The following is a 144179-nucleotide window of genomic DNA, read 5'->3' on the forward strand; positions in this document are numbered from 1 at the left end:
CATCCAGGCGCTCCTACATTTGAGTACTTCTTAAATATGCGTTTAAAAGTCTGGCTAACAGGGGTGCCTGCCTGGCTCAGTCAGAGATGCCTGTGACTCTTGATCTTGGGGTTGTGAGTTTGAGCCCCATGTTGGGTGTAGAGATTACATAAATAAATACATACATACATACATACATACATAAACAAACAAACTTTAAAGAAGAAAGGAAGGAAGAATAGGAGGAAGGGAGGGGGAAGCAAGAGAGAAGGGAGGGGAGGGAAGGAGGGAGGAAGGAAGGAAGTCTGGCTAATATTCTGGATTTTTATCTGCAGATTTTTATCTTGGCACTTCATTAGGCACAAACTGGCTTGATATGGATGGTTTTATTTCTTAAGATTCGAGTGCAAACTTAAAAACAAGAACAAACCAAGTTTTTCATTAGGAATAAACACAAAAATCAAAGTAACAATCCTGCGATCGTGCATTTTTAACAGAAAGTACAAAATATGAATACATTATCATTTGTAACTACATTTGAAAATTAAAATATTTCTCTCCAAGTTCCAAATACCACACAATCATTAACCTGTCTTCTTCTTGTCACCTCAGAGACATTTGTCATGTGCTATCAGGAAAACATAGGCAAGGATTATTATGAATCAGTCTTTATGCCCCAAAGAAACATTATTCTCCTTAACTTCTGACTCTTTGAATCATTCACCTGTATCTCGGTTTTGAAAAGCCATACAATTATATCCTTCCACTCTAGGAAGAAAAACAAGAAAGAAGCAATACAAGTATCAAGGAGGCAAGATATTTTCATGTAATTAAAGCAAAAGTCACAAGTGTTCGATTTAGAAATATACAGAACTGTAGTAAAATCTTTAAGTACAACTTCATTTGATGGCTGACATGTCAGAATAACAGTGAACAATTTAAATAGGTATAAAAATGTAGGATTAAAATCTTTAGCCTCAAATACTCGAAAAGTCACTATGAACATGGAAAGACCGGTTTACATAAACATGTATATATATATATATTTTTGGGGGGGGGATGAAAAATCAGGGGGTAGTGGCATCTCCCTGGTCCCTTAACAATATTTGGATTTTCCCAAAGAATTAGCAGCACCCAACTTGAAGTGTTAATTCCATGTTTCTAAAGGACCTATACAACAGATTAGTTGGCAGTGTTCTAGCTTTCTGGAGATGGGAATGGGTCGGGGTGAAGACACTGGGGTATGCATGCATTCACATATTTAAAATCACCATTCCAAATGGGGGGGGGCGGAATTCACATATTGAATAAAAGATCTAAGGAAATCATCCTTAAAGGATCAACAGTGGGCCAGAACAGCAGAAGCTGACCAGTAGTCTACTTGATGATGATGGTTATTCACTCTTCAAAGGCAAGTCGGGAAGAATGACAATACTCACATACACATAACTTCAGAGAGTGCTTGCCTTGAATTTGACATTGCAGAACACTGAACAGAAATCTCAACAAAAACCTTCATTCTTGCTTATAACAACACCAGACTATTTTTTCCTTTTCACCACCATATACAGAACATTTAAATATTTTCATTATAAATATCTTAGAGCAAAAAGAATGTATTTTGTTGCAGTGGTGGCCCATGTCTGTACAAAGCAATGTCAGCAACATATATGTGTGTGTATGTATATATATATATATATATATAATGATTAAGAAAAAAGTGCAAAGAATAACAGTATTAAGAAGTTTTGCTTTTTACAGTAATTATGGTTCAAGTGTGAAAATCTGTCAGATGTAGAATCCCAGATCTTAATGAAAGATTCAAAAAGAAGCCCGCATTGCCAAGTTACTGTACAAGTTATCAGTCCCTTATTGAGTATCTTCCCTTTTCCCTGATCTAGCATTTCCAGTTTCTCAACTCTTCCCACAAACAGGAAAATAGGGGTAACAGTGTATCCTTCCCTTTAACTTCCCCAAACTCCTCCGAGCAATTCATTCAGAGATTCAAACAAAATACTGGGGAGGTCATTCATCATCACCCGCTTTGCTCAAATTAAAGCTAAATGAATCAAATCAGCAACAGCAAGCAGACCTTAAATTACAAGGCTAATTTAATATGAGTACACTTTCAAATCAATCCCTGTTATCAAAGATAAATCCAGAACTGAAATCCTTTCCCAGGTGGTAATTCTAATGGATTTCATCACCTTTTTCAACACAGAAAATAAAAATACTTCCTGTTAAAATGTGATTTCACTTTTTACCATTTTACCCATGGTCTCAGTCCTTTCTTTTGAACAAACCTAGAAAGACAGCTCTCGACATTCTTCAAAATGTACTTTACTCTTAAGTCGTTCCAATAATTACAGTTACTGATTTCAGACCTCTGAGTTTCCAAAAAAAGAAAAAAAAACAATTTCCCTTTAAATATATCACTAAGTAATTTTTGGTGCATTTAATGTTGTTGTATTCAGACTTCAGGCACTGTAATTATTCACAACATTACAATGATTCTATCTCTAACCTACACCAACAATTATGAATCCTAAAATGGTTTCCAAGGTACTGTTTGATTCTGTAGATTATATTATGATTGAATTTTGCCTTCAAGATAAATTGTTGGAAGAGAATTTTAAAGCCCTGCAACACTTCTGCTTTGAAGTAGTGTTAGTACATATTTCTTTTGTCATACTTAATATTTAAGCTTCTTCTGAACTAGGAAGACAGTAGACATTGGAAGATGCAAATTACCTCAAACTACATTCTACACCAACTCCAGTTTATTTTGTTCAACATTCAATATTTTCCTTTAAGAGAGCAAGCAGATGGTAGGCTAATTTTTAAAAACAGAATTTTTGCTCTAAAATTAATGACACAGCTAACGGGAAACAACTTTTCGATTTCAGCTTCATGAGAACTAGGCAAAAACTAAGTTAAAGTAGACTCCATGACTATTTTAATCACTTTGGGTTTCTTTCTTTCTTTCTTTTTTTTTTTTTTTTTTTACCACCATGTCTTTAGAATGATACGCCCCTTACATTCTAACAGACAGCTCAATAAGGCTTAAAACTCTAGAACTGAAAAACCACCAGACAACCTCCCGCACACCTGTAAATGACAGAGCAGCATTTTATTTGCCCCCATACATTCGCTCAATGTCTTTGAGGTAATGGTTCTTCAGTTCCTTTCTCTTCAGTTTGAAAGCATCAGTGACCAAACCAGTTTCAGGGGTCCATGGCTCTGGACTCAAGCGGACCTTGATAGGAATTTCAAATCGCTCCAGATTCACTGAAATGAGAAAGGTAGGGGGGAAGGTGGGAGAGAGGGAAAGAAAGGGGAGATGGGAGGGAATAGTTAATTAATGATTTCGGTGCCTTCCAATTTCATCGTAGAGTTCTCAAACTATACCTGAATTGTTTCAGTTGAATACAGTTTTAGCCTACAGAGATTTTATTCTACCATATTCCTACCATATGCAGGAAAAGCCTTCAGAGTCTTCCTATTCGTTGTTTCTTCTGCCTGCGATGGTCTTCCCTTTTGGTAGCTGCATGGCTCATTTCCTTACTTCATCCATGTGTCTACTCAAATGCTACTCCTCGGGAAGGCTTCCCTGACCCTTCAGAACAGATGTCCCCGTACCCTCTTTGTCCATCCCTTGGCACGAGATTTTCTTCAAAATACTTATCGCCACCCCACACATCATGTATATTTGTCTCACCTGCTAGAACATAAGCTCCATGAAAGCAGAGTTTTTGTTTCGTTCACTGCCATCCACGGGGCCACATTAAGAGCCCTCAGGAAATACATACGTATGTATTTATTCATTCTGCAGGGACCTAAACCGCTAGCCAGCCGTTCTTCTTGAGCTTTACTATGCATTCAAATTAGAATCAAAAGGGGGATTGTGAATTTCACACTTAAATGGTCTCAAGAATTGAGGTGGCACATACTGCACCTGAGTTAAACAACTCAGCACATGCTGAGATGTCAGAGCACATAAGAAAATAAGGACACAGAATCAATCAATAGAGTACTCAGTAATTTTAAATTCAATTACACTCCATCAGGTTATTATTAGTACAAGCTCATTCCTAAAATCCTGAAGGCCCATTAACAGCAATGTTAATCTACAGATGAGCTTTATTTTTTTTTTACTTAGAGAGACAGAACGCGTGTAGGAGGTGCAGAGAGAGAGAGAGACAGAATCCCAAGCAGGGTCCTTGTTGACAGCGAGGGAGCTCCCAGATGAGGTTTATTTTATATGCAATTATTTAAAACAGCAATTTTGGGGCACCTGGGTGGCTTAACTGGTTAGGCCTCCAACTCCTGGCTTGGGCTCAGGTCATGATCTAAGGGTTGTGAGACTGAGCCCCGTCAGGCTCCATGCTGGGTGTGGAGCCTGCTTAAGATTCTCTCTCTCCCCCTCTCTCTGCCCCTCTACCCCTTGCTCATGCTCTCTCTCTCAAAAAAAATATTAAAACAGCAATTCTGAAGGAGCACACATCTGCATGTTTAAAAACTACTGCTAAACAGCCTAGGTGACTTTAGAAACAACTTGGTTTCAGTGACAAGCACAAAAAGAAATCAAACTCAGGGATGTTTTTGACCTACTACCAGTCCTGAGTTTTTCAAAAGCTGGATTAAATTACTGAATTTCTCATTAAAATCAGAGAAAAATATAAACTGGAGTGTGGAAAAATAATCTTTCCCATTACACAGAACCAAATCCTTAAAAGTAATACCTGAACAGGAACATGAAACTTGCCCAAATTAACCAGGTCTGCTCTGTTGATACATTACAGCTCAGATATGGGGGAGGTGCCAGAAATAAGCCCATCTGTTCCCAAGGTCACATCTGGATGTTAAGGATACAGTTACATCCTCAGCTATAGATTTGGCTCCCAAACCTTTTATTTCATAATACAGTAAAACCTTGGTTTGCGAGCATAATTTGTTCCGGAAACATGTTTGTAATCCAAAGCACTTGTATATCAAAGCAAACTTCAAGATCCATTGGCCCAGTTGTGATCATGTGACGTTCAGCATCACGGACTATTTGCATTGCAAGACATCGCTTGTTTATCAGGTTAAAACTTATTGGAAATGTTTGCTCATCTTGTGGAATGGTCACAGAACAAATTACTGGCAATCCAAAGTTTTACTATACTTCCCTTATTTACATAAGTCCTATTCCGGAAACACTGATAAAATCAGGACAAGGTAGGCATATTGTCTCAGTTGCACACAAGCAAATTTAGGTATATTTATAAAAGTGACTCTATTTAATCTTCATGAACTAAATTCCTGTTCAAAGGGGGAAAAGGCTACATTCTGGGAAATGTACATTTTGGGAAATTTCATTTTGGGAACTCCTAAATATTATCTAGTAACACAAGCTTCAGAGAACAATGGGTAATACCCCAGTTTCTTATAAACAGGATACACTGCCAACAAGTGAGAGCAGGGGGAAGAAAAAACAAACAGGATTTTTACACGTGGCATTTTATATGAATTACCTGCAACATTATGAAATACAGCCTGCAGGTGGCAGCAAATATTGTTGGGTTTTTTGTTTGTTTCCCTAGCCATTGGTAGTTGTCAAATCACTACAAAACTTTTCAGTTTGTATTCTTATGATAGGTAACCTGAAAGCAAGCCCCACTGGGGTTAATGAGGTTGAAACTAACAATTAATTTAAAGCTTGTTCTTCAGAGACGTGTTTCTCCTTAATCAGCTATGGTTTCTTGCCAGACCCCACTAGCAAACCTGCTAGATGTCTCTGCAGAGGCATAAACTGAAGGTCATGGACATGGCTCCAGCCTGTAAACAAGCATTCCTTCCCCGAGATAATGAGCTTGACACCGATCCAGTTTATACTGACTCACAGAGCATGCACCTAGCCCCTCACCTTGTCCTAAGAGGACCTCCTGAAGGCTGGGGCCAAATTTTGTCTCCTTCTAATGGTAAGTCTGCACCGCAAAGTGAACATGGGATGTATGTTACTTATATGTGCAAGCTCCATCTTTCTTCATTCAGTTAAAAGTTTCCCAGCCCTTTTCATCAAGGTGCGTGTAATCCCAACCCGTATGATTATTTTTTAATAATTTTGTTTGAGAGAGCGAGTGAGCACAAATGGGGGAGCGGCAGAGAGGGAGACACAGAATCTGAAGCAGACTCCATGCTCTGAGCTGTCAGCACAGAGCCCGACATGAGGATTGAACTCGTGAACTGTGATATTATGACCTCGGCTGAAGCTGGACGCTCACCTGACTGAGCCACCCAAGGTGCCCCCCAACCTCTATGATTAATAAAGAAAAGTAGAGAAAAGAAAAGAAAAGAAAAGAAAAGAAAAGAAAAGAAAAGAAAAGAAAAGAAAAGAAAAGAAAAGAAAAGAAAAGAAAAAACCTTGTCCTGTCCCCCTTCAGGAAGGCAGATTTGAGGCTTGCCCTTCTGTCTCTTTGTTTGGCTGCCTCTTAAACCCTTTCCTTGCTGCACATTCAATGTCTCAGTGATTGGCTCTGCTGAATGTCAGGCACGTGAACTCAAGTTTGGTTACAAATGTGGTGAGCCAGCCAGGAGCTCATTGCACATGGTTTGTCGGCTCCCAGCAGGGAACAGGAGTCTGATGATGAGTCCAAGCAGCTGCCTAGCCTCCTTGTTGCAGGGACAGTTCCTGGGGCCCCAGCTGGACTGGGCACCGGACCTTTGCTGCTTAACTTTTGCAGCAATAGTTTTGGGGTTTGGTTTGGACAGACCTCTCTTGATGAGTACTTCACGTGGGATGGCACGTGAGCTTATTTCTTCCTCCCGTTCAGTTGCCTTCAAATAGGGGGTTTTGGTTTGGCTCTCTTAGCTTGAGTAGGAAGCCATGTGGTTGAGTCAGTAAACCTCTGACTTTTAAGAAGAACTAGCAAGTAGGAAGCTGTTTCGTTCAGTTGGCGAAGTCCCGACTTTTGATGAGGAACCAACACTCTTCTGGGCTTTATTTATTGTGTTTCTTGCTGCAGTGTTTGGTATCTTTCGATCAAATGGGCCACATGCTAATTGGAAAATTGGAAATGCCTATTCAGTTCCCAAATGCAACCCTATGAGCTGTATTTCCCCAAACTTGACAATGTTTCATTATGAACCCATGAAAAGGGGGAAAAAATGGAGGCACGTGGGTGGCTCAGTCGGTTGAGCATCCAACTTCGGCTCAAGTCATAATCTCACAGTTCCTGAGTTGGGAGCCCGGTGTTGGGCTCTGTGCTAACAGCTCAGAGCCTGAAGCATGCTTCAGACTGTGTCTCTTGCTCTGTCTTGGCCTCTCCTCTGCTGGCGCGCTCTCTCTCAAAGATAAATAAACATTTTTTTTTAATTAAAAAAATGATCTTCTTTTTGCAACATGCAACACTGCTTGGCCACAATGTTCATTAGACTCTGGAGAAAAATAATGAACTAACAGACCCAGAAATTATAATGTTATCTTGCAATTAGCTTTGTTCTGTAAAAGGGAAGAAATGGGATGAAATACCCTATGTTCAGTTTTTTTGGATGCTGTATTAGAATAAGCCCATGCAGAAGAAATGTAATATTTTATTTCAACACACAAAGACAGACTTGGAAATTGGGCTTTTAATGTCCTCTCCACAAATATTAGTAAAACAAAGGCTGTAAGACTTTGTTTGTATCTTGTGTATTTGTAGGTGTGTCCATAGATGTTGTAAATATATATTCTCTACCTCTGGGTGGTACTGTTAAGATTAATTTATAAAAGAGCTCTATTTAGTTGGTTTATAGGCAAGAGCTTGCTAAGAATTGGGCATTCTTGGGGCTCCTGGGTGGCTCAGTCGGTTGAGCTTCCGACCTTGGCTCAGGTCATGATCTCACAGTCCATAGGTTGGAGCCCCATGACAGGCTCTGTGCTGACAGCTCAGCCTGGAACCTGGAGCCTGCTTTGGATTCTGTGTCTCCTCTCTCTCTGCACCTCCCCCACTCACACTCTCTCTCAATAAATAATTAAATTTTTTTTAAAAAATAACTGGGCATTCTTAAAACTCAGAAAGATAGGAACCAACCCAAATGGTTTTCAAGTTCACATGATCTGCAAAAACAGTCAGTATTAAAGCTAACTTAAGGTTGTTTGTTTAATTAAAATGGACATGTCTTTCAAGTTGCCAGCATTAGATGTAAAACTTTTATTCTGCCTGCATTTACTTAAGTCAAATAAGTTGATAGGATCTGTTACAATTTTTTTTAAATATGCCTTGGGAGAATGACTGTGATATAAAGTTTTTATGGGTGATCAAAATATAATTGTTGAGAGCAAGTAAATTAAGATAAAAAGGTTTCTAGGTAAACTTTTAAATAGCTTCCAAAATCTTTGGTAACCTGAAACCTTAAAGTTAAATTCATTAAATATCCAGATCATTTCCAAATAAGAGAAAATAATAAAACATTCCTTACCGACCATAGGTTTATGCACTTTTGGTTTCTTTATTACAGAGAATCTAAAGATCAAGTGGGGTCTCTGGGCACCTGGGGGGCTCAGTTGGTTAAGCATCTGACTCTTGACTTCAGCTCAGGTCATGATCTCATAGTTTGTGAGACTGAGCCCCGCATCAGGCTCTGCGTTGACTGTGCAGAGCCTGCTTGGGATTCTCTCTCTCTCTCTCTCTCTCTCTCTCTCTCTCTCTCTCTGCCCCTCCCCCAGTCATATGTGCTCTCTCTCAAAAATAAATAAACTTAAAATAAAATAAGACAAAACTAACAAGATAAATTGGGGTCTCTTAGTAAACATGTTTTGTGCTTTATTAAGAGATTATACTATGAAAAGTCATAGGTTTCTAAAAATTATTAAATAAACTCATAAATGTGCCAAGCTAAAAAATTCTGGTGTAAGAGTCAGTTCACAATTGGTTACTATTAGTTTTCACTAGAAATTGAAGTTTATAATAGTTAAGAATTCTAATAAATGTAATTAAGACTACCGGAAAAGGGGAACAAGTCTGTATGCAAAGAAAATGGTGTACAAAAGTGTTGAATCACTGTATCGTACCCCTGAAACTAATATTAACAGTGTATGTTTACTATACTGGGATTAAAATAAAAGAATAAAAATAAACCAAAAAAAAAAAAAAAAACCAAAGGAAATGGGATATGTAATTTTGGTTAAAAAAAAAAAAAGGTATGAATAATGTGAATACATTTTTGTTGAGGGAAAAGGATTTTGTCCTAAAATAATGAGACTAGTTATTTAAAAAAAACTGAGGAAAAAAAAATCTTTTTTTTTTTTTAAGAGATCGGGGGTTGTGGACAGAGAGAGAAAGAGAATCTCAAGCAGGCTCCATACTCAGCATGGAGCCTGATGCAGGGCTTGATCCCACGACCCTGGGACCCTGACCTGAGCTAAATCAAAGGTTGGATGCTCATTGAGTGTTGTATGTAAGCCAATTTGACAATAAATTATATTAAAAAAAAGAGTGGGACACTCAATGGACTGAGCCACCTAGGCGCCTTGGAAAAAATCTTAATGTAAAAAAAAAAATTATGGAGGGTTTACAAAGGGAAATTTTTGAAACAGAATTTTATGTGTGGTCAGGACTAAACTTGTAATAAATGAGTTTTAATATTAATAGTACACTAGTATAAGACTGGAATTTGTTCTTTCTCTGTGTTAAGATAACAAAGTTTTCTTAGATTGTTGGTATGCTCTTGATAGAAAATTACAAACAAAGGTTTTCTTCATCTGCCTGGGAAAACAATTTCTATGTTTTGTCTTTATCAGGCCATTGAAAATACTTAAGAAAGCTGAATCTTCTCCATATTGAAAAAGCTAAGTTTTGCTAATGCCTATGCAACCTTCTGTGTTTACCTTTAAAATCTTGTATTGTCATCTTGGTTAAACAGATAACTATTAAGTTTTGTAACGATCTGTAATCGTATTTTGGTATGTATTTTAAAACGTTCTGATATTTTTGACAAACTTCTCCAAATTCAAATTCTAAATGAAATCTTTTCAACCAATTAGGCTTATTTATTTGGTTTGTCAAATTACACAAGAAGCATTGCCAAATAAGTGCTGATAAACTTTCTTTTAAAAAAAATTTTTTTAACACTTATTTATTTTTGAGACAGAGAGAGAGAGAGAGAGAGAGAATGAACAGGGGAGGGTCAGAGAAAGAGGGAGACACAGAATCTGAAACAGGCTCCAGGCTCTGAGCCATCAGCCCAGAGCCTGACGCGGGGCTGGAACTCCTGGACCGCGAGATCGTGACCTGGCTGAAGTCGGACGCTTAACCAACTGAGCCACCCAGGCACCCCAGTGCTGATAAACTTTCTTAGGCTATACTGTGTAGATAAATGTTATGACTGTTCCAGATTACATAAAATTCCTAAGGTCTTGATATGTCCTGGTATAATGTCATCACTTGTAATTCTGATTACTGAAATGTTATGTGTTACAGAAGTAACCAAATTTGCCTGTCAATTGCATTATAATAAACTCTTATCAGATTTTTAACCATGGCCAATTTTTACGTCTTTTATCATTTACAGACATTTATACTTTTGCTCAGATGCTTTTACAAAAGCATCCTGCAAATGTGTTTCATCATGAGAGATTCATAAAAAAGACTTTCAACAATTACAGGTTTCTGATAACCTTAAGATCATAAAACTAACACTGGTTAAGAATCCAGAAAAACTGGATTCAAACAGAACAAAAACAACATGGGCCTGAAAGAACTGACAAAGAGGATTATATTTTTTATGACTCTTGTTTGAAACATGCTGGCTCTCTAATGTTGGCTCTTCCAAATTAAAAAAAAAAAAAAGCTTTTTTTTTTCTCTTAAGCTAACTGGTCTATAGCAATTTGATGAATTATACCTTTCTAAGCATAATCGAAACATTTATCTTTTCCTCCCCACTTGGTCCCCCCAAAATTCAAAACTCCCAGTGATTATTCTTATTTTCATGGCAGTTACAATTGTTTGCTGAAGTTCAATAAGAATCTGTTCTCCTTGTAATAAGACACTATTGGAAACACTGGTTATATTACCAAAGCTTTGACTGGAAAGTCATATTTGAGGGCAACATGCACGGACCCGAACAGGACCAGACAGCTTAAAGAACTAAGGTTCAGGGGCACCTGAGTGGCTCAGTCAGTTAAGCATCTGACTTCAGCTCAGGTCATGATCTCCTGGTTTGTGAGTTCGAGCCCCACGTTGGGCTCTGTGGTGACAGCTCAGAGCCTGGAGCCTCTTTCCAATTTGGTGTCTCCCTTTCTCTCTGCCCCTCCTGCACTTACTTTCTCTCTCTTTCTCTTTCTTTCTCAAAAATAAATAAACATAAAAAATAAAACAATTAAAGAGCTAAGGTTGAATTTATGGATCCAATAGCACCCCTGGGAAATATCACCCTGATACCTTGCTCACAGAGTTCCCTGCAGCCATTCCAGGTGAGTAAAGAAGTCACTTCCTGGCAGGTGCAGGAACCTCAGGATATCTTGGTGGGGCCAGGGGGAAACCTCAAGAAGGGAGGAATTCACCCAAATCTATAGGTGTTGCAGGCAAGTCTGAGGGCAATTATTTGGCTTGGCTTCTTAGCCTCAAGAGGCTCTTCAAAGTTCAACTCTGGGGCACCTAGGTGGCCCGGTCAGTTGAGCATCCCTTGATTTCAGCTCAGATCATGACCTTGATCGTGGGATCAAGCCCCTCATTGGGATCCTCGCTGAACCTGCTTGGGATTCCTTTTCTCTCTCCCTCTGCCCCTCCCCCACTCGAATGTGGGTACATGTTCTCTCTCTCTAAAATAAAAATAAAATTAAAAGTTCAATTTGAAACTTCCTTATGAAAAGTTCCAGCAAAGCAGATTCAAAAAGAACATATATGGCCAATCACTATTCTTGCTGCACTTATGTAAATAATTAGGCCAAGTTAAAACTGGATTTATTTTACAAATAAATTTGTCTAAATGTGGCAGATCTTTGATGGAAATGAGGGTGATTTAGACAGAAAAATTATGTTTCAGTAATACAGCTTTGTGGATGTTACATGCTAGTTCTAATTACCTGTTTTTTTTGAGTGTTTGTTGTTTCCCCATAAAACTGGGCTGGATAGTCAATTCTTCTGGTTTCCTCGGATATCTAGCCATGACTGTTCAAACTAAGGTTTCCAATTTTCTCCCACTCCCTTGACTTGAAATCATTTAAAACTAAAACTGGGGGTACCTGGGTGACTCAGTGGAGCATCCAACTCTTGATTTCTGCTCAGGTCATGATCCCAGGGTCGTGGAATTGAGCCCTGTGTCAGGCTCTGCACAGAGCATGGAGTGTGCTTGAGGTTCTCTTTCTCTCTCTCTCTCTCTCTCTCTGCCTCTCGCCCAAGTTTTCTCTCTCTCTCTCTCTCTTAAAAAAAAAAACCAAATAACTAAAACTGCCCTTTTCCTCAAGCGCTCTGAACTGAAGCTAGACTGCTCAAAGTAAACTTCAGAGAAATTGCCACAATAGCTCATGTTTGGAAAATCTTCTTGCCTATTGCTGTATCAAGGCCACCCAGAAAGGTCGCCAAAGACATCTGAACTACAAACCAGGAAAATCTGTCAGACTGCCACTGCCTGCCCTCACTCCATCTAAAGATGCTTCAAGCCTGGGGACGCCTGGGTGGCTCAGTTGTTAAGCATCCAACTCTTGATTTTTGCTCAGGGCATGATCTCACGTTTCATGAGTTCGAACCCTACATAGGGCCCTGTGGTGACAGCGTGGAGCCTCCTTGGGATTCTCTTTCCCTCTCCCTCTCTCTTTCTGCTCCTCACCACCACCACCCACATACACACACTCTGTCTCTCGAAATAAATAAAAACTTTAAAAAAAATGATGCTTCAAGACTGACATCTAGAAACCTTCTCACTGGCAGCACTGGGTTTGTAATTTGCTACAACCACCAACAAGGGGTTTTCTTTTGTTTCCATAGAAATTCCACTTAAAATTAATTACTTGCTTGCTTGCACAATATAGCCCTAAGTTTGAGATCCTGCTGGCATGACTGCCTCCTGAAATGGGACAAGTGTTCTAACTGAGCTGACCTTTTCTCAAGAAAGACTGGTTCATGCGATATGGAGCAAACTTCTTACCTAACATCCAGAACAGAACAGTTGAACCCCGGCTACTAGTGAACCATGTTGATCTGTGTGATGTTTTTCTAAGAAAAATCTTGGTCAAAGGGGGTATCTTCCCATTACTTCTAACCAGCCCTGGGTTAGCCATGCCTTGGCAGTTGGAAAATAAGAGAAATCTACTTATTTAAAAATTAGGTTTCCCTTTCTCTATTCGCAATCTCAATGAAACCAGTTATTGTACCAACCCTCTTAAACCTTTTTATCAAACAAAAAGGGAATGAACACCAGATGGGAGTTACCTGCCTGGTTACCAAGAGGACAGATTTTGACATCTGTCTGGGAAAACATTTTTACCCTGGAGGGGAATCAGAGCTCATGATCAAGAATCTTTTCTATCACCTTAGGCATGCTCACCAACAAAACTGCTGTTGTTGTTGTTGCCCAACAAAAAAGAAAAGAAACGTGTTAGCCAAGGTAGTGTTTGATAAGCACGCTGCTTTGGACTATGCTTGCAAAACAGGGTAGGATATGTGCCAGTGCTAACACAACTTGCAGTGTTTATATAATGCTTCAGATTAAGAACAAACTCATTCAGATAAAAGCAGAGAGTAAGCCTCTTGGCTACAGTACATTTCCCCAGAGGGGTCTAGAGAAATTGATTTGGTTAGTGGACTCTTTTCCCAGATTCCTCAAAGGATTAGGTCAGTGTCACAGGGAATACTACGATTTGGGTTATCTATACTTTACATTAATTAGATAATGTAATAATCAAATATGCTTTCCAATGTTGTTTCAAAACAATCAAAAAAGGAACTGATATTTTGGTCATGCCAAATGTACATGTTAAGTCAAGTACCAGGGAATATTTCCAAAGGGGTACAAAGTTGCTTCATTCCTCAAATCCAGAAGCTGTGCCCTTTTGCTGCAGGAAGCAGCCAGAGTGGCCACTGTCCCAACTCCTTCAAGACACAAGAGAAAGCGAAACCATGCCCATAAGGTTAATGAGGTTGAAACTAAAAGGAAATTTGAAGCTTGTTTTTCAGAGATGTGTTTCTCCCTAATCAGCTATGGTTTCTTTCCAGACCCCACTAGCAAACCCGCTAGATGTCTCTGCAGAGGCATAAGCTGAAGGTCACAGATACGGCTCCAGCCTGTGAACAAGCATTCCTTCCCCGAGATAATGAGCTCGACACCCAATCCAGTTTATACTGGCTCACAGAACATGCACCTAGCCCCTCACCTTGTCTTAAGAGGACCTCCCGAAGGCAGGGGCCAAATTTTGTCTTTTAATAGTAAGTCTATACCCCAAAGTGAACATGGGATGTATATTACATGCATGTTTGCCAAATGTGCAAGCTCCAACTTTCCTCCTTAAAAGTCATAAGTTTCCCCACCCTTTTGATCAACATGTATGTATTCCCTGGCACTATGATAATTTAAACAAAAACGAAAGCAACAACAACAACAACAACAACAACAAAACAACAACCACCAAAAAACCTTGTCCTGTCCCCCTTCAGGAAGGTGGATTTGAGGCTTGCCCTTCTGTCTCCCATTTTGGCTGCCTCTTGAACAAACCCTTTCCTTGCTGCATACTCGATGTCTCAGTGATTGGCTTGGCTGCATTACAAGGCACACAAACTTGGGTTTGGTTGCAGACCTCACACTTCTATTTAAAACATGAAGAGGCCCGCTATAAAAGTTGTGTGCTTTCAGGCAGTTTTAGCTGAACACAGTCAAGACTATTTTATACTTTTTTGCCTTAAGTCTCTGAAATTATAACTGGAAGCAAAAGGTTGGCAAGATAAATATTTCGTGGCACAGAAAAACTAGGACTTATACATTTAAGCTCATGATTACTGTATATTTTCAAATCACTGATTGTTCAATTTCATGCCTCAATCTAGGAAAGTTATGGGGGTCCTGCAGATCCTAGAACCTTATTCCATTTTTCACCTGATTCCAGGTTGACTTTCCCCATTATTGCTTTTACACAGTGAAATACACAATGACAAATTATTCAAGTCGCATTTTACCCATTAGTACATTCAGCGGGTGACTAAAAATAACAGCCTATTTGCTGAAATACTTTTTGAAATACTACATGAAAAAAAATTCTGGTAGCCTGGTGATAACAACATAAAAAGTGTGATATGTCAATAATACTATAACTGACAAAGCCATCTTTGAGAAAAAAAAAACCAAAACATTAAGCCCCTGTCTTTATGGTCATAAAGCAACTTACCTTTCAATCTGATTATGTTAACAGGCATCTGTTATGTAAAACTTTATAGTGTCCACAGTTAACTACAAGCATGTTCTTCTTGGGGAAAAATAGTTTTTCAACTTCCACCCAGTAGCTACTATTACAAACCATATTTTTAAGCCAAAATGGAACCTAAGTAGTTAATTAAAAAAAATAAATTATATGTAGCCTAGTTAGGGAAATAGGAGTGCTTGTGTACCTCTGATAAAGGTATAAACTAGTCTACAGTTTTTCTGGGAGAAGAGGGAGTTATGTGACAACGGAGAGGAAAAAGCCTTTTAAAAATAGATATTTTGACTCTGAAATTCCATTTCTAGGGATTCATAGTAAAAAAATAATTAAAAAAATAATTTGAGTATGTAAGATATGTGTTATATTTGTTTACAGTGCAGGACAGAGGAACTCACTTAAAAAGTCCAACAAAGACTTAAGTGTATACCCTGATACTGGAATACTATTTAGCTGTTAAAAATGAAATGCAATTCTGTATCTACTGACTTAGAAACAGGTCAATGATGCTGATGGGTTGGGTATGTTTACCAGAATGTAAGGTCACCACCCAAAATAACTACTGTAATCACGTGATTTTTACTTCCTCTTTTATAATTTTCTGTACTGTCCAGCATTTTACAATGAATATACATAACCTAATCAGAAAATGATATTTTCACTTTTTAGGAGGGGAAGCAATAAGGTTAAAAAGTGGATTAATTTAAAAAAAAAGAAAATTTATTGGGGCACCTGGGTGGCTCGGTCGGTTAAGCATCTGACTCTTGGTTTCAGCTCAGGTTATGATCTCACGGTTCGTGAGTTTGAGCCCCGCTTTGGGTGACCTCGAACCCTGCTTCGGGTGAGTCCCAATTCTCTCTCTCTCTCTCTCTGCCCCTTGCTCACTTGGGTCCTCTCTCTCTCGAAAAAAAAAAAAAATTAGGTTAACAGCCTCCAATTAAGCATGAGGAGTTCACAGTTTCTCTACGTTCCCCTTGGAAAATCATGTAAACAGTTTAAAATAATTTTTAAAGTGAAAAAGTTATTAACCACAAGGAAACACCTGAAAGGAGAGAAAGAGGACACTGGATGAGAGTTCAACAAAATTTTGGAAGACCTAAAGCAAGCAAACTAGCAGTAACTGACGGGGAGCCGAGAGAGCTAAAAGCTAACGGCCAACAGAGGACACTGACGAGAGGCAAATGGACCCCCTGAGCCCATGCCTCTGAAGACAGAGATGAGGGATACGCTGAAGAAAGAGGGTTGGCCCTCAGCTTGCACAGAGGACAGTTCTTCTCCCTGATCCTGCTCTTCCCCAGCTGGGCTGGAGACAGGTTTTCTTTTCGGAAAAGCGAACGAGAGAAACTCTGGACTCCAGGACACTAAGTACAACAGAAGGAGGGAGTAAAGCTGAGACGAAAAGGATGCTGTGGGGGTAAGAACCACCCACCCTGCCCCCAGCCCCATTCCAATTTCCTCTTTTTGGCTACCAGAATAGGCAGTGAGGCTAATATCCTCCAGGCAAGGGACTGAAGAAGTCTGCTTTGTAGAAATGGAATGACTCAAGACACCAACATCTGAATAGCCTGTTGGTAAAGCCCAGTGAGCTTTCCAAACAGTATTTTAGTGCCTCGTTCTCAAATATGAATGGACAGACAAGGATCTGCAGATATAGGAGAGGCTGTGACCAAAACAAGCAGGAAGTGGAACTTGGAGGAGATAGGCAATAACAGGAGAAGAATCCTTCATAAAAGGAGTCCTTTGAATATCCTCGAAGGAATAAGAGACAAACACACTGACTGCATTCATGAAAGAGCAACAGGGTGCTACAAAAAGAACATGGAGGAAATGGGAACGAGCTCTTGAACATTAAAATTCTGATACTGGAAATGGAAACTCCAATAGCTAGAAGAAGTGATAAAGTAGAGAGGCTCTGGGGGCGCCTGGGTGGCTCAGTCATTTAAGCATCTGACTTCAGCTCAGTACAACAGAAGGAGGGAGTAAAGTCGAGTAAAGGAGGGAATAAAATTCATGGTTTGTGAGTTCAAGCCCCACATCAGGCTCTGTGCTGACAATTCAGAGCCTGGAGCCGGCTTTAGATTCTGTGTCTCCCTCTCTCTCTGCCCCTCCCCCACTTATACTCTGGCTCTCAAAAATAAACAAACATTAAAAATGTTTTTTAAAAAAAGTAGAGGGACTACGCCAGAATGTAAAACAAAAAGGATGAGATGGAAAACAAAAGATAATAAAACCAGAGGATGAAAGCAGGTGGTCCAACAGTCACAGAAACGTAGTCCCAGATAAAGACACAAAGAATCTGGATGGGGAAAAACTATAAAAATAAGAAGGAGCAAACAGACAAAAAAGATAAATGGGTATTTCCCAGAACTGAAGGGCAGAGATCTCTAGATTGAAGGGGCCCACACCAAGTTAGTATCCACAACAATAAATGGTAAGAGATCCACACCAGGGCACCTCATCATGAACTATCAGAACAAAGATGGACCATTCCGAGCACAGGCTGGGTGACCAGTCAGCAAGGATGGTTGTAACATGCGATAAGGAACTAGATAGGTTATTCTACTCTACGACATTTAAGGATCTTTCCGACATACAAATACATTTATATATGTTTCTATATATTTATTATAGTATAATACATAATGTATATATAATGTATGTGTATATATTTTTTTTCAAGAGGCAGGTTTTTAAAGCCCTGTATTTTATCATTAAAACAAAGAAATAGACGTCTCAAGGAGACTAATGCACAAGACATCATTAAATGACATCCAGGGACTTCAACAGACAAGTGATTTCTTACTTACTGGCATTGGCAGCTTCTCTAATTTCTTTCAGTATTTCAGCTTCCATGGCAGGGTTATTGCAGATATCGACCCAAGTTCCTTCCACTCCTTTCTGTTGTGCCAAAAGTGTCAACCTTTTCTGATTAGGAACCACAAAACTAATCACATACGACTGATCACTAAAAAATTAGAAAATAACACAAAATAGAAATTAAAACACTGAGAAAAATTGTAAGTTATTGAATGGAACAGTATACATAATTCCAAATACATATTTCTCTTATGTGTTACAGCTTCATTAAGAAGTAATAAAACCCATAGTCCTGGCATAAAGACAGACATTTACCCAATGGAACAGAACAGAGAGCCCAGGAATAAATCCTTGCATATATGTTAAATGATCTTCAAGAAGGGTGCCATCACCACTCAGTGGGGAAATGACAGTCTCTTCAACAAACGATGTTGAGAGAATTGGATACCCATATGCAAAGGAATAAAGTGGGGCCCTTAGCCCATACCACACACGAAAATAAACTCAAAATGGATCAAGGACCTAAACACATAAGAGCTAAAATTATAAAACATCTAGAAGAAAGCACAGGGAAGAAGATTCATAACACTGGATTTGACAATGCTTTTTTAGATATGACACCAAATGCATAGGCAACAAAAAATTGATAAATGGGACTACAACAAAAATTTTAAATTTCTATGTTACCAAAGGACACAGTCAACAGTGTGAAAAGTCAATTTATGGAATTGGAGAAGATACTGGTGAGTCATATATCTGAGAAGAGGTTAATATCTAGAATATAGAAAGAACTCCTATAACTCAATAACAACAACAAACCCCCCAAAATAACCCAATTAAAAAGTGGGCAAAGACTTGAAACTATAAAACTCCTAAAGGAACACACAGGGGGTAAGCTCCCTTGACATCAGTCTCAACAATGTGTATTGTTGGTTTTGACACCAAAAACAAAGGCAACAAAAGCAAACATGAACAAGCGGGACTATATCAAACTAAAAAGCTCTGCACAGCAAAGGAAACCATCAACAAAATGAAAAGGCAACCTACAGAATGGGAGAAAATATTTGAAAACATATATCTGATAAAGGGTTAATATCCAAAATATGTGAAGAAGTCCTACAACTCACGAGCAAAAAAAAAAAAAAAAAAAAAAATCAAAAAATGGTCAGAGAAACCAAATAGACATTTTTCCAAAGACATAAAAATGGCCAAAAGGCATACAAAAAGACACTCAACATCACTCCTCATCAGGGAAATAAACGCAAATCAAAACCACAATGAGTTATCACCTCACAACCGTGAGGTTGGCTATCATCAAAAAGACAAGAGATGACAAGTGTCGGTGAAGATGTGGAGAATAGGGACCCCGTGTGCACTGCTGGTGGGAAGGTAAATTGGTGCAGCCACTGTGGAAAACAGTATGGACATTCCTCAGAAAATTAAAAAGAGAATTACTATACGATCCAGCAATCTAATTGCCTGGACAAAGAAATAAAAATCCAAAGGAAATGAAAACAAGATATTGAAGAGAGACGTGCATTCCCATGTTCACTGCAGCATTAGTCACAATAGGCAAGGTATGGAAACAACCTGTGCTCATCAGATGTGGGATATATATACGAGGAAATATCATTCAGTCATGGGAAAGAAGAAACTTCTGCCATTTGTGACGACATGGATGAACTCAGAGGGCATTATACTAAGCGAGATAAACCAGACAGAGAAAGACAAATACCGCATGGTATCACTTATATGTGGAATCTTAAAAACAGGAAAAGAAGTCAAACTCCTGAAAACCAAGTAGAAAAGTGGTTTCCAGGGGTTAGGGGAAAGAGGGACAGGTTGATAAAAGGGTACGAACTCTCAGCTATAAGGTAAACAGGGCCTGAGGATCTAACGTAAAAACATGGTGACTACAGTGGAGAACACTGTATTGTATAACTGAAAGTGAGAGAAAAAATGTTTAATGAGCAAAGGACTTGACATTTCTCCAGAGGTGACATACAAATAAATGGCCATCAAGCGTATGAAAAGATGCTCCATGTCACTAATCAACAGCAGGGAGAGATCCCCTCGCACCTGTTATGATGACTATCAAAAAACTAGAAACAAGTGTTGGTGAGGAGGCGGGGAAATTAGAACACTTGTGCATTGCTGGTGAGAAGGTAAAGATGGTGCTGCTGCTCTGGAAGACAGTACGGCGGGACCTCAAAACATAAAAATAGAGCTACCCTATGATCCAGCAATCCCACATCTGGGTAGATACCCAAAAGAATGGGAAGTAGGATCTTGAAGAGATATTTGTGTACCATGTTCATAGCAATATTATTCACAATAGTCAAGGGGTGGAAGCAACTGAAGTTGTCCATCAGTGGATGAATGGATACACAAAATATGGTCTATCTGCATAATAGAACATTATTCAGCCTTAAAAAGGAAGGAGATTCTGACACATGCTACAATATACAACCCTGAGGACATTATGCTAAGTGAAATAAGCCAGTCACAGAAAGACAAATACTGTACAATTCTATTTATATGAGGTATCCAGAGTAGTCAAATTCACAGAAACAGAAAGGAGAATGGTGGGGAGCCAGGGACCACAGCCAGGAAAAATGGGGAGTTGTTTAATGGACAGAGAGTTTCAGTTCTGCAAGGTAGAAAGCTCTAGAGATTGACTGCACAACAATGTGAATATACTTAACACTAGTCACCTATACACTTAGAAATGGTTAAGATGATAACCATTATATTTTGTGTTTTTTACAGTTACGTTTCTTAAAGGGTGTAATAAAGCCCATAAAAATAAACCATATTAACGTATAAAGAAAAGGATCTAACCTCTTAGGTTTTTGATTTAGAAAACTTTGACTAGGGGTGTTAACTTCTTAGGAAATTTACTTATGCTATGTCTCAGCTGTTAAGGATGTTGAATGAAGTAAGTGCTGTGGCATAGCTAAGTACTTAGCAAGACACAGAAGGTGTCCAATAATTAGTTAAAACGTCTCAATCATCTCAAACGATCTTCAAGCTGTTGAACTTTCAGAAATGCCTAACATTCCCCACTGCTGATGAAAATTTGATGTTTCCCTTATGATTATACGTAATCACAATTTTTTTCCCAATCATCCTTTTTCTGGAAGTATAGGAGACACAAATGCAGCCTTTAAAATTACCTTTTGGCAAAAGCACAGATGTTGTCTATTAGTGGACAGTTCTTCAATGCAGCTTCAACTTTCCCAAGGGATACATATTCTCCTGCTTGTAACTTCACCAGATCTTTCTTCCGATCTAGAAGTCATGAAGAACGAATGGTAAGTTATCCGGTCCATTTTATTAAGATCCGCACAATTCCGATTTTCCCTCAATCTCATTGCCTTAATCTTTATTTACACAGATACTTCTTCTAAAATTCTGTTATAGAATAATGCTTGTTCATGCACATCCATTACAAGGAAAACACCTAGCTGAAGAAGTACTAGCTAAAATGCTCAGTATTTTATTATAATCTTAAATACTATGATAAAGTTAATGGAAGGGACAGGGTCTTACAGCATTAGATTTGAATGACAGCTCTGCCCATTACAAGCTACATGATCCTGGGCAGGTCAATTGACCCCACCAACCCTCAATTTTATCAGAGATACTGACACCTACCTCATATAAGCATATAGGACAATGTCTGGCATACAGAACATGTTTAATAAATGTTAATTCCCCATTTTCCTTATTTGACATTACCTTATTAAAATGACAGTGCTCTAAGAAAGAATGTGCTGGCACAGGATGGCACAGCTTGAATAATCATCAGTGGCCTTACAACTCCATATGAATTCTGACTTGCCTACCCATAGCCTGGGAACCCACTCTACATGCTGACAGAAACCCACCTTTGATTCCAGTGCAATTAAGGATCAAGAAAAAAAAAAGTAGAGGGGATTGGTTCTAGATTAAATCATGTTTACCGGGGATTTACCCAGTAGATCAAACTTCAGGATGAAGAACCAATTTTCCCAAGAAATCTTTAACTACATTCAGGTCAGGTACAGGTCCAGAGAGATTTAAATGGACCGCTAGAGATATGACTGAGGAAATTTTATAGCTTAAAAAGGACCTGAATGGGACTCTACAGAGTGGTCCTTCCCAGCTGGCTAGTCAAATTTTTATTTTAGCTTTTGCCTGATTAAAGGGAATAACAGAAGGGCTATTTTGGAGCTAAAAGTCTATTTCACTAGTGAGGGCAGTGCCAAACCAACTGACATTCTCAGAAGAACAGATCACTGTTGAGGATTTATGATTTTCTAAGGTTCCAGGATAGCTGGAGCCATATGTATAGATAGCCACTAGGGAAAATAATGTGTCCACACTGCCTCTTGGATAGGAAGGAAAATGGTGAGAATATACTGACCTATAATCTGTAAACATCCATCAGGGTGAAATTCTCCAATATCTCCAGTGCAAAACCACCTTTGGCCATTTTCATCCACAGAGTAATCCTCTGCTGTTTTCTCTTCATTTTTAAAATACCCCATGGAGATATTCTGTCCACCAATTACAATTTCTCCTCTGGGGTTTGGCTTGTCATGAATTGTGTAGCCGCCTGGAAGCCATTAAATTAGTTATTGTTCTAAAACAAAATGCACTTGCATTCATTCTTAACACTCCTGTGTTAATATTTTTCTGTAGATCAAATTTTGTTACTCCTTGGGAGAACATTAGTTTCCATGTATTCACATTGACCTGAGGATAATGGGTAACTGTAATTTGGGGGGTACTGAGGAAGGCGCAATGATAATAACCAACCACCACCCATCCCAAACCTTCCCAATGACAAAATTTCACACTTAGAACGCCACTGAAGCTTGGGGTTCATAGAGCTTTGTTAAGAAAAAATTACCCCCAAGAAGGGTAACGCTTGAAGCTGTTTTAAGTAAATTAGTAATATGCTGGTATCAATGCATTTCAGATTTTTTTCTAAGGAGGTTTTAATACAGGGGCGCCTGGGTGGCTCAGTTGGTTAAGCATCCGATTTTGGCTTAGGTCATGATCTCACAGTTTGTGAGTTTGAGCCCTGCATTGGGATCTCTGCTGTCAGCACTGAATCCGTTTTGGATCCCGTCTCCCTCTCTGCCCTTCCCTCTCTTGTGTTCTCTTTCTGTGAAAAAAAAAAAAAAAAAACATTAAGGAGGTTTTAATACAAGAGAGCAGGTAGGGAGTGTCTACCAAAGGCAACACCATGAAGTGAGAGGGAAAGAGAAGCTGTGGGAAACAGGCAGGAAACTATATTTTCTTAACTTTGGCCTATGGCCAGTCACGACTTTAGACTTTTTAAAAAATTTTTTAATTTATTTTTGAGTGAGAGACCGAGCATGAGCAGGGGAGGGGCACAGAGAGAGGGAGTCACAGAATCTGAAGCAGGCCCCAGGCTCCAAGCTGTCAGCAGAGAGCCCAGTGCAGGGCTTGAACCCACGAACTGCAAGATCATGACCTGAGCCAAAGTCAGATGCTTAACTGATTGAGCTACCCAGGCACCCCACCCAGTCACAACTTTAAAACACTGAAATGACTGACAAGAGCTCTAAAATATTTTACCACTACTCATTACCTATTTATTATTGAATAAAGCTTAATTTAAGGGAAAAATACAAAAATCTGAATTCATAAACTGAGATGTTGATTAGGTTTTATGTTTAATTTTGTAATGTTTATTTTTGAGAGAGAGAGAGAGAGAGAGCACAAAAGGGGGAGGGGCAGAGAGAGAGGAAGACAGAATCCAAAGCAGGCTCCAGGCTCTGAGCTGTCAGCACAGCACCCAACGCAGGGCTCGAACTCACGAACTGCAAGATCATGACCTGAGCAGAAGTCGGATGCTTAACTGGCTGAGCCACCCAGGCGCCCCTAGGTTTTAAGTTTTAAAAGGATTCAAGCAGAGTCCTTTCAGCTGTTAGCTGCTCTTAAAAATTTTAAGCTATTCAATATTTAAATATGAAATCCATTGCATATAAAATATTAAGATCATTCCTATTATATAAAACAAAGTTTCCCTCATGGCAAGGAAAACTCCAGAGACATATGCAAAAATGGCCCCACTCCCCAAAACTGATGGATGCTGAAGTACAATAACAGAAACTCAGAAAATAAAAATTAGGGGCAAAATTCGCCTTACCAAGTTGTACGATATACCTGCTTTCTCTAATTTCACTGCCTAATAAATAACCCATCTAATGAAACAGTTGTGCTGCTGAGGCTCAACACACCCAGACACATATTGTCTATGATGTCTTCAGATTTTCATCCTAAAATCGGAACAGCATTGCCATGGGAGACAGAAGGAGGACTTAGTCCCAGGATGTAAAGATCTTGGGAATGCAACTGGATTTTAAATGTGGTTTTTAAAAAGAAGTAGTTGTAGGGCACCTGGGTGGCTAGTCAGTTAAGTGTCTGACTTCAGCTCAGGTTATGATCTCATAGTTTGTGGGTTCTAGCCCCACATCAGGCTGTCTGCTCTCAGCACAGAGCTCACTTTGGATCCTGTCCCCCACTCTCTGCCTCTCCCACGCTCACATTCTCTCTCTCTCTCTCAAAAGTAAAATAAACATTTAAAAATAAAATAAAATAAAGGGGCGCCCATGTAGCTCAGTCGGTTAAGCGTCCAACTTCGGCTCAGGTCATGATCTCACGGTCCGTGAGTTCGAGCCCCGCGTCAGGCTCTGTGCTGACCGCTCAGAGCCTGGAGCCTGTTTCAGATTCTGTGTCTCCCTCTCTCTCTGCCCCTGCCCTGTTCATGCTCTGTCTCTCTCTGTCTCAAAAATAAATAAATGTTAAAAAAATTTTTTTTAAAAAAAAAGAAAAAGAAAATAAATATAAAATAAAATAAAATAAAATAAAATAAAATAAAATAAAATAAAATAAAATAAAAAGAAATAGTCATTTGCTCTTTGAGCACTGACAATAATGCACATAGGCAGAAAGTCATAGAAGAAGAAACACTTAGGAACTCCAAGTTTATGTCAGATACAGCCGATTCATGGTCTTGGGTTTGAACAACCTAAGAGAATTGTCCTAGAAGGTAACTAACTGGTCCTTTAAATTTTCAGCCTATGGCTCCATTCAACAATGAATATTCCCTTTTAAGATCTTAAGTTTTTAAAAAAATAATTTTTTAAGTTTATTTATTTATTTTGAGAGACAGAGAGAGAGAGAGAGAAAGAGCACAAGTGGGGGAGGGGCAGAGACAGAGGGAGAGAGAATTCCAAGCAGGCTCCACACTGTCAGCACAGAGCCCCACGTGGGGCTCAAACTCATGAACCGTGAGATCATTACCTGACCTGAGATCAAGAGTTGGACACTTAACCAACTGAGCCACCCAGGCACCCCTAAATTCTTAAGCTTTTTAATTACTTTTCCTTTATCTGGCAAGGCCAGGCTGTTCATTATTTTGCAGTTAATGCAACACATTTAGTAGTTTTCAGTTTTACCAGGAAGACTGGTTTACTTCTGCCTCCAGCTGCTTTATAGAAAGGATTATCACCAATGTCTATAAAGTGCAGCCCTCCCTTTACAATTAAATATAAAGATAAAATCATACAAATGGCCTGAGAACTGAGTCTCATCTGTGAAAATGTTTGCGGGGGTCAAGAGCTAAGAGGTTGGAGCATGCATGTGTCATCAGTCAGTCCCTCAATCCCCTAAAAATCTGGGGTTTCATTTCCTGGCCCAAATGTCCTCGCTAGCAAAGTCAAGCTTCCAAAGATCGGATATACATCCTTCTCCAGACCTAGGGAATGCCCCACTAAGAATGTTCTTCCTCTTTACCATCAAGTATTCTCAAGTTCAGAATCATCATGCCTAAATTCCAGAGGTTTTTCTTTTCCTCTTGGGACCCTCTTTACTGAGGAAAAGAAAGCACTGGGAACTAGCAACAGCAAAGAGACCCTTGCTATCACAGAAGACCTAACACTTTAAAGACTGGGTGTCTTGGGGCTCATGGTGGTTTTCAGCGTATCTAGAACCAGTAGAGCTGGTCATAAAACTCTTACCTTCCTGCCAGTCTTTTAGCTTAATTTCACAGCAAATAAGAGGGGCTCCAACTCTGCCCGTAGTATAGTCAGTAACTAGGAGGAAAATGCAACAAATATATTAGCATACCACATTTCAGACTTGTGCCCATGGGAGACCTGGGATATTGGAGTTAGAACCAGAGTCTCACAGATGATAAAAGAGAGGCCACTGTGAGTGCAGTGCAACGTGTGACCATGCTTCAGTATTTCAACTCTATTTCAACAGTGCAATCAGTACCAATGTTGTTACATCACTTTCGCTTCTCACGGGCTCTATTTCAGATAATAAGTACAAAAATCTCTGTGAAAGGAGGAGAGCTGCCCCTACCATTATCTACCTAGGATTCCAGGAGGACAGATTTGGATTGGAATTCCTTTTCTGCCACTCACTGATTGACTGTGTAACTTGGACAAATTACTTAACCCCACTGGGCCTCCATCTCCCCATCTATTACAGGGGGAGAGTAAGAAAACCTACTTCTTATAGAGATATGCTGTAGGGATTCAATGAGATGATGCGTGGATGGTGCTTAACACTTCTTGGCACAAACTCAGTTTTCAATAAATGTTAACTGCTATTACCAAACAGGATGATGACGATATTCTCCTTTTGTAATTTGTAAGTACTGCTATCAATAATCAAGTATTTATAGATACCCTATAATGTACCTAGCATTATATTAAACACTGAAAGGAGGAAACACGTAAAAGATAAGGAGACTATGCCCTCAATGAGCTTACAAACAAACTACCTGGGACAAAATGCGCATGAAGCAACTCAGAGCACATTTAAATACTCAATTTCATGGTACTGGAAGTGCACACAATGGTACCTCAGGGACTTGAAAGATCAATGTGAAATGAAATCACTGGCAAAGACTTAATTGAAGAGTTGGGCATTAAAAGGTGGCTGTGTCCAGTTAGCAAAAAGGGCATTCCAAGACAAGGGAACAGAAAATACAGAGACGTGAGAGCAAGAATGCCCGTAAGAGAAAGAGAGGAGAGCAGAGCCAAGGTGTGTGTGTGTGTGTGTGTGTGTGTGTGTGTGTGTGTGTATGTGTGTGTGTGTGTGTGTGTGTAAAATAATGGAAAATAATGATGGATGGGGACAACGGCAACAGATTAAAGATGTCTGGAAGCTAGGTCCACCAGGGCTGAAGCAGTGTTTGAGGTGGAGATGCCCAACAGAAATATACAGGATCAATCACAAGTGATACAATAGAGGCAGGAATGGCCGCCAAAAGGCTGTTACTTCAGAGGAGTGTGAGGCAATAAGAGGCCAGGTACAAAAGGTGGCATGCAGGGGAGGGAACAGTCCAATGAACAAATGGGAAGATCCAATTGAAGTTAAAGTTTTAAAAAATAAACAATTAGAAGACTTCAAAGCTAATGCTGTGAATGGTTTTAAGAATGGTAATACCACAGTCACCAACCATCTGCCAGGTGGACAGAGGTCTGGGATGATGGCGTTGATTTTGGACACATGAATATAAAGTGAAAGTGGGATGATCCAAAAAGTATTACCTACCCCAGTGTTTCCCAACCCAAGATGATTTCACCCCTCAGGGGGTATTTGGTAATGTTTTGATTTATGTTCCATTGCCACAGCTGGGAGGAGTGAGTTACTCCTGATACCTACCTGGCTGATAAACATCCTATAATGCACAAGAGAGCCCCACCAATAAAGAATTATCTGGTTTGAAATTTCCATAGTGCCAAAGTTGACACGGCTATTGGGTTTTGAAAAGAACAGAAAACAAACAAGAAGTCAGGGCAGGAATATACATTCAAGAGGGAGCATAAAAATGATACTTTCTTCCAAGAGTGGAGTTCTCCGAGGAAACAAGCATTTAGACAGAAGAGACTAAAGGACCAGGATGACAGAATTTTGAGGACTGACAAGATGGCATAAATACAGACAAGGCTTAAACATAAAGGGCACACGTGATAGTTCAACTGGAAGTTTCTAGAACTAAACCTGTTCAGGATTACACTGAATCTGTTATTACTTAAGGGGTATAAACATTAGTGACAACAAACAGAATTATTTGTCATGTTACCAGTACTTACCTTCAGTAACTGTGCCGGCACCACATGATTCTGTCAGTCCGTAACCCTGACCCACAGGGCAGCAGAAGCAGACATTCATGAATCGGTGTGTCTGAGGAGACAGCGGGGCTCCACCAGACAGCATCATGCGGACATTCCCTCCCAGCAAAGCCTTCACCTTTTTAAACAGTAACCTTGAGAAAAGCACGAGGGGCAATAATTTGAATACATGCATACCTTATGCTTGGTCACATCCTAATGTATAAGCTCTGGGAACTATTTCTTGACTTTGGTTGGACACCTACATTTCAGAACCATGGTGGTAATTAATGAGAGGTTCACAAAGCAACGACTAATAACACCTTGAAAAAAAAATGCCAGAAAATGACAGATGGTAGCTATACTTGTGGCGAGCACAGCATAATGTACAGAGTGGTCAGATCACTATGTTGTCCACCTGAAACTAAGGGAACACTGTACGTCAGCTATACTTCCATTTTTAAAATGCCAGAAAGACTCTTAAAAATTAAAAAAAAAAAAAAGAGGCAGTGTTGGGAAACTGCTCTCACATACAGCAAATGAAAGAAAATGATGATGTCAAAGGAAACAAAAATTACAATTGTCTTTAGAACATTTAGTTATTGACCTTATCTCCCTTTTAATGAAAAATGTTTCCCTATCTCCACCCTCCAGCATAACATTTAAAATAGCTGTTATGCTCAGGGTGCCTGGATGGCTCGGTCGGTTGAGTGTCCAAGTTCTGCTCAGGTCATGATCTCATGGTTTGTGGGTTTGAGCCCCGCATTGGGCTCTGTGCTGACAGCTCGGAGCCTAGAGCCTGCTTTGGATTCTGTGTCTCTCTCGCTCTCTGACCCTCCCCCACTCGTGCTATGTCTCTCTCTCTCAAAAATAAAATAAACATTTAAAAAAATTAAAAATAAGGGGCACCTGGGTGGCTCAGTCAGTTAAGTGTCGGACTCTCAATTTTGGCTCAGGTCATGATCTCACAGTGTGTGTGGGTTCAAGCCTCTCACTGGGCTGTGTGCTGAGAGCTCAGAGCCTGAAGCCTGCTGCGGATCCTGTCTCCCTCTCTATGCCCCTCCCCTGCTCTCTCTCTTTCTCTCTCTCTCAAAAACAAACACTAACCAAAATAGCTGTTATGTTCATATATTTATTACACTGTTTTATGAATACAATAAATCAGAAACCTTCCTGCAGATTAAAATCTTGAGTATCACCTTTTGTCAGAACTGACCCTTTGTAAACTCACACATTTTGATTCCAAAGTCTAATCTAGTTTTTCTTCATAAGACCAAATTCTGCAATAAAGTCTTAAACATTTACTCAATTATTAAAATCTGTTCAACTGCCAAGATCAGAGCTCAGAGTCCTCTGTCTATGTTTGCTATGGAAGCAATGAGGGTTAGAAGTGAATAAAAGGGAAATGCAACCTTATGATGATGGTGGTGATGCCCAAAGTAAATTAGCTTGCCATTTACTTCTTCATCTTCCAGATGTAAACACACGATATCTCCAGGCTCACACTACAGAGTCTATGAAATGTACTTACATATTGCAAAGTGGTGCATCGTATCCCTTTTTGATCTGTTCCAACTTGTAATCATACCCTATCTTGAACAGTGTTTTCTGAATATAATTCATCTCTTGGACTTTGCTCATAACATTCTTATAAATTCTGTCCATGATTTCCTAAAAGGCAAGCAAAATATTCAATAATCTGAAAAGAATTACACCAACACGGAGATGGTCTTTAGTTGAAGATACCTTGTTTCTGACCTCTTAGGTCAAAGTTTTTAGTATAATGGATATATTTACTTTATTATATAATTAATTTCACTGACTTTACTTGTTCACGATTTCAAAAAGACTAGGGACACGTATAGGGATTTTCTGGTTCTATACACTAAGTTTATCTAAAAATTTTAAAAAATGTCTACTAGAGTGTAAATAATTCATTCACCTCCCACATAAGTATCATTCTTAATTCTTTTTTTCAAATATATTCACTTATTTTCCAATAGCACCGAAAAACACCCAACTATGTTGAATCTAATTCTGATGTTTTTCTCACTACTACCTTGTGACTCTTATAGCATGGCAGAGAGATTTACAGAGTTTCTTAAGAGTTGTCTTACAGAATTTTCTAGAGTTCCTTAAAATTCTTATGTCCCTGTAATTTAGGCATTTCTACTCCCTTTCAGTAGAAGCTAAGATTACAAAAACGAACAGGATTCTTGCTCATGGCTCCTTGGAAAATTCAAGGAGGACTAGGTTCGAGATACAGTGACTCCCAAGGTAATACACAAAACAACAGCAAAGAACCCCGAAACAAACCAGCAAAAAAGCCCAGACTATCACTAAATGATGTTTTCTTGAAATGAGTAAGCACAAATTAATAAGAATTATTGCATAAAGCACATCTATTTATAAACACCTAGTTTTAAATAGTTAAAGTGGCAATTAGTGGAAATTCAGTTGTGCTACCATGAATAGTTTTATGAATGGCTCTTTCGATATCATAACAGAGCCATTCACAAATAAGGACAGCAAAAACATCTCTTGCCTTATGCTATGGGAAAGTAGTCAGAAAGAAAAAGACAAATACTATATGGTCTCACTTCTATGTGGACTCTAAACCGGCCAACCTCAGCAACCGAGAGTAGACTGGTGGCTGCCAGAAGCTAGTGGGTGGGGCAAATAGGGAGATGTTGGTCCAAGGATACAAACTTACAGGCAGAAGATGAGCAAGTCCTGGGGATGTAATGTACAGCACAGCACAGGGAGTATAGTTAACAAGACCGTATTATATGCTCGAAAGTTGCTAAAAGAGTAGATCTTAAATGTTCTCATCACACACATACACATGGTAACTTTGTGAGACGATGGGTGCGTTAACATTATTATAGTAATCTTTTCACAATACATACATATGTCAAATCACTGTACACTGTATACCTTAATTGACATGATGGTATGTGTCAATTATATCCCAATAAAGCTCATGGGGGTGGAGGGAGGCTGCAACAGCATTCAAGGATGGCACAATGTTGTCCTGTCCATTTCCACAGATGGAATCATTGTGTTAACTGACATATTTGTCTAGATCTGTGATTGAGAAATTCCAAAAGTTCCCTACAGGACTTTAATATCCTGTAACTATCCCACTTAAGAAAGTGAATAGGATGTCAGGTGGAGGAAAAAAGCCTACAGGAGTGAGGCAGATGTGACAGAACTACCTCCACTGCTCTTTCCAGTAGATAAGAGTCATGGGCACTGGAAGGCCTCTATGAGTAAGGAACACAAATGATAGTCGTAACAAATTGGCAGGATTTATTATTAGCACAATAAGTCACCCTTCACTTCAACCTAATGTTACATGATGTTCAACTGAGTCAGTGCTTACAAGAAGCAGTGATGTATTCTAAATTCTCAGCCTGTGAATACGTGACTGTACAATACTAAATGGATCTTTCATTCTGATCCAGGAAAGAAACAAACTCAGATAATAGAATCTATCGATTTTCAGTAAAAAAGATTTTTTTAAGGCCTGTTTATACAGGAGGGGGAGGAGTTAAGGGAACCAACAAAGTTCAGTGAAACACCCATGGACCAGCAACATGAGAGTCTGTTTACTATCCTCAGGCCTAAAGAACCAAGAGGAGAGATGTATTATTGGAACCCGGTGAAGACTATAGCCACGGGCAAGACCTGGTTACAGCCAATAGGAAAGAGATTGTTCCATGGACGCTTGACAACTGCCCCAAATCGCAGCCCAACAGGGAAGGAGCAAAGGCAGTAAATATGCAGAACCCCTCCTCTCTCCCTGCCCTGTGATCTCTCCTGAGCGCCAGTAATTGGCTGAACCCAACAAAAGACAAGCAAGCCCTGGTGATTCATCCACAGAAGTTAGCCTTCCAAGGCACAAAGTAAAGAAGAACGGACCATGGGCAATTAGAACATACACAGCATATCCACAAACTCCTGCTTATCCTTCAGGCCTAAATTCAGACATTGCTTCCTACAGTCCTTGGTCTTTTTCCTTCCCTATGTTCTCTGATAGGGTTTGCTAGGGACTCCTGTACTTTGAGTAATAAACCCAAAATATTTCCCAAAACACCAAACACAATCACAATCCTAAACAGACAGGCATAGTAGCTAAGAAAAGTCTGGTATCAGACTGGTAGAGTTCGGGCTCTGTGACTTCGGGAAAACTTTTTTTTTCTTTATAAAACCAGAAAAATAGGATCCACCTAGGAGAGTCTTAGGGAGGATTAAGTGAGATAATCCATCTAAAGCCCTTAGGGACAGGTCCTGAAAACAGCAAGTACTGTAGTACCTATCATTAGCATCACTTTATTATGTTTTAATCAGAAGCTTCTTTCAGTTTCCAAACTTGCCGAATTCTTCAGCACCTCTAAATAAAAAGGCAAAGGCTACTCTGCCCTCTTTTAATTCTTTCGTTATTTAATAATTTTGTAATAAGAAGCTTAAAAAACAAAGTGGCTGAACACTTCATTATCTCATCTCCAATTTTCCATGTACAAAAATAATTCTGAGAGAGATACTGGGATGAGACTTAAAATCTGATCGCAATACAAGCAGTCACGGTATACAGTCCCGCTGGAGTTTCCAAGCCTAAAAGTGCTAGAACATATCTGATTATGCACATTTGAAACACTGTGTGAAATGTTTATCATTACAAGGCCAAAAACGCTGTAACATCTTATTTTGATGAAAGGCAGTATTTCACATAAGGATTTTAAACGTCTGGAACTAAGCTTTTTTCTTTGGAAAATCTCTCAAGTGCCAGTTTTCCTAGTCACGATTAGGGTCAGGAGGCTTGGATTTGAGACTCAGTTCCATAACTTTGGATATGCTGCTTCAGTTCTCTGGGACGACCTACGCTTCCTCATTTGTTTGAAATTTGTGATTAGGGGCGCCTACATGGCTCAGTCAGTTAAGCATCCAACTTAGGCCCAGATCATGATCTCGCAGTCCATGAGTTCAAGCCCTGCATCAGGGTCCACGCTGTCAGTGTGGAGCCTGCTTGCGAGTCTCTCTCTCCCCCCTCTGCCCTTCCTCCGCTCATGTGCGCATCGCGTGTGCACACTCTGTCTGTCTCTCTCAAAATAAACTTTTAAAAAGTCCAAAATAAAAATAAAATACAATTTGTGACTAAACAAAAATGAGATCTAGAATATCTTCTACCCTTGAAATATTATGGCCACTTCTCACGCTAGGTAATCTGAACTAGGTCATGTTCATCACTAGTTTTCCAGGATCAGCAACACTAACAGGCATACATGTCAGAAGTTTGCCAATGCTGATCTCCGATTTAAATGAACACACTTGCCACGATCTCAATTGAGTGAAGTTGTTTAAAACTGTATGCAAAACCCTGAGAGCATCACCTTTTAAAAAGTCCAAGTGCAAACAATAAAGGACAATTTATATTCTGTACTCACCGGAACGGCTGCCATGAGTGTCGGCTTCAGCACAGTACAGTCTCCTTTGCTTCCCTTTTTAATTTTGCTGGACTACATGAAAGAAAAAGCAAATAGGATCAGGAGAGCCAGCCTCAGCAAAAAAGTGTGATAATTCAAGTACTGACAGTGACAGAAATTTACACAATGGAATCTGATCTTCTATGGCCCCGTTGAGTTATTGGTTACAACTCTCATAACTTGCAAACGTCTAAAGTGGAAGTGGCTTTGGTGCTTTAGCCTGGAGATGATTTCTTCTAGTACATTTCGGCTTTCCTTAGAGGAGAAGCTCTGACTCATAATAAAGGAGAGTGGGATATTTGGGTAAAGTGCGCATTCTTGTCTCTCACGTATCAAGCACAGCACAGATCATCCATTAAAAAAAGAGAGAGAGGGGCGCCTGGGTGGCGCAGTCGGTTAAGCGTCCGACTTCAGCCAGGTCACGATCTCGCGGTCCGTGAGTTCGAGCCCCGCGTCGGGCTCTGGGCTGATGGCTCAGAGCCTGGAGCCTGTTTCCGATTCCGTGTCTCCCTCTCTCTCTGCCCTTCCCCCGTTCATGCTCTGTCTCTCTCTGTCCCAGAAATTAAAAAAAAAAAAAAAAAAAAAAATTTAAAAAAAAAAAAAAGAGAGAGAATAGAAAACCTCAGCTAAGGTACAGTGAACACTAAAAGAAAATGGAAAATATTTTAACTTTCTTTGATTAGCCAAATGGCAAAGCCACCTCTTGAAGTCACTGCCGTTGATGAACATGATGGAAAAACACTAATTTGGTAACATTGTGGTTGACAGAATACTGAAGACCCTGCCAGTGACCATGTGGGGATATGCACATATATATCTAAGTATGTATATATTTCTCCTTTCTTTTGTTTTCTTTCATTGCTTACACACATAAATACTATTTGGGATTTCAAATATCAGAGCAACAGGTAGAAAAACTGATAAAGCAGCCCACTGAAAAAGGGAGATGAAAGGAAGAACCAGCTATAATGCAGTTCATTAGTCTGTAAGTTTAGATGTATGATGTGTCTATTAGTCACGCTGACACAGGCGGGAAGTAAACCAGCTCTTAAGGGACAGTGTGATATGCCAGGACCACCGGCTTCATCATAGAGAACTTTCTGCCAATAGAACCAAATTGCTTTTATCCTGCTTTTAAGATGGATAAAGGAAATAAAATAACTGCTTGTTGTTTCATGTATGTGCGAGTGTGTGCACATTTGCAAGTGGAAACCGATGCCCGCACGTGCATATGACACATGGGAGGGCAGCTCTGTAGAGAGAAAGATGGGCTCTCATGTCCTGCAAGTCCAAGCTGCCCTCCATGTAGTGCTGACCAGTTGTCGCTTTAAAGAGCTGTTCCAGGGTAGCACTAGCCACAAGGAGCCCTTCTTCACTTTCTTTATGACTCTATGTAATGTAATGGTATCAGTTCTCTTCTTATGATCGCAATAATCTCAGGACAGCATCACGCTTATCTGTTGGCTTCAAATGTGGCACGTCTAATGTCCCACCTGTTTCTGATTTCCTATCTGAGGGAGATTCCTGGGTTTTTGATTCCTAGAAATATTGAGACTTTTTATTAGGAAGTTCGTGAAAAAGATAGGTGGTGCCCCCCCCCTTCCCTACACTGAGGCTATTATTTCCAGAAAGGCAGTGAAAGCTAGGGTTGCTAGTCCCTCACTTCTGAACTTCCCTAAGGTGGGGGGGAATCATACTCAAAGTTTACTGAAAGGTGTTTCACATTTTGAAACATTTCTAAATACAAGAAAAGCCCACTACAGTGCATCAAAAACATAATCATTGTGGATTTTTTTTTCTTTTAACATTACAGAGTTTTCTAAAAAATTTTTTTTACAGTTCAAGCCCCAGTCTTATTCATAGGTCAATTTTAACTTGACTACATCAAGTCTCGTTTATTACTTTACTTGATCACTTCTTTTCTCCATTACTGTTCTAGCAGATTTTAAATGTGAACTTTCAGCTGAGTAGTTCATACGGCAGCTCTCCATCTTACAAAGAGGTTGTGTTCCCTAAAGTACCAAGTAGGTGGTTGTCTAGAACACAGAACATTTTTCTCATGATAAAGCCGCTTCAAGAGGTGGTTGGATTATCCTGGGAAGTTGCAGGGAGGTGGTCATCATTCAGAAAGGACACAAGGACGTTATGGAGTTCCAGGAATGTTCTTTTTTATCTTGATCTAGATATGGATGGTTACAGGGGTCTATGTGTGTACATTAAATGCAATCAAGCAGTGTACTTAAGATTCATGTCCTTTAAGTTATACATCCAAAAACAATTTTTTTTAAAAAGATGGCTGGAATCTCAAATCCAAAGACATCCATTTAACTTTTTTGACTTAATATCACACAACCTACCTAACCTCTCCCTAAAACCAAGGCATTCCTATCTATACTCAGAAACTCTTTTTTGCCTCAACCTCTGGTTGACATTTTTCTATAGCAACAGGTCCAAAGAAGAAATTAAACAACTGTGGACAGTAGGTATTAGCTGTGTAATTTCAAATGCACGTAAAATACGTGAGTTAGCTCTAGCCATTGTTGGGCTTCCTACTGTGAACAAAGGAGAAGGGAGAACCCAGTTGGACTCCAGGCGCAAAGCTGAGGGCTGCCTTTGGATACGCAATAGAACTTTCCATGATGATGGAAAGGTCTGGTACCTGTGCTGTCCAAAGTGGTACCCACTAGTGACACTTAGCTGCTGAGAACTTGAAATGTGGCTGGAGGGGAGGGGGACAAAACATAAGAGACTCTTAAATACAGAGAACAAACTGAGGGTTGCTGGAGGGGTTGTGGGTGGGGAGATGGGCTAAATGGGTAAGGGGCATTAAGGACAATACTCATTGGGATGAGCCTTGGTTGTTATACATAGGGGATGAATCACTGGAATCTACTCCTGAAATCATTATTGCACTATATGCTAAATTGGATGTAAATTTAAAAATTAAAAAAAAAATTAGAAAACAAAAAGAAATGTGGCTGGAGCAACTGAGAAATGAGATTTTTCTCATATCATTGGAATTATCTCTACTTCAGCGTGCTGTTGTGGACAGCACAGTGTTAGAGAAAACTGAGAGCAAAACTGGGCCACGATCCTACCACCACATCTCCTCCCAGAAAACCTATCCCTGTTTATGGGTAATGTATCCAAAAGACTCGGTGCATTTATCTTCTCTACCCAAGCTATCCAGAGTCAAAATCTCATAAAACAAAATGAAAGTAACTGTAAGCTTCAAAATCATGTAAGAAGATGTAGATGAAGCAACACTAACAAATCCATAACTCTTTTTTACAGCTACATATTTGCCCACAGGGGCTATTTTTGAAGTCGAGGAGAAAGCTGCCAGTGAACTGAAGTGTCTCACATTCGCAGTAATACGTTCTCAGCCAAACAGCGCAACTTAATAGGACGGCGCGGAAAGAGTAAAAGGCTTGTCACCTGGTCAGAGAGTGTAAGTGGAGAAGAATAGCCAATCCTACAGCCGTAGGTAAAGCAGGATATCTCTGCTGTCAGTTCTAGCACATGAGCCAAAGGCAAGTAGCCAATGTAAGTGTCCTTTGGTCTAAAATGAAATAAGAGAAACACGTCAGCCGTCAGGAATAAGGCATGGTTAAGTAGAAACATCAATAGCCTTCTCGTTTCTACACAGATGGAGTTTAGACGATGTCGAACAGGAGCTCTCATCACAAAGAAGAACATGGAATGAGTCTCTCTTACCCCAGCCCAGGAATCCTCTCACACTGGCCTGTCATTCCAGCTATCAAATTGCTATGGTGCATCATCACTCCCTTGGGCCGGCCGGTAGAACCACTGGTATACATGACAATAGCCATGTCCGAAGGAGTTGGTCTGTTCGGAGGAACGCTCGCTAAAAGAATGAAAAAGCACTGCGTTTTCTTCAGTTTAGAAGTTCAATTGCTTACACAAAGATTAAGAGTTTTTAGGTATTTTTTGCATAATGATGAACCATGTAAAACAAATGCTCTCTACTGACAACCGACACAAAAAAAATGGTGATCGAATTTCTGGTTACCTGCAGTGAGAGTCTTGAACGCCACTGTGGCCCTTTTTCTGGGTGTTGAGCCCAATCCCGGTCTACCCCTGCCTGGCCGAGGTGCTGCACACACAGCAGTGCTGTGGAAAGCTAGCCAGGACTTTGGAGAATCAGGGAGATAGACTATCGTGTGCAAGCCCTTCAGGCCTCAGTTTGCTCACCTTTAAAATGAGATGGCTGGGCCTGATTATGGTTCTCAACCACTGGGGGGCATGAGAATTACCTGCAGAACTTAAACAAAATACAGTCTCTGTCTCTGGCCCCCACCTCTGAGCATTCCGGGTCTGGGATGGATCAAAGGCTCCACAGGTGACACTCATACACACCCCTGATTGAAAGCCACTGGACTTGGTATTTTTCTCACTTTTTATAAAAATAATTTCATTTAATAATAACTGAACCATGGACACTGAATTAGATAACCATTATACATTTAACAGATTATTTTAAGATTACGTTCCAGGCAGCACATATAATCCAAAGAACACCAAACCAAAATGATATTTTCTACTGTTTTTAGTGTTGCTTCTTGAAATCTGTATAGGAAATCAGTTTTTCAAAGTACTGAAAGTGTGCCTAGATAAAAATAACACCAAGAGGTCCTTTCTCTCTTCTCTCTCTCTGTGACTCACTCGCTCACTCACTCCTGTAGTTACAACCCATGTTATGTGTCTGGCTTCAGGACTCTTTTGGGTCTTCCAGATTTAGTGCTTATTGCCCTATCTGGATTGGACCATACTTTGATTCTGTCTAATCAAAATGAGACAGGAATTTTATGATACTGAGAGAGACCGTGTGGAGAGGTTTATGAACACTTCATTCCCTATCAATGGTAATATCTAAATAGTATCTAAATTTCACTTCTCCTAGCCCTCTGTCTGAATTTAGGAATATTATTGTTGTTGTTTTCGTAATTTATTGTATTTTCGAAAGAGAGAGAGTGTGTTTGCATGAGTTGGGGTGAGGGGAAGAGGGAGAGAGAGCGAGAACCTTAAGCAGACTCCATGCTCAGCGTGGAGCCTGACACAGGGCTCGATCCCACGACCATGGGATCATGACCTGAGCCAAAATCAAGAGTCGATGTTCAAGTGACTGAGCCACCCAGGTGTCCCTGAAGGTACAAATGTTGCATCATCTTAAAGATCCTGAGCTCCAGTGCTATCTTTGCTTTTCCTGAATGACTGGGGGAGGAAAATAGAGAGGTCTTCCTAACAGATTATATTCAGCCATCTTGAGCAGGGGTCGGCAGACTCCTTTTCAGAAAGGACCAGACGGTAAATATTTTAGGCTCTGAGGGCCATACAGCCTCTGCCAAAGGTACCCAGCCATAGACACTTGTTAAATAGTTGTCATGGTATTCTAGTCCAACTTTATTTACAGAAACAGACAGCAGGCTGTAATTTGCCAACCAATGCACTAGAGTCGTGTTTCTCAAACTATGTGTTGTGAGGACCTTTTCCCCTCTAATGATTTATGGATGGATGCTTTTGTAAAATACAATAAAAAGGGATTATTGGAAAAATGAAATGAACATAACACACAAACTTAAAATTTTTGCATTAGGGGTGCCTGGGGGGCTCAGTCCGTTGAGTGTCTGACTCTTCATTTCAGCTCAGGTCATGATCTAGTGTTTCGTTGAGTTCAAGGCCCACATCGGGCTCTGCGCTGAGGGTGGAGCCTACTTGGATTCTCGCTCTCTCCCATCCTCTCTGCCCCTGACCCACATGCACACGCTCTCTCTCACACACAAAGTAAATAAACATTCAATCATATATGGTCTTGATAAAAATTTTAAAACTTTTTTTTAAATCCAAGAAGTGTACAGTTTCCACTTGCATTACTTCCTTTCCTGACCTACTGACAACAAACCTTAAACAGATGAATAAATTTGTTTTACCGGCTTTACTTACCATTTTCTGGCTTGGATCCCAACTCTTCTACTGATTGCATGCTGTGAATCTCAAATCCTTCAGGGTATTCTGCTTTATTGATAGTCTTATTGTCCACATAAATTATATGTTTGACACAGCTGATATCTAACAGTGCAGTCTGTTGAACAGAAACAAGATCCAGCTATTAAATACGGGCCCACGGTAAACTCAGTTATTGGACATTTTCATGACCTGTCAGATAACACCATATTAATTAAGAGAAATGTTTTTATTTACCTTAAGTTTACTTTCCAGAAGTTCAACGCTAGTGATCAGGTAGGTGGCCTCGGATTCATTTAAGCCATGAACTACAGCTTCTTTGCCAAGCGTGGCATATAAAGTCACAACTACATAATAAAAAAAAAATACAAATGTGAACTAATTAAACAGTTAGGAGCTACATTATTTAAGTCAGCCTTTTGTGATAGGAACATTCATGGATGCACACGTCTTATAATGTAATTTCATTTCACAGTCTCTGCCAATATCTTTCAACGCTGCCTCAAACTTCGAGGTAGCCCCACCTTTTCCTTATAAATTCACAGGATTCTAACAGCCTAAACCTGAAGAAACCCAGAAATACTGGAAGTGCCACAACTGTTCAAAAATTAGGCAATCATGATTCTCGAGGTGAGTAAGTTTCTGGCTGAACTGCTAATTCCGGTCAGAGCTAGCCTACCTAGGACTACTCTGTGACATGCAGGTTCACTGGCCATGGCACCAAACAGTGGGTAAGTCCTTGAGAATCTTCAGACTGAGGATCTCAAGTCTGAATCATGTTCTTACTCCTCCTAGGGAGTTTTTTAAGTGGGCCCAACGTCCACGCTGATTAGTGTCCTCTAAGCCTTAACTGGGTGGCCAAGGAGATCTAGTCTTTAGGAGCTACCAGAGAAAGGAAACATGGGCTGAAACCAGGACCAGTAAGTATCAAAGGACATCTGCTAAACCTAGATCGGATTGGAAATTCAGCTCTAGGCTCGTAACCAAAACAGCAACGTGGGTAAGAAGAGCCACTTTTCACAAGGTATTGTTTATTGAAGTTGGGTGATGGGTACATAGGGGATCATTTCATATTCATTTTTGTTTGCCTGAAATTCAAACTCCTGATTCCTACACTACACCTGCAGTGTTCTACCTCATTCAGTAAATAACTTAGTGCCTAGCACACGACAGGCACTATTCTGGACTTAGAATTTTTTTAAACCATTTCATGCACCATTGCAAAAACAAATGTTTATGAAGCAGGAAGACACCCAACTTTACTTTCTGGCCAACATATCTAATGTGCTCATTTCACACGTAAAACAGAATGAGTCAAATGAGATGCCCTGGACATGAAGCAACAAATTAGAATTATCCTAAGCAATGGTATTTTTGTTTTTAATCATTATTTTGTGTGTCACTTCCTAAAAAACACCCCCAGGTCCCAAATATTTCAGGTACAATTCACTTCCAATTGAAAAGCAAAATCCTAAATCCTATCCATTCAGCTGCCAACTAATTCCCACGCTAGCTCTTAGAAATTAATAGGCATTATCAGATATCTTTTAACTACATTACGTACTGCTTTATGGATACAATGGATGCAGAAAAATTGCTAAAGAACACCTACCTTGAAAACAGTAAGGTTGCAGGACAATTTCACATGTTACTAAAACCCTTTCTGTCCCCCTTCAAAAACACAAGGCACTTACGAGGGAAGTTGTACTTAAAGCAGGTCTGTGCCGCAATCATCCATTCGGCCCTGGTCTCACAGAAAATGGCAATAGTGTTCTTTGGTTTTAGTCCCAATGCAGTGAGTCCACTACCAAAATTATTCACTCTGCGGTTCACTTCGAGATAGCTCATCCACTTATAAGTCCCAAGAATTAACTGTTAAGGAGAGACATTCTCTGAATATTAGTACATTCAAGCAAGCAATTAAAATCCCATTCAAAGTGTAGCGCTCTAAAATTGCCTTTAAGTGAATATACAGAAGCCATGAGCACCTTCTGAGAATTTGTTATGCAGCATATTTAAATGGAATGGCAGCATATTTAACATGCATTTGATTTATGATAAAGTAAAAACATACCTTCCCCTTAAAACAAATTAAAAAGCACAGAAATGCTATACCTTCTTAAAAACCTTTCCATTTGGCTGCATTTCATTTTCTTCACTTAGGATCTCTCTGGTCCCAAGGCTGTCCTTCTTCCCAAACTTGGACACAGCATGATCAAATAACTTATCCAGAGTGTCTGCTCCAGGGATGTCTATGACAGCTAGCGAGTCGAAGTGCGTGACAGAGCGATATGGACTTCCAGGTTTGTCTGAAGTGGGCTTAGCTTTTATTCTCTTTGCCATAGCGTTTTTCTTCTTCGCATTGGTAAGAAAATACCATGGAATAAATATAAGGGCACTGTATATTGTTATTAACAAGTGGACAGGCAGCAAAATAATGGTGAGCACGTTTAGCCTAAGTTTCATAGTGGCAAGGCTTCTACAATGGTGTTTATTTCTTGTTATTCTTTGGCTGCAGAAAGCCTTATTTTGCTGAAGAAGGCAATAATGGAAGCAGCAGTAAGAGGAGTATAGCCAAGGCAGTTCAATTTTAATGATACAGATAAAAGTTAGTAATCTTTGGAAGCCGACAATAAAGTACACCTGTAGGTGAAGACAATGAACCAGGCAGAGAGCAGGAAAAAAAAAACAAAAACAAAACAAAAGAGTATTAACAAGTTGATAGCAACATTGATTTAAATACTCAGGTCTTCAGTAGTTTATATAATTGATTTGATACAGCAAGTTGAAATAACTGGTCTGAAAGACTGGCATTTTCCATTTTAATCATTATTACCATAAACTTCTCAATTTATTTATTTTTTTGGTTTTTAGGTATATTCTGCCCATCACTCTGCAAGTCACTTGAGTGACACTACTTTAATGCGTACACGAATGCACGGATGTGATATTTCAGCTTGGCTAAACTTTGGGAATGCCAATGATGAGGTTTCTCTTAAGTATGCCCATGTGAACCAGGTAGTTTTAAACAGGAATGGGTTTTGTAGCCCAAAGGGGAGAAATCCACCAGTTTAAGGCTTACTTCTCAATGCTCAACCCAGAGATACTATTCTGAGTTCCTCATCAAGGTAAATTTCTGCGGTAATGCTATGCATTATCTCCAGTCCCCCAAAGTGGAACAATACAATCATAAAGTCATTTCCTAAGTGTCCGTTTTGTGCTCAAAATTGCACCCGTGGCCTGGGAGGAGGAGGAGTCAGAAAGAGGTCCGAAGTAGTGTAAGTCCCGGCCTTCGCTCATTACCAGTTACCACTAATGAGGCCATCTGCACACAAGACAGAGCCAGTGTTTTTCAAACGTTTTGGAGGGAGAGGGGCGGCGAAACAAACCACTCCTTTGAATAAAAACTCCTGCCAACGTCCCACACATGCAAGCAAAGTGGAACTGCTCTGGCTGAACCCAGGGGTGAAGTGTGCCGAGTCCCACCCCGGACTTCCTGGAAGCGTGCTCCCAAAGTGCCCACCGAAGCATTTCCAGTGAAAAGCCTGCTGGAAACACCTAAGTGCTGTGGCATGCAGTACAAACAATGTGACAGACATCGTGAGGAAGTGCAAAACGGCCAGCAGTAACTAAGGGGAGCTCTGTGAAGAGTAGACTTTTAAAGTGGACCTGATGTTGGGGATCTGGAAAATTAAGGAGAAAGAATGGAGAGCATTCCGGGCAGGGAAACCACATGGCAAGATGCAGAGGTAGGAGTGAAAGAGCTTTGGGAGAGTGGGAGTGCCCATAAGGACACTAGACTGACTAGGGCATAGAGCGAGTACATGTTGGCTAAATAGGCTACGGGTAGTGCAGGATCTGACAAATCAGACCAAATAATTTTGATCTGATTGAATCAGACAGAAAACTGGGGGCCTCTGCAGGTCAGAAAGAGAGTGCCAATTGGAAAGGAATGGCAGAACCGGCCTCAGGGATGATTATAACTCACAGGGAGCTTGCCTTCAGCTGAGAAAGCTATTTTGGTGAGTAGAAGAGTATTTCAGCGATAAAAATTAAAATAATAGTTCGCTTTGGGACACCTGGGTGGCTCAGTCGGTTAAGCATCTGACTTTGGCTCAGGTCACGTTCTCACAGCTTGTGGGTTTGAGCCCGTGTCGGGCTCTGTGCTGATAGCTCAGAGCCTGGAGCCTGATTCGGATTCTGTGTCTACCTCTCTCTCTGCCCCTCCCTCGCTCATGCTCTTTCTATCTCTGTCAAAAATAAATAAACATTAAAAAATTTTTAAATAATAGTTCACTTTGAGGAGACAAATTGAATGAAGCCCGTCCTTCTGCAACTCTGGTGGAACCTATTGAACCCAGGACAGTTGTTTGTTTTAACACCAATTACTATGAAGTGGTTACCTAAATCCTGCCTCCACTTTAGTTCATGCCCTGCAACCTAGTGGGGCAAGATGAGCAAGAAACTACAGAAACAAAGACCTGGGTTTCAGTCCCTATCTCTGTCACTAAGTGGCTGTGGAAGCTTGAGCCAAACAAGCTATCTGAGCTTAAAATCAAACTAGATCGGTAGCCCTTAACTTCTTAGAGGTGATGGACCCTTTTGAGAATCCAACTGCGACCTATAAACCCAAGATATGCAAAAGGGTCTATGTGATTTTAGGGGGTTTGTGAGTTCCCTAAAATCCATCCATAAACCCCAAAGGGTGACACCAACTCTGAACTAAGAACTGCTGGCTTATATGATTTCCTGGGGTCCTTCCGACTTTAAATTTTGGGATTTACCCTACCTAGAAATTGCTGCCTTGGTCTGACAAGTCGGGTCATTCATCTCTTCAAAACTAGGTATGTCAAGTGTCCATCATGGTGTCTGGTCCTCAATATGCAAGATCCCCTCTAACAATCCTCCATTATTCATTTCACGATGACTCAAATCCACAATAATCTTTCCTTTTTCTAACTTCCTACATCACTTGAAATGTCTACCACTCATTTCGATCCTTGATTATAGTACGGATATTCTAAACATCTAAGCCCCTAAGTCCACAGCAAGGACCAGTAGTTCTCAACCTGATCAAACCCAACACCTTTTTCTTAGAACAAATATTCTGTAATACTCTCTTATCAATCTTGAAAGGTAGTCATAGATGATAACCCACTTACATACATAATTTTAAAAAATAATTCCTCACTGGTAATAGAAAGGAGTACCAAAAGGAAATTAATTCAAGACACAACAATACTTACTTCGATACATAAATTGTCAGAGACAGTACCAGAAGTCCCCCCAAAAAAGTCTCTGAATTGATATTATGCCCTAATGAGTACCACCTGACCTTCAATTGAGACATTGTCAGACTTGGGGCTGAAGATATATGGACAGCTTTTGAAGGGTTTATAATCTAATTGTATTAGTTGCATTATACATTTTTATTAATCTTTTACACATATTTGCCTTAAGGCTCAGAAGTAGGGCAATGTCTTTTGCTTAATCCTCGTAATACAGAGACACATTGGTGTAAACACACACAACACAACACATACACAGCAGACAAGCCTCAAAGAACATTCAGGTGAGGAGAGCTCTGAGACATCAGTTAGTTCAGGTGTTTTCAAATTCTTTCTGGTGGTGATGAGGGGGGCCTGGGTCATCCACTGGAATAAAATCTTATATGAACATGAAAATACAAAGGTAGATAGATAGATAGATAGGTAGATAGATAGATAGATAGATAGATAAATAGATAGATAGATAGATGGATAGATAGATGATAGATAGATAGATAAAAGGAAAACGCAGAGCTGCTTTGGGAGGGGAGGACTGACAGCCCCTGACAGGACTCCTTGGAACCCCAGATTCAGCTGAATGTTTGAACCACTGGCGTTTGCAGTGAATGAGTGACAGCTGAGGCCCGTCCCCCGGTCAGTTGCTCATTCAAGCCAGCCTCTGCCCAGCGTCGCCTGTCATCTGAAAATCTTTCCTTGCCAAAGGTTTTCTAGGGTTACATTCAGGTCTATTGATAAATTGATTTCAAGAAAAGAAGAAAACACCTACTCTGTGTAAGTTTTGAGCCCTTAGTACAAAGATGAGTAAAGCACACATACCTCAATCATTTACATGCATTACATATGTGTTCATATGTATGGTAGGGGGCAGGGAGATCAGTTCACAAATACATAGAAAATGTAGAATGTAATATATCCCATAAGAGGGGTTCCTGGCTGGCTCAGTTGGAAGAGCATACAACTCTTGGTCTTGGGGTCATGAATTCAAGCCCCACGTTGGGTGTAGAGATTACTAAAAAAAAACAAATACTAATAAACTTTTTAAAGTGTGTGTGTGTGTGTGTGTGTGTGTGTGTGTGTACATACACCTCCAGTAAGAACAAAAGGCTAAACATATTCAAGAGGGGGAACTGCATCAGTTTTGGGGGAAAAAAGAGATGAAGGAGGAAGTAGAACCAGCTGGAAAGATTTCACAAAAACCATAGTAGTTGAGATAGGTAGGTTTTCAAAAGGAAAAGAAAAAGAGTGGAGAATGAGGACAGTCCTATCAGAGAGAACAAATGGATGAGCAAATGGACGGAAGCAGAACAGTGCAGGATGGAGGTAAGAACTGGCCAGTAGGGTAGCAGGTGCCTGATGCTTTCCATGTAAGATCCTGCTCCACTTTGGGGATCTAAGTCAATGAGAAAACTGCATTTTTTCAGAGCCAACTTCACTAGCATGTAGCTCTACTGTAAGAGTCACATGCGTATGATGATTTAGCAACTCAAGATTCACCCCCTGGCTATCGCATTACGGGGATATGTCCTCTGCAGAAGAGAAAGGCTGAGTTCCTGGGTGGTAAATGGGTTAAACCGAGGTGGGAGATCTGGGTCTGACCTCGTATGTGCTATGAAGTGTGACTCTGAACAGGTAATATGAACTCTCACAAGCTCTGTATCTCTGTCTAAGCTCATGTATAAAACAGGAATACTGCTTGTGCTATTTGGTGGCATTGTTGGGAGAATCCTTCCTCATGGCCAGCTTACATTCCATGGGCAATAATAATCAGTCTCTGGAATACCCTCTCGAGTTTCTGGCCCCTCTCCCATTTTGTTGTACTTCTTCAGCTAAACTACACCCGGGCTGAATCCAATCCTCCACTGAAGTGTGCACCTGCACCCATGCAGCTGAATTTGGCTAGAAAAAAACCGGACGTGCTGAGCGTCCCCCCTTCACCCCTATTTGAGAAGGACCTGGTGGTGCTGCTCCACTGACTCTTCCCTCACCCACCCCGTTAATTTTCCCTGCTTGACTGAATCGTTCCCATAAGCATCGTAACAGGCTATTACCTCTGTCACTTTAAAAACCATTCCCTCTCTCAGAAGCTCTTCTCTGGTCCCAGCCCCCTTTCTTCTCTTCGGGACTCCTTGAGAGTTGCCTACACTCTTCATCTCCCAGTCCTTTCCCCCTATTTCCTCCGGAACCTACTACTCAGGCTTTTACACACTACCACTCCACAAAAGTTCTCTGATTGAGGGCCCCAAGACTTCCATGCCATCACATCCCAAGGTCAGTTAAGGCTCCCACTTCTCCCTTGATTCATCAGCAGACTTTGACACAGCTGCCCCCTCTGTTCCTCACTGAAACGACTTCACTTGGCTTCCAGGAGACCACAGTTCTTCCAGTTTTCTCCTGACTTCTCTCACTGTTCCTTCTCAGTCTTCTTTGCTGCTTCTTCCTCATCTCCCTGACCTCTAAATGCAACAGTCCTCAGTCCCTGCCCCTCCTCTTGTCTTTCTCTCCACCCATGCCATGGGGATCCCATTTAGTCCCACAGCTTCAGATAGCATATATATACGGTGATGACTTCCAATTTTTTCCCCCTAGCCTGGAGATCTTCCTTAAACACCAGATTTGTCAATCCAACTTCTTCCTCAACAGATCCCCATCAGTTAAATACCTCAGACTTAATATGGTCCAAGTGGAGCTGCTGATCATCTGGCCTCACACCTGCTCCGCCCAGTCTTGCCCATCTCTGTAATTCCAGTCACTCTGACCAAACAAACAAACAAACAAAAAACAAACAAAAAAAACAAACAAAAAAACAAAAAACCCTTAGAGATTCACTTCCACTCTTCTTTCTCACACATTCCACACCGATCAGCAGCAAATCCTACCGGCTCTGACAAGACACATACCCAGTTGAACTGCTTCCCGCCACTTCCACTGCTACTGTACTGGTTTCAGCCACTATCATCGCACCTGAATAAATGCATTTGCCCATCTGATCTCCCTGCCTCCACTTTTATAACACATTCTAAACTCAGCAGCCAGAGTGCTCTGCTGCAAATGTAAGGTTGGTTATGTCATTGCTCTGCTCAAAACCTTTCAAAGGATCCCCATAGGACCCCCTCAGTCCTCACTCTACCCAATGAGAGACTATGTGATCTTTCCCCTATCTCTGAAATTTCTGACTTCCTCTCCTACGCTTTCCCCTGGCTCATTCTGTTATAGTTCTACCTGTTACTTGCTGTTTCTGAAACACATCAGGCATGACCCTGCCTCAGGGCCTTTGTACACACTATTCTCTCTGCCTGGAATGTTCTTCCAAGATACCTGCATAGCTTATTCTCTCATCACCTTTTTGTCTTTACTGAGATACCACCTTCTCCAGCCATCCGAAAATTGCACCCCAACAACCTGCAGTCCCTTTCTCACTCTGTTCTTCTCCTTAGTACTTATCACCAATATGACATATGCTTTCTTCTTCATATTTATTATTGACATCCCCATTAGAACATAAGCTCCATGAGACAGGGTTTACAGTTTGCTGCTGAACCCAGTGATTACTGTGGTCTTTCCAAGCATTAGCAGTTCAATAAATTCGTTGACTGAAAATAAGAATATACATGGAACTACTCTAAAATAATAAAGTAAAAATGTATGCAAGGACCACAGCCTGAAGACAACCAACCTTAGTCATCTTTAAAAAAGAAAATCACTATGTCAAGAATAAATAAAACATTTAAAAAAAGAATAAAAAGAAAATCAGGGGGGTGCCTGGATAGCTCAGATAATTAAGCTTCCAACTTCATCTCAGGTCATGATCTCACAGTCTGTTGAGTCAAGCCCTGCATCGGGCTCTGTGCTGACACCTGGCAGCCTGGAGACTGCTTCAGATTCTGTGTCTCCCTCTCTCTCTGCCCCTTCCCCCCTCACATTGTCTCTCTCTCTCTCTCTCTCTCTCTCTCTCTCTCTCTCTCTCTCATAAATAAACATTTAAAAAAATTTTAAATCACTTGTCCATGCCAACATTCTATGAGAGGGTATCCTGTTAAAATCTGTGCTAATTATAATAAATTTGAACATGTTCTTAGTCACTTAATAGAAAATATGGGGACACTTGGGTGGCTCAGTTAAGCATCCAACTCTTGATTTCAGCTCAGGTCATGATCTGACTGTCATGAAATCAAGCCCTGCATCAGGCTCCATGCTAGGTGTTGAGCCTACTTAAGATTCTCTCTCCCTCAAAAAAAAAAAAAAAGTGTAAATCTGCCTGTTGCACAGAAGTGAAAGATTGCTGTTACAAAAGCCTGAAGTCTTGGGGCAGCTGGGTGGCTCAGTCAGGTAAGACTCTAGATTTTGGCTCAGATCATGATCTCACAGTTCTTGTGTTCGAGCTAGGCATGGGGCTCCACGCTGGCAGTGTGGAGCCTGCTTAGGATATTCTCTCTCTGTCTCTCTGTCTCTCTCTCTCAGCCCCTCCCCAGCTCACTCACTCTAAGGAAATAAACTTAAAAAAAAAATAAAGAAAAGCATGAAGGCTACACAATTGGTACTATGTGCTTTTTCACCAATGCCTTTCACAAAGGTATGCTGTCCTTACATGTATGAAGAGTGATACTGCTGCCCTACCAGAGGACATGAACTCTCAGCTGTGCTTCCTTGAAATCAAGTAATTCACTTGTATGGCAACCAGGAAAGGGAAGGCCATCCTTCTCAGTCACAAAATAATTCACTGTCCCTGCTGATGTTTACCGTTCCACATGGAAATCAGATTAATAACTACATACTGAGCATTTACTATGGGCTAGGCACCACGCTTGATCCTTTAGATGCATTATCTCATTTAATCCTTCAGGAAACCCCTTTGAGGTAGTCCCCTCATTTTACTGATGAGGCAACTGTCTCAGAGAGATAATATGCCCAAGGTGACACAGCAAAGCAGGGATTTTGACCCAGGTCTAATAGATTTTAAAGTCTATGCTTTCAGCTATACTGTCTGTGACCCTGATCATACTGGTATAATCCAAATAGGTGAGAGTGACAAACCTTGTGTATGAAGAAATCCTGGCAGCAATTTTGAGCACTGATCTGTCCTAAATCCTAAGGCATTTTTATGGGTGGGGAAAAAAAGCCCTTTAGGCATCTAGTAAGTCCTAGAAGTCTTAGTGGAAAATCAGATAAAATTTTCTTTTACTTTTTGTCCTGAGGTCAAGTTTAATGTTAAGTATTTCATTCCAGTTACTTCAAACGCTCTCAGATAGTTAGGTTAAAACACAAAAGCATTAGTGATACATTTAAGCTTTAGCATATGCAAAGTAAACACATACTACATATTGATTAAAATCTGAATTTAAAAGAAGAAATCATCTCCCCCAGAAGCATGTGACACAACATCAATTTAAGAATGAAAGAGAAAAACTCATAAACTGAAGTCGATTAATGCCAAGACATTTTTTTTTCAGAAGTTTGAGAAAATGGAGTAAACCAAGCAAGGGCCCATGCATTTGCCAACCTGAAATACGCAATAAGGACAAATTAACTTCACCTGTCCTTGCACAGGACTTTATCAAAATGTAAAAGGCATCAATTTGAAAACCAACGATGAACTGTGTGAGTGCTACTTGAAGAAATCATATTTTCAAGTCACACGTTATTTAAGGATAATTTAAATACCAAATAAAGAAACAAGTTGCCTTCTGAAAAGGAGTAGCCATATGCACTAAACATTAAATCAGGAAACAATTATAAAATTTCAAAGAGATTAAACAGATAAAGCGTACCTGTGGCTCTTTAAAAGATCATATTTCTACACAGATGTTGCATCACCAAGACTTTTGTAAAGGGGTGGAGTGCTTTTTTTAAAATCCTAGTTTCTTTCACACATTCTTTAAAAAGTTCCAAACGATATTAACATACAGGAGAAAGCTCAAATACAATGTTAAAAGAATAGCTGCATTTGGTTAATGAAATCAAACTTTACAGGAGCTATATTACAATAGAATTCACTTAATATTTTAATAGTGAAACTTTAAAAATATTACTGTTTTAAGAAAATAAAAGGCATTAAAAGAGTAGCTAGTAGGATCTTTTGCTGTTAGTCTGCAAGACTGAATCATCTTGTGAAAGATATATTCATCAGCCCCTTGTAAGTCTCACCTGATTCAAATTGACAGACCAATCTAATCAATATGGCATAATCTGTACAATCAAGCTTTAAATCCGATACATAGCAATTAGAAGAATACATCTGAAAACTGAAAAAGCAAAACAGAAACAAAGACCTAGGGTGAACATATACATGCCCTATCCCAACTCACTGCACCTGTGCCTAGCAAGCTATTTTTTTTTTTTTTTTTTTTTTTTTTTTGATCAGCAGCGTCTCACAACTATGACTGATCTTTGGGTGCGTCTCTAACAAGATTAACCAAGCCTGTCTACTTCATCACCTGGAGAGTTATTAACTCCTGAAGTCGCCATCCTGCCAGTCTCTTCCCAGCTTTTCCCAGCAAAGAAAGCACCTCAGCTGCCATGTTGAAGATGCTCTTTCACACTGCAGCAAAAGTTCCCTCCCATAATGCCTTAAGAACATCCCCAGCATGCATCAGATTATGTTTTTTCTAGGTCATAGGATCTTGTAATTGGGATCCTATCTATATGTGTTGAAATAAGGTGATCTAATGTGTTGAAATGAGGAGATCTGGGAGCCAATGTTGCTGCCTACACATTTCACATACATTGTGTAATTATATATCTATTCCCCATTTTAAGTGATCATCACACACTTGATTTTTAAATATTATGAAGCTTTCAAAAGTCAGGAGTTGGTTGTATGGATTTTACCCAAAGCTTGCATTTAAGGAATTGTGAGGATAAACCATGTTAGTAATGGCCACATACTGACGAAGCATGATGTTACCATCCAACTTTATCAGACACCTGGAAAAGGGAAGAAAAACTAAGTTCCGAGAGGTACATGTTTGGAGAAACATAAAAAAGGGTTCAGTGCCATAAAGGGTGAGTAGATAGCACAGTGCCCATTTCAATGTTCTGCAGCTACTGCTGAAAATTAACTGCTACAGATCCCTGTAAACAAAACCTTGCTGCTGAATTAGGGGGCGCATCGCACCGTGGTGTAGCCTTTAATTTTGTCTGTAAAGTCTTCTATTGCCTAGGTAATTTTTCTCCAAAGGAACACAGTTATGGTTTTAACAGATGCTAATAAAAAATAATTGGGTTACAGAACTTCACTTTAAATTAGGGGAGCCTGGGTGGCTCAGTCGGTTAAGCGTCCGACTTCAGCCAGGTCACGATCTCGCGGTCCATGAGTTCGAGCCCCGCGTCAGGCTCTGGGCTGATGGCTCAGAGCCTGGAGCCTGTTTCCGATTCTGTGTCTCCCTCTCTCTCTGGCCCTCCCCCGTTCATGCTCTGTCTCTCTCTGTCCCAAAAATAAATAAACGTTGAAAAAAAAATTTAAAAAAATAAATAAATAAATAAAAATAAATTAGGGGAGCCTGGGTGGCTCAGTCGGTTGAGCATCCAACTGCAGCTCAGGTCATGATCTCACAGTTCATGAGTTTGAGCCCCACATTAGACTCTGTGCTGACAGCTCAGAGCCTGGAGCCTGCTTCAGATTCTGTGTCTCCCTCTCTCTGCTTCTCTCTCTCTCTCAAAAATAAATAAAAGATTTTAAAAATCAAATTAACTTAGTTATAATAAATGTATTTTGACCAAGTGAAAGTTACACAGACTCTATCTCCTGTCATGTTACCTACTTGTCAACAATAAAGTAATACAAACCACAAGTATAGATTACAAAAAAAAATCTGTGACCAGCAGTAATACTCCCATAGTAATAACTTTGTGTAGCAGGGAGAATTTTGCAACTATACCTTTTTTGCCACATGACTTACCCTCCACATTTGCTAGAGGAGCCAGTCTAACAGGTTAGTTCTTTGTTAATGTAGTTACCCAGTACTTTATACTGTTAAAAATTATGCAACAATGTAATCTTTATTTCTTACAAAATGGCCAAATAAGTCACTAAAATTCAACCCCATGGCCACCATGTGAAACTGGATGACCCTGTTTTGTTTTTTTTTTAAAGCTCACTCTGCTCTTCAGTATTAAATACGTCTTTATAAGTGAGACTAATAAAAGAACTCAAAGACTGATCAATCTGTTGAAGACTGAAATCCTGTAACCATTCAGTCAACTCTCAAATATTAGCACTGGTAAAGAGAAGGGCACAGATATTCCAAAGACAGATCATTCAAAATGTATATTATGGGGGGTGGGGTGCCTCACATTTTAGAAATTAAAAAATTATTAACTAAAGCATGTATTTATGAAGCTAAATACAAGAAGCCATGGAAAAGTACTCATAGAGTCAATGTCTCCATACTAGGGATGAGGAATACTTTCCATTCTGCTCTCTTCACGTTCATTTGTTTACCTGGCCCATGCATGTTTCACTAAGGTGAGGGAGGGAGGGAAATGGAATTCGGTATTTCTGTTTTGAAGTGTATTTTGGGATAAGCAAGACCAAGCTCTGCCAACTGAAGAGGAGTCTCTAAAGTGTCAAAGACACTCCCAAGAACCTGTACACACTCCTGAACACAATTGGCCTTATGTTTCTGCTAATGCTTTTTGGCAACTCCCACTCTTTGCCTTGGTAGTTTTTTCTCTTACCTATCTAGATGGGCTGTAGGCCGATTGCTATAAATGTTTATCTATGTTTGCAGTGTGTGTGTGTGTGTGTGTGTGTGTGTGTGTGTGTGTGTGTGCGAGAGAGAGAGAGAGAGAGAGAGAGAGAGAGAGAGAGAAGTAGGGAGGGAGACAGAAAGGAAACAAACTCTCTGTGGATAAATAAACTATACAAGTCTGAATACTACTGCCCTCACAATGGAACCACAGTCTATTTCCCAAAGGAAACACTAACCTCACTGGTATCTTACTTCTTTGATCAATCCCGGCATAGTGTGCTAAGTAGCTGAATTCAGAGACAGTGAATTCAGGTCTGCTTATGAAAATTTCTGGCCGCGCTTAAGGTTTTTCTAATGCAAACTAATAATCTGTCGACTTTAGCACTGAGCTGTACAAGAACATCAAGTCTTGAATTTCTTTACACTTGCAATTCAAAAATAGTGATTAGCACATGAAAACTACCAGTTTGTTTCAAGTTTATAACCTATTATAATTAAAGCGATTCGTAGAAAGACCAGAAATACAAGAGAGGCAGCATCGTATACAGGGTTTTGGTCCTGGTTCAGCAGCTTGCTGAACTGTAAGACCTGGAACAAATTAAATAACTTCTTGTCTGTTTCCTCATCTGTAAAATGAGAAAGCTGGGTTCTTATTTTAAGATATCACAGACCAGTAAGTTTTTGAAACAAAAAAAAGGATGGTGAGAGAAATAACACAGCTGCCTTTTTTTTTTTTTTTTTGGCCAGGTATGGACATTTAAAAAAAAAAAAACAAACAGGGGCGCCTGGGTGGCGCAGTCGGTTAAGCGTCCGACTTCAGCCAGGTCACGATCTCGCGGTCCGTGAGTTCGAGCCCCGCGTCGGGCTCTGGGCTGATGGCTCAGAGCCCGGAGCCTGTTTCCGATTCTGTGTCTCCCTCTCTCTCTCTGCCCCTCCCCCGTTCATGCTCTGTCTCTCTCTGTCCCAAAAATAAATAAACGTTGAAAAAAAAAAACAAACAAAAAAAACCCCTACCATTTGCTATCACCATCATTTCATAGAAGATAGAATGTATTTAATCCCCCAAATTAGATGGACAGATCTTATAATAACAAGTAATCGTGTAAATGGGAAGAGTTTAGCTTTAAGAAACAAATGGCCCATTGTCCTTACTCTCCTCACTTCACCGTGGACCAATAAAAACTCTTCACTGACCAGCATTTGTCTGAAAATCAATGTTTGGGAAATACTAGACTAGATAATTTTCAACGTCCAAGACTCAAACACTGTGATTCTAATTTAAGTGCTCTGTTGTATTTCTTTGATTCCATGCTATGGTCTAGAGTAGATGCTTCAGCGAAGGACAGGACTAATACTTACAACTCTGAAAATCAGGAATATATTTAAGTCAGTTTTGAGAAACAGTAACTGGAATAAGGTTTAATTTATTAGGGAGGATATATGCTACTACAGATCTATCTTCATCAGTAATAATGAACCTCATTACAGATGAGGAAATTGATGCAAAGGGAAGCAAGATACCTTGTCAAAGACACTCAACAGCCTGTAAGCCTCAAGAGTCAGAACTGGAACTCCAATCTGTGAGTCCATGTTTTGGTATCATTCAAGGAAAAAGATTTTACTTAGATTTCAATTATCACCTCCCCTTTTATAAATGAGTGATGATGGTCTAAATTTTACAAGGTGTACAGGGTGAAAAGTTTTCCCACTTTACTTTTCCAAATCCTGCCTTTTTAAGAAAAACATTGGCAGGGTTTTTCCACTACAAAATGAGTCAAGACGCCTGTTAGTATGGTTAAAACTTAATTTTCTCCAAAAGCTGATAAAATTACAAAGTTAGAATTTTTAAAGAACAAATACTTACAGATTTCCTTTTTCTCTCAAGAAGAACACGTCTATCTTCTTTGATTTCAATCTGCAATAAAAGACAACGCTTATGGCTACAATGACATGAGAAAAGAACTCCTTTAAAAAAAAAACCAAAACTCAAGTGCTGTTTTGCATTACCTGTGCACCTTAGCTCATGATGAGCCAGGTATCAAAGGAAAACCAAGAAATGACTAGAGATGATCTGGCTAGAAGTAATGCTATTAGAATCTCAGAAAAGTAATTGAGCCTGATTAAGAAACCGTAGTCAAAACTCTGTGGGGAAAAAATGGCAAGATTAAAAAATGAGTGGAGGGGGTATCTGGGTGGCTCACTCGGTGAAGCATCCAGCTCTTGGTTTCAGATCAGATCATGATCTCGTGGTTCATGAGTTTGAGTCTGGGTGTCGAGCTCTGTGCTGACAGTGCAGAGCCTGCTTGGAATTCTCTCCCCCTCTCTCTCTCTCTCTCTCTGCCTCTCTCTATCTCTCTCTCTCTCACTCACACACACACACAAACACACACACACACACACACACTCTCTCTCTCTCTCTCTCCTCTGTCTCTCAAAATAAATTTTAAAAACTTTACAAAAATGGGCAGAGGAACTGAATAGACATTTTTCCGAAGACATACACATGGCCAACAAGCACATGAAAAGGTGCTCAACATCATTCATCATCAGGGAAATGCAAATCAAAACCACAAAGAGCTATCACATCACACCTGTCAGAATGGCTATCATCAAAAAGACAAGAGATAACAAGCGTTAGATGTGGAGACAAGAGGATGTGGAGAAAAGGGAAGCTTTGTGCACTGTTAGTGGGAATGTAAATTTGCACAGCCACTATGGAAAACAGTATGGATGTTGCATAAAAAGTTAAAAACACAACTATCCTATGATTCAGCAGTCCCACTTCTGGGTATATGTCCCAAGGAAATGAAAACAGGATAGCAAAAAGATATCTGCACTCCCATGTTTACCGCAGCATTATTCACAATGGCCGAGATATGGAAATAACCCAGGTGTCCGGCCAGTGGATGAATGGATAAAGATGTGGTGTGTGCATACATACAATGGAATATATTCAGCCATGATAAAGAAGGAAAGCCTGCCATTTGCAATGACCTGGATGGACCTTGAGGACATTATGCTTAGTGAGATAAGCCAGGCAGAGAAAGACACATGTTGCATGATGTCACTCATATGTGGAATCTAAAAATTCCACGCCTAGGAACAGCGTATAATGGTGGTTATCAGGAGTTGGTAAGCGGGTAGGGGAGACTGGCAAGGTGTTGTTAAAGGGTAAAAATTTGCAAACAGAAAATGAGTAAGTTCTGGAGATCTAATACACAACATAGTGATCATAGACAACAAGACTGTGTCATACACTTCCAAACTTCAAAGAAACTAGATCTTAAATGTTCTCACCACCAAAAAGAAATGATAATAATGTGATGCAATAGAGGTGTCAGCTATAACTACAGTGGTAATCATAACAATATATAAATGTATCAAATCAACACGTACGCCCTGCACAATGTTATATGTCAATTGTATCTCAATAAAAAATTTTAAAGTAAAATAAAAAGAAAATGGCAAGAAACAGGATTCATGCTCTTAACAGTTTTATTTGTACTTCTTATTCCCCCCCATCTCCCAAACAGGACAGGAGCCAAGTTCAGAGACAGAGACAAAGTGTGACCACAGAAAACTAGTCAATCTACCTAGATATCCCCACCCCCAAGTGCCTGCAGGCACCTAGCGATTTCCCCATAAAAACCCACAATGAGGGGCGCCTGGGTGGCGCAGTCGGTTAAGCGTCCACTTCAGCCAGGTCACGATCTTGCGGTCCGTGAGTTCGAGCCCCGCGTCGGGCTCTGGGCTGATGGCTCGGAGCCTGGAGCCTGCTTCCGATTCTGTGTCTCCCTCTCTCTCTGCCCCTCCCCTGTTCACGCTCTGTCTCTCTCTGTCCCAAAAATAAATAAATGTTGAAAAAAAAATTAAAAAAAAAAAAACCCACAATGAATAATTTCCTTTAAACAGCAAAAGGTTCTTTCCAAATTAAAATACAGCCCTGGTCTAGGTAAAACCTACAGATATTTTCATCTTTCCTCAGTGAATATACAGATCAGTTTCATGATGTTCTTTCTTCAAGATGGATATGCCATGAAGATTTAGGGTCAGTTTGCAGCTGAAGATTAACATATTTTGTACAACACAGGAGACAAGGACTTACCATCTGAATACTCAGAATGGTAAAATAAGGTCCTTCAGTAATTTGACATTGCTTACTTATTGCACATTTCAACACTACTGGGGTATCCTAGGCACGATTATAATTTTGAAGAAGAAATGAGCTCTTATTTCCACGCAGTAGTACTTAAGCAGGACTTACTTAAGCAGGACTAAGAGAAGAACCCTTCAAAAAAATTTTGGCAGGGGGACCTGGCTGGCTCAGTCGGTTCAGCATCTAACTTCAGCTCAGGTCATGTTGTTGTGGTTCGTGGGTTCAAGCTGTGCTGACAAGTCAGAGCCTGGAGCTTGCTTCAGATTCTGGGTTTGCCTCTCTCTCTGCCCCTCCCCCACTCATGCTCTGACTCTTCCTGTCTCTCACAAAATGAATAAACATTAAAAAAATTTTTTTTAGGGGCGCCTGGGTGGCGCAGTCGGTTAAAGCGTCCGACTTCAGCCAGGTCACGATCTCGCGGTCCGGGAGTTCGAGCCCCGCGTCGGGCTCTGGGCTGATGGCTCAGAGCCTGGAGCCTGTTTCCGATTCTGTGTCTCCCTCTCTCTCTGACCCTCCCCGGTTCATGCTTTGTCTCTCTCTGTCCCAAAAATAAATAAATGTTGAAAAAAAAATAATTAAAAAAAATTTTTTTTAAATCTAGATTCCCCAATGGAAGTCACAAACACCCTTGGGCCTAATCACCACACTAACAAGCTGGTATTAACTCAGTTCACTTTCTCCTTTGCTACCATCAGAGAACAATGAAGGGAAGGATGATATATATATACCAGGACCTATCAGTAACAGAGCATGCCTTTTGTTTGATAGAACTACTTTTCCAATGCAAGTGAATATCCACAATCTACTTTTGGGGAGAGGGTGCTGGGAACAGTGTTCAGTACATGTGTGAACACAGATGGTTAAGACTACTTACAAACAGAAGGCATGCTACTTAACATTTTCTTATTTTTCTCCCACAGGGCTAACGTTTGATATCAACACAAGTAAAGTAAATCTCCGCATATACATATTAAAGTCCAAAAAGCTCAGAAAGAGAATTATGGGGAGGGAAAACTTCCTATTTCTATATACAAATGGAGAGATTTCCCCCACAAATTCAGGTAACTGATAAATGACAAAGACTAACCTTGTATAAAATCACTGAAAGAGCTATGGGTGGCAGGGGGAGATACATTTCCAGTCTCATAGCCCTCCATCAATCGGGCAAGACAAAGCAACTCTAAGAGGTTCTTGAATATAAAAGATAGACTTTACCGCCTATAACTTTAATGGACATTTCTTTCATCACACAAAAAAAGCAACAGCTGCCCAGCAGATAAAAGGGAACTAAATCACATTTCCTAACATAGCCTAATTTTTTCTGTACAACAGAAAACCTGACCCTGAACTTAACCTCTCTCCTAGCCTCCCCCCTACAAAAATAGCATCCCATTATTAAAATAAATTGAAGAGATAATTTCATATAAAAGGACTAAGCAGATTGTCACCATGCAGGCTCTATTTACAAAGGACTCTGACTAGGAATGATCTAGCAGAAATTAGAATGCAAAGTTTGAACATACTTTTCAGTTCACATGTACACTCAAGTTTTTGTAACACAAGGAAGTTGGAAATCCTTCACAAGGCAAACTTTTAACAGAATACAGCATATAATATAGTTTATTTCCACTTAATGATCACCTGGTGAATGGAAAAAGAGAGAATACAGCTTCTAGAGTTTATCATCTTTCAATTAGGCAATGAGGCAGCCCTGAGAAAACCTTACTCACCGAATACCATGCAGCAAAACTGTGTCCATGCGGCTAATAGGACAGTGATTAAGGAAAAAGCAATACAAATACAAGGCAGTGCTGTTCAACTTCAGACAACCCTCATCTTCTGAGGCAGGCTTAAAAATAAACCATTAATGTGTTTAGTTTTTGCCCTCTTGCAAATAAGTTAGTCTGTTAGCCAGCATTTTGAGAACATTCTTCTAGAAGTAAAGTCAATACTGAACTTGTGATAACATCTGCTGTAAATGTTTAAACCATAAGGAATCTTCCTCCTATAATTGATGTCTCAAGGACCCATCTTAGTAAGTTTAAAAGAGAATGTTTCAGAAAACAGTGGAAAATATTAACAAAGTTCTGAGCACTTGGTGTTCAAATCTAAAAGTAAATTCTGGTGAGTCCCTTATAAAACAATGTTCTAAGCAATGGTCTTGCTTCAGATAAATACACGTAAGCCACATATTAACAAGTGCTAGTGAATGAAAACTGCCATACTAGAATACAGTTCAAAGGTTAGAAATGTTGAAATCAAGAAACAACACAGATACAAAACAGTACATATAACTCCATTATATACACATATTTGATTTGAGTGGGTATACAGTACATATAACTCCATTATATACACATATTTGATTTGAGTGGGTAGATATTCATAGAAAAATTAGTAAGATATGTACCAAATATTAATGCTAGCTAGCTATTGCTGTGTGGTAGGATTACAGGTGAGTTCTATGTTTTAATATTTTCATATATATTCTTTGTGCTGATTTAATATCTTCCAAAATTCCCGTAAATGTTGTTTATTTCAAAAATGATTTTTAAAGAGTCATAAAGGAAAAAGAAAATGACATTTTTTAAAAACGTTTATTTATTTTTGAGACAGAGAGAGACAGAGCATGAACAGGGGAGGGGCAGAGAGAGAGGGAGACACAGAATCGGAAACAGGCTCCAGGCTCCGAGCTGTCCGCACAGAGCCCGACGCGGGGCTCGAACTCACGGACTGCGAGATCGTGACCTGAGCCGAAGTCGGACGCCCAACCGACTGAGCCACCCAGGCGCCCCGAAAATGACATTTAAAACAGGCCTACATGACTGTCATAAGTCAATCAAACTACTAGAAAGCACTGCTCAAAATCTAAGCTACAGTACAGTACAATCTTTTCTTTTCCCTTTAAGAATATATTTGAGTATGAGTGGTCCAAGAATCTTAAATGTTTCATAGGATCATAGGTAACTTGATTCATAAACTAAAACGTATTAAACAAATGTTATAACCTAAATAAAACGACCCAAAATTTATCATGTAATAGTGTAAAGAGTATGGAGATAATTCCAGACTGTCACAGACTAGAATGTTGCTTCATGGAAAAGTTATGTAACCTAAAACAAAATGTGTTTTAAAAATATTCATGATATCTCAATAAAGAGGTTTAAAAACCTCAAACATTACAAAATATAAAATACAAAGTCAAAGCATATTTTTTATTCAATCTTGTAGAAGAGCTTTTAATAGTATGGTGGGTACCCTTGGAGACATTTTTGTAAGCATATTCTAATACACTCACACATGCACAGCTTTTCAGCAAAAACTGAATCATACTATCTATACAGTGTGCAACTTTGTGAGTTCGAGCCCCACATCTGGCTCTGTGCTGACAGCACAGAGCCTCCTTGGGATTTTCTCTCTCTCCCTCTCTCTCTGCCCCTCCTCTGCTCTCTTACCCTATCTCTCTCAAAATAAATAAAGTTTTTAAAAAAAGATGGAGACATACCAAAGGAACACAGGGACCAACCCAAAAGAGCTCCCAATGGTCAAATCTGGGACAATTTGAACAAATAATGATAGTGTTAGCCTAAATCCCAAAGAATAAATATCCATGAGGGCATACTAATAAAAATAAATGATTGAATAAATAAGTACACAAGGGAGAAGGAACAAATATTCCTTATACAAAAATTCTAATTAACAAATGTGGAAGAAATAAAGGAAATAGAAAACCTGGTGAGTGAAAGTTTTAAAGTTAAAACTGGTCTCAAAGTATTATCCCCAAATATGTATTAATACAATATAATAAAGTTGAAGCATTTATAACATTTATTAACTACAAAGAAAAAAACTATAACTTTACTGTAGAGAAACACAATTGACATCACCTTAACTAGGTGATCAAGGTTACCATCACTGATAATAGGGCACATCGACATCACATACCCCTGACAGGACGCACTTAGAAGGAGACAACATTGCTTCTGTGGTATTCTTGCCCAAATTACATCATCTCAATCTAACCAAGAAAAAAAATTAGGTAAACCCAAATTAGGGACATTTTACAAAGTAACCAGTATTCCTCAAAGCTGTCAAGGTCATAAAAGACAAAGACTGAGGAACTGTCATGGATTGGAACAAACTAAGGAGAGCTAGAGTCTTATGCTAAATGAAATAAGTCAGAGAATGACAAATACCATGTGATTTCACTCATATGTGGAACTTAACAAACAAGCAGAGAGGAAAACATGAGAGAGAGAGAGAGAGAGAGAGAGAGAGAGAGAGAGAGAGAGAGAGAGGAACCAAGAAACAGATTCTTAACTATAGAGAACCATCTGATGGTTACCAGAGGGGAGGTGGGTGGGGGGCTGAGTGAAATAGACGATGGGGATTGAGGTGGGCACTTGTGATGAGCACAGGGTGATGAATAGAAGTGTTAAATTACTATATTATATATATGAAACTAATATAACACTGTAATCCTACTGGAATTGAAATTAAAAACTTAAAGTTAAAAAAAATGGAAGAGACTAAAGAGATACGGCAACTATATGAGAACCTAGATTGGATCCAGGAACAGAAAAAAGATGTTACCGGAAACACCGATGAAATTTAAACAAAGTCTGTAGTTTAGTTAATAGTATTATACCAATATTAATTTCTTAGTTTTAATTAATTGTACTATAATTACATAAAATGTTACCACTAGGGGGAGCTAGGTGAAGGATCCACGGAAATGAGGTACTAGGTTTTGCAACTCTTTTGTAAAAGTTTAAAATTTATTCCCCTCAAAAAATTTTAATGCTCTATAAAATAGAATACATCATTTCACATTCCCACCAGGAATGTGTTAATATGCCCATTTCTCCACATCCCCTCCAACACTGCATTGAATTCTGTTCAACAGGCACCAAAAACACTTTTTTGATATTTTCCAATGGATGTATTAAATTATTTACAGTAGTCACTATATCTGAATTTCTTATATGAATGAATATGAATCAAATCCTTTGTCCATTTTTTCCACTTGATTATTCATTTTTTCTTAGTGATTCATAAGAAACCTTCATATATTAAGGAAATAAAGCCTTTGTCTGCAGTATTCTTCCCAATATAGTTTTTCTGTTGTTTTGGGTGCTTAGGGCCAAATATTGGTTCTCAAGTTTTAATAACACATATTGGTAGTCTCATTTGTGGCTTCTGGGTTGTTTTTCCACTTCAAGATTATAAAAATTATTTCCTCATAGTTCCTAAAAGTGTGATTGCCAAGTCAAAGGCAGCTTGAAGGGGTAGGAAGGGTGGGAAAGGAAACTATTAATATATAATAAAAAATTATTTTCCAGAAAGGCTGAACCTATTTATATTTCCATCAGCAGAATTAAATATTTTACTATGAAATAATTTTTAATAGGAAAAATATCTGCCTTACTATTCCACCCAAAAGAAACCATTTATCACCTTGAAAAAATATATATCATATTCATATTCTCTGGAATTCTCCTGTGTCATAGACTTCATTCATGTCCTTCTTTCTACCCAGAATTCTGCTCAAAAGCCACCTTTTCTGGGATATCTTCACTGATACCTTGAGCTAACATTTCTTGCCTTCTTTTGAACTTCTACAGCTTTTCTCCAACAGCTTGAAACTTCTAACATTTTTTTAAATGTTTATTTATTTTTGAGAGAGAGAAAGAGAGACAGAGACAGAGCTCGAACAGAGGAGGTGGAGAGAGAGAGGGAGACACAGAATCCGCAGCAGGCTCCAGGCTCTGAGCTGTCAGCACACAGCCTGACGCAGGGCTTGAACCCATGAACTGTGAGATCATGACCTGAGCCGAAGCCAGACGCTTAACCTCCTGAGCCACCCAGGCGCCCCAACAGCTTGAAACTTCTATTACATTACCTTGTATTATTTATGAATTTGCCTTAATCACTTATCTAAACAGTAAGCTCATTCATGGCAAGGACTGCGTCTTACTACCTCTGTATCCCACCTTGGCTTGAAAATAGCATCAAATACTTGTTGGAATGGACAAAATAAATAATCTAACACTTGTCAGAGAATACAGCTGGTTTAAGTCATTATTTTTTTCCCTTCACAATTCATATCAGCCTTCATTTTATTTGTAACTATTTTTTTTATTAATGAAGTATGGTTGACAAAATGTTCTATTGGTTTCAGGTGTGCAACATAGTGGTTTGACATTTCTATACTATACTTAAGCTAGAATTTCTGTTTACATTATCATCTTCGGCAGATATTTGGTAACAAAAAACTACCATTATATTTTAGAATGATTATAATCACTTTTAGCCAAACAGAAAGTCCTTTGTTCTACTCCTAACTCAAAAATTATTCTTGTCAGTACCGGGAAGAACATATCACCCGTATATCCATGACAACAATGGATATTTCTTCACATAGTTAAATCTGCAGTATTCTGGGGTAGTTTCTTTGTTGTACTTTCTCGGTTTTGAAGCAATGCTTATTTATGCTACACCCATTGCCTTTACCCAAGCTCAAAGACAGAGTCTAGTTTCAGTGCCAAGAGAAATACTCCAACTCTAGAATTATGTTACCACCCATTTTGGTATACAAATTCTCCCCCTATAATTAGTATCTTTACACACACACATACATTTAGTCTTACCATTAGTATGATAAACTTTATACACATGCGCATGCACACACACACATCTATGTAAACTCTGTGTGTGTGTGTGTGTGTGTGTGTGTGTGTGTGTATAAAAATAACAAGTACCTGAACTACAATATAGGTACTAGACTTCATCTGGAACAGAAAAATAAACTAGGTGTATATAAATTCCACTCCTTACTTATAAAGTTACAGATTTTTCAGAGCCAAAATAGGCATTAAAATGAGAGTAGTGAACTAGTCTCTAAAATGATTCTCTTCTCGGGGCACCTGGGTGGCTCAGTCAGCTAAGCGTGCGACTTTGGCTCAGGTCATGATCTTGAGGTCTGTGGGTTTGAGCCCCATGTCGGGATCGCTGCTGTCAGTGCAGAGCCTGCTTCATATCCCGTCTTCCTCTCTTTCTCTGCCCCTCCCCTGCTTACGTTATCAAAAACAAAAACAAAAACAAAAACAAATAAACATTAAAAATATGTACATTAAGGGGCGCCTGGGTGGCGCAGTCGGTTAAGCGTCCGACTTCAGCCAGGTCACGATCTCGTGGTCCGTGAGTTCGAGCCCCGCGTCAGGCTCTGGGCTGATGGCTCAGAGCCTGGAGCCTGTTTCCGATTCTGTGTCTCCCTCTCTCTCTGCCCCTCCCCCGTTCATGCTCTGTCTCTCTCTGTCTCAAAAATAAATAAATGTTAAAAAAATTATAAAAAAAAATATGTACATTAAAAAAAAATTCTCTTCTCTCTCTTCTCCAAATGACCATAGGAGCTAAAATAAAGTCTACTTTCTAGAACATTAGGAAAGCATCTTATGTGCTTCCCTATGCAGGAGAATTAAGAATTTCTTTCTCATCAGTATTGATTATTCTTTACTCTTAAGATGAATGTGAGAATATTAGAACACAGGGGCGCCTGGCTCAATCAGAAGGGCATGTAACGATCTCAGGATCATGAGTTCAAGCCCCACATTGGGTGTAGAGATTACAAAAATAAATAAACTTTAAAAAAAGAATATTAGAGAACAAAAAAGTTCCAAACTTTTCTGCTACCTAGGATTAAATTAACAACAGCATCAAGAGGGAAAAATACATCTTACTTAAAAGTTCTCAATACTCAATTGCATTTAAATAAGAATTTCTTGGGGCGCCTGGGTGGCGCAGTCGGTTAAGCGTCCGACTTCAGCCAGGTCACGATCTCGCGGTCCGTGAGTTCGAGCCCCACGTCGGGCTCTGGGCTGATGGCTCGGAGCCTGGAGCCTGTTTCCAATTCTGTGTCTCCCTCTCTCTCTCTGCCCCTCCCCCGTTCATGCTCTGTCTCTCTCTGTCCCAAAAATAAATAAACGTTGAAAAAAAAATTTAAATAAGAATTTCTTTAAGTAACAAACACCAATAAATCCTTGTAAGGTCTGCCTAAACATATAGCTTCGCTATTATGAAACACCAATAGGGGAAAAAATGTTTTAACACATGAAAATTGCTGTCGCACTGGTAATTCTTGACTTGGGACCAACAATGTTATAACACTGATTTTTTAAACATTTTGGCCAAATAGATTGCATCATATCAAAAATTGGACATACCAAATCCCTTCCTTCCAAGTTTATTTAAGAAATGTTTTGATACACAGATGGTTCTGGATTTATAAGGCTTTCATTAAAATACTAAAGACCCAGGGGCGCCTGGGTCGCACAGTCGGTTAAGAGTCTGATTCTTGATCTCAGCTCGGGTTATGATCTCACAGTTCGTGGGTGCAGGCCCCCCATCGGGCTCTGTGCTGATGATGTGGAGCCTGCTTGGGATTCTCTCTCTCTCCCCGTCTCTCTCTCTCTGCCCCTCCCCTGCTCTCTCTCTCTCAAAATAAATAAACTTAAAAAATTTTATAAAAAAAAAAAATACTAGAGACCTGAACAATACTTGAATGCAGTGCTTGTTACTCTAAGTGATTCTCACCAGAAAGTACTCCAGTATAACGATTCAAACTTTCCAAAAATTCATGTAATTTTTTCCAGAAGTTACATTTTGTTTTTAAAGACAACAAAAGCATGAGTCTTAATAAACAGTATGCACACAAAGGGTAAGTCATAAACGATAAGCACTCATGGAGCAATAATTTTAGGAGGAAAAAACCTAGCACTTTCCCCTAAAGTTGAAATTGATAAACTACTTGAGGAAGGAAAAAATATATATTTTCAGAAACATAGACTCTTGGAGCTAAAATACAGTCTGTTTTGATGGTTCTCAAAGTATCCAGGGCCACCAACTCCTTGCACTACTAACTGTTGCTATTATATACCCACTTTCATTTCACCAGGAATAATTTTTATTTACTAGAACAGCAATGTGTGGAAGTTCCATCAGAAGGAGTGCCAGTTAAGAATAAAGAAAGTACTCAGTGCTGCCAAATATATACAAAAAGGCACTTTATATACTGTTGACAGAAGCATAAATTGGTACAAGCTTTACAGAAAGCAATTTGGAAATATGCCTCTTACATCATACTCCCAACCTAGTTATTTCACTTTCTACTTCTAGGAACATCTTAAGGAATTAATCAGAGGTGCACACACACAAAAACGTAGACAACACTCATCACTGTTATAAAAAGAACTGAAAAACAAAGAACTAATTGCAAATGCCCAAATGGATGGATATTGGTAAAATAACGATGCATCAATATAATTAAATACTACACACTCATCAAATGCAGCACTGCCAAAGCGTATTTAAGGATATATTCAAGATATATACAGTTTCATTGGCTTAAGAGGAAACTTGAACAATAAATATCAACCTCTTCAAACGGTATGCAGACTACAAGCTGAAATGTTAACCCCACCCCCCCCGAGGTTGTAGAATTATCAGTGATTTTTAGTTTTATCCTTATATTTTTCCTACCCTTTCTAAAACTTCTGCAGTGAACATATTAGTGTCATCATTTAATAAATAAGGAGAGAATAGAGCACTAGTCTTTCAATTAATTCTAGTGTGCATCTGTGTTTGTGTGTGTTGGGAAGTGACAATGAATAGGGCCCCTAAGGCATTTGGTGCTACTCAAGTGGGGAAGTGACACTGTAAAAGGATCCAAAAGTTGACTTCAACTGTGCTACCGAAAGATTAGACACTTGTTTCTAAACTACCTAGACTCAAAATAAAAGAAACTTCTTTTGCTCATGCAACATAATCAACAAAGCAGAATAAAGTTCCTTTTTTCTTGCTATAACTACAATGTTAAATGTTCCCTAAAGCTAACTGTCCTCGTGGTCCCCTATACCAAAATGTGACTAACAACCATTGACGACTACTGGCAAGTGAATGCACGATATCAAAAAAGCAGACAATCCTAAGGGGTTCCACACAGAATGAAATACAAGTAACTTCTCAAAAGCCCAGGGTTCCACTCGCTTATCCTATTAAAATAAGCAGGAACTCAAATGCCAGAGGATATCTGCGTAAGATTTAATAGACACCCCATCATACTTGCCAACTCTTCTGCTCTCATAAAGGAAAAGGGTTTTTGTCTGACCAGCATAAGCCCTCTAGGGGAAATCAAGGCCTTCTCTCCGAAAAGGTATCACAAGCAAAAGGCACCAAGTGGGGATCACCTCGTTGCCTTCCACTCAGGGGCTAAGAAGGATTTTGAAGCAAGGGCACTTCAGAACTGAAGTCTCCATTAGTATCCACTTGTTTACAGCCTCAACTCTGGGACCAACTTCTCTGAACTTCAGAGTGTATCATCTTACCTAAGACTGACTTGCTTTAGACATTCCAATCAACTGTGATATCACATTCCAAATGCGTACTCGCTTCAAAAAGAAGCAGGCAGAAAAGGCTGAATCATCTCTTTCCCTCAAAGTTTTCATTTCAAAATGTTTCGGGTAACAGTAAAGTATCATTAAGTAATCTCACTTCCTGTAAGGCCCAGACGGCTAGGAGTGTGTCCTGCAATAATCTCGAAAGGGCCTACCAGCAGAGTCCACAATACTAAACACTATCATAAGAGTACAGCTGATACACATACAATTGCACTGCAACATATAATAATATATCTACTTGAAAATTAATGTTTTTACTGTAAAGTCAAGGGAAAACAATCTGTGGCTGCTGGTTAACTCAACTGGGTTGACCCAGTTCTCCTGAAGCTAAGCCCACAAATTTGATGCTTATGTGAACAGGTTCAAATGATGGTGGTCACACTTGCCAGTCTGCCAGAGTCTGTCCCCTGGTTTACCTGTTGGCCCAGTGTAATTATTGTCAGAATCCTCACCCGTTTTTTGGCAAAAACATTCCTAGTGGTGACTCTAGTGATAACTCTAACTCTGGCCCCACAAAAGAACAAGGCAAGAATATATGCTACATCTGCAAAAGCCAACCTTCACTAGTGGAAAGAAATACAGACTCCTGATTAAATCCACTGTCATATACAAAAGGGCAGGTAAATGAAAGTACCAGCTTTGTGCCATTATGCATACATATGCGTACACACATGCACAATTCTTTATCCCCAGTGTTTCAACAATGTAAAATTATGACAATCTCAGTTTACATACAATGCAATATTTATAATCCAACTTCTGAAATCTAGATTAAAACCTTAATTGATAGGGGCACCTAGGTGGCTCAGTCAGTTGGTTTAGCATCCAACTTGGACTCAGGTCATGATCTCATGGTTCGTGAGTTCGAGCCCCACGTTGGGCTCTGTGCTGACAGCTCGGAGCCTGGAGCCTGCTTCAGATTCTGTGTCTCCCTCTCTCTGCCCCTTCCCCGCTCAGTCTCTCTCTCTCAAAAATAGACAACATTAAAAAAAAAATTTTAAACCTTAATTGATAAATTCAAACTGAAGTATTCAATTCCTCATCTTACAAAACACATGCTTATATTTTAAGTACATAAAAGGATAAATCACAACCACTATAAGATCTCTCCATTTATAGGTTCTTAATTTATGACTTTTAAAGACTATAGTCCTGGGGCGCCTGGGTGGCGCAGTCGGTTAAGCGTCCGACTTCAGCCAGGTCACGATCTCGCGGTCCGTGAGTTCGAGCCCCGCGTCAGGCTCTGGGCTGATGGCTCAGAGCCTGGAGCCTGTTTCCAATTCTGTGTCTCCCTCTCTCTCTGCCCCTCCCCCGTTCATGCTCTGTCTCTCTCTGTCCCAAAAATAAATAAACATTGAAAAAAAAAATTTTAAAGACTATACTCCTATTTAAAAAGTTGTGTTTATGCTTTAACTAACTTTAAAAGTCAGAGGAAAGGATATTGCCAAATTAACTGTAGCAATCAAGCAAAAATTCCAGCCTTGCAGGGATACATATTTTATTACTCATTCTTTTTTACAAAAAAAAAAAAAACAAGTAATTATAACTTCCCATCAATGATTCTCTGGAAAATACAGTGTAGCAACCTTAGAGCTGCATATCAAATGAAGTACTTGGTTCCCAATCAATGGTAAAAGACCAAAGCAAGCCGGAGAGTTTCTGGGCTAACCCAGATGCTGTAAGCTTAAAGAATTTTTCACATGTTTATAAGTTCTGGCTCTTGGAATAGTCTGTGCCTAGTATAACCTCATATTCAGCTTAGTAAGAAAAATTGTATTTCACCTGGCCAATCTGAGAAAAAAGACCACAGATTAACAGGATAAGGCCCTATGCTTCATTGAAGGCTAAAGAAATAGCCCATGAAGCTCCAATGTAACACAATGCCCTGCTGAGAGGCAGTCTACCATGGTAGTTAGGAGCCAAAATGCTGGAGCCAGATGGCCTGGGTCCAGCTCCTGGCTGTGCCCCTTTCTAGCGCTGGGTGACCTGGGGCAAGTTGTTTAACCTCTTTACCCCATTTGCCACAATTCTAAAATGCAGGAAGTACTATTACTACCTGTTGTGAGGACTTGTGTGAGGCTCAAATCAAACTGATCTCACAAGCTCTGGCCATTATAAACTTTAGTTTTTCAAAAGAACCAAGCTTAATCTCTCACCTTGGAGTCTAACACATGCTTTTCCTTCTGCCAAGGACATTCTTTTCTCCCTTTTCCTGGCTTCCTTTAGGTCTTAGTTTAAATAGCACTTTTAAAAAGTCTTCCTTACCTCCCCACGTTACGTCAGGTGTCTCTGCTATTTGCTCTGCGGGCACCCATACAGCACAGTACTTAAACTTGTTCAAGTTTCTGTTCCCTTACTGGGCTGTAAGCTCCTTAAAGGCAGAGGTCATGCCTGTCTTGATCCCCACTATAATCCACAGGACCTAGCACAGTACAGGTACACTGTAAATGCTTACCAAATAGTTTCTGGATGAACACGGGATGAATTAACAAGTCCTGCTACACAGAAGGGAAACTAAAGAATGACTTCCAAGTTAAATCTTTCACTCTTAGGTAGATGTGTATGCCTCTTCAAACCTGACCTATATAAAAGCGCTTCCCCCCATACAACTGAGAAGCTTGAAATTAAACACAAGAAGTGCCATATTCTGACAGAATACACACTTAATGCCCATTTTGGGTAGGAATCAGGACTTCATAAGCAGACCAAATAAGTCTATTCGGTGTGTTTATTTATTACTTCTTGACTAGTGTTCCAAAGCCTTTATTTAAATAGGGATTATCACTGCAAAGTTATATAGCTAGTATATGAAACCCAGCTAGTATAATGAAACCCAGAAGTGCCATTGGCATAGGTTGGGAGAAGAAAAGGAAGGGGAGACCATGAACATGGAAATGCATAAAAGAAAGGGGAAAGAATGAAAGTATTTGATGTGTTGGAGGCTGGTAGAGAAACATGAGCCGTTCCTCTAAAAGGCACCACTGGGTGGCACCTGTGTCCCTGGCCATCCAATACAGATCTGCAATTAGAAGACCAAGCTGTCGGGCTATCTTGCAGAGAGCTTAGGTTGAATGTTCAGCAATTTTGAAGGGGGAGTGTATGAACACTCTTGCCTGACAAAATGTGTCTGCTCACCATTCTAAATGCAGGCATACTCAGTAGAGTTAGAGGACAGGGATTCTCAGATGAATGAGAATGGAGGAGGAGAGCGGGAAGGGATCAGAATAACCTAGAAAGCTTTTCTTTTCTTTTTTTTTTTTTTTTATTTTGGAGAGAAACAGCATGCACGAGCAGGGAGAGGGGCAGAGGGGAGAGAATCTTAAACAGGCTTCATGCTCAGCACAGAGCCCAATGCAGGGCTTGATCCCATGAGCCTGGGATCATGACCTGAGCTGAAATCAAGAGTCGGATGCTCAACCAACTGAGCCACCCAGATGCCACCTGCCCACCCATTTCTTTCTTTTTTTTTTTAGAAAGCTTTTCCAACTATTAGGCTGACCCATATAAAACTGCCAATAGTCAAAACCTGTTACGTTAAAAAAACAGCAGTTTCAAATGATTCAACCTAATACACAGATATTTAGAATCACTCGCTTAATGAGCCATTGTTACTGAGACTAGTGTCCTATTTCTCAGGTTTATGGGCAGGGCATTAAGAACACATGCATAGTTTGGCCTTAAGGCATGAAGAATTAAGCTCAGAAATGGAAACAACAAAATGTCTTAAGGGTAGGGAATAAATTAAACTATGTTAAAAGCATTAGATGAGGAAAAATGTAAACACAAAAAATGCTATATTAAGTGTAAAAAAGCAAATTACAACACAGTTTGTAACTTGTCTCTTAGGGAAATATGAATAGTTTTTTGTTTTTTTTTTTTTGTGGGGGGAATGTCCTATAGGGAATATATTCTCTATAGAAAAAAATATGGAAGGATGTGTATTAAAAATATCAGTAGTTGTCTCCTTGTAGGGGGATTACCCATATTTTGTCTTTTTATCTAAACAGGTTTTTTACAATGAACATGTGTAACAATTTCAGATCCTGGTACAGAAAAAAAAAAGACTGGTAGAAAAACTAGAGAAATCCAAACAAATTGCATAGTTTAGTTATGAGTACTATACCAATGTTACATTAAATGTTAACATTAAGGGGGAGCCAGGTAAAGATATACAGAACCAGTGAATTTTTACAAATCTGCTGTAAATCTAAAATTGTTCCAAAATGAAGCACTGTTATTTTTTAAAAATAAGCCATCTAGTAAGATCACATTTGAAAAATCTAGAAGAAAAAATGCATTTGGTTAAGAGATCCTGACATATAAACAAAAATATGTTGTAATAAAACTTCTTTGACAGTAAGTCCCTATGCCCTCTATCATGACAACAGAAAGGTGTGAAGATTATTACACCACATGGCCTCTCCTGAATATGATAGTGATGTCACCCTATTGTGCACAGACTCACTGATGCAGGAAACAAATGGTTCAGTCTCTGTTTTCTTTGATTTTATAATCATCATTGCTGAAAACTAACCACCATAATAACATTTCTATTTGAGGAAAGTAATCAAAAATACATATAGCCGGTAACAACCAATTTCCTTTGTAATATTTTAATTTTTTTAACGTTTATTTATTTTTGAGACAGAGGGAGACAGAGCATGAATGGGGGAGGGTCAGAGAGAGAGGGAGACACAGAATCTGAAACAGGCTCCAGGCTCTGAGCTGTCAGCACAGAGCCCGACGCGGGGCTCGTACTCACAGACCGTGAGATCATGACCTGAGCCGAAGTCGACCACTTAACCGACTGAGCCACCCAGGCACCCCTGTAATATTTTTCAAAACCTAGTTTCTTAAAACCTGGGTGGTCACAGGTGCATGCACATTCATCTGTTCAAAAACAGATCTGTTCAAACATCTGTTCAAAAAGTATTCCGTGAGCATATACTCATGGAGCTCACTATTCAATAGATAATATTGTAAGTGGACATTAGACTAACACTGAGAGCAGACATATAGGTATAATCGGAAAGGAGGGTCGCTTATGAGGCAACCCTTGACCCTATAATAATGGCCCAACCAGACAGTTACATACTTTTTTAAAAGCTAATAATAATAGCTACCCTCTGTCCAGTTATGTACGTATTACTGCTTAGGTATTCATTGGCTTGCCTAAAATGTACTTTTTAAAAACTTCTTTCAAATACTGGGGCAAGGAAAAGTCTGCAAAGCCAAAACATGAAAGCAAGGTTCTGAAAAACAATCAAGGAAAATGCAGAGCTGGAAAACACAAACCAGAAACTGAAACTCCAAATCGATTTCACCTCCAGACGACTTGCCAGCTTTTACAAATGACACTGCCTTTTGGCTACACCACTACTCTGGCAAACATAAAATTTGGAATAGGCTAGTTCCACTGTGGAACATATCTAACAGAGGTTTTATTACTTGGGAGGTTTCATTACTTAAGAATTTAAAACGCCTCAAAGTAAGGAAATTATGCACAGGATGAGATCTGCAAAAAGCATCTCAAAAACAGATTTAAAGGGGCACCTGGGTGGCTCAGGTGGTGAAGCATCCGACTTCAGGTCATGGTCTCACAGTTTGTAAGTTTGAGCCCCGCGTCAGGCTCAGTGCCGTGACAGCTCAGAGCCTGGAGCCTGCTTGGGATTCTGTGTCTCCCTCGCTCTCTGCCCCTCCCCCACTCGTGCTCTGTCTCTCTGTGTCTCTCAAAAATAAACATTTTTTAAAAAATTAAATAAAACATGGGGCGCCTGGGTGGCGCAGTCGGTTAAGCGTCCGACTTCAGCCAGGTCACGATCTCGCGGTCCGGGAGTTCGAGCCCCGCGTCAGGCTCTGGGCTGATGGCTCAGAGCCTGGAGCCTGTTTCCGATTCTGTGTCTCCCTCTCTCTCTGCCCCTCCCCCGTTCATGCTCTGTCTCTCTCTGTCCCAAAAATAAATAAACGTTGAAAAAAAATTAAAAAAAAAAATTAAATAAAACAGATTTAAAGAGAAGCAGCAGAGCACTAAAAACTCCCAAGGAGAGCAGAGTCTTTCTCCTATCTCCGTGAAACAGTACTGCTTAAGGAGGGGTACTATGTGTCATATAAAGGTCAGCTAAGAAACTTGCTATAAGGTTAACAGCGCTGATATTTCCTACTAACAGGTACTGCCATTTATCCCTGAAGCATTTAACTTGTGCTGCATCTGCAATGTAATGTGCCTATAAGACACCCTGTTGCAATTACTTCTGAAACATTTAATCTAAAATATGTCATCATTTTTTAATGTTTATTTTTGAGAGAGAGAGACAGAGAGAGACCGAGCCTGAGTGGGGGAGGGGCAGAAAGAGAGGGAGACAGAATCTGAAGCAGGCGCCAGGCTCTGAACTGTCAGCCCAGAGTCCAATGCGGGGCTTGAGCTTACAAACCACGAGATCATGACCTGAGCCGAAGTTGGATGCTTAACCGACTGAGTCACCCAGGTGCCCCGCTTTTTTGTTTTGTTTTGTTTTGATGTTTAAAATATATCAGCTTTAAACTAGGTTATAATTCAATCCTCCTTTAAGCATCTGTAACCAATCTGAGCAGCAGTAAACCATAAGAAGGCAGTTTGCTTTTGTATGTACATGGGCCAATCTGCTGCTTACTCTTCCTCAAAAGCAAAACCAAGGTCAACCCAGAGGAAGGTCTGAAAGCAATAGCTCTCTGTTACTATACATCTTCGGGTCTGATACTTATGTGACAGTGGCTTACAGGCCAGATTTTTAAAGAACAAGAAAAGGGATTATCCAAGCACTTCCAACACCTCTATCTTAGGGTTTCCAGGGTTGCCGTGCCTGTAAGTAGAAGAGGAAGGCAATGAGGTTCAGTGCCTGGTGCCAAGCCCAGGCAACATCCTGCTCTTTCAACAGCGATGGGGCAGTGCCGGTAAAAGCAGGAAAAAAAAATTTTTTTTAAGGTCTAGCAATAGCAGAACGTGGCTCCAGACCTGGCCAAGTACCAAATTCAACACAAATTCTAAAAGTTCAGAACATCATTCCACAGAACAATTTTATGCAACCCAAATATGTAACTATGCCACTCTGAAATGTCACTGATTTTCTTTCACACAGGAGGGAGAGGTCAGCAGCAGAGGCAGCAACAAATCTTAAGAACTGATATTGCATCCTAAACAAAGTCTGAATCACTCTCCCCAAAGCAGAAGAAACTTTTTCTCATGATTTCATCACAAAATGTTGTAACATCTAGAGGAGAATGGACACAGAAAATTACCTTAGTGGTACATTAGAAAGGAAGAAATCAAGTCCAGGTTGAGAAACAGTTCTTTCAGCCAAAATTAGCTGCTTCAAAAGGAATCGCTTGCGTATGGCTGACAGATGGTAACTAGACATTGTGGTGATCATTTTGCAGTGTATACAAATGTCAAATCACTATGTTGTACACCTGAAACTAACACAATATTGTGTGCAACTCTAAAAATAACAAAATAAAGGATACATCTTTGATTACCTACTCAATGAAACAATAATCACACCTTTGAAAAAAGACAAGACTTTTGTCTCAATTGTGCAGATTTCCACTGGAGACTGTGGTATCACCAAAATAAACACAGCAGGGCTTCTCAATATACTCTTAGCTTAAAGAACTCTATAGGCTACAACTTGTTTTTAAAATATGTCTTCAGGGGCGCCTGGGTGGCGCAGTCGGTTAAGCGTCCGACTTCAGCCAGGTCACGATCTCGCAGTCCGTGAGTTCGAGCCCCGCGTCGGGCTCTGGGCTGATGGCTCAGAGCCTGGAGCCTGTTTCTGATTCTGTGTCTCCCTCTCTCTCTCTGCCCCTCCCCCGTTCATGCTCTGTCTCTCTCTGTCCCAAAAATAAATAAACGTTGAAAAAAATAAAATAAAATAAAATAAAATAAAATAAAATAAAATAAAATAAAATAAAATAAAATATGTCTTCAGAGGGAGCGCCTGGGTGATTCAGTCGGTTAAGCATCCAACTTCGGCTCAGGTCATGATCTCATGGTTCGTGGGTTCAAGCCCCACATCCAGCTCTGTGCTGACAGCTCAGAGCCTGGAGCCTGCTTCAGATTCTGTGTCTCCCCCTCTCTTTGCCCCTGCCCTGCTCACACTCTCTGTCTCTCAAAAAATGAATAAACATTAAAATATATATATTAAAATATGTCTTTAGGGGCGTCTGGGTGGCTCAGTTGGTTAAGCATCTGACTTTGGCTCAGATCATGACCTCACAGTTCATGGGTTCGAGCCCCAGGTCAGGCTCTCTGCTGACAGCTCAGAGCCTGGAGCCTGCTTCGGATTGCATGTCTCCCTCTCTCTCTGCCCCTCCCCTGCTTGCTCGCTCTCTGTCTCCCAACAATAAATGTTCATTTAAAAAATTTAAAAAATAAAATAAAATAAAATATGTCTTTGCAGCACCAACTGAAGTTGAGATCCCTGGTTTTCAAACCTTAAGGTACACTCTGGGTATAGATCATATATTCACTGCCTCCTCCCACTCCTTTGGCAATGTCCGAGTATAGCATCCACCTCCTCTTTCCTGCCTGCGGTGCCCTAAGTGACAGGTCCCTTCACTCAAAGGCGGGGAGGCAGATGGCCAATCTTCCCCAGTTGAGGACAACTAGAAACAAGATTGTACATAAGCACTTTCACCCTAAGAGGTTTAAAAAACTGCCATCTTCAGGTTAGGGGCTTGTCGAGAAAAAGATCAGCTGTCTGAAAGTTGTGTTAGTGTTAGGACAGCTCTCCCATTTCACCAAATGTTATCATTGCAAGCATAGGCCAATCACTCTACACAAACATTTCATGTAACCAAAGAACAAGGACATAAATGCAGGCTACCATAGAGATGAGAAAGGGAGTGGGTGACTATCTGGGCACTGGTATGTCTTCTTCCAAGGGCCAGGGTGCCATGGTTATGGCAGTCTCCAGGGTGAGCCCAACGCTTATGGTTATGGCAGTCTCTAGGGTGAGCTCACTGAGCTAGGATTCGAAACAGCCAGCAGGGCTGTGTCATTTTAAGCCCACTGAATAATCTGTATTCCTGGGGTCAAGAATCATCCCTCATTCACTTCTACCCACCCAGTCCCCAAAGAAATGCTGTGAAAGTGAGGTGGGGGAATTCTATTTCAAAACAGAAATTAAAAAAACGAGGCAGAGGTTTCATGAAGATTTCCATTTTGCAGCTGTCTCTTCTAAAACTACCTTAAAGGAAGGCGCCTGGGTGGCTCAGTTGGTTAAGTGTCTGACTCCTGATTTCAGCTCAAGTCATGATCTCACGGTTCTGGAGTTTGAGCCCTGCATTGTCAGGCTCCACGCTGTTAGTCTTGGGTGTGTGTGTGTGTCTCTCTCTCTCCCTCTCTCCCTCTCTCAAAACAAACAAACTTAAAAATAAAACTCCTTTAAGGGATACCACTTGTAAAGAATAAATTATTTGGGGGATATTTCCTAAAGAAAGCTACTGCCCTGCAAACATTTTAATACTCAACAATCTCTTGGTGGTCAAGAGAATATTAAAATTAATTAATTTATATACATATATAAATACGTATATAAATTAAAAATCTGCTTCCACATAAAAATCCCGGGCTCTATACTTGGCACTAAAAACAAACTCTAGGAATACAAAAATTTCTGGGGGAAAATTTAGAGTTGTACAACATCCTTATGAGTTCAATCATTTTTCTTAAAAATGTGTAACGTAACTGTATTTGAATGGATATGCCAATGCTTACACTTCTATTTGGGGAAATAAACACCACATAGCTTCCCATCTGCGGCTTGCTATAATTCACCAACAGTGAGACTGAACCCTGCACCTTTTCTAATTTCCATAAAACTACTTGCTTCACAGAAATTCTACTGGACTCCTGGTAAGGAACTGCCTGGGCACCAAGGGAATCCCAAATATTTTCCCAAAGACTTTAAAACATCTTAGACCAACCCTGCAATTGACCAAATGCTGAAGGTTTCTGTGGCTCCAGGTATGAGAATACTGATTTCCCTGGTCTGCTTTTCTCTTTTCTGCTCTACTTGTCTGAAACACATTCAGCTAGTTCTGCCCAGTTTGACCCCTTGGTCCAGTTGTGATTTTTCAACTCTTCTTTTAAGCTACTTCTCAACTTAGTTATCTTCAGTGGTCATGTGGAACATAGAATCTTTTACTTGGATTCACCCCATGAGATATTGGTGAGGGTCCTGTCTTCTCTTCTGTGTTCAAAGCCACAACTGAATTTTAAGCCCGTTGACCAAGTTGCTGTTTCCTGTGTGAGGGAAGTTTGCAGTTCTCAGTTCATTTGAGAAGCAGAAACAACTAACATATTCCGGGCATAGTGATGATCACCATCTCAACAGTAAGAGCTCTGCTCGTTTCTCCAGATTTTCTTTTATGACTCATCACTCAGGTACCCCAAGGGGAGTGGTCCTTCAAAACCCTGTCATTACTTTTTTATAGCATTAAAATACGTTAACCACATATTAAAGGTAATAAACAGAATACCTAAGAGAAAACAGTAATGTTTCCAACACCCTCTGTAATAGCCGAATCTTGCAAGCTCCCCTCTCGTTAATCAAGTAATACAGAATGTCTATCCTGACTCCTGTGTAAAATCTGCTACCCTGACAACCCCGATGACAGAAAAAATCCTGGTAATGCAAAATCAGTTTCCAAAAAGCCAAGATGCGCAGCTTTCAAGAACAGTGACGCTGTTCCGATCGCCATAACAAAAACACGAGCAGGTACGCCGTTGGTCTTGACATTCATGCTATTGTCTATGGAGTAGACTCTTCTTCTGGTACTCTACTGCATTCATTAAAAATGGCTAAAGTTATCAAAAAGTATTCAGTGTAATGTAAACTAAGGTATTTCCACCTCTAAATCCACAGCACAAACCCGGAAGAGGTTATAAAGGAACCTTCGATGGATGTGCTTAATAAGTGCTTCAGGAAGACATGAGAGAGAATACATGCCATACTTGCCCAAATCAAACTTGATCCTCCAACACGGTTCTCATAATATTCAATTTTATATACCACAGACTGAGATGCCACAGAGATTCATGCTGCTACAGATAACCTAGGCTTTCTTCACTTTTATAGGTTGTAAAAGAATACAAGTATGCCCACACCTTTGCCAAAAATTAGAGCAGCTGGGTGTTCTATGAGTCAAAGCAACTGTTCAAGCTCAATTTTAAAATCCTTATTAAAACCAAACTCCACCGAAGACAGATTGCTAATGACATTTTGATATATCACACACTTACACATCATTACTAGTAACTACAATTTAAAGAACGTGTTCATGGTTAAATTCAAAACAGAACTGAACTGGTTCAACATCGAGAATTTAAGTGTTTTTTAATGTTTATTTATTTTTGAGAGAGAGAGAGAAAGACAGAGCGTGAGTGGGAGAGGAGCAGAGGGAGGGAGACACAGAATCCGAGGCAGGCTCCAGGCTCCAAGCTGTCAGCACAGAGCTTGATGCAGGGCTCAAACTCATGAACAGTGAGATCATGACCTGAGCCAAAGTTAGACACTTAACTGATTGAGCCACCCAGGTGCCCCAACATTGAGAATTTTAAAATTCCTTGGTTATTTGTTTTTTAAAAATTTTTTTAATGTTTATTTTTAAGAGAGAGAGACAGAGTGTGAGCAGGGGAGAGGCATAGAGGGAGACACAGAATCCAAAGTAGTCTCCAGATTCTGAGCTATCAGCACAGAGCCTGACGCAGGGCTCAAACTCAAAAACTGAGATCATGACCTGAGCTGAAGTTGGACACTTAACTGACTGAGCCACCCAGGTGCCCCTTGGTTATTTGTTTTTAATTTTTTTAATGTTTATTTATTGAGAGAGAAAGACAGAGGGAGACAGAGAGTGAGCGGGGGAGGGGCAGAGAGAGGGAGACAGAATCTGAAGCAGGCTCCAGGCTCTGAGCTTCCAGCATAGAACCTGACGTGGGGCTCAAACCCACAAACCATGAGATCATGACCTAAGCCAAAGTTGAACGCTTAACCGATTGAGCCACCCAGGCACTCTAAAATTCCTTGGTTATTTACTTTTGGTGACCACGGATTTTTTTTTTTGGTAAGATTATAGTTTGCCCTAGAAACCAGTTATTTTAACTGGAACACTATTTACATGGCAGTGTTTTTCTTTTCCCAACAAAATGTCTTTTTCACTTATTCATAACTACCAATCATGAAAGATGCTCACACAATAATGCCAAGTTGAAGAAAGCAAATTACAAATTGGTATATACAGCAAGAACCCATTCTTGTATAAAGACATGGTTGCACATGACCATACACATGTGCATGTGTGTGTGCAAGTGCCCATACATGTGTGTACACAGTTTTGTGTGCACAAGCATATATACCCAAAAGTTGATAATAGATCTCTCTCTGGGTATGGAATTACAGTGATTTTATTCTTTATACTTACACGTTCAGTGCAGAAAGTTAGAAAATACAAATAGTACTTTAACAAAGAAAGAAGTTACCCTAAAAAAAAAAAAAAAAAAAAAAACAAAACCTCTGTGCTCACTAAACACAGGGCACTACATTTCTAGTACAGTGTCATCGTATAATGCATAATAACGGGATCATAAGTATCCTCCAGTGTGTAAATGTTCCATACTATTATCTGTATAATTACTATCAAAATAGTAATCACAAAGTTAGAAATCCACTAGAGAATTGTACAGGGTGAAAAATAAACATATCCCTTATACTGCCTTTCGTTAGCAACACTGCCTTTTCCCCCAGAGGTAACTACTCATGGTATGTATCAATCAGACCTTTTTGTATTATCCATACACATAAGGAAGGTTCTGTTTGCTTTTAGAAAAATGGAATCACGGTATATGAAGGGTGCAGACTCCCTCCTTCCCCTCCCTCCTTTAACAACGTACTTTGGAACTCCTGTGTCAGTTTACATAGGTTTGAAGGGGTTTCTTTCCTTCAAACACCCTATGGTATTCCATAGAACAGCACATTATTTAAATCATTCCTCTATTGATGGATATTCAGGTTGCTGTTAAGTTTTCACTATTATGACCAGTTTCAGTGAAACCTTATACATATCTAGTTTCCTAACAGTATTGCTGCATCAAAATATACCGTACATTTTTAAAAAAATATATGTACATTTTAAAATGAGAGGATTTGGGTATTTTTTTTTTAATCAAGAAGCCATACAATTTGTACTCTAAGTAACAGTGTGTGACAGTGCCCATGTCTTTGCTAAAAGTGGATATTATATTTAGCTTTGCCAATGTATTTGGTGAAAAGTGGTTTTCATTTCCTTAATTACTAGAGGGAATTTGAGCATCCTTTTTCTTATTCATCATTTTTATTTCTTTTTCTCAGAAATGCCAATTCATAACCCTCTGCTACTTTCTCTAATGTGTGCCTTTTTCTTATTGACTTGTAGGAGCTTTTTATATATAACGGATATTACATAGTAAAAGTCTTTTTCATAATAAGTGAAAGATTTATGTGATCTGAAGAGAAGAAAACAGAGTATATAGCAGAATCCTTTTAATCTAATGTTATTTAATTAGTTAATCGAAACAGTTGATTAGTTAATCAAAAGTGTCAATTAAAATAAACAATCATAAAAATATGCACATTACAAACATTTCATCTTCATTAGTAGTAAATGTACACCCATCAAACTTTTTTTAAAAATTTTTTCTATGTTTATTTATATTTTGAGAGAGAGAGCACAAGCTGGGGACGGCAGAGTGAGAGGGAGACACAAAATCTGAAGCAGGCTCTAGGCTCTGAGCTGTCAGCACAGAGCCCGATGCGGGGCTCAAACTCACGAGCTGTGAAATCATGACCTGAGCCGAAGTCAGACGCTCAACCAACTGAGCCATCCAGGAGCCCCCAACTCATCAAACTTTTGATACAAGGCCAGGAGGCCAAGAGGCCAAGAGGTTTTTTTAACTCCAGGCCCACTGATTGTAAACATTTTTAAACTGAATTCTTATAAAATGTAGAACTTCAAAGAATTTAAAAGACACTTACAAAGCACAATGAGAGAAGAAACACTTAGATTTTATAATTTTTTTATATAAATCTTTTATCTAATCTTACCCACACTTAACTGAATGGTAGTAACTTGCTTTCATCAAGTCTCCAAAACACTGGATTTGTTTTGTTATAATGACTTGAATGTAACTATCACCCAACTTCAACAATTATCCACATGTGCTGACTTTTCTTTCCTTTACCACTGGATGCACTCCATACTTCCACCCCATCCCCCCAGACATCATATCATTTCATCTGTGAATTTTCACAGGTTAAGTATCAACAGCATTTGTTCTAATGGTAGGTCCTCAAGCATACTGGCACACTAGAGACCAACCTACTAAATCCCAAGTGTTCAGTGCAGTGTATTTTACAAAGGAAATGAAGAGCATCATGTAATGTGGTAGGTCAGTTAAGAAGTCAATTAAAGCTTCTATCGCATATGTAAATGGTATTTTCCCCTAGTCTGTCTCTTACATTTTAACTTTGTTACAGTTGTCTTATGCTTTCCAGAAAAGCATTAAATATACAGTTAAAATTTTAAACTACACCCTTAATTTCTTTCTGTATATGATGTGAGGTAGGGATCCATTTCTTTCCAAATATACGGCCAACTGTCCTAACTCAATTTCCATTTTCAACATCACCCACAGGGTGTTTAAAAAAAACAAAACTAAAGTGTCAATTTCTAACGGACAAAAGAAAGCTATGCAAACAAAACAGTAAACCAACAGTCTAAGTTGAGCTTGATAAGATCAAACTCCTATGTATTTAAAGGTTTAGGAGCCAGAGCAACAGCACTGCTGTACCAGGCTCTGTCATTACCACTCTGGCTTTCAGTTAGGATCATCAAAGGACATCACAAAAGGGATGGACATCTCTCTGAATCTCACGGGTTGCCCTACCTGAAAATTTACATCACAACGAAATAGCCCACTTAACAAGAACAACAAAATCAACTTTCCCAACCCTCTGTCCATTCCTTAATGCTGCTCCTGGACCCAAAAGCCTTGTAGACATAGGAAAGAAAATGAATACACTCTTCTGAACCACAATTTCCCATAGAAGTGTAACTAAAAAGTACTAAAAGACAAGGTGAAGTTTGTTAAATTTCCTTTATAACTCAGAGATGTGATAATTTAGAAGGCTGTTTTATCTCTGGGCAAACTTCTTCTGGAAAGGACCAGAGAGTAAATAGGCTTTCAGAGCCATACATTCTCTGTTTTGACTCTGATGTTGCATTTTGAATGCAGCCAGACAATACATAAATGAGTGGATGTGAATGTGTTCCAACAGAAGTTCATTTATAAAAATAGGGTAGGATTTGGACACCAGCACTGTTTTGCCAGCCTTTGCCTTATACCAATGATTGACCTTTATCAAGCAGGAATCCACTACCCTAGCTGTCTACTCTTCTGAGCAAATATGGTGACACTGAAGAGACAAGTAATAATTTCAGTACCACCTTACAGAAATAAATACTCTCAAAATTAATCACTAGCCTTTTCCTGTAACTTCTTCTCATAATTTGAGCACATCCATTTTTCAAAGTATCAAATTGTAAGTCACCTTAAAGCTAATGCTTATTTTTAAACAAAATGAACACTAAGTGGCTACTATACAAGGAAAGCAACAGTCTAGACATACACATTCAAAAGTCTGGTATTCATTATTCTGAAAATCAATAGTGAGTATAAAAAGCCTCTTAAGTATATGGTCATGATTTGTGACCTCACTACTGAGAACATAGAAGTGAACTTTTAAAGTATGTTTAAATGAGAGCCCAAATTTGTTCTTTGGATCACTTAACAGAAACCTTGATTTAAAAACCATACATACTCTTTTACCCAGTTTTAATTTAGAAAGTGAAACCAAAAATCGCCTTGGCACATCTGCATCTCTTTAATTTTAAAAGATTAATTTTAACACTTCACAGCCTGGTTGAGGCAGAAATTATATTTTCAAGGCACAAAAGATGGCAGCCATTTTAATATGGCAAGAGCATGTGTGAGTATGTATTCACACTCGAAGCCATCAAGGCAACTTATTCACAGAATGCATTTGAGCTCCAGGATTGCTGAAAAGGAAAACTGTTTACACTGCTTACAGAAATACTGAGTGTTATGCAGACCAGCAAGGAATAAAATTAAGGGACAAAGGCACACCAGACCCCTGGACACCCAAGGCACCATCCACAAAAGGAAAAATTGATAAACTGGACCTCATCAAAATGAAAGGCTTTTGTTCTTTGAAACTCCCTGTGAAGCAGAAGACAAGCTATATAGACTGGGAGAACATATTTGCAAGCCACGTACCTAACAAAGGACTAGTATTTAGAATATATAAAGAACTTTCAGAACTCAACAGTAAAACCAAAAACAAAACAAAAAAATAAATAAATAATAAATCCAACTAGAAAATGGACAAAATATGCGAACATACATTTCACCAAAGAGGATACAGAGATGGCAACTCAGCACATGAAAAGATGTCCAACGTCATTAGCTATTTGGGAAATGCAAATTAAAACTATGACAAGATATCACTAGACAGCAATCACAATGGCTAAAATATAAACTAGTAACCACAGCAGCTGGCAAGGATGAAAAGCATTCATTCATACATTGCTGGTGGTAATGTAAAGTGCCACTCTGGAAAACAATTTGGTAGTTGCTTTTAAAATGAAACATACAGGTGCCCGGGTGGCTCAGTTGGTTAAGTGTCCAACTCTTGATTGGCTCAACTCATGATCTCATGGTAGTGGGATCAAACCCTGTGTCAGGTTCTGTGCTTGGCATGGAGCCTGCTTGGGATTCTCTCTCTCCCTCTCCCTCTCCTCCTCTCCTGCTCATGCTTGTGTGTGCTCTCTCTCTCTCTAAATATAAATAAAAATAAACAAATAAATAAAATGAAACATGCAACGACCTTACAACCAGCAACTGCACTCTTGGGCATGTATCCCAAAGAAATGAAAACTTATGTTCACACAAAAAGCAGGACACAATTGTTCACAGAAGCTTTATTTATGATAGGTTAAAAAGGAAAAAATAAAAATAAAAAACCATGAACCAACCAGATGTCCTTCAACTGGTGAATGGTGAAACTGGGGCACATCTACACCATGGAATAGGACTCAGCAATGAAAAGGAACTGGATACTAGAGTCCCTACGTGAATCTCCAGGGAATTACTCTGAGTGGAAAAAAAGCCCATCTCAGAAAGTTACATACTGTCTGATTCCATTTATATACCATTCTTGAAATGACAAAATTATAGGCATGGAAAACAGATTTGTGGCTGCTTGGGGCCAGCGAGGGAGGGGGACTGCTGTGGCTATAAAAGGGCAACACCAGGCATCCTTGTGGTGATGGAACTGTTCTGTATCTTTACTGTGGAGGTGGTTACATGAATTTACCCATGCGATAACACTGCACAAAACTAAATACACACACCCAAATGACTGCATGTAAAACCAGTGATCTCTGATTCAGGTGGATGAATTGTATCTATTTCTTTTTTCTTTTTTTTTTTTTGTAATTTTTTAATGTTTATTTATTTTGAGAGAGAGAGAGTGAGCAGGGGAGGGACAGAGAGAGAGGAAGACACAGAATCCGAAGTGGGCTCTAGGCTCCGAGCTATTAGCAGAGAGCCTGACGCGGGCTTGAACCTACCAACGGTGAGACCATGACCTGAGCCGAAGTTGGACGCTTAACTGACTGAGCCACCCAGGCACCCAGAATTGTATCTATTTAAATTTCTTTGTCATGATATTATACTACAGTCCTGCAGATGTTACCACTGGGGAAAATTAGAAAAAGGGTATTATTTCTTACAACTGCATGGGAATCTACAGCTACCTCAAAATGACCAGTTAAAAGACAAAGAAAGAAAAAGAATATATAAGGCCAGCCAGTGATAGGAGCGGAAAAATAAAGCTTTTATTTTTGCTAACATCTCAGGAATTGAAAGTCAAGGAAGGGGGGAGGGAAGGAACACCAAGAAGAGAATCTATAATACAATCATCTCCTCCTCCACTATGGGGGTTTAAGTTCCCCCAGGATTTTGTTTATGTCCCTGATTTGAATGTTCTTGTTGTTAATAAATATAAACTGTATATACATCTATCTCTTCACAGCCCCACCACAACCACCCCAGACTATAAACTCACGAAGAGGGTTTTCTTAACCATCATATCCTGGTGGCCTGGCACTAAAACCAGGGACAGCTGAAGGAATGAGATAAGTTCAATGAGTGATAAATGAATGAATGAGATGCCAGCATATTCTTTAAAGTTCCTAGTCAATTACAGTTACAAGGCAGTATGTATATATTCACTTTCAAATTTCTAAAAGACATGAATGTTTTTTAAAAAGTGTTCTATGCACATGTTTCACTTGCAAGCAGAAGTTAACAACACCCAACTTTTGTAAAATGCCTCCCAATTTATAGACTTCCACATATACTCATTTGATAAGATAGGTTATGAATTATGCACACATAAATTGGAGCAAGCATATGCAGATGTTTGAGAAAAACATTCTCAACAACTGTTATAACTAAGGACTTAGGCCACAATGTTAGTGCTGCTTACATCATATAATCATATATCTATCAGTATAGGAACAAAGAATTCAAATTGGGAGACTTAAGTCTTTTACAGATGCAAAAACCAAGACAGGTTAGGTGACTTGTTCAAGGTTATACAATTGGCTAGGGCTGGATTCAGAGCCTCTCCAGAGTCCCAATTCATTTCTCCTCTTAAATTGAATTGGGCAAGACTCTCTTATCTCCACCCATCCCACACCTACCCAAAACACAAACAAAAATGTTAATCTGAATCATTAATTTTTTAAGAGGGTTTTTAGGGGAAAAGCTTTTAATTGTTGCAGTGCACCTTCCCATGGATGTTTAAGTGTCAAATTCCTTCTAGTATCAGAACAATATGGTACTTTATTCTATGGTGCAAGTATACTAACGGTGTAATGTTTCATCCTCCACCCAAAGAAAGGGTGGAGAGGGTGTTAACTCCAACAGGAGTCTTACATGTCTCACACGTTAGTAGCTTCAATCGAAAAAGAGAACTATTTTATAATTCAAGAGGCCTTATGCTATAAAAAGCTTGACTGATACCCTCATTGACAGTCCTGTAATTGAATCTTCCATTGCATGCTGCCTTGGGTATCAAGAACAGTTAAAAGTATTAGAGGCAGAATAAAAGAAAAACTAAAGTGACGAGCAACTACCAGGAAATGGGACTTTAATTAGGTTAAATCTCTGTTACGCAGCAACATGTAACTAAGCATGAATTTAGAGGTCCTAGAATCAAAACACTAGAGGAACGTTATTTGTGCTCTAGTTCAACATCCTCATTTTTGCAGATGTAGAAACTGAGGCATTGATTAAGCACTTAACCAGTAAAGCAGCCTACTTACTTATTCAGCAACTCACCGTCGTTTCTTGGAGCCATGGCTGATTTTTTTTTTTAAGGTGAGAGACTATAGCAAAATTAATTTCAAGAGGGTGGGGAAATGCCTTTCAAGGAGGAGATGCTGGAGTGCGGAGAAAATATGACGTCCTTTTTAAAATATGTAACCCCTTGATGGGGGTTAGGCAATGAATCATATTCTCCTCGATTTTTCTATGTGCTATAGACATCAGCCGCAATTCTTTCTGTAGGGTCCTCAAATGAGAGGAAGAGGAAGTGAATGAAGCTGATGCTAAATATAAGGCATTCATGAGGACAGGGATGTAGACAGAACGGGGGGGGGGGGGGTGAAGAGCACGCTTCTGCTAGAATTCAGCCGTTTTCTAACGCACCTAAAGATACGGAAGCCAGGAAGAGCTGGGAAGGCAGGGCATCCGTCAAATCCGAAGGGCGGATGCTGCTAGGGCCAGAGGGACCACAGAGCACTCGGAGACAGAGAGACCCCGAAGGGACAAGATGGAGTTGAGGTCTAGGGGCGCCCTAAAGGTCGTCTGGAGGTCTGGCAAGCACTTGATGTGCTCCTTCGGAAAGGGTAAAGGCAACGCACAGTAAGCCCGGTCGGGAAGATGCTTCTGGCCCTCGGGGGATGGAGGACGGTGGGTGGTAGAAAGAGAAGGAGGCAGGGCTCTCGAGGACCCTGGACTTCGGAGGAGAAGACACAGAGACCCCCGGGAATCTTCCCACCACCGGGAGGGAGGCGGGCGGGTAGATCGGCCGGGCTGCCAAAGAAAGAGAGCCCATTCCGGGAACTGGGACATCCCCTCCACCTCCGCGGGGCTCAGGTGCGGGACGGCGGCGCCGCCGGAGCTGGGGCCCCTACCGCGACAAGGGTCAGCAGCCGGGGCTATACTTACCGGAGACGCGGTCCACACGGCGTCTTCGCAGCCGGCCGGCGCCTGGCACCCGGAAAGCCCGCGGAAAAACCGCGTGCCCGCTAGCGCTGGGGCGAGGAGGGGCGCGCCACGGAGGCCGGAGAAAAAGCCGCAGCGGCCCGCGCGCACCCGGACTGCCGGCGGAGGCGGGACGAGGCGCGGCGCGGCGCGGCGCGGCGCGAGCCCGGAAAAGACGCGCCCGGAGGGGCGGGCGGAGCGGGGGCGCGCGGTGGTGTGGCTGAGCAGGCCGAATCGCGGGCGGCCGACGTCTCGGCCCACCCACGCGCCCGCCTCCGCTCGCCCCGGACGTCAGCCGAGGAGGCGGGGCCGAGAGGGCTTCGCGAGGCGAGGGAGGGCGCTGCGGGCGAGCCGAGTCGACTAACGGCTCCTCGCTGGCTCGCCGCAGCCTCTCACTCTGGCTTCCGAGTCGCCGGGAGGGCGGGCCGGCTGGCCGCGTTATCAAGTGTGTTTTCGGAAGGGCCTGGAGCCTATCCGATTTCAGCGAGGTCTGGGACGCGCCCATCGCCCGCACCTGTGCTGGCTTCCTAGGACTCAGCCCCAGGATGAAAGTTCCCCTCGGGTCATCTTCCAGCTGCCCTTTACAGATACTCATCTTTGGACCTAGCCTCTCTTTCTTCTGAGGGAGATCCTATTCTTTGATTAAAGGCATCCTGCTCCTCCAAGCCTGAGCCAATGCTCTTGTTCCTTTCACCTCGCCTCTCACTGCGTTAAGACCCCAGCTCCCTCTAGCTTATGAAATACCAAAAGAATGGGGAGGAGGGGGGTTCACTTTATGTCTTTCCTTCCCACCGTGGTGTAATGGCAAAAGAGCCGACAGCTGATAAGGGTCACCGCGGCATTTTGACATTTTACTGGCCATGATCGTAGCTCATGAGCCAGTCCTACAAAGATCGTTCCCAAGAGATTCAAGAAATTGCTGTTAAAAATAGAATTCTGGTGAACTGCCTCAAGACTGCAAAAGGGACAGACCATAATTGTAAATGAGCCATGACAAACTGCAAGAATATATCACCAGAAGAAATAAAAAGCACCAATATTCTTCCAAGCTCCCTGATGCATAATGGAGGACTAACTTCCTCTTCCTGCTAGCAATGGACATTTCATTTCACTTGCTATTTCCCATCTTCCCGTAGAATTACTTGTCACCCTACAGGCTAGAGTCATTGTTAACTTTACCATGCATCCAGATCATCTTGGGTCCTTGTTAAAGTATGGGTGCCTATAGCTACAACCTCCGGATACTCTATTTAAGATCTGAGGGGGACTGAGAAATTTTATTTTTTAATAAGCATCCCAGGTCACACCATGGTGGTTGGAGGCCAACATACTTATTCTGAACTGGGATTACTCAGCCAATTTCCAACAGGCCCGCCCACTTACATTTAATATGCCTACAAATATTACTACGGCAATCATGAACTTCCTTTTTCGAGATTGACCTAGAAAGTTCTGGACTTCAAACGAATTTCTCATGTTTATTTTATGAGACCTTGTTGCAATAACAGAAATAAGTAATAATTTGCCAGCTATATAATTCACTGGGTGTCTGCAGTATACAGAGCCCTGTCATCCATAGCAGGGTTAACACAAATGAAATATAAGGAATGATCATCCCTGCCCTCAACAAATTTAGTGTCTAGTCATGAAATTAAAACACAGACACAGGACAGACCCAGTATAGCACGTAAGTCAATCTGTTGGACGAAGAAGAAAAAGAACTTATAATTAAAGAATACTTTGGTCCATTTCCTTCACTACCTATCATTTAGCTCAGACCTCTTCAACTACGTAATCTCCTCTGAACACTGAGTCCTCATTTTACTGAAGTTCCTCCAGCGTTACAAGGTAAAAAGGAAACCCTGAAGCTATCAGGTTTTGTTGGTATGTATGAATTTGTATACATACATACCTGTGCATATGCATGTGTGTATATATGGATATAGATATATTTATCAGACCAAGAAACTACTTGAATGTTTCAAGATCTTTATCACTTACGTTATTCATTAATACAGAGAGTCCTGGCTACCTTTATCACATACCAGATCTCCCTTTCTACGGTTAACCACACCCAGGATGAAGCCGGAAGAAGAGCTACAACTCCAAAAAGGAAATCAAGTGTATCCATACTATTTCTAGCTTTCCTTTCTCACTCCTTCAAGGTCCAGACAAAACCTTGTTTAATTTCTTGTCATCGGAAACCCTCAAGCATTCCTACCCAGGAACAAAACATTCCTCCCCCCAACCCCTCCCACCCCCTCCCCCCGCCACTGCCAGCTGCCTGACATTTTAGAGAGAACATTTGCACGATTGTTTACTAGCTAGGAAGACATGGGATTATTACCCCTATTTTACAGGTGGAGAAATAGATGCAGGTTAAATGACTTGTCCAGTCACATAAGTAACTAGTAACAGAGCCTGGATTTCCTAACCATGGTTCTCACATCTCCTACACTACTGCCTTTGTGACTACATGAGGTTTCCTGGGTAGTAAGTCCTCCCCAGAACTACCAATCAAATTAGAAACAGAAGAGATAAACATATGGAAATGGAAAACACAGTGCAACTGACAGATTCAAAATACAACATCAAAAGCACTTAAAAGCATGAGAATTAGACTGAAGCCAAATGGAATTTAACACGGCAGCTCTCTTAGCAGGTACCAATATTTAGGCCTTGCTCGTTTTACTCTCCTGTAGCAAGAAGCTGAAAGAGATAGCCAAGCCGCTCCTGGCATTAGTTATTTATGGAAGGGCAGAAAACAACGTTCTTCATGGACTGTGTAACAAGCCTTTGCGTGTTAAACATACTTCACAGGTTTGTAAAATAATAACTTCCTCCTGTGGCCCAACTACACGCAGCAGGACTTTATCATAATATTTGCATAGACATGTTATGTTTTGTCATTAGCGAGGCCTTGTTTTTTTCAAGCCCCTAACGAGGCCAAATACTGTCTTCAAAGGTATGTCTTTAACAACTGGTAAAATCAGAAACCTAGACAAGAGATGATCTTACTGTGAATATCCCAAGCTACTGCATTCAAAAATGGTCAGCAGTGTAGTAGCTAGATCTAAATGTTATCTTTCGAGAAAGGATTCTTTCGTCTTTTTCAAATGATGATTTCTTTTCATCCTGGCATATTGTACAGGTTTTTATATGAACTGAAAAAATAAAAAAATAAACATTAAAAAAAATTTTAAGTGAATTCCTATCCCCTCTAAATAAAAGCCTCCACAGTGTCCTTGCAAATTGCTTTAGCAATTCCTTCCCAAAAGTGGGTGGAAAAAAAGAACAAAATATTCAGATTATCTGTAAGGCCAGAGGCAAATGAAATGGGCTGTGGTTGTCATCAGATCTGCATGGAAATTACCTTTAGTATATTTTTGCCCACTTTCTGTAGTGATTCTAGCCCGATAAGGTTAGGGGGAAAGATAGGTCATCAGTATCATAATTCACATTCAATCTGTCTTCATTTTCCTTTCCCTTTCACATACAAGATTAGATTTCATCTCCCATTCTTAAAAGACAATTCAAATCACAACAGCATTTTTTAATGTCCCTTACTCAGAATCATTGACTACTAGAGCCAGGAGGCCACTAAGAGGCAGACTAACAGGACTGAAATACATATGGGCTTTGGACATGGACCAAACTAGACCAAGTTACATAATCTCTTCAAAGCCTCCTCATCTGTAAATTGGGGATAATAATGGTCCCTCATTCATAGGGCTCTTCTGAGAGAGGTTAAATGAAACCATGCCTGTAAAAAGCCTGGTTTATGGCAAGTGTGGAGAAAATGGTGGCTATTAATTACCAAGTTTGACCTCCTCATTTTACATGTGAGAAAAAAAGGAAGCTGGTACCAAAACTCACATCTCTCCATTAGACCACACCAGTCTTTCTCCAGATTCTCCTATTTACTGACTGACTTTCTTTAAAGCCAAGGGCGAAATTCCTTAAGTTTCTACAACCACCACCTTCACTTTCATTTACTAAATCACCCTCTGACCTCCAGGCTTCAATCCTCTAAATATACCCTTTGCTAGTGCCTTCTATGAAATGGACAAGCCCCTTCATTATACCTAGATATTCATTCTGCTTAAACCTTGAACACTTACTCAAAGCACTCCTTCTCCAAACTAAAATGCTATAATAAAACTGTCTCATTTGAGCGCCTGGGTGGCTCAGTCCATTAAGTGTGCCACTTCAGCTCAGGGCATGATCTCGAGTTTCGTGAGTTGGAGCCCTCTGTCAGGCTCTGTGCTGATAGCTCGGAGCCTGGGGCCTGCTTTGGATTCTGTTCCTCCCTCTCCCTCTCTGCCCCTCTCCCCTCCTCCCCCCCCCAAAATAAACATTTAGAAAAAAATTAAAAAACAACAAAAACACTGTCTCCTTCACATGGAACCCAGTACAGGCCAAGTTATTGTTATTAAAATGAAACATCTTTAGCAACACTTTTAAATAACAATGGCCACCAGGTATTAAATACTATGTGCCAGATGCTGCCCCAAACACTTTGCACTTATTATTTCATTTTACCCTCACAATAAGCTTATGAGGTAGATATATTACTATTTCAGGGGAACATGTGCATATCACTGAATAAGGAATATTTCACATACCCAGCTCATTGTCACATAAACCCGTCTAAAAGAGAAGCAAGTTCTCATGTGGGAGCATTCTACTTCTATATTAGGCACAGGGGGAACCCCTCCTATAAAAAGACACTTAAAGCAAATACCTTGAAGGTGAACTCATAGATTTTGAGAGTCACTTTTAGCTAGGTTATGTATCTAATCCAGACTATCTATACAGACAGCTTTGAGAATCAGGGTCTAACCTCAACTTTCTGCAATCTCATCTCAATAGTATTTATAAAAGAATTCAACAAATCCGATTTTGTTGCCACTGGGGAAAATATTAGGTATGGCAATCTAGATCAGCATATGAATTAGTTCTCTCTTTGTTGAGCCATGAAGCAAATTAGGCCTTATGTAAAATTGTCTGAACTGTTTGTAGCGATAAATTGCTGTCCACAGACTAATACATTCCTGAAAGGCTATTTTTATTTTTTTAAGTTTATTTATTTGTTTTGAGAGACAGACAGAGCATGTGTGCACCAGAGGGGGAGGGGCACAGAGAGAGGGAGAGAGAGAGAATCTTGAACAGGCTCTGCACTGTCAGGGAAGAGCCTGTTATGGGGCTTGAACTCACGAACCTTCAGATCATTACCTGAGCCAACATCAAGAGTCAAACACTTAACTGCCTGAGCCACCCAGGCACCCCTGAAAGACTCTTTTAAATCAAATTTCGGGGCACCTGGGTGGCTCAGTCGATTAAGAGGCTGACTTCAGCTCAGGTCATGATCTCACAGGTGATGAATTTGAGCCCTGCATCAGGCTCTGTGCTGACAGCTCAGAGCCCGGAGCCTGATTCAGAATCTGTGTCTCCCTCGCTCTCTGCCCATCCCCCACTCATGCTCTATTTCTCTCGTGCGCACGCGTGCGCGCACTCAAAAATAAATAAAACACCAAAGCAAACTTTCACACAGTAAGCCCCAGTTATCCACTGATTGTCTCTTTATTATTATTTTGCTTATAAAAGAAGTACATGTTTGCTTCTTTTGTTCAAATAGAAGTTTACAAAGTAAAAGAATCTCTGATCCTGCTCTATGGAGATAATGACAGCTATGAGCAATCTGATACATATCTTCCCAAATGCACATATATGGTCACAAATACTTATTTTTTCAAAATGAGAATATATTATACACGTTGCTCTACAAATTGCTTTCATCCACTTAGTATATATCACAAACATCATTCCATGTTATTATATTTGTATGTAGATATCTAAATAATTAGGCCCCCCCTTTTTTTTACTGCTACCCAGAATTCCATAGTTCAGGTGTACCATAATGTATTAGCCATATCCCTATTGATGAACATTCAGGATCTTTCTCTAATTCTTCACAATACTCCAATTAATATCCCCATGCATGTGTCTTTGTGTATTTGTTCAAGCATCTCTATATAGTTGAGCCCTGTAAGTGGTAATGATGCTGGGTCAAAGAGTATGTGTATTTTATTTTATTTTGTTTAAGTTTATTTATTTATTTTGAGACAGAGAGATAAAGCAGGGAAGAGGCAGAGAGAGAGGGAGACAGAGAATCCCAAGCAGGCTCAGCGCTGTCAGCTTGGAGTCCGCTTCAGGGCTTGAATTCAGGAACCTTGAGATCATGACCTAAGAGGAAATCTGGAGTCAGTCGTTTAACCGACTGAGCCACCCAAGTGGCCCAAGTATGTGCATTTTAAATTTTAAAAGATACTGTCAAGTTGTCTTTTAAAAGAACCAAACCTGGGGCTCCTGGGGGCTCAGTCGATTAAGTGTCCAACTTCGGCTCAGGTCATGATCTCACTGTTTGTGGGTTCTAGCTCGGCATCTGGCTCTGTGCTGACAGCTCAGAGCCTGGCCCTGCTTTGGATTCTGTGTCTCCCTCTTTCTCTGTCCCTCCCCTGCTTTCGCTCCCTCTCTCTCAAAAATAAACATTACAAAAAAATTTTTGAAGACCAAACCAACTTACATTCCTACTTAGAGTATATAAGAGTGCCATTTTCATCATATCCTTGAAAGCTTTGAATAGTATCAATCTTTAAAAATCTTGCCAATCCAGGGGCACCTAAGTGGCTCAGTAGGTTAAATATCTGACTCTTGATTTCGGCTCAGGTCATGATCTCACAGTTCATGTGTTCGAGCTCTGCCTTGTGTCAGGCTCTGCACTGATAGCCCAGCATGGATAGTGAGGAGCCTGCTTGGGATTCTCTCTCCCTCTCTTTCAGCCCCTTAACCATTCATGTGTGTGTGCACGTGTGTGCACTCTCTCTCAAAATAAATAAACTTTAAAAAATAAATAAATTAAATAAATAAAAAATAAAAATCTTGCCAATCCCACAGGCAAACAATGCTATCTCATTATTGTTTAATTTCCATTCATTAAAATGTTTGAGGGCTGCTTGGGTGGCTCAGCCAGTTAAGCATCTGATTTTGGCTCAGGTCATGATTTCATGGTTCATGAGTTCGAGCCCTGAGTCTGGCTCTCTGCTGTCAGCCCACTGTGGATCTTCAGTCTCCCTCTCTCTCTGCCCCTCCCCCCATTTGCTCTCTCTCTCTCCTAAACTTTAAAAAAGTTTGATAATCATATATATTTTTCTAAAAGTAGTAACTATTAATTACAGAAAATATAGAAAACACCAAAAATATATAAAGAATGCTCTTTACATCCACAATTCTGCTTCCCTGAGTGAGCCACTAGGAATATTTTGATGTATTTTTACCAGTTTCTTCTTATGCATATTTTTTTCCAAAACTGGAACCATTCTATACATTCAGTTGACCCTTGAACAGTGTGGTGGGAGGGTAGGGGTGCTGATCCCCTGTGCAGTGGAAAATCCACATATAACTTTTGATTCCCCACAAACTTAACTGCTAATAGGCTATTGTTGACTGGAAGCCTTACAGATAACACAGCCGATGAGCACATATTTTGTATGTTACGTGTATTATACACTGTATTCTTACAAGAAAGTAAGCTATAAAAAAAGAAAGTGTTATTAAGAAAATCATAAGGAAAAAATCATAGGGAAGAGAAAATCCATTTATAGTACTATACTGCATCAAAAAAATTCCATATATATGTTGTTCAAGGATCAACTGTATAGTATTGTGTGCTTTTCTTCACTTGACCTTTAATGTGAGCCCTCTCCCATGTTATTAAAAATTATTTAAAAATCATGTTGAAGGCTGCATAATATTTTAGCATATGGATGTTACGTAATTTATTTAACCAGTCCCCTATTGTTTGTGGGGCATTTAAGTTGGTCTTTAATTTTTTCTAGTACTGTAACTGATCCTGTTCTGAACATCCTTGAATATAAATTTGCATGTCTTTGTAATTAGTTTTTTGAAATAATTCTTAGATGCAAACTTGCTGAATCAAATGATACATTTCAAGGTAATTGACTAGAATCCCTAAAACACTTTCCCTGTGATTTTCAAAAGCAATTGAAAACAATAATTTGTAGTAATAGTCCCATTGATAAATAGACCCCAAAAGAAAACAAACACATGCACTGATCTTCTGTAAAACCATAAAATCAATTTTAAATTAAATTAAATTAAATATAATGATCCTTGAAATGAGTCACCGGCACAAAATAGTGCCTGATTTGGGGTGGAGAGATTGTTTCTTTTGTTTAGGATTTGAGTTTGGGCAGTTTTTTTGGCAGGTGTACACTATTTTAACTTTCTACTGGAGAAAAAAGGTGGGGAGAAATAGTTTAATTGAACAGAACACACTCACCTTAAAAGACTTTCAGCTTCAATTACACCTCCCTCTCCCCAGACCTCACACTCTATCCTGTTCCCAGCCTTTAACAGAAGTGACTGCTTTTTTGGAAATAAACAAGCTGACCTAGGGCTGAAAGAAAGACTAAATACAGAAAACCAAGGAAGGCACAAATGCAAAATAGGCTTGCAAATTAACAAAAAAAGAAATAGCCAAGGGGTAATCAAAACATCAAAAACAGGTCTTCAGAGAATGGAGATCTTATCAGTTCCCTGCTCAGGTTATGTGATTGTAAATTTTGATACAGCCTTTATCTAATCTACTACTGTTTTTAACTTGAGAAAACCTCCAGAATTGGAAATAAATACTAATGCAAAGACTAGAGCTTTACTGTTTTCATTGGCTCTGTATTTTATTTACTTTTTAAGCTTTTTTTTTTTAAATTTAAATTCCAGCTAACAGTGTAATATTAGCCTCTGGCATAAACGCCTGGTGCTCATCACAAGTGCACTCCCATTGGCTCTGTATTTTAATTCTAAGATTATGAACCAGCTTGTACTGTGTTGTAGCTGAAATGTAACATAACCCTTCCCAGATAGATCTTAAACTCTTGACTCCTCATCAAGGACTAAAGTTGTTAATTGTACTCCTGACAATGAGATGATCCAGAGCAGCCTAGAACCTGTGTTAGCCTGGCTGGAGGGAGGGGTGCCTGGGTGGCTTAGTCGGTTGGGCATCCGACTTCAGCTTAGGTCATGATCTCACAGTTTGTGGGTTCTAGCCCCAAGTTGGGCTCTGTGCTGACAGCTCAGAGCCTGGAGCCTGCTTTGGATTCTGTATCTCCCTCTCTCTGTCTCTCCCCTGCCCCTCTCAGAAATAAAAATTAAAAAAAAAAATTAAAAAATTAAGAAAACAAACAAACAAAAAAAACGAAAAAGACCGGCTGGAGGAAGGCCCGTATGGTGGCAGAGCAGAATCCCCTTATCATTTATTGTAACTTCCCCTACAAGTGAAGGGGGTGAAATGTTTCAAAACCCAGTGTCTCCCCGTGGAAAATAAAATGCATCATCAGGTGAAGTGAAAGTCAAGGTACCTCGTTTGAGGTCACAAAAGTTCTAGAATGAAAGACTGGAAAAGTTCAGATGAGAAATGTTTTAGCCACTGACTAGGAAATAGTGCAATGTCCTGTCTGAGTCAGTTACACTGTTTGATAAACAAACATCTAGGACACACATTGCAAAATGAAGATTAAGAAACCTTAGGGCAGAGGGCAGATCATCACACATACAAGTGTACCGAGGCACTCAGCCAACACACACATAGGAGCCTGGCTTCAGAACTTGGAAGTCTATGACCCTGGGCCTTGTCTTTTCCTTTTTCAACTTATTCTGTTGATGCAGGTTTGAATTGAGGCGACAGTTTTAATTTCTATACATACAAAGAAAGAGTATGGATTTGCCTTTGAAGTTTAAAGTCCATAACACATGAACTTCGCAAATAGAATTTCAGCGCTGCAAAGGACTTTTAAAGATAATCGAGAGTCCTATCGTTCATTTATTTACAAATGAGGAAACTGGGGCTCCTAGAGGTTAAGTCATTTATTCAAGGTTACAAAGCTAGTTATTTTAGAAATGAGGGCTGGAACACAGATCTCCTGACCATCAGCTCAGATCTCACCCTACTTTGCCACATTGCCTGCCCCACCTCCATTTTCCAGAGGTTTGATGACCTAACCGTAAGCACAGTTACTATAATCGCACTTATTAAGGTGCTCTGGATTGAATTTGATTTTGATTTTGATTAAACAAAAAGAATCAAGAATATCTGAGGAAAACAGGAACATAGATAGGGTCTGTTCAATTTACGTAGACCGTGTCAGAGAAAGCAAGCACAAGTTTTAACAGGAAAGATTTTTTTTTTTCTCATTTTCCTATCTTGTTCGGGAAACAAGCCCACAGACATTTCCAATACACTTGTCAATTATTTGCGTGTGCCCAGTTGACTTTGCAAAAGACCCAATCCAGGGTGCAACCTCCTTCTTACCCAACAGGCATAGGAAGTCAGTTGTCAACTTGTCCTGTGTACCACTGCTTTCCTTATTCCCTGTTTGCCACTTTTATGACATTCCTCCTATTTCGTTTAACTGTGTCAGCAAATATTCACAGTCTCTACGACTTGATATCAGAAAGGAACTTTCCATTGTTGTGGAAAATGTGACAATCTCAGAGGTTGGGGCCAGGAAGACATTTGGGGCATCTGCCAAATATAATTTGGTAACACTAGCTGTCTCATTCCTGTTTGCCTCTCATCTTTCTATCTTCTATACCATATACATATGACAGAAACTATAAACATTCAGAGATATCCTAAAGTCACCAATAGTCTACATTGAAAATGACCAATAAATACAGGGAAAGATGCTCAGCATCACTAGTCTTTCGGGTAATATAAAATGTAAATCAAAGTCGCAATGAGGTAACACTTCCCATCCACTAGAAGGGCTGTTTTACAAAAAAGGAAAGGGGCGCCTGGGTGGCTCAGTCGGTTTAGCGTCCGACTCTTGATTTCAGCTCAGGTCATGATCTTGTGGTTTATGGGATCGGGCCCCATGTTGGGCTGTATGGTGACAGCAAGGATTCTCTGCTTGGGATTCTCTCTCTCTCCCTCTCTCTCTGCCCCACACCCAGCTTGCTCTCTGTCTCTCTCAAAATAAATAAATAAAGTTTTTTTTCAAACACTTTTTTGGGAAAATAACAAGTGTTGACAAGGATATGGAGAAAATGGAAACCGCCTATATTGCTAGCAGGGATGTAAAATGGTACAGGTGCTATGGAAACCCGTTCAGAAGTTCTCATAAAAGTGAAACATGGAGTTATCATTTAATCCAACAATTCTCCTCCTACGTATATGTCTAAAATAACTGAAGACAGGTACTGAAACAAACATATGCACACCCATGTTTGTAGTAACACTATTTATAATTTCTAAAAGGTGGAAAAAACCCAAATGCCCATCAATTTATGAACAGATAAAATGTGGTATATCCATACAATAGAACATTATCTGCCCATAAATATGAGTAGACACTGATACATGTTACAACATTGGTGAACCTTAAAAACAGCCCACCAGAGGCACCGGAGTGGCTCAGTCGGTTTAGCATCCGACTCTTTTTTTCAGCTCAGGTCATGATCTCATGGTTTGTGAGTTCGAGCCCCACATGGGGCTCCATGCTGACTGTGCAGGACCTGCTTGACACTCTCTCTCTCCCTCTCTCTCTCTCTACCCCTCCCCATCTCATTCTCTCTGCCTCTTTCTGTAAAATAAACTTAAAATTTTTTTTGGAAAAAAAAACTTGCCAAGTGAAAAGGGCAAGAACAAAAGATCACATACTGTACGATTCCATTTATACAAAATATCCAGAATAGATAAACCCATAGGGACAGGATACACAATACTGGATGCGAGAGCTGAGGGAGAGGACACAGCTTAACAGGTACAGGATTTTACTTTGAAGTCATGGAAATGTTTTGAAACCGGACAGGGGCAATGGTTGCACAATATTGTGAATGTACTAAATGGCACAGGGTTGTATGCTTCAAAATGGTTATGTGAATAACAGGTATGTGAATTTCACCTCAAAAAATCATTAAAAATCTGCACTGAAAGAACAACGCTAAAGATTACAAACTTTCTGTTTTCAAGAGTTCATGGGGTGAAGCATCAGAGGAGACGCTGGGGGTAAAATTTATGTTCAGTGAGTCGTGGGGGTGTTTTTCTTGCTCACTTGTCTTGGCTCATTTTCTAAGACTTAATGTTTTCTATATCTGCGTGATACTCTAAGTCCTGAAAATTAACAGCTTCAGTACTGAGAGTTTAATCTGTTCTCATGGATTTTTTTTTTATTTCTCTTAAATGGGAAAAAATATCTAGGGATAAAATATTAATTAAAAAAATTTTTAATGTTTATTTGTGAGAGAGAGAGATAGGGAGCATGAGTGGGGGAGCGGCAGAGAGATAAGGGAACAGAACATCTCATATGGGCTATGTGCTGACAACAGAGAGCCTGATGTGGGATTCAAACTCACAAACCTCAAGATCATGACCTGAGCAGAAGTCAGACACTCAACCAACTGAGACATCCAGATGCCCCTAATTACTTTTTAATTCAATACCATATCCGGAATTACCTGAATAAATTATTCACTGACATACAATATAAGTTATAATGATTTTATGATTTAATAAAATTAACACACTGTGTAGTGTGTTCCTAAATGATGAGGCATTCAAACTACAAATGTTCTTTGAAAACATTCCACAGTTTGAAACTTAAGTCCCTAATTCCCATTTTTTCTTTCTTCTTTTTAATAATTGTTTTAATTATATTTATTTTGAGAGAGATAAAGCACAAGCTGGGGAGGGCCAGAGAGAGGAAGAGAGAGAGAGAGACAATCCAAACAGGCTCTGCAGAGTCAGCGCAGAGCCCAACATGGGGCTGGAACTCACAAAACCGTGAGATCATGACCTGAGCCGAAATCAAGAGTCAGACGCTTAACCGAACGAGCCACCCAGATGCCCCTTGCCTTTTTTTCTTAAGAGATTAATGAAGTGAAACACATTCCCTATGAATTCAGAATTTCCAGAAATTTTAAATATTTATTCCAAAGTCCTTCATTCATCCATTCAGTCATTCAACAAATATTTATTTAATTCGGACTCTGTGCCATACTGGGTGTGGGCACACAGATTCAAGCTGAAATAAAAAGACAAAGTCCCTGCCCCTAGGAAGGTTACATAATAATGTAGAAGATGAACAAGGTAATTCCATAAAGTGGTAACTTCTACGGGCAACATGAAACTATGAAATCAAGAGCATGTTTGTGTGTGCATGGAGGGTATACTTTAGATAGCGTGATTAGCTTTGCCGAGAAGGTGATGTCTGAGCTGAGATGAAAGTCATGAAAAGGAGCCAGCCATGGCGACCCAGGTCTGGAGGAAGAATATTCCAGATAGAGGGGATGGATCATCAAGTGCAAAGGTCATAAAGCCAGTCTGGCCTTGGGCCTTGTACTGCTTGGATGGGTCAAGGGAATCGAGGGCACAGGGTCATGGGAAGAAGACGTAAATATAGAGAAGGACTGGTTTTTCAGAGTTGTATAGGCTAGGGTTAAAAGTTTGGTTTTACTAGGGTATATCTGTGCTCTGAAATATCTTTCAATACCAGTGGTAACCTGGTTACAAACACAGTAGCTAATGGTGAAACACACACACAAACACACACACACACAGATGCATGCTTAAAAGGAGATATACCAAGACAACTACACCTCTCTGTGGTTGTGAGAAATTAATGTGATCAACCTGGAAGATTTCTTTCTTGCCCACTAGTCCAGGGTTTCTCAATCTTGACAATATTGGCATTTGGTGTAGATAATTTTTTCCTTAAAATTTTTTCAATGTTTATTTCTTTTTTGAGAGAGAGAGAAAAAGAGACAGAGCATGATCAGGGGAGGGGCAGAGAGAGAGAGGGAGACATAGAATCCAAAGCAGGCTCCAGGCTCTGAGCTGTTGGCACAGAGCCCGATGTGGGGCTCAAACCCACAAACCCTGAGATCATGACCTGAGCTGATGTTGGACGCTCAACCAACAGAGCCACCCAGGCGTCCCTGAGAATTCTTTATCTGGGGAGCTGTCCTATGTACGGTACCATGTTTAGCAGCATCCCTGGTCTTTATCCATTATATGCCAGTATACCCGTCCCTCAAGGTTGTGACCCCTCTTAAACATCTTCAGATATCGACAAATGTCTTGGGGTGGGTGGTGCAATATTGATGTTGGTTGGGGCGCCTGGGTGGCTCAGTCAGTTAAGCATCTGACTTCATCTCAGGTCATGATCTCACGGTCTGTGAGTTTGAGCCCTACATCAGGCTCTGTGCTGACAGCTCGGAGCCTGGAGCCTGCTTCAGATTCTGTGTCCTTCTCTTGCTCTGCTCGCCCCCCCCCCCCCATTCTCTCTCTCTCTCTCTCTCTCTCTCTCTCTCTCAAGAATAAATAAAACATATTTTTTTTTAAAATACTGACCTTGATTAGTACTATTGCTCTAGTGTGGAGCAAGGGAGTGAAGAGGTGCCATGTACAGAAGGCAGACTTTGAAGAAAATGGCATTTTCTTTTTAATTTCACCTTTCCTACATCCAGACTCATTCCAAGGTCTCTCTTGATTCCCAGAACTCATGCAGTGGTGTTAAGTAAATATTCAGTAAATTCATTCAATGCAGACTACCAACCTGTACACATTGACCCAAAATTTTTCTTTGACAGCAGGGTGGTAGGTGCAGGATACCACTGCATTTGAATCATCTGGGCAGCCGCCTCAACTTTCCAGCTCATTCTGTTTATACAGAACCTTAGAGAGACTACATCTCTTACTTTGTGTTCATATGACACCAAAAGAATTACTCATTTTATGCATTGCAACAAAGTTCTCTGAAAACACAACTTTTATTCACTGACTTCAGTGAGCCTGGTTGGCTCCGTCAGTGGAGCGTGCAAGTCTCAATCTCAGGGTTCTGAGTTTGAGCCCCACATCGGGTGTAGAGCCCACTTAAAAAGTAAATCTTAAAACAGAATTAAAGTGTCTGAAATATGTATCCAGGCATCCATACTGGTGTGAATGAGTGATGAATAAAGCAATATGGGAGAAGAGACCAATCTCCCACGAGGAATTCCAAATAATTTATGTAGATATTCCCCCCTCAATGACATGGAGCATAACTACTCACATGGCAAGTCAAGGCTGCACATGCCATCAAAGGCAGTGGCAATAACATTAGAGCAGACAAACCTCATAAACACTATCTTGGACAGGTGGTCAACATTAACACCATCAATGATAAGTCATTCTGATAGCCCTAGATATGATGTGACGACACTTGCACCTGACCTCTATTGTCCTTCCCTTTAAAAAGCCATAACCAAGCACTGGGTGTTGTATGAAAACCCAATTTGTCAACAAATTACATTAAAAAATAAACAAATAAAAATAAAAACCCATAACCACAGTCTAATCATTAGAATAACATCAGAAAGATGGACATTCTACACAAGTTCTGACCTATATTCCTGCAAACTCTCAAGGTCATCAAAAGTGAGGAAAGTCTGAGAAACTGCATAGGCAAGAGGAGCCTAATGAGTCAGGGCAGCTAAATACAACGTGGTTTCTTTGATGGGCTCCTCAGACAGAAAAGAATATTAGGTAACAACTAGGGGAATTTGAAGAAAGTATAAAGTTCAGCTAGTAATAATGTGTCGATATTGTTTCTTTGGTTGTAACAATACACCCTTCTGACGTGAGGTGTTAACAAGTGGGTTTGCAACTTTTTGCAGTTCTAAAACTGTACTCAAATAAGCAAGTTTATTTTTTAAAAATGCCTGCAGACATTGTTAAATGTCCCCTAGGAGGCAAAATCTCTCCCGGTTGAGAGTGACTGCTCTAGGTCCACGTAACCATTTGTTTTTAATTGTAACATTTTTCAGCCTTTATATTTTACCAACTCCCAAGTTTTTATCCATGCTGGCAGCAACCCTTGATGGGCAAGAATTTTTCTTATGACTTCAAGATCTCCTGAATCGTCACCCACAGCTGCCCCAAATTTCCTCCTCTCTAGTTTTGTCTGGCAATTCACAACGTGCCAATTGAAGTGGGGGTTCATTGTCATATCCCTCAAGGGTAACAATATCTAATAAATCGGGTCTATACTTCTACTTCCATAGTTCGCTGATTTGTTTCTTTTGTGTGGTTTTCAGGGTTTGAAAACCTTCATGGTGAAATGACTAGCTAAAAAGGGCTACTTGAACTTCACTGCTGCAGTAACTGTACTTTGAAAGCAATACTGTGTTCATATTAAGGTCGCTTTGCCTGTAGAGATATTCCACTGATTTATGGAACAGAAGGTTTCAGCTTTGGACATGAAATAGAATTAATTTAAGGCAAAGGGGTCTGCCAAACTCAATGTCATCAATCACTTTCCATAGCATTTCATGATGCAAGCCCACCTTAATTAGCAGTTGTTTCGGCTATGAGTGCTAATTAATGTCTGTACTCTTCTGGATCTAAAGATGAAGGAATAAAAGGCTTTGACTTAATATTGAAATTAAGCCTGGGAAAATGAAAAAAGATCAGTGAGAGAGACAAAGGGAGTCAGTGACTCTTTCAAGGTTTAATTCTCTTTCCGAGATGGTAGTTCCTTTCGTATCACTGTTTCCTTCCTCTGATACGCTCTTCCTCTTCCCACTCAGGCCCTGATAGAAACATAGCCTGTGTTTTTATCATACACATAACAGAGTGTCTTGGCTGGGCTCAAGCTAGTGCTAGAACTTCATCGGAAATAGGTCAGGTGATAGTTTCCCTTACTCCTTCCTTTACTTATTGGCATAAGTCTATAGGCATGGAGACTTTGGAATTGGGGCTGAAGGAAGAGTGATAAGTTGGTGCGGTTTTTCTGGGGCACACAGAAGAGAGAGAGATCTGGAAAGAATACAGGGCAAGTAGAGTGTTTGATGCTTTGGCTAGCCCTTTGGGTTCAAGGCCCAGTGGGGAAGATAGAGCCAAAAGCTGAAGGCACTGTTTTCCTGAAGTCCCTTCTATGATTCCGGGCTCAAATTATGCTGTTTAGAGCCAAAGTGACAAAATCTATATGAAGTTGGGTGACAGGCCCAGTTCTTAATACCTCAAGGACTGGAAGTTCTGTGCTATTTGCACAAAGGGCATCAGCAATGGAGGCAGTGATGAGGTGCCTTAACCAGTAGTCCAGACTATAAGAATGTGAGTGAGATATTCACAGGCACATGTGGTAACAGTCCCCCCCCCCCCCGCCACCTCCCCACTGAGAGTCATCAGAAATAACTGGAGAGTCTTTGGAATGGGGTTAAATTCCTCTGTGAGCAGGTGGGGCCTTGCAGCTGATGAAATTTGGATAGTAGGGTTCATGTGATCTCATTTCACCAGCTGGAAAAGTCTGGGATAGTTGTGTTACATAATTCTTGTTTTCTAGGGCTTGCTGTTAATAGGAACTGGGAGTTCTTAAGCTTACCTCCATTATAGACTAATACTGCGCCAAGCCTAAGCCATCATTCCCCTCCTAGAACTAAGGGAATTCTACTGCAGTTTCCACTGAATCCTTTGAGCTGTCTTATCTAACATCATAGTCACTGGCTACTGCTCTCATCCTCTATAAATTCCCTAGAGTTAGTCTTCCTTAGATAGTCTCTTAAGTCAACAAGGACAATCCTCCTCCAGAAGAGTCATTTAACTTTATCCACCTTGGTAAGCTCGAAATATCCTTTTATAAACACTTCCCAGAGGGAGCCACTTGCTTCTTTCAATGAACAATGATTTCTTCTTCTTTTTTTTTTTTTTTTTTTAAGTAGGCTCAACACCCAGCATGGAGCCCAACATAGGGCTTGAACTCACAACCCTGAGATCAAGACCTGAGCTGAGATCGAGAGTCTGGCGCTTAACCGACTGAGCCACCCAGGCGCCCCGACCACTGATTCTTGTTATGAAAGTGAGTCTCTTCACATCATTACTTTATTGAAAATCTAGACTTTTGTAATGCTGGGGGGAATATAACATTATTTTGTTCTTTGTCTCATTTTTTTGGTACTGTTTATCAACATGGAAAGCAGGTACTTACACTCTGCATTGTGGCAGATACAGAAAACAATTAAGTGAACATCAAGATTTCTTGACTATATTATCAACTGACAAAAGATTTGTCACACATTTTCTGGACCCTAGCCACATGTCGTGTTGCTGATTCATATAAGATCCACTTAAGGTTTCAGAATAATATGGTTGGTTGTACTGTAGATATTGGTATCCTGACCACTCCCCTCTATCACTAAGGATATGAAAGAAGGTCACGCAATAGGTTCATTTTTATTTTTGACAAAGCCAATACTAACAACCCAACAAGGAATTTGGATACTAGTCTTTCCAGTAAGCTTCTAATCTGCTTGTCAAGTAACACATAATTCATCCAAGATCCAAGTGCTCTTGCAGTCTATGTATAAAATGGAAAATATTCACAAGATGACATGCAAAAGATCAAAAAAATAGGGGGCGCCTGGGTGGCTCAGTCAGTTAAGCGCCTGACTTCAGCTCAGGTCATGATATCGCTGGTTTGTGAGTTCGAGACCCGTGTTGGGCTCTGTGGTGACAGCTCAGAACCTGGAGCCTGCTTCAGATTCTGTGTCTCCCTCTCTCTCTCTGCGCCCCCCACCTTGCTCACGGTCTGTCTCTCCCTCAAAAAAATAAACATTTAAAAAATGTTTTAGGGCACCTGGGTGGCTCAGTTGGTTTAGGCATCTGACTTCAGCTCAGGTCATGATCTCACAGTTCATGAGTTCAAGCCCTGCGTTGACCTCTGTGCTGACAGCTTGGATCCTGGAGCCTGCTTCAGATTGTGTCTTCATCTCTCTCTGCCTCTTCCCGGCTCGTGCTCTCTCTCTCTCTCTCTCTCTCTCTCAAAAATAAATAAACATTAAAAAAATTGTTTAAAGATCAAGAAAATAAATATGAATACTACTGAGTTCATATACAAGACTTTATCATGGAAGTGTTACAAAACATTTTAAGATATTCGTGGAGATAGACAAGCAAAACCTAATGACAAATCCGCTATCTAGAGAAAGAAAACCAAAATTATAAGATAGATGTCTCAGCAGATTAAGCAAGAAGAAATAGTGGTAAAACAACAACATCAGTCTTTAGAGTAATGCAAAGATCTTCAGAGTTTGGTCTAGGGTTTCTTCAATAACTATAGCATCATTGTCTTTAAGTCAGATGAAAAACCAAGATGATCAAAAAAGAGGTCTTAAAATGAAGCTAAGTGAAATTATACTAGCCCTCATGTGATGCACATTCCAACAGTTTCCACATAGCAAGAGCAATTTCAGTAAGTATAAACAGGCAGCCCCTCTCCCAGAGAAAATGCCATAAAGTGGGGCACCTGGGTGGCTCAGTCGGTTGAGCGTCCAACTTCAGCTCAGGTCATGATCTCACGGTTTGTGAGTTCAAGTCCCGTGTCGGGCTCTGTGCTGACAGCTCAGAGCCTGGAGCTTCTTCGGATTCTGTGTCTCCCTCTGTCTCTGCCCCTTCCCCACTTGTGCTCTCTCTCAAAAATAAATAATTATTAAAAAAATTTTAAAAACCACAAATCAGATTACCTTCATGTGTTTTTTGTTTTTTTCTTCATTTGTTTTTTAAACATTTTTTAATGTTTATTTATTTTTGAGAGAGAAACAAGTGGGGGAGGGGCAGAGAGAGAGGGAGACACAGAATCTAAAGCAGGCTCCAAGCTGTCAGCACAGAGCCCGATGTGGGGCTCGAGCCCACAGACCATGGGATCATGACCTGAGCTGAGGTCCGAGGCCCAACCCACTGAACCACCCACGCACCCCTGTTTTTAAAATTTTTATCTAAACATCACTGAGATAACATCTACATTGAAAGATGGCATTGGAAACACAATAGGAACTTCTGGTTTCCTGTCCAGCATGCAAGGAGTTTGGAAGTCACCCCTCCATCCTAACAAAAAGTACAAAAGCTGAGCAAACTGAAAAACCCACAACTCTTCTTAGATCCACAAAAGAAGTGAGATCATAAGGCAAAATGTTGCCCTTGAAAGTGGAGAAACAGGCAGATACAGAGACTCACAACTTACCTAAGCAGAAATTCAGGGCAGAAATCTCCACAAGAACCAGTACTGGGGTAGAAAGTCCTGATTTATAATTAATGAATTATGGGAGGCTTAGTGGGGACAGGTCCAAGAGTTAAAAATTCCAGGGGCCGTTGGTGGGGGGAGGGAACCTTACACTTTCGTCACTTTAACCTCCTGGAGCTCTACCAGGTTCTTAAAGTGAAGAAAAGAGGAAAATCCCCTTAAGCTTCTGGTAGAGGGAGGAGAAAAGGAACTATTTCTAAATAGACCAGGGCATTCTGTTCTTCTTAACAAGACCTGACCTCTAGAGAATTTCTTTTACCACGGCCTAACCTACTGGGGTTTTAGCAGAGCTTAACTGACCTGGGGGAAAGGTAGTAACTCCATTTCAGTTTGCTCTAGCCTTCCATGAAAGGGAAGAGATGTATCCAACTCCAGCCCCTTCCGGCCACCCTGTCATAGCTAAGATGAGGGAGGAGGACCGAGAAACACTGGTAAAGTTTATGGTCCACTGGCACAGGCTTATTAAAAGACTGAAACCTGATCATTGGACTATGAAACACTTCCTCTGCCCCCACACCTTATAAGCACATTCCTGAAGACTTATTTGCTGGAAATCTTTTCATTCATCATGTTTGGCTTTCAACAAAAAATTGAGACATACTAAATGGCAAAAATACAGTTTGAAGACACAAAGTAAGCATCAGAATCAGACTCAGATATGGCAGGGATGTTGGAATTATCAGACTATTAATTAAAAACAACTGAGGGTGGCGTGCCTTGGGTGGCTCAGTCAGTTAAGCATCAAACTTCGGGTCAGGTTATGATCTCACAGTTCGTGGGTTTGAGCCACGCATCGGGCTCTGTGCTGACAGCTCAGAGCCTGGAGCCTGCTTAGGATTCTGTGTCTCCCTCTCTCTCTGTCCTTCCTCTGCTCACACTCTGTCTCTGTCTCTTTCTCTCAAAAATAAATAAACATTACATTAAAAAAAATAAAAACAACTGGGATTAATATGCTAAAGAATCTAATGTAAAAGTGAACAACATGCTAGGACAGATAATGTTAAGCAGAAAGATGGAAATTTGAAAAAAGAATTAAAACGAAATACTAGACATCAAAAATACTGTAACAGAAATGAAGAATGCCATTGATGGGCTCATGAATAGACTGGACATGGCTGAGGAAAGAATCTCTGAAATTGAGGACATTACAATAGAAACCTCCAAAACTGAAAAGCAAAATAATCTCAAAGCAAGCATAAGGAAGAAAACAATTAGTAATAGAGCAAAAATCAATGAATTTAAAAATGGGAAACCAATAAGGAAAGTCAATAAAATCATAAGTTAGTTCTTTATAAAGATCAATAAAATCAGTAAGCCTCTTGCTAAGCTAATGAAAAAAGAGATATGACACAAATTACTAATACTAATGTTAAAAATGAAATAAAGGGTATCATTACAGATCTTATGAACATTAAAAGGATAATAAAGGAATAGTATGAACAATGCCATGCCCATAAATTTCATAAGCTAGATGAAATGGACCAATTCCTTGAAAAATACAATCTGCCAAAACTGACACAAGAAAAATTGACAATCTGAATAGGGCGATATCTATTTAAAACATTGAACCAATAATTAATAACCTTCTAAAACAGAAAGCATCAGAGTCAGATAGATTCACAGATGAATTCTACCAAGCATGTAAGGAAGAAATTATAATAATTCTCTACAATCTCTTTTAGAAGATAGAGAGAATTTTCCTAACTCATCCTATGAGGCCAGCATTACTTTGATACTCCAAACCAGGCATATATATTATTAGAAAAGAAAAATATGGATCAATATCTCTCAGGAACATATAATCAAAAATACTCCACAAAATATTGGCAAATTGAATCCAACAATATATAAAAAGAATTCTACAGCATGACCAAGTGATGTTCATCCCAGATATGGAAGGCTGGTTCAACATTTCACAATAAATTAATGGAAACTATCATATCGACAGACTAACGAAGAAAAATAACATGATTATATCGATAGATGCAAATAAAAGCATATGACAAAATCCAATATCCATTCATGGCAAATACTCTCAGCAAATTACAATAGAGAGGACTTCCTCAAGTTGATAAAGAACGTCTGCAAAAACACTACAACTAGCATCATCCTTAATGTTGAGAAACTAGAAACTTTCTCACTATGATCAGGGGCAAGGCAAGGATGTCCACTCTCACCACTCCTTTTCATTTTTTTTTATTTTTATTTTATTTTTTTTACATATGAAATTTATTGACAAATTGGTTTCCATACAACACCCAGTACTCATCCCAAAAGGTGCCCTCCTCAATACCCATCACCCACCCTCTCCTCCCTCCCACCCCCAATCAACCCTCAGTTTGTTCTCAGTTTTTTTTTATAATTTTTTTTTCAACGTTTATTTATTTTTGGGACAGAGAGAGACAGAGCATGAACGGGGGAGGGGCAGAGAGAGAGAGGGAGACACAGAATCAGAAACAGGCTCCAGGCTCTGAGCCATCGGCCCAGAGCCTGACGCGGGGCTGGAACTCCCGGACCGCGAGATCGTGACCTGGCTGAAGTCGGACGCTTAACCGACTGCGCCACCCAGGCGCCCCTGTTCTCAGTTTTTAACAGTCTCTTATGCTCTGGCTCTCTCCCACTCTAACCTCTTTTTTTTTTTCCTTCCCCTCCCCCATGGGTTCCTGTTAAGTTTCTCAGGATCCACATAAGAGTGAAACCATATGGTATCTGTCTTTCTCTGTATGGTTTGTTTCACTTAGCATCACCCTCTCCAGTTCCATCCACGTTGCTACAAAAGGCCATATTTCATTTTTTCTCATTGCCACGTAGTATTCCATTGTGTATATAAACCACAATTTCTTTACCCATTCATCAGTTGATGGACATTTAGGCTCTTTCCATAATTTGGCTATTGTTGAGAGTGCTGCTATGAACATTGGGGTACAAGTGGCCCTATGCATCAGTACTCCTGTATCCCTTGGATAAATTCCTAGCAGTGCTATTGCTGGGTCATAGGGTAGGTCTATTTTTAATTTTCTGAGGAACCTCCACACTGCTTTCCAGAGCGGCTGCACCAATTTGCATTCCCACCAACAGTGCAAGAGCGTTCCCGTTTCTCCACATCCTCTCCAGCATCTAGAGTCTCCTGATTTGTTCATTTTGGCCACTCTGACTGGCGTGAGGTGATACCTGAGTGTGGTTTTGATTTGTATTTCCCTGATGAGGAGCGACGCTGAACATCTTTTCATGTGCCTGTTGGCCATCCGGATCTCTTCTTTAGAGAAGTGTCTATTCATGTTTTCTGCCCATTTCTTCACTGGGTTATTTGTTTTTCGGGTGTGGAGTTTGGTGAGCTCTTTATAGATTTTGGATACTAGCCCTTTGTCCAATATGTCATTTGCAAATATCTTTTCCCATTCCGTTGGTTGCCTTTTAGTTTTGTGGTTGTTTCCTTTGCTGTGCAGAAGCTTTTTATCTTCATAAGGTCCCAGTAATTCACTTTTGCTTTTAATTCCCTTGCCTTTGGGGATGTGTCGAGTAAGAGATTGCTACGGCTGAGGTCAGAGAGGTCTTTTCCTGCTTTCTCCTCTAAGGTTTTGATGGTTTCCTGTCTCACATTTAGGTCCTTTATCCATTTTGAGTTTATTTTTGTGAATGGTGTGAGAAAGTGGTCTAGTTTCAACCTTCTGCATGTTGCTGTCCAGTTCTCCCAGCACCATTTGTTAAAGAGGCTGTCTTTTTTCCATTGGATGTTCTTTCCTGCTTTGTCAAAGATGAGTTGGCCATACGTTTGTGGGTCTAGTGCTGGGGTTTCTATTCTATTCCATTGGTCTATGTGTCTGTTTTTGTGCCAATACCATGCTGTCTTGATGATAACGGCTTTGTAGTAGAGGCTAAAGTCTGGGATTGTGATGCCTCCTGCTTTGGTCTTCTTCAAAATTCCTTTGGCTATTCGGGGCCTTTTGTGGTTCCATATGAATTTTAGGATTGCTTGTTCTAGTTTCGAGAAGAATGCTGGTGCAATTTTGATTGGGATTGCATTGAATGTGTAGATAGCTTTGGGTAGTATTGACATTTTGACAATATTTATTCTTCCAATCCATGAGCAGGGAATGTTTTTCCATTTCTTTATATCTTCTTCAATTTCTTTCATAAGCTTTCTATAGTTTTCAGCATACAGATCCTTTACATCTTTGGTTAGATTTATTCCTAGGTATTTTATGCTTCTTGGTGCAATTGTGAATGGGATCAGTTTCTTTATTTGTCTTTCTGTTGCTTCATTGTTAGTGTATAAGAATGCAACTGATTTCTGTACATTGATTTTGTATCCTGCAACTTTGCTGAATTCCTGTATCAGTTCTAGCAGACTTTTGGTGGAGTCTATTGGATTTTCCATGTATAATATCATGTCATCTGCAAAAAGCGAAAGCTTGACTTCATCTTTGCCAATTTTGATGCCTTTGATTTCCTTTTGTTGTCTGATTGCTGATGCTAGAACTTCCAGCACTATGTTAAACAACAGCGGTGAGAGTGGGCATCCCTGTCGTGTTCCTGATCTCAGGGAAAAAGCTCTCAGTTTTTCCCTGTTGAGGATGATGTTAGCTGTGGGCTTTTCATAAATGGCTTTTATGATCTTTAAGTATGTTCCTTCTATCCCGACTTTCTCAAGGGTTTTTATTAAGAAAGGGTGCTGGATTTTGTCAAAGGCCTTTTCTGCATCGATTGACAGGATCATATGGTTCTTCTCTTTTTTTTTTTGTTAATGTGATGTATCACGTTGATTGATTTGCGAATGTTGAACCAGCCCTGCATCCCAGGAATGAATCCCACTTGATCATGGTGAATAATTCTTTTTATATGCCGTTGAATTCGATTTGCTAGTATCTTATTGAGAATTTTTGCATCCATATTCATCAGGGATATTGGCCTGTAGTTCTCTTTTTTTACTGGGTCTCTGGTTTAGGAATCAAAGTAATACTGGCTTCATAGAATGAGTCTGGAAGTTTTCCTTCCCTTTCTATTTCTTGGAATAGCTTGAGAAGGATAGGTATTATCTCTGCTTTAAACGTCTGGCAGAACTCCCCTGGGAAGCCATCTGGTCCTGGACTCTTATTTGTTGGGAGATTTTTGATAACCGACTCAATTTCTTCCCTGGTTATGCGTCTGTTCAAGCTTTCTATTTCCTCCTGATTGAGTTTTGGAAGAGTGTGGGTGTTCAGGAATTTGTCCATTTCTTCCAGGTTGTCCAATTTGTTGGCATATAATTTTTCATAGTATTCCCTGATAATTGTTTGTATCTCTGAGGGATTCGTTGTAATAATTCCATTTTCATTCATGATTTTATCTATTTGGGTCCTCTCCCTTTTCTTTTTGAGAAGCCTGGCTAGAGGTTTGTCAATTTTGTTAATTTTTTCAAAAAACCAACTCTTGGTTTCGTTGATCTGCTCTACAGTTCTTTTAGATTCTACATTGTTTATTTCTGCTCTGATCTTTATTATTTCTCTTCTTCTGCTGGGTTTAGGCTGCCTTTGCTGTTCTGCTTCTAGTTCCTTTAGGTGTGCTGTTAGATTTTGTATTTGGGATTTTTCTTGTTTCTTGAGATAGGCCTGGATTGCAATGTATTTTCCTCTCAGTACTGCCTTCGCTGCGTCCCAAAGCGTTTGGATTGTTGTATTTTCATTTTCGTTTGTTTCCATATATTTTTTAATTTCTTCTCTAATTGCCTGGTTGACCCACTCATTCGTTAGTAGGGTGTTCTTTAACCTCCATGCTTTTGGAGGTTTTCCAGACTTTTTTCTGTGGTTGATTTCAAGCTTCATAGCATTGTGGTCTGAAAGTATGCATGGTATAATTTCAATTCTTGTAAACTTATGAAGGGCTGTTTTGTGACCCAGTATATGATATATCTTGGAGAATGTTCCATGTGCACTCGAGAAGAAAGCATATTGCTTTGGGATGTAGAGTTCTAAATATATTTGTCAAGTCCATCTGATCCAATGTCTCATTCAGGGCCCTTGTTTCTTTATTGACCGTGTGTCTAGATGATCTATCCATTTCTGTAAGTAGGGTGTTAAAGTCCCCTGCAATTACCACATTCTTATCAATAAGGTTGCTTATGTTTATGAGTAATTGTTTTATATATTTGGGGGCTCCGGTATTCGGCGCATAGACATTTATAATTGTTAGCTCTTCCTGATGGATAGACCCTGTAACTATTATATAATGTCCTTCTTCATCTCTTGTTACAGGCTTTAATTTAAAGTCTAGTTTGTCTGATATAAGTATGGCTACTCCAGCTTTCTTTTGGCTTCCAGTCGCATGATAAATAATTTTCCATCCCCTCACTCTCAATCTAAAGGTGTCCTCAGGTCTAAAATGAGTCTCTTGTAGACAGCAAATAGATGGGTCTTGTTTTTTTTATCCATTCTGATACCCTATGTCTTTTGGTTGGCGCATTTAATCCATTTACATTCAGTGTTATTATAGAAAGATATGGGTTTAGAGTCATTGTGATGTCTGTATGTTTTATGCTTGTAGTGATGTCTCTGGGACTTTGTCTCACAGGGTCCCCCTTAGGATCTCTTGTAGGGCTGGTTTAGTGGTGACAAATTCCTTCAGTTTTTGTTTGTTTGGGAAGACCTTTATCTCTCCTTCTATTCTAAATGACAGACTTGCTGGATAAAGGATTCTCGGCTGCATATTTTTTCTGTCTAGCACCCTGAAAATCTCGTGCCAATTCTTTCTGGCCTGCCAAGTTTCAAAAGAGAGATCAGTCACGAGTCTTATAGGTCTCCCTTTATATGGGAGGGCACGTTTACCCCTTGCTGCTTTCAGAATTTTCTCTTTATCCTTGTATTTTGCCAGTTTCACTATGATATGTCGTGCAGAAGATCGATTCAAGTTACGTCTGAAGGGAGTTCTCTGTGCCTCTTGGATTTCAATGCCTTTTTCCTTCCCCAGTTCAGGGAAGTTCTCAGCTATTATTTCTTCAAGTACCCCTTCAGCACCTTTCCCTCTCTCTTCCTCCTCTGGGATACCAATTATGCGTATATTATTTCTTTTTAGTGTATCACTTAGTTCTCTAATTTTCCCCTCATACTCCTGGATTTTTTTATCTCTCTTTTTCTCAGCTCCCTCTTTTTCCATAACTTTATCTTCTAGTTCACCTATTCTCTCTTCTGCCTCTTCAATCAGCCGTCGTGGTTTCCATTTTGTTTTGCATTTCGTTTAAAGCGTTTTTCAGCTCCTCGTGACTGTTCCTTAGTCCCTTGATCTCTGTAGCAAGAGATTCTCTGGTGTCCTGTATACTGTTTTCAAGCCCAGCGATTAATTTTATGACTATTATTCTAAATTCACTTTCTGTTATATTATTTAAATCCTTTTTGATCAGCTCATTAGCTGTTGTTATTTCCTGGAGATTCTTCTGAGGGGAATTCTTCCGCTTGGTCATTTTGGATAGTCCCTGGCATGGTGAGGACCTGCAGGGCACTTCCCCTGTGCTGTGGTGTATAACTGGAGTTGGTGGGCGGGGCCGCAGTCAGACCTGATGTCTGCCCCCAGCCCACTGCTGGGGCCACAGTCAGACTGGTGTGTGCCTTCTCTTCCCCTCTCCTAGGGGCGGGATTCACTGTGGGGTGGTGTGGCCCGTCTGGGCTACTTGCACACTGCCAGGCTTGTGATGCTGGGGATCTGGCGTATTAGCTGGGGTGGGTAGGCAAGGTGCACGGGGGCAGGAGGGGCAGGCTTAGCTCGCTTCTCCTTAGGTGATCCACTTCAGGAGGGACCCTGTGGCAGTGGGAGGGAGTCAGATCCGCTGCCGGAGGTTTGGCTCCGCAGAAGCGCAGAGTTGGGTGTTTGTGCGGAGCGAGCAAGTTCCCTGGCAGGAACTGGTTCTCTTTGGGATTTTGGCTGGGGGATGGGCGGAGGAAATGGCGCTGGCGAGCGCCTTTGTTCCCCACCAAACTGAGCTCTGTCGTCAGGGGGCTCAGCAGCTCTCCCTCCCTTTGTCCTCCAGCCTTCCCGCTTTCCGAGCAGAGCTGTTAACTTATGACCTCCCAGACGCTAAGTCATGCTTGCTGTCGGAACACAGTCCGCCCGGCCCCTCTGCTTTTGCCAGCCAGACTCGGGGGCTCTGCTTGGCCGGCGAGCCGCCCCTCTGCCCCGGCTCCCTCCCGCCAGTCTGTGGAGCGCGCACCGCCTCGCCGCCCTTCCTACCATCTTCCGTGGGCCTCTCGTCTGCGTTTGGCTCCGGCGACTCCGTTCTGCTAATCCTCTGGCGGTTTTCTGGGTTATTTAGGCAGGTGTAGGTGGAATCTAAGTGATCAGCAGGACGTGCGGTGAGCCCAGCGTTCTCCTACGCCGCCATCTTCTCTTCGACTCCCCCTCACCACTCCTTTTCAACATCACATTGGAAATCCTAACTAATGCAATAAGATAAAAAAAAGTAAATAAAATGTGTACAGATTGGGAAAAGAGGCATAAAACTGTCTTTGTTTAAAGATGACATGAGTGTCTATGTAGAAAATTCGAGTCAACAAGAAAACCTTCTGGAACTAATGAGCAATTATAAGCAATTATCCTTCATCCTTATTAGTTGCAGGATACTAGATTAATATAAAAAACTCAATCACTTTCTTATACACCAAAAATGAATAAGTGGAAATTGAAATTAAAAACATAACACCATGTACATTAGCACATACAAGATAATTAAGTTTAAATCTAATCAAATATGTACAAAGCCTCTTTGAGAAAAACTATAAAACTGATAAAGAAATCAAGGAAGAACTAAATAAATGGAGTTATTCCATGCTCATGGATAGGAAGATTCAATATTGTCAAAATGTCAGTTATTCCCAATTTGATCTATAGATTCAACACAGAACCAATCAAAATCCCAGCAAGCTATTTTATGGCTATCAACAAACTGATTCTAAAGTTTATAAGGAAAGGCAGAAGACCCAGAATAGCTAACAGAATATTAAGGAAAAACAAAGCTGGAGAACTGACACTTTCAAACTTCAAGACTTACTTTAAAACTACAAGCATTTTTATTTATTTTTTAAAGGTTTTTTAAAAATGTTTATTTTTGAGAGAGACAGAGACAGAACATGAGTGGGAGAGGGGCAGAGACAGAGGGAGACACAGAATTAGAAGCAGGTTCCAAGCTCTGAGCTGTCAGCACAGAGCCCAACAGGGGGCTTGAACTCCTGGACCATGAGATCATGACCTGAGCCGAAGTCAGACACCCAACAGACTGAGCCACCCAAGCACCCCAAGAATTTTTATTTTTTAATGTTTATTTATTTATGTTGAGACAGAGACAGAGTGAGAGAGAGAGAAAGAGAGTGAGAGAGAGAGAGAGAGAGAGAGGGAAGGAGGAGCACAGAGATAGAGAGAGAAAGAATCCCAAGCAGGCTCTGTGCTTTCAGAATTGTGAGATCATGACCTGAGCCGAGATCGAGTCAGACGCTTAACCAACTGAGCCACCCAGGTGCCCTGAGAATGCACTTCTTGGTCTTGGGGTCATGAGTTCAAGCCTCACACTGGGTGTAGAGATTACTAAAAATAAATAAATAAATAAATAAATAAATAAACATTTTTTTAAAAATAGAAAAGATGCAGAGCGTCTGGGTGGTTCAGTCAGTTAAGCAGCCAACTCTTGGTTTCAGCTCAGGTCATGATCTCATGATTTTGTGACTTCAAGCCCCATGTTGGGCTCTGCACTGGCATTGTATGGAGCCTGGTTGAGATTCTTTCTCTCCCTCTGTCTCTGCCCATACCCCACTCACACTATCTTTATCTCTCAAAATAAATAAATAAACTTAAAATTTTTTTTAATAAAAAAGAAAAGATGCTCCATATCATTAAGGAAATGAAAAGTAAAACAACAATGAGGTATCACACACACCCGTTAGAATGACTAAAATTCAGAACCTTGATAACACCAGATGCTGGTGAGCATGTGTAGCAACCAGAATTCTCATTTTTCCGAGTGGAAATGCAAAATGATGCAGCCACTTTGGAAGGCAGTTTGGTAGCTTCTTACAAAACCAAACTTATTCTTAACATACGATCGAGTGTTTGCACTCCTTGGTATATATCCGGATGAGTTGAAAACTTGCATCCACAGAAAAACTGCACATGAATGTTTGTAGCACCTGTATTCATGATTGCCAAAACTTGAAAACAATCAAGATGTTCGGCAGGTGAATGGATAAATAAACTGTGGTACATCCAGATAATGCAACATTGTCCAAGGCTAAAAAGAAAAGAGCTATCAAGCCATGAGAACATATGGAGGAAATTTAAATGCATATTACAAAGTGCAAGAAGCCCATCTGAAAAGACTACATAGTGTATGATTTCAAACTCTATCGTGTTCTGGAAAAGGCAGATCTGTAGACATAGTAAAATGCCAGTCATTTCCAGGAGTAGCAGAGGGTGGAGGGATGTATAGGCAGAACACAGAGGCTTTTTAGGACAGTGAAAATGATGATCATAGTGTGACAGTGTAAGTTCATCAGTTCTAACAAATGTCCCACTCTGGTTCCAGATGCTAATTGTGGAGGAGGGGAGGTGGAGGCAGTGCATGCATGGGGGCAGGGAGTACATGGGAACTCAATTTGGCTATGAACCAAAAATTGCTCTAAAGAAATAGTCTATTTAAAAGGGGAGAAAATCACAATGGACCCAGTGTTAAAATTAAATTATTTAATAACACTAACAAGGTGGCATTCTTTCCAATAGTTTAACATCAGAAATTCCAGTTGCAAAATTCCCTCCCTTTCATTTCGCTGGCATTTATCTTTATGGGGACCATAACTCCGTCTATTTTTTGCCACCCTTGAATGTTAGGCTAACAAAACTAAGTGACTATTTGCAACTGGGCGTGGCTATGGAAACTAGTCAATAGCTTGAAGCATGGAAAAAAAACTGAAAAGGTCCAGTATGTTTTCTCCAGGGAAAAGAAGTACTGATCCAAATGTACTTAAATCTACTTAGTTATTCATTCGACATGGATTTACTAAGCACTCACTTTGTGTCTTGCTCTCGGGGAACTAACAACCTAGTGGTGAGACAGACGAGAATCAGGTAACCACACTACCAAACCTCAAAAGGAACTTTGAGAAGTACAATGAAGGCTAGTACACAGTGGTGTGACACCTTTTATTTATTCTTTTTAAGTTTATTTATTTATTTTGAGAGAGAGCTTTCACGCAAGTGGGGAAGGGGCAGAGAGAGAGAGAGAGAGAGAGAGAGAGAGAGGGAATCCCAAGCAGGCTCCACACCACCATTGCAGAGCCTGATGCAGGGCTTCATTCACCAACCTGAGAGATAAAGCCCTGAGCTGAAGTCAGATGCTTAACCTACTGAGCCATCCAGGCGCACTGCTGTGACGCCTTTTCACAGTTGGAGTTGACCTAGTCAGGGCAATCAGGGAAGGCTACCCCAAGGGACTTACTCAAAATGAAACTGAAGGATGAATAAGAGGTGAGAAAGGAAGGAACAACAAAGAAATCAAATAAATTAAAGTTTGCAAAGGCCCCACAGCAAGAAGGAGCAGGAAGGAGCATGTAAAGACAGATGTGGCTATAGTGCAGAGAGTGAGGGAGTTCCAGATGAGCCTGGAGAAATGAGTGTGTGCCCGGTCATGCGGCCTTGCAGGCTACCTTGAGAAGTTTTGTGTTTATCATAAGAGTGATAGGAAGCCATAAAGCTATTAAGCATGAGGATGATATGGTATTCCTCATGCCAAGACCATTCTCTGAAACCAAAGAACAAATTAGAAGGGACCCAGAGTGGGGCACCTGGATGGCTCAGTTGGTTAAGTGCCTGACTTCAGCTCAGGTCATGATCTCACCATTCATGAGTTTGAGCCCTGGGTCAGGCTCTGTGCTGACAGCTCAGAGCCTGGAGCCTGCTTCAGATTCTGTGTCTCCCTCTCTTTCTGCCCCTCCCCCACTCTCTCTCTCTCTCTCTCTCTCTCTCTCTCTATCTCTCAAAAATAAATAAATGTTTTTAAAAAGAGAGAGAGAGCTACTACACTCTTCCAGACTGCTTTCTGTCCTGGTGGGGAAGGGTGGGAAAGGGAGAGCCACCGTACTATTGTGATCTTCAAGGTGGTGAGGTCCTACATGCCCAGCCATTTTCTGAGAGTGGAGCTACACCATCAAAGTTTACAGGCTTCTCAGGGGCACCTGCATGGCTTAGTCAGTTAAGCATCTGACTCTTGATTTCGGCTCAGGTCATGATCTCACGGTTCGTGAGTTCGAGCCCTGTGTCTGACTCTGGGCTGACAGCGTGGAGCCTACTTGGGATTTTCTCTCTCTCCCCTCTCTCTCTGGCCCTCCCCCCAACTCACACTCTCTAAATAAATAAACTGAAAAAAATTAAATTTTAGAGGTTTCTGGTCAAGGTCTCTGCTCTGAGAGAGAGATTGAAAGAGAGAGAAAACAAGGCCTACCCCGTCAAGACCTTACTGAATTCTGTAGTTCATATTTTTATGCCCTTGGGAACCAAACGGGAGGAACAAGTTAATAACTCGGTGGATTTAACATTCTGACCTCTGAGTCAAAAACGTTACTCAATAATCCTTACAGTGGAGGATGAGGGGGTGGGGCCTTCAGAGTCAGGAGTCTGTGGCTGTGCTACTGACTCATACGCTGGATGATCATGGGGTAAACCATATCAATTCCCTCAAGTTCCTTATCAGTTATACCGCCTGTTCTTCCTATCTCTTGGGGTGGTTATTAGAGTCTGATGAAATCACAGATGTGAAAGCATTTTGAAAATGTCAAACGTTATCACACCAAAAACTAAGCCATTAACCCCCAGACTAAGCCTTGAGTAAGATACAATTTTGTTACACCATGCATGTATCAATTCCTGTTCTAACTGTCTTATGTCCAAATCATGTTTCTTTTTGAAAACAGGACTTCTGAGCTATTGAGATATATGCTAGCTGCTTGCACCACTACGACTAAATACTAAAATATCTAAATAAGACATTGTTATGTTAATCGATATTCCAGGTTGCAAATGGAAACTCCTTTAAAAACAAAATGAAATGTAAAACCCAACGCTCATTTTGATCATAAGGTGAGTTCAAAGGCCTTGACTTAGCCCACTAGACCTTACATTATCTAGTTCCTATCTCTTTGACCTCTTCTTGTGCCACATCCCCCTTCCCTCACTCTGTTTTAGCCCTTTAGCGAAGACTTCTTTGCCATTCCTTGAGTAACCCAAGCACTGTCTTGCCCCAAGGCCTTTGCGCTGCTCTTACTCGGAATGCAATTCCCTCTGACATCCCTCATCTTATTCAGATCGCAGAGGATGTAGAGGCCTTCCCAGCCACCCTATATAACTAGCCAGAGCACCCTACTTAAAGTTGCACCTATCCCTATCACTTATCACCTTTGTCTCTCTTTCTCCATCTTCTTAACTTGATTTCTTATTCTTCTTGGCACTTACAACCAACTGACATCCTATATTTGTTTTACTGTTTTCCCTCCAACAAAAATGTAAGTTCAGTGTAGTAGGGGATTCTTGTCTGGTTCGTTCCACTGCTGTAGCCTTAGCACTTGGAATATAGCCCAGCACATAGTAGGCACACAATAAAAAGTTGTTGAATGAGAGAATGAAAAAAAACATGTTCTTACTGCTCCCTTGGCTGGCAAAATCCTTCGTAATGCAGCACCTCACACTCATGCACTTGAGGAATTAGAATGCAGGAATTGAGGAGCAAGATACTTCTGTGAGCATGATCGCTTGGCTGATTTTGCAAAAATATCACAGGTGTTATGTTATTTGGACCTAACAGAAGCCCTTAATGCCACCAACAGAACCGGGCTGTGGCAACTTTTGAGTAAATCTGGTTACCTTGAAAATTCCTGTGGGTTCAGAAGTTCCCCATCGCTAGAGATGGACGTCTCATCTAGATGCCCCTGAAATTCCTTACCCTACCGAGTGAAGTGTGCTGGGATCAGCTATGAGCTATAATCAGCATTAATTGTCAGGATAGATTCACCAAAAACCAAGCCCTAGAATGCAATCAGACTACTGGCGTTGAACAACAGTCTTATATAATCTTCATTATAACCCAAACCAGAGAAGAGAACACACAGAAATGTACAGCTGCCAATGCCAACCCCAAATGGTGGAGTCATCACAGAAGGCCAAAGCAAATTTTGTGCACAATATGGACTATCTGTTGGTGCGGTGAATCTCAATTTTGTTGGAACTTGGGCATCTGTTGTTTAAGTGATCCCATGTCTGGGATCATATGACCACTTTACAAGAGGAGGGGATGGTCTCTCAGAATATATCACATAAATAACCAGCACTCATAAGAACAATGAACAAGATTTAAAAAGAAAAAAACAGAGTCACGCATTGTGGAGATAGCCATGACAGAACTGTTCTGAGGAAGTCTGTTAAATCACGTCAGAAAACCGAACGAAATACATTAGAATTCACAGTCACATTTCATTTAGTCAAATATGTTCTGTGTTTTTAATTGAGTTGTAATTAACATATAACATTATAGTAGTTTCAGGTATACAACAGAACGATTCGATGTGTGAATATACTGCAAAATGATCACTATAACAAGTCTAGTTAACATCCATTACCATATACAGCCGTAAAATTTTTTTCTTCTGATGAGAGCTTGTAAGGTTTACTCTCTCAGCAACTTTAAAATATGCAATGCAGTATTATTTACCAGAGTCATCATGCTGTATATTATATCCCCCTGACCTATTTATTTTTTAACTGAAAGTTTGTAACTTTTGACTCAATTCAGCCATTTCTCCTGCCCTTCCAACCCCTCTGGCAGCCACCAATCTGTTCTCTGTACTTATGTTCCCTTTATTTTTAAACTTTATAGAGTATGACTTACTGATTCAGCACTGTAGTCACTGCTTGCTTCTATTTTCCATTTTGTTTACAATAAAGAGTTAACAAAGTATTGACATAGTTCTACTTCCTCTCACAGGCTCAGGGGTAGCCAGATCCCCAAGCAGTGACTCTAATATCTGCAACTATATACTCATACATTGACAATGACCTAAGATGGAGTGAAACTCCTAGTAGAAAATTCTTTCTCTTCAAAATCATATGATTTCACTCATATGAGGACTTTAAGAGACAAAATAGATGAACACGAGGGAAGGGAAACAAAAATAATATAAAAACAGGGAGGGGGACAAAACAAAAGAGACTCATAAATATGGAGAACAAACTGAGGGATACTGGAGGGGTTGTGGGAAGGGGGTGGAGGAAGGGTGGACTAAATGGGTAAGGGGCATTAAGGAATCTACTCCTGAAATCATTGTTGCACTATATGCTAACTAATTTGGATGTAAATTTTAAAAAATACAAAATAAAATTTAAAAAAAAGAAAAAGAAAAAAAAAGAAAATTCTTTGTCTTCATCCTCTTCCTGTTCAATGTCATGTCATGCCCAACAATAATACATTTATTGACTGAATTTTATGTGTCTGGTACTCTTATCAAGCACCAGGATTTTAAAAGCTTTATAAGGGCACCTGGGTGGCTAAGTGGGTTAAGCGTCCAAATTCAGCTCAGGTCATGATCTCACAGTTCATGGGCTCAAGCCCCACATCAGGCTCTGCACTGACAGGTTATAGCTGGAAGCCTGAATCAGATTCTGTGTCTCCCTTCCTCTATCTCTGCCCCTCCCCCCTTGTGTGCTCTCTCTCTCTCTCTCTCTCTCTCTCTCAAAAATAAATAAACATTTTTTAGAAAGCTTTCTACATCTTGGCGCCAAACCTCAAAATTCTAAGTGGTACCACTTGAGAACAACAGCACATAAACTGTTTTCACATTTAGAAATCGGAAACGGGGCAACTCTTTTGGAGTAAAGGATTCAGACAGGGAGGATGGCAGAGTATTTAAAAGCACAGGTCTTGTCTGGAGTCAGAGTCCTCCAGATCCAATTCTTGCTCAGGTACTCCCACAAGCTGTGTGACATAGACATGTTGTGTAACCTTCTGGGCCTTACTGTCCTGAACTGTAAAGCAGGAATAATAATAATAACCTGTGCACCGTTGAGTTGTTGAGAAGAATATATGAAATAATCCCATGTAAGGTGCTTGGAACTAAGCCTGATTCATTGAAAGCACTCAATAAATGTGAGCTGTTATTATGCCAAAAACTCAAAACTGGCAAACTCTATAAAGAGCAACTCTGGCTACAAATCAAAGAAAATCTTCTTTTGTGAAGATTGGTAAAACTATCAGTTGCCTGATATCCTTTTGTGTCAAGCCCTCATACACAGTGGTCATTATAAATGTGTAACTAGGAGATCTAGCAATATATGAGAAGTTAAAGTCAGTTACAGGGCTTTTATTTTTTTTAGTTTTTTAAAAATGTTTATTTATTTTTGAGACAATGCGAGAGACAGAGTGCAAGCAGCAGAGGGACAGACAGAGGGAGACACAGAATCTGAAGCAGGCTCCAGGCTCTGAGCTGTCAGCCCAAAACCCGACGCGGGGCTGAACTCAGGAACCTGGAGATCATGACCTGAGCCGAAGTAGGATGCTTACCCACCTGAGCCACTCAGGCACCCCAAGGGCTTTAAAAAAAAACATACATTGCTATACAAAAGGGGTTGGCAAATTTTCTCTGTAAAGGGGTAGATAGGAGATATTTTAGACTTCACAGGACAGACAGTTTCTGTTGCCACTACTCAATTCTCCTGCAGTGAGACATTTACATATTTACAACAATATGCAAATGAATAGGCATAGCTGTGTTCCAATAAACTTTATTTACAAATACAGTCTTTGGGCCAGATTTGGCTCATGGGTCATAGATTGCCCACCCCCACTCTGAAGAATTATCCTGGCTTATCAGGGTTCTAATGGCCACTTCAGCTGCATGACCACAGAAATCAAATAAATGTGGGCATAAAGGGAGAATAAAGGGAGTGAGAAGAATTGAAGAAATGAGAAGATAAACATTGGCTTCTCCAAAGTCCCTCCCTCATCCTAAATGGTCTTAGACACCTTACAGGACCAGGGAACAGCATGCTCCATTTATTGTCTCCTTCATTGAATACCTGAAGGTGAAGCATTTACCATGAGAAGTGTTGCTGTAGTTGTAGGGCTCAAGGTAGGCTTTCCTGAGGAACCTAAATCTGAAGCTCAGGCTGATATCTGACAAACAAGTAGTCATTTGGGAATAGGGCAGAAGACCATTTCAAGCAAAGGGACCAACAACATAGGCTCTGTGATGGTAGAAAGTCTGGTGCATCAGGGATGAGAATAAGGTCACCATGATTTGAGTCCAGAGAACCCAATGGAGCATGGTGGGACATGTGACTGCAAAGGCAAGTAGAGGTCAGCCTATGCAGGATCATGTGGTAGCAATCAGTTATTCATTTATTCAGTAAATATTTACTTAATATTACTCTATGTTAGACTCCATGGATACTGTGGTAAATGAGAAAGGCAGACATTAAACCAACATGCATATAAATCTATAATTAAAAAGTTCTGCCTCTGGAAGCTCTATGCGCTGAAACCCTGTTTAGTGGCCTGATATATTTTTAAAAATTACCTGGGCTGTTCCCAGGACGCAGTCCCAATTTAACCGAGAAGCTCTGTTTAGGGTTACATGCAAATGTATTACTCATTCTACCTTTTTCTTTTTTTTTTTAATTTATTTTAATCTTTATTTATTTTTGTGAGAGAGAGAGAGGGAGAGACAGAGTGTGAGCAGGGGAGGAACAGAGAGAGGGAGACACAGAATCCGATGCAGGCTCCAGGCTCTGAGCTGTCAGCACAGAGCCTGACACAGGGCTCGAACCCATGAACTGTGAAATCATGACCTGAGCCGAAGTCGGACGTTTAACCGACTGAGCCACCCAGGCACCCCTCTACATTTTTCTTTTAAGTCATAGGTGAATTTGATGTATCATCACCAAGGCTAGCCCCACGAAACACCACGCTTCACATGACTTGCAGGTTAACAAGGAAGGAGCCACTAATGACCACTTTTTTGGGGTGTAAGCTTCCAGAGAGATGTGGCCTGCTTGTGATGTTCACGTGGACAAGGCTTTACAACTTGCTATGGGCATGACTGTGACAATATAGTCTGAGTATTTGACCCATGAATTCAATTCTTTCAGTCTGAGCTATTTTTCTGTTTTTTCATTTTCTTTTCTTTTCTTTTTTTTTCTGTCTGCTTCCCTTACATATTTATTCCTGAGATAAACCCTGTCAATGTATTCTAGCTTACATTTTAAACCCTTAGAAGGAACAGGGATCTGTTCTAAGGAATTGCAAGCTCCCCAAGTGCTTTTTGATGTTGGTGGCTATGAAAACCTAAGGAGACTTTTGAACAGTTTCAAAGAGATTTCATGACAATGGTACTGTTTCTCTCTTAACCCCATGGCTTATTTTTCTATCAAAGAAGGAAATTAAAATGTCACAGAATGACTTGCTTTATATAAAGCTGGGCTGATTGCTATCCAGTACTTGATGCTAGACCAGATGGGTGAACGGATTATTTTATTATCTCCTCTACTGCAGCAGTTCTGGTTCTCAAAGTGTAGACCACAGATGCTTAGGGTTCCTATGACCCTTTGTGTGAGAGGTAAATATTAGTTTCATAATCATACTAAAATATTATTGGCTTTTTGCAGAGTGCTGGTATTTGTGCTGATGGTCAATGACAGTGGTGGGTAAAAGTGCTGGTGCCTTAGCCTGGGTCAAGGCAGAGGCATGAAACTATTCTACTTGTCATTGTATTCTTTACCACTGTTCACTTACAGATAAAGAAATGCCATTTTCCGTAAGAATGTCCCAGATAAAGTAGAAGTTATAAAAATTATTTTTCTTTAGGTTTATTTATTTTGAGACAGAGAGAGAGAGAGCAGGGGAGGGGAAGAGAGAGGGAGAGAGAATCCCAAGCAGGCTCCGTGCTGTCAGCACAGAGCCTGATGCAGGGTCCGAGCTCACAAACCGTGAGATCATGACCTGGCCCCAAGTGAAGAGTCGGGCACTAACCGACTGAGCCACCCATGGGCCCCTAAAAATCATTTTTCATTAAAATGCCATTTTTGTTACCATGCATTCATTATTTTTTATTTTAAAATTAATTAATAAAAACTAAAATAAACTAAGAAATTATTTTAAATTTCTTGGCTTTCATATCTAATTTGATAAAAATAGGTAGCTATACCTCACATAAACAAGAGATATTTAGGGCCTCAATGATTTTTAAGAATATAAGGGGCTCTTTAGATGAAAATATTTGAGAACTGCTGCTCTCTTAACCTTCCAAACATCACTCTTATCAAGACAAGTTTCCTCTTTTTAATTATAGGTCACACACAGACTTTTCATATCTCCAGATCGATCTCTTCTTCATGACTTCTCAAGAATAGTGGCTAAGGGCTCTAAAATAAACTTCTAGAATTCCTTAATCACTCTCTTGCATGTTCAACCGGTCTGTTTCCTCTCATTCTCTTCTAATGTGGTGTTTTTGAAGGACCGACCTGAATTTTCCAGAATTTTGGTGTACTAGGAAGCAGCAGCAGCAATTGTGGTTTCTGTTTACCCCACACAATTTCCTGTTCTTCTCTTTCTATTAACATCATCCCCTTCCCGTTAAAGAACTCCCTCCCCATTCCTTGTCTTCCTGATTAAGCTGTCAGTCACAGTGGTCCCGCCCTCACACCGACCCTGCAGACTACAAAAGTGGGCACATGATCCGAGCTTGGCCCCACCATAGCACTGCGTCTCCTGGAAAACAGTGACTGGTCTGAGGGAGAGGGCACATGATCTAAGCTAAGTGAATTGGAAGCCTTACCCAAAATTGTCTGAAGTAAAGGTAATTCTTACTTTGATCATGAGTTGTACGGGTGTATGATCTGGGCTACTACCCAGTATCATTCCCACCATACAAAAAGAGGCTGTCTACAGAGTAAACCCAAGCAGAGACAAGAAGAAATAAAGATGAGTTAGAGAGAAAATTCTGTCACTGTTGAATCCTTATTGAAATCTCTGAGGCCCTGGTTCCTGGCAGCTTTTTCTCCCTTTGTTTTCTAGGTTATGTGAACAAATAAATCTCTTTTTTGTGCTAAAGAAACCATTCTAGTCGAAATAATTTGGAATGGTGCATTTGAGGAAGTTACCTAACCTTCTGACTTTGGTTTCCTTTTCAGAATATCTACTCCCTCATTCACAGATTGAAGGACTTTTTTTTTTTAAGTTTATTTATTTATTTTGAAAGAGAGAGAGAGAGTGTGTGTGAGCTGGGGAGGGGCAGAGAGGGAGAGAGAGAATCCCAAGCAGGCTTTGCCCTACCAGTGCCAACTCTGATGCAGGGCTTGATCCCACGAACTGTGAAATCATGACCTGAGCCAAAACCAAGAGTCGGGCGCTTAACCCACTGAGCCACCAGGCGCCCCCCAGATTGAAGGATTTAATGAGACAGTTAAAACACATTGAAAACTATAAAGCATTATACAAGTGTTCAATATAATATTTTCCCTCTGTACCCCAGTAGCAAGTGACTAGCCTTGCTGCCCCCAAACTATTTTTAAAACACTAAGTATACTCATAGCAAATCCTTGGGTCTAAAAATGGCTTAAGGGGCCTTGAATTTCCTCTGGAAGTCAAATAAGGCCTACAAACCCTTTTTACTACAGTTCTATATCAAGAGGTTTTACCCCGCACTTAAGCTACTTCAAGAATCATGAGGACACCAAGAAAGAAGTGACTGTTCAAGAATCTGGCTGGAGGTGTAGGGGCCAAGGTCAGCCTCAAGATGGGCTACTTTGGCATGAACATTATTTTGAATTAAAAGCAATCAAAATAAGCTTCTGCACAGCAAAGGAAACAATACACAAAATTAAAAGGCAACCTACAGAATGGGAGACGATATTTGCAAATGACATATCTGATAAAGGGTTATATCCAAAATCTATAAAGAACTTATCAAACTCAAACCCCCCAAAACACATAATCCAGTTAAAAAACGGGAAGAAGACATGAATAGACATTTTTTGCAAAGAAGACATACAAATGGCCAACAGACACATAAAAAGATGCTCAACATCACTCATTATCAGGGAAATTCAAATCAAAACTACAATGAGATACCACCTCACACCTGTCAGAATGGCTAAAATAAACAACACAAGACACAACAGGTGTTGGTGAGGATGCAGAGAAAGGGGGACCCTCTTGCACTGTTGGTGGGAATGCAAACTAATATAGCCACTCTGGAGAACATGTGGAGGTTCCTCAAAAAGTTAAAAATAGAACTACCCTACAATCCAGCAATTGCACTATTGGTATTTACCCAAAGGATACAAAAATACTTATTCAAAGGGACGCATGCACTATCAACAATAGGCAAATTATGGAAAGAGCCCAAATGTCCATTGACTTATGAATGGATAAAGAAGAAATGGTATGTATACATATACATATACATATACATATACATATATATACATATACATACACACACACAATATGGAATATTACTCAGCCATAAAAAAGAATGAAATCTTGCTATTTGCAATGTCATAAATGAAGCTAGAGAGTATAATGTGAAGTGAAATTAGTCCGAGGAAGACAAATATCACAGGCTTTCACTCATATGTGGAATTTAAGAAACAAAACAAATGAACATAAAGGGGGGAAAAAGAGAGGCAGATCAAGAAATAGACTCTGAACTATAGAGAACAAACTGATGGTTACTGGAGGGAAGGTGGGCAGGGAGGCAGGGGTGGGCGGAATGGGTGAAGTAGGTGATGGGTACTAAGGAGGGCACTTGTTGTGATGAGCACCGGATGTTGTATGGAAAAGATGAATCACTAAATTCTACACCTGAAACTAGTATTTCACTATATGTTAACTAGCTGGAATTCAAATAAAAACTTGGAGAAAAAATATTAAATATTGGACACAAAATCAAGAAATAAAAATTGACAAAAATGAAAGCATTCAAAACCCAGCAAATTCAGGGAAAGCTCTTGACCCCCCCAACCCCCTCAACTGCCTGCTTGTACCAGGAAGAAGGCTATTAACAGAGAATCCTCTTTACCTAAGAAATGTATCTACACAATAAGGCAACCTTAGTTTTCCACACATCTCCTTTCACGTTCCTGCTAATGGTCTCTCTCCCCTTTGTATCCTCAGACCCCTACCCCTCTCCTTAGCTCATATATACATCATGTTGCCTCACTGTCTTTGGAATCTCCATGTCTGTGTGTATTCCCCATATGTACATTATTAAATGTGATTTTCGGGGCACCTGGGTGGCTCAGTTGGTTGAGGGTCCGACTTTAGCTCAGGTCATGATCTCACGGTTTGTGGGTTCAAGTCCTGCGTCAGGCTCTGTGCTGACAACCCAGAGTCTGAAGCCTGCTTCAGATTCTGTCTCCCCCTCTCTCTGTCCTTCCCCCACTCGAACTCTGTCTCTCTCTCTTTCTCTCTCTCTCTCAAAAATAAGTAAACATTTAAAATATTTTTAATTTGATTTTCTCCTGTTAGTCTGTCTCACATCAATTTGATTCATAATCCAATTAGAAGGACCTTGAAGGGTGGAAGAAATTCTTCCTCCCTAACAGAGGTCCCAAGGATCAGCTCTCAGAGCACTTCAATAGGTCCAGACCAAAAAGGCAAGAGAGAAGGGTGCCTGGTGGCTCAGTGGGTTAGACGTCCGATTCTTGATTTTGGCTCAGGTCATGATCTAACGCTTTGTGAGTTCAAGCCCAGTGCAGAACCTGCTTGGGATTCTCTCTCTCTCTCTCTCTCTCTCTCTCTCTCTCTCTCTCTGCCCCTCCTCTGCTGGCACTTTATCTCTATCTCAAAATAAATAAATAAAAATTTTTTAAAAAGAGGCGTGGAAGTGCAAGAGGGGAATCTTAAAACTATTGACTCTTTTTTGCTGAAAAGGTTCACTCAGCCAAAACTAAATAAAGACTGGAAAGTCTTCAGAGGACCGTCACATGTTAACCAAAGAGGACTCCCACACAACTAAATGCCACTTAATATGAAGCATAAATGAATGAATCAAAAAAAATAGCTCAAATGGTGGGAGGAATACAGTCAGGTGAATCATCTATAGCATATGGAATTTGGGGTGTAGGTGGGGGATAAATGCCATAGGAACATTCATGGTTCCACACTGTGCTTGGAATCTCTAGGTTAAGAAATTTTAGCCAAGGAGCACCTAGGTGGCTCTGTCGGTTAAGCGTCCGACTTCAGCTCAGGTCATGATCTCATGGTTTGTGAGTTTGAGCCCCACGTCAGGCTCTGTGCTGACAGCTCAGAGCCCAGAGCCTGCTTCAGATCCTGTGTCTCTCTCTCTCTCTCTGCTCCTCCCCCACTCATGCTCTGTGTCTCTCTGTCTCTGAAAAACAAATAAACATTAAAAAAAAAAAAAGAGTATTCTCTCAATGTGGCCCAAGGAATCCAAGGACTCCACTGGATCTGAACCAAACTGTTCTCGTTCACTAGTGGCTGCTCTATACGGTGCCTTTTTAGAAAAAGACAGAAGGGGGCATCTGGGTGGCTCAGTCGGATAAAAGTCTGACTCTTGTTTTCGGCTCAGGTCATGATCTCGTGGTTCATGAGTTCGAGCCCCCGCGTCGAGCTTGTGTTGACAGTGCGGAGCCTGCTTGGGATTGGCTCTGTCCCTCTCATTCTGTTCTTCTGTCACTTGTGATCAATAAATAAACTTAAAAAAATCTTAAAAAAAAAAAAAGAAAGAAAAAGACACAAGGATCCATGAGGCCTCCTCGGGGACACTCTTTGGTTGTATCAAAAGTCTGACTTCCCCTTAAACAACTCTTCTAATATTTCTCACTGTCTCTTTAACTGAATTTGACTATGTGGCTACAGAGGGCAAGACTTCCCAGGTGAGTCTGCCCACCAGGACAAGGATCATTTCAATGCCTGTGCCTGACACCCCACCCAGCAAGAGGGCAGCAGGAGCGTGATTTTATTTAAATTGTTCAAAGAGCAATCCTGTCCAATCGTCTTTTTAAAAATGCAAGGACGCTGACACAGGTGCTTGCAGTTTATATTCCAGGTAAATGTGCATCATTTTTATTCATTAGATGAGGAACAGGAATGACTTTTAATTTTGAACGAGGGCTTGATAATTAACATTCGTTTTTTCAGTTCTGCCAAGGACCTGCCAGATGGCCTTGTTCCTGAGCAGGGGGAGGGGGGGTGGGGAGGAATGTCTTACTCATCACTCAGCTTTTCTGTTTCTTATAACAATGTCACAAATCTCCTTCCGTTCTGATAGTGCTTAGGCCCTCTTCCCTGTTATCAGTGAGAAATCATGGGGCTTCCTAATTGTGAAATTTAAAGGAGAACATAGCAGCATACCAGCTGTTGAAGCCTGAACTGACGCTGCCACCACCACTGCCACCACCACCCGGCCCTCAAAGGCCACTGGCCTATTTCCTCCGTTAAAAAACAAATTTCACTGAGGCGCTTGGGTGGCTCAGTTGGTTAAGTGTCCCACTTCGGCTCGGGTCATGATCTGCAGTCTGTGAGTTCGAGCCCCGTGTCAGGCTCTAGGCTGACAGCTCGGAGCCTGGAGCCTGCTTCCGATTCTGTGTGTGTGTGTGTGTCTCTCTCTCTGCCCCTCCCCCACTCACATTCTCCCACCCCCCTCTCTCACACACACAAGTAAACATTTAAAAAAAAATTTTTTTTAAACAAATTTCAGGGGCGCCTGGGTGGCGCAGTCGGTTAAGCGTCCGACTTCAGCCAGGTCACGATCTCGCGGTCCGTGAGTTCGAGCCCGGCGTCAGGCTCTGGGCTGATGGCTCAGAGCCTGGAGCCTGCTTCCAATTCTGTGTTTCCCTCTCTCTCTGCCCCTCCCCCGTTCATGTTCTGTCTCTCTCTGTCCCAAAAATAAATAAACGTTGAAAAAAAATTAAAAAAAAAAACAAATTTCATCTTTGAAGATTTGGGTTCGCCTGCCTCAGTCAATAGTATTCCTCTGATAACCACAGGGAATCAACTTTGCAGTGCCTTGAAGTGAATTTGGAACACGAAACCTGTAGCTTTACGAGACCAACATGGAAAAAAACGAACTTGGTCCAGTTCACCACAGAACAGGGAAGTCAGCGGCCCAGAGAAGCCAGAGGCATGCTGTGAACGGTCCCTGGTGACCCAAACCACCGCAGTTGGGGCCCTCCGGACCAAACAGATGGGCACAGTGAGAGCAAATCTGCCTCTCGTGAGCTCTGCCTTTTCTGAAAAGTCTGTCTGTTGGTTTCGTGGGGGTTAACAATCAGTTTGTGTCCAATGCCATTTCAGGTGCGGCTCTATCCTGACTTTTTCAGGATGAAATGGCTTTAGCCCGTCCTGCAAAACTGCCGGCAAGGAAGTGCTGAGGGGAAGGGGCAGTTGGAACCGTCCGCCGCTTCTCTGACAAGTATAAATCTCCATGTGACCCCGTTACAAGGCCATTTGGCACGCTTTGCTTCCTGACCCAACTCAGTTAGGTACATTATAGGCTCCAGGGCAACTCAACTCACCCTTTCCGACTCCAAGTTTTTCTAGTTTCTTGAATGCCTTCCAGGCCTGCTTCTCATATAGGAAATGAACCAAATCTTTTACGAGATGATATTTAGGCAACACTAGCAAACACTGCAAATATTCCCAGAGACATACACAGTGATCCGCTGAGGCTAGACCTTTCACTTTGACTCTTTATGACTATGATTTTGATTAGCCTCTTTATCTGGAACTGACCCAAGAGAGTCATGTTTATATCTTAAAGATGAACCAGTGCAGCCTTGAGAGCCAGTCTTCATACCCCCTGACTCACTCGCACAGATTCTTTTCAGCCTCTGGGCAAAAGAAAGCATGAAGGGCCAACTACCCCGTTATTAGAAGGTAATAGAATCTGACTCATTCCTTAGAAGAATGAACTGTGGGGATATTTATTTATACCCATTTAGGCGTCTCCCAAAATATTAAGCCGAAGCCTACCACCCAACATGGGTCTTGGTCCAGAATAATAATAACACTGAATGAACACTTATAAGAGGCTTGATCCAGTCAAGTGCTTCATGCACATTCCTGTTTATTCCTCATAACAAGCATAGGGAGGAGGTGTCAATACTGACTCCACCACTCATTCACTGGGAATTGGGACGCTGTTACCTGCACTCTTAACCACTTCACTATCTTATAGGAGGGTGATGAGGATTCTGCGAACCAAAGTAGACTGGATCAATACTACGAAAATGTGTGGGCTGCAGACCAGTGCTGGTCGGTGAACAGCTTGTCACTGATTTGCAGTGAGATAAGCCAGAAATTGAGAGTCAGCTTTTACGAACATATATTACTCAATTATTAAAAAATGGGGCCTCGTCTTTGTTTTTTACTAAATATCATGTGATAGTAATTCACTTCTATTATATTTTTTTTCAAAGCATCAGCCCGAGACGGATTGGAATCTAAAGAACAGAAAGAAAGAAAAACTAGTCTTTTGCTGGACTAAATAGCATATGCTCATGATGACCTTTGTAGAGAGGAAAATGGGAGACACTGAAATTTGAGCTTCTTCGTGAGGTTTGTGGGAGTGTTCGTTCTTATCGGCGCTCTACACTTCTCCCTGATACATCTACCCATTGCTGTGTCAGGTTTTAGGAGAACAATCTATAACACCACTTTTCCTCTTCCTAGTTTGAAAGCAACCAAGACCACGGACAACAGAGTCAGATAGGAGATCAAAGTACCAGTTACAAAACTAGACTGGAGGACATAGCCGAGATGTGGGATCTCAAGTGTCTTTTGAATCTTTCTCCCACCCCTGAATTAGGGAACCTCACCCACATAGCCCATGGCTCAGGGGGCAATCACAGAACTTCTCCCACAAGCTAAAAGCAGATCACAACAAAACCCTTAGACAGAAGACCTGGAAATGGCAGAGCAGAGCATTCTCAATTTCTTCTCAAAAACTCAGTACTCGGGTAAGTTTTTCTTGGCTTGATTGGGCACAAGGGAGGGTCAAGGAGAGAGATCATGGGTGTCCCCGTAGTGCATGTTCCCTCAAGGAAATGTGAGTTGAAGGGAAGGGAGGCTTCTCTAATGTGTCATTTCTCCATTCATTTAATTTCTACCTCTGAACATTCTACTAAAATGCACCCAATCCCATTCTATGAGCTTTATTTTCCCCATGACCAGATCAGCTCCTGAGAGTCTATGTCCACCAGACAAGTCTGGAGAAAGTGGTAGTAATCCCTTATTCAAGCTCCTTTGCTCAGCTCTCTGGCAAATGCACTTCCCTTCTTTTTTGCACTCAATGAAAACACATGATTTATTAAATTATTGTAAGTTGTTCACTGTTCAAGCTCCAAATTTGTTGTCCCCACAGAATTGTCTACCTGATTATAAATCCTATGAGGGCAGGGGATCACACATGTGCTTACTCATTTCCTACAGCTCCTGTGTAACAAATAGGCATTTAACGACTGCTTTGATCTCAAGGATGATGAGCATGTGGATGGGAGTAAAGATGTCTCTTGTGGCTATTTGCATTTAAGTCGTTAATCTTGGATGAGAAACCAGTTTTCCCACTTCAGCTCTCATTTTCCAGTCATACCTGATCTGTTGCTTTTCTCCCAGCATATCACTTCTCAGCCAAATGCTTGCAAAAACATACTCACGTTAGGAAAATTAGATGCTTCTCCTACAACACGTTACTTGACCTTTTGAAATTACATTCTTCTATGGAGTAATTTTTTACAGAGTAATTCTTAATGCATTTGTTTCGTGGGATACTGTTACGTGGCCACCACGACTCCATAGTGTGGTCAGTCTTGTCTCACTTCCAGTCTTCCTTTCCTGCCCTCCTTGTCACTGATCCTCCTTCTAGGTGCCTGAGCAACTCCTGGGGCACTTTCTAGAGCTGCCCTCATGACACCCTCTCTGCCAGCATCCTAGATCTTTCCATCCCACTTTTTTGTTAGTCCTCTTTACAAGATCCTGTTGCATTTGAACACGTGCTTTCTGGAGCTCTTTCTCCAAAGAAATAACACTACTGGTGGGAGTGTCAGAAAAGAAGTCAGATCACTAGGAGAACATCTGGGAACAGGAAGGCTGTTAATTACCCTTCTGACCACACTGCGTAGATGGCTGCCCACACGTAAGGCAAGGTGTATCACCTTGCATAAGTACATAATTACATTTTAAGAGATGAGCTATATACTCACATACGTGAATATGAATGCAAGTTTCATAAGTGCATGTTTGTGCAAACCCCTCATTAGGACATCAGTAAACCACCTTCTTGCTCACCTGGTACCTCTAGTTTCTGACAGCAAGGAAAGTGTATCTATGTCGAACTCATAGAATTAATTACTACTTTTGTTAAAAAAAAAAAAAAACTATGCTAGATACAAACTTAATTAAATGATGATCTGAATCTCTGAATCCCGGTGCTATAAAATCGACCAGACTGGAACACATGCCTCACCATCTGCCACTTAGCAGCTTGGAAACTCCACCTTCAAGGCTCCCTTGAACTCAAAACCAGTTAGTTTTCGAGTGGACCTCTCTGAATGACTCCTCTTAACACAAAATATCTTCCCTCATCCGTGATGAGGTTCCTGGTCCTAAGACCAGCTTAGGAGTCCAAGCTATAGTGCCAGGTGTCCCCAACCCACATTTCCAATCCTGTGGCCTTGAAACATTTGCTATTACTTCCTTTGTAGTCTCATTATGTCTATATTCATAGGGAATAGGAAAACTGGTAAGAGTACTAGGTATCTCCAATGGAGACTAAATATTGTTTAGAGTTCTCTTTGAGTTATCTGATTTTGGTCTTTCATTTTCTTCGAGCTATTTAAAACCTCTGCACGTTGTAGATAACTGGTACCCATGAAAAATAACTCTTGTCTGTAGACACGAAAATAAATTTTGTCTGGCGGAAGTTCAATTTACTTCCCTTTTCCTGCTTCCATGGAAAAAGCCAGTTTCTCATCTTTTTTTTTTAATGTTTATGTATTTATTTTGAGATACAGAGTATGTGCAAGGGGGGAGCAGAAAGAGGGGGAGAGACAGAATCCTAAGCAGGCTCCTCGCCATCAGCACAGAGCCCGATGAGGGGCTCAAACTCATGAACCACGAGATCATGACCTGAGCCGAAATCAAGAGTCAGATACTTAACCGACTGAGCCACCCAGGTGCCCCTCCCATCTCTTTTTAAATTCAACATTTCTTGAATCCATACAGATGCGTGCATGTTTGACTACTCCTTTGAACTAGTTGGAACATCTGACCAGTTTGTCTCGTTCATTGATAATGAGTTAAATAAAATCTTTAACACGTGTTCATCTTATATCTATATGAGAGTCACGATTAACAGGTGTAAGCTCCCTGCACCAGAGGATCTGCTGGAAGTGGAGGAGTAAGTGGTAAGTTCATTCCACCTACTGGCTCTAGACCTTGGGCAACTTGTGTACCACTCTGTGCATTAGGTTATATGTGTGTGCTGGAATAAGAATGTCTTCTCTGTCTCCCCTAAGGGCCTGTCACAAAGACAAAATGAGTCTACATATGGGAAAGAAGTAAAGAAACGAGAGTGTTAAATATAGAGTCTTCACCTTTTCCCCTTCTGTCAGAGTAAATGCTACCCACACTTTATGACTTAGCATGATTCTTTTTTTTAATGATTATTTATTTTTGAGAGAGAGAGAGAGAGGAGAGAGACAGAGCATAAGCGGGGGAGGGCCAGAGAGAGAGGGAGACACAGAATCCAAAACAGGCTCCAGGCTCCGAGCTGTCAACAGAGAGCTCAACTCAGGGATGAATCTCACGAGCTGTGAGATCATGACCTGAGCCGAAGTCAGACTCAACCAACTGAGCCACCAAGAAGCCCCAAGAATAGTGAATTTTAGTTTAACTGCTACTATGTGCTGGGCACTTACTGCAAACCCTGCACATATATTGACCCACTTGAGACTCACAACAACCCTATTAGATAGGTACTGTTATTATCCTTCATTCTACAAATGAGGAAATGAAGACAAAGGGATTAAGGGGTGCCTGGGTGGCTCAGTTGGTTGGGCGTCCAACTTTGACTCAGGTCATGCTCTCATGTTTCATGGGTTTGAGCCCCACGTCGGGCTCTGTGCTGACAGCTCAGAACCTGGAGCTTGCTTCAGATTCTGTCTCTCCTTCTCTCTCTGCCCCTCCCCTACTCGTGCTCTGTCTCTCTCAATAAATAAATAAATGTTGTTTTTTAATGTTTTTAAAGAGAGAGATTAATTAAATAACTTGCCCACCACGTTCACCCAGCTAGTGAGTAAAGACTGGCTCCAGAGTCTAAGCTATTCACCACTATACCAAGAAGGAGAAAGGTGAAATACAAAAGAGCTTTCTCAGGCAGTGAGTTTTGCATTATTTTTATCTATTTATTATTTTTGCATTATTAGCCTTTTTGATTGTCAGAACAAGGACTTACAACAAGAAGGCAGAAATAAGGAGTAAAGGAGGATGTTAGCAAAGAAGAAAGGACAGTAGTGATCATTGTCAGAACAGCTTGAGAGTATGTGACCTTGGATGGGCAAGTCATTTGACTTCTTAGTAAGATTACTGTAGGTACAACGTGAGATAATTTATATCAAGTGCATAGAGCAGTGCCCAACACATTGTAAACCCTCAATAAGCGGTATTGTTATTAGTTTCTAATTAATATTATCTATTACTATTAGTAACCACAGTAGATAGAGACAGCTTATCTTATTAGTGTCAGGTCTGGGATTTTCGGCTACTTGCAGGCTAACAAATCAGCTTTTGGATGCTGGCAGGCTCATGCATGCTGGCAGAAGACATGAGACTATAGATTCGGGGATAAAGAGCTTTTACTCGCAGCACAGCTAGCGACATGAGCCTCTGCATGTTTGCATTGGTCCCCTTTGCCTCATCTCTCAGGGTTGTGTGCTGAAAACACAACCCTGAGAAATGGCCCAGGTAGTGAACCGTGAGGGCTGTGTGGTATTGGCCTATCCAGCGAGAGCATGCAGGAGCGCTCGGGGACTATGGCAGCTTGCTTCTTCTTCTTTTTTTTCTTTAATATAATTTATTGTCAAGTTGGCTCACATACAGTGTGTACAGTGTGCTCTTGGTTTCGGGGGTAGATTCCCATGATTCATCATTTCCATACAACACCCAGTGCGCATCCCAACAGGTGCCTCTTCAATGCCCATCACCCATTTCCCCTCTCCCCCACCCCCCACATCCACTCTCAGTTTGTTCTCTGTATTTAAGAGTCTCTTATGGTTTGCCTCCCTCCCTTTCTGTTTGTAACTATTTTTCCCCTTCCCCTCCCCCATGGTCTTCTGTTAAGTTTCTCAAGTTCCACCTATGAGTGAAAACATAGGATAGTTGTCTTTCTCTGGCTGACTTACTTCATTCAGCATAATACCCTCCAGTTCCATCCATATTGCTGCAAATGGAAGGATTTCCTTCTTTCTCATATGGCAGGTTGCTTCTCGCAATAATCATCAACATCATTTGCTTCCTTATCATCATTTGTTGCCAAAAATGCTTTCTTAGTTTATAAAATAATTTCTCCAACAAGGCATTACTCTTAGTTTGGTAACACTTCTAACAATATCCTTTCATTTGTGAAGACTTTCATAAAGATTCTTGCCCACTGAGCTTTGTTGATGAATACATAATTAAATGCTGAACTACTTGGGGCTACTTTTGGTCAAGGTTAAAACACACATTGCCAACCAGCTATATAATGCATCTTTTTGCTTCCTTATCGTCGTTAATTCCTATTATGAATCAGGGTGAAGGAAGATAACTCTTGTATTTATTCCCCTGTTTACATCTGCACGCATTCCATCTTATACCTTCTTATTCTGAACCCTGAATTGGGTCTTTTGACGGAATACACAATGACTCAAATAAAAAGGAGTCTGTTCTTCTCTTAGCACTTCCAATTTCCTTTCCGTGACTGCAGACTTAGGCTCTTACCACTCTTGCTTCCTAGTTTACTTCATGTGAGACATTTACTTTCCTTCCTTCCCCTGCATTAAGCCATTTCAGAAGGCAGCTATGCTCACCACTATTATCACCAACACCCGCTTAAAGTATTCTGAAAAAGCACTGATTTTTGCCTCTGGAATCCGCATGTTATCTTCCAGCATAACATCTCAGTCTGGAAACACCGCTTTCTCCACATGGATATGAACAAAGTATCCCTTTATAAGCAAGATGTGGCTTTCTCCAAAATGAGCTTTGGAAAGTGATGATCAATGTATATTTCACTGAGCTACCTGAAACAGCCAATCTGCATTTCAGTAGATACTAAACATGCCTATAATATCCACGAGAAATGCTTTTCTAAATCAGAATTTAAGAAGTGCTAGTAGGGAAAGAGCACTCAGATGTTGTGCCGAAAAGTAACATAAACTAGATGACTGAAAACAATGGAAAATTATTCTCTCATACTCCAAAGCCCGTAGGAGAGGATTCTTCTGGTCTTTTCCAGTTTTGGATAGCCTCAGGGATTCCTTGGCTTGCAGGTTCATAACTGTAATCTCTGCCTACACAGAGGAGTTCCCCTAGTGTTTCTTTCTTCTCTTTTTACAAAGACATCACTCATGTTGAATTAAAGGTCCACTCTATTTCAGTATGACCTCGGATTAACCAATTACATCTGCAATGATCTTATTTCTATATAAGTCCACATTCTTTGTTCCTGGTAGTTAGGAGTTCAGCCTCAAAAAGTTGAGGCAAACAATACAAACCGTAACACTGACTAATCTAATTCCTTTATTTTATAGATAATAAAACTGAGGCATAAGAAAGCTGTGAGGTACCCATGGCCACTGCTCTTCAAATTCCATGTCTTTCTGGATTGGGGACCCTTCTTAAATCTTCTCCTTTAAGAACTGCAGGTTCACAGTGTACCTGGCTGGCTCACTCGTTAGAGCACTTGACTCTTGATCTTGGGGTTGTGAGTTCAAGCCCCACACTGGACATAGAGCTTACTTAAAAACAACAACAAAAACAACTGTGGGGTCCCTCACACTTTGCTTAACATCTTGGACTTCTAACCCATTCTCTGCATTGAACTTTAATATCTGATTCCTTACCTTCTGGAATCCCATTCTGTTGAATGACCCTTGCCCTGATGCCACCCATGTACCAAAGTGTAGGCCATGGGAAGCAGTCCTCATGTGTCTGAATACCCCAGGGTGAATCCACAATAAGCATTGGAGGGCATGTGTGATTTTGCTTTGGAAAAATGAGTCAAAATGAACCTCTTGGAGAACATGTAGGCCAGTAGAAAATGAACATAGGTGGTATTCACGTGTGAGAGAGTTTATTATTAGAAATCTTGGAATGGTAGACAAATCATAACCATATAATTTAAGATAATACAAGACAAAACTAACGCATCTGACAAAGGTCTGTTTATGACCGAGTGAAACCTTTGTACCATTCTCATCTCAAAGCCTTTTCCTGGCTGTAGAGATTTGTTCATGTTCCTCTGGGACTGTAATATGCACAAGTGATTCAGAGCTTCTGTCACTGGATTAATGGCTCAGAAGTCAAACCCTACAGGGGTGCCTGGGTGGCTCGGTTGGTTAAGCATCTGACTTTGGCTCAGGTCGTGATCTCACAGCTTGTGGGTTTGAGCCCCACGTCGGGCTCTGGGCTGACAGCTCAGAGCCTGGAACCTGCTTTGGATTCTGTGTCTCCCTCTCTTTGCCCCTCCCTGCTTGCACTCTGTCTCACTCTCAAAAATAAATAAATTATTTTTAAAAAATAAATGAAAATAAATAAATGAAAAGAAGTCAAACCCTATAGACAGAAGTGCCTATAGACAGGCAAACTTTCCCTCAATTTGCTTGGGATTCTCTTCTTTCCTTAGTATGAAAGGCACTTCTGTATTAATTCAGGGATATTTATCTTCTCATTTTATTTCAACAGTAAAATACCTATAAAAGGCTATCTTAGTTTATACCAATGCCTGAATGGAGTTAACGGTATCATTTTATATCATTGAAATGTATTTAACACCTTAAAACCTCTCTTGTTGCATTTATATTCTGAAAATATGAAGGACATAAAGAGAGGAGGAAAGACCTAGGGTTGATAACTAGCTGAGTTGTAACAATTTAGAGAAAAAAATCATAGCGCTTTCAAGATTCAAGGGAACATTTAAAAAAAGTGGACTTCCACATCATTTGTTTTTGCTTCTAAAGCTCATCAAATTTCAAAACCGGGCATTTTCAAATGGGGCAAATGGGAGGGTTACTTGGGTCATTCCTGCCTGTTGGAGTAGAATTGGTAGAGTTGATCCCTGGCTCTACCATAACTCTCATCTATCATTTTGGGTTAAAAAGAAAAACAGGGTGTAGCTTTCCTTTAATATCCAGATTGAGGGGTGCCTGGGTGGCTCAGTTGGTTATGCATCTGACTCTTGATTTCTGCTCAGATCATGATCTCAGGGTCGTGGGACTGAGCCCTGAATCAGGCTCCATGCTGTTGGCACTTGGGATTCTCTCTCTCTGCTCTTCCCCCACTGGTGCTCACTCACTCTCTCAAAATAAATCAATTAAAAAATAAAATAAATCCAGACTGAGCCTGTTATATAAGCAGAGGCCAACCCCATCCAAAAGTAGATACATTACTCAGGACGCTTCAGTGGTTCAATCAGTTAAGCATCCAACTCTTGGTTTTGGCTCAGGTCATGATCCCACGATTTGTGGGTTTGAGTCCCGCATCAGGCTCAGCACTGACAGTGGGGAGCCCACCTGGGATTCTCTCTTTCTTCCTCTGTCTGAGCTTCCTCCCAAGCTCTCTTTCTCTCAAAATAAATAAATAAACTTAAAAAAATAAAAGGTTCTTTTAAAACAGTAGATACGTTACTAATGGTGGTTGCCAGGGGCTGGAGGGAGGCAGGAAAAAGGGAGTTGCTATTTAATGACTCTATAGTTGCAGTTTTGCAAGATGAAAAAGTTGTGGAGATCCATTGTATAATGATGTGAATATACTTACCACTATTTTTTAAAAATTTTTTAATGTTTATTTTTGAGAGAGAGAGTGAGAGAGAGAGAGAGAGAGAGAGAGAGAGAGAGAGAGCGTGAGCAGGGGAGGAGAAGAGAGAGAGGGAGAGACAGGATCTGAAGCAGGTTCCAGGTTCTGAGCTGTCAGCACAGAGCCCGATGCGGGGCTTGAACTCACGGACAGCGAGATCATGACCTGAGCCAAAGTCAG

The 144179-nt window shown here is 40.4% G+C and overlaps 1 protein-coding gene across 6 annotated transcripts; it reads right to left on the reverse strand.

The window, feature by feature from the left end:
* Positions 1-346: 346 nt before the first annotated feature.
* On the reverse strand, positions 347-88860 carry ACSL4 (acyl-CoA synthetase long chain family member 4). 6 transcript variants are annotated; one of them, XM_045050317.1, is made up of 16 exons: positions 88764-88860; positions 55626-55676; positions 41902-42141; positions 41481-41658; positions 40024-40133; positions 39766-39904; positions 37519-37669; positions 37240-37363; positions 33763-33834; positions 29847-29986; positions 28298-28470; positions 26207-26281; positions 22576-22767; positions 21344-21458; positions 18158-18315; positions 347-3267 (listed from the first exon to the last, which is right to left on the reverse strand). In XM_045050317.1, exons 3-16 carry the CDS (start codon positions 42127-42129, stop codon positions 3110-3112), a joined length of 2013 nt encoding a protein of 670 aa, XP_044906252.1. In that variant the 5' UTR covers positions 42130-42141; positions 55626-55676; positions 88764-88860; the 3' UTR covers positions 347-3109. The 6 variants fall into 6 exon arrangements, with proteins under 6 accessions (XP_044906252.1, XP_044906249.1, XP_006943980.1 ...); XM_045050314.1 differs by having other exon boundaries at positions 41902-42429; XM_006943918.5 differs by lacking the exon at positions 88764-88860 and adding an exon at positions 59648-59838 and having other exon boundaries at positions 41902-42429.
* Positions 88861-144179: the final 55319 nt, after the last annotated feature.

The sequence above is a fragment of the Felis catus genome, chromosome X (assembly GCF_018350175.1).
Source record: "Felis catus isolate Fca126 chromosome X, F.catus_Fca126_mat1.0, whole genome shotgun sequence".
In the NCBI taxonomy this organism is placed as follows: Eukaryota; Metazoa; Chordata; class Mammalia; order Carnivora; family Felidae; genus Felis; species Felis catus.

Coding starts and splice junctions, on each gene's coding strand:
- ACSL4 (XM_045050314.1), bottom strand. CDS start 42,252: ATGAAACTTAGGCTAAACGTGCTCACCATTATTTTGCTGCCTGTCCAC. Junction 39,905..40,023: donor TTCTGGAAAGTAAACTTAAG/GTAAATAAAAAC, acceptor TCTGTTCAACAG/ACTGCACTGTTAGATATCAG. Junction 33,835..37,239: donor CACTTACACTCTCTGACCAG/GTGACAAGCCTT, acceptor TCTTTCATGTAG/TCCAGCAAAATTAAAAAGGG.